At 35.4% G+C, this 142,977-nt stretch overlaps 15 protein-coding genes and 1 non-coding gene across 32 annotated transcripts in view; 7 read left to right on the top strand and 9 right to left on the bottom strand.

Annotated features, from left to right (window-relative positions):
* The window catches only part of LOC121257920 (exportin-T-like), a 10,304-nt gene extending 2,596 nt beyond the window's left edge, over positions 1-7,708 (top strand). Inside the window, exons 4-15 of the mRNA XM_041159195.1 lie at positions 127-231; positions 653-712; positions 1,041-1,103; positions 1,188-1,283; positions 1,607-1,771; positions 3,471-3,644; positions 3,794-3,859; positions 3,957-4,055; positions 5,562-5,708; positions 6,876-7,056; positions 7,135-7,174; positions 7,274-7,708. Of these exons, the coding sequence (XP_041015129.1) occupies positions 127-231; positions 653-712; positions 1,041-1,103; positions 1,188-1,283; positions 1,607-1,771; positions 3,471-3,644; positions 3,794-3,859; positions 3,957-4,055; positions 5,562-5,708; positions 6,876-6,965 (1,065 nt within the window). The 3' untranslated portion in view covers positions 6,966-7,056; positions 7,135-7,174; positions 7,274-7,708. The remainder of the gene's footprint in view (positions 1-126; positions 232-652; positions 713-1,040; positions 1,104-1,187; positions 1,284-1,606; positions 1,772-3,470; positions 3,645-3,793; positions 3,860-3,956; positions 4,056-5,561; positions 5,709-6,875; positions 7,057-7,134; positions 7,175-7,273) is intronic.
* Positions 7,709-11,988: 4,280 nt separating this feature from the next.
* On the top strand, positions 11,989-14,192 carry LOC121259658 (putative receptor-like protein kinase At1g72540). The gene is made up of 5 exons (XM_041161326.1): positions 11,989-12,524; positions 12,651-12,786; positions 12,929-13,065; positions 13,150-13,273; positions 13,369-14,192. Exons 1-5 carry the CDS (start codon positions 12,147-12,149, stop codon positions 13,938-13,940), a joined length of 1,347 nt encoding a protein of 448 aa, XP_041017260.1. The 5' UTR covers positions 11,989-12,146; the 3' UTR covers positions 13,941-14,192.
* Positions 14,193-21,713: 7,521 nt separating this feature from the next.
* Positions 21,714-24,767, bottom strand: LOC121259301 (trimethyltridecatetraene synthase-like). Its single transcript, XM_041160842.1, has 2 exons — positions 23,602-24,767; positions 21,714-22,413 (listed from the first exon to the last, which is right to left on the bottom strand). Exons 1-2 carry the CDS (start codon positions 24,502-24,504, stop codon positions 21,784-21,786), a joined length of 1,533 nt encoding a protein of 510 aa, XP_041016776.1. The 5' UTR covers positions 24,505-24,767; the 3' UTR covers positions 21,714-21,783.
* A 10,480-nt stretch (positions 24,768-35,247) lies between these two features.
* Positions 35,248-40,235, bottom strand: LOC121257966 (linoleate 13S-lipoxygenase 3-1, chloroplastic-like). The gene is given in 9 exon segments (XM_041159270.1): positions 35,248-36,217; positions 36,311-36,577; positions 36,706-37,007; positions 37,118-37,254; positions 37,257-37,310; positions 37,464-37,796; positions 37,934-38,171; positions 38,810-39,090; positions 39,427-40,235. Coding segments are annotated over 9 exon segments (2,775 nt in total). The 5' UTR covers positions 39,833-40,235; the 3' UTR covers positions 35,248-35,460.
* A 12,756-nt stretch (positions 40,236-52,991) lies between these two features.
* Positions 52,992-53,602, bottom strand: LOC121261653. The gene has a single exon (XM_041164122.1). The coding sequence runs from the start codon at positions 53,531-53,533 to the stop codon at positions 53,123-53,125; it is 411 nt and encodes a 136-aa protein (XP_041020056.1). The 5' UTR covers positions 53,534-53,602; the 3' UTR covers positions 52,992-53,122.
* A 4,484-nt stretch (positions 53,603-58,086) lies between these two features.
* TRNAS-GCU lies at positions 58,087-58,168 on the bottom strand. The gene has a single exon. It is a non-coding gene; the product is annotated as a tRNA-Ser (tRNA).
* A 2,942-nt stretch (positions 58,169-61,110) lies between these two features.
* LOC121258253 (subtilisin-like protease SBT1.4) lies at positions 61,111-64,040 on the bottom strand. Its single transcript, XM_041159700.1, has one exon. It carries the CDS (start codon positions 63,948-63,950, stop codon positions 61,623-61,625), a length of 2,328 nt encoding a protein of 775 aa, XP_041015634.1. The 5' UTR covers positions 63,951-64,040; the 3' UTR covers positions 61,111-61,622.
* Positions 64,041-69,282: 5,242 nt separating this feature from the next.
* Positions 69,283-69,945, top strand: LOC121247553. The gene has a single exon (XM_041145917.1). The coding sequence runs from the start codon at positions 69,283-69,285 to the stop codon at positions 69,943-69,945; it is 663 nt and encodes a 220-aa protein (XP_041001851.1).
* A 5,704-nt stretch (positions 69,946-75,649) lies between these two features.
* On the bottom strand, positions 75,650-77,398 carry LOC121261464. Its single transcript, XM_041163866.1, has 2 exons — positions 76,935-77,398; positions 75,650-76,326 (listed from the first exon to the last, which is right to left on the bottom strand). The coding sequence occupies exon 2, from the start codon at positions 76,313-76,315 to the stop codon at positions 75,824-75,826; it is 492 nt and encodes a 163-aa protein (XP_041019800.1). The 5' UTR covers positions 76,316-76,326; positions 76,935-77,398; the 3' UTR covers positions 75,650-75,823.
* A 4,896-nt stretch (positions 77,399-82,294) lies between these two features.
* LOC121258500 lies at positions 82,295-87,781 on the bottom strand. The gene is given in 9 exon segments (XM_041160032.1): positions 82,295-83,713; positions 84,238-84,414; positions 84,990-85,108; positions 85,342-85,444; positions 85,920-86,192; positions 86,426-86,623; positions 86,836-86,894; positions 86,897-87,162; positions 87,524-87,781. Coding segments are annotated over 9 exon segments (2,034 nt in total). The 5' UTR covers positions 87,526-87,781; the 3' UTR covers positions 82,295-82,876.
* A 1,160-nt stretch (positions 87,782-88,941) lies between these two features.
* Positions 88,942-94,002, bottom strand: LOC121260887 (proteasome subunit alpha type-6). Its single transcript, XM_041162959.1, has 9 exons — positions 93,782-94,002; positions 92,586-92,680; positions 92,415-92,496; positions 92,098-92,194; positions 90,926-90,984; positions 90,725-90,807; positions 89,678-89,773; positions 89,410-89,469; positions 88,942-89,293 (listed from the first exon to the last, which is right to left on the bottom strand). The coding sequence occupies exons 1-9, from the start codon at positions 93,855-93,857 to the stop codon at positions 89,201-89,203; spliced, it is 741 nt and encodes a 246-aa protein (XP_041018893.1). The 5' UTR covers positions 93,858-94,002; the 3' UTR covers positions 88,942-89,200.
* A 7,132-nt stretch (positions 94,003-101,134) lies between these two features.
* On the top strand, positions 101,135-109,497 carry LOC121258287. Its single transcript, XM_041159758.1, is given in 14 exon segments — positions 101,135-101,836; positions 101,839-101,852; positions 103,135-103,284; positions 103,390-103,602; positions 103,674-103,751; positions 103,882-103,998; positions 105,128-105,397; positions 105,943-106,099; positions 106,594-106,671; positions 107,055-107,155; positions 107,361-107,531; positions 108,011-108,085; positions 108,570-108,677; positions 108,971-109,497. Coding segments are annotated over 14 exon segments (2,241 nt in total). The 5' UTR covers positions 101,135-101,460; the 3' UTR covers positions 109,304-109,497.
* Positions 109,498-111,726: 2,229 nt separating this feature from the next.
* LOC121260756 (protein DEEPER ROOTING 1-like) lies at positions 111,727-120,391 on the top strand. 16 transcript variants are annotated; one of them, XM_041162780.1, is made up of 7 exons: positions 111,727-111,905; positions 112,281-112,328; positions 113,469-113,503; positions 118,537-118,612; positions 119,091-119,626; positions 120,023-120,188; positions 120,333-120,391. In XM_041162780.1, exons 4-7 carry the CDS (start codon positions 118,549-118,551, stop codon positions 120,350-120,352), a joined length of 786 nt encoding a protein of 261 aa, XP_041018714.1. In that variant the 5' UTR covers positions 111,727-111,905; positions 112,281-112,328; positions 113,469-113,503; positions 118,537-118,548; the 3' UTR covers positions 120,353-120,391. The 16 variants fall into 16 exon arrangements, 4 of the variants coding, with proteins under 4 accessions (XP_041018714.1, XP_041018698.1, XP_041018706.1 ...); XM_041162764.1 differs by having other exon boundaries at positions 111,727-111,969; XM_041162772.1 differs by lacking the exon at positions 111,727-111,905 and adding an exon at positions 111,994-112,109.
* Positions 120,392-121,732: 1,341 nt separating this feature from the next.
* On the top strand, positions 121,733-124,511 carry LOC121261737 (sm-like protein LSM1B). Its single transcript, XM_041164216.1, has 5 exons — positions 121,733-122,153; positions 122,911-122,979; positions 123,087-123,202; positions 123,299-123,361; positions 124,193-124,511. Exons 1-5 carry the CDS (start codon positions 122,093-122,095, stop codon positions 124,268-124,270), a joined length of 387 nt encoding a protein of 128 aa, XP_041020150.1. The 5' UTR covers positions 121,733-122,092; the 3' UTR covers positions 124,271-124,511.
* A 1,022-nt stretch (positions 124,512-125,533) lies between these two features.
* Positions 125,534-130,207, top strand: LOC121259268 (transmembrane protein 87A-like). Of its 2 annotated transcripts, XM_041160805.1 has the most exons (6): positions 125,534-125,758; positions 125,792-126,080; positions 127,005-127,923; positions 128,804-128,899; positions 129,514-129,650; positions 129,747-130,207. In XM_041160805.1, the coding sequence occupies exons 2-6, from the start codon at positions 125,860-125,862 to the stop codon at positions 129,919-129,921; spliced, it is 1,548 nt and encodes a 515-aa protein (XP_041016739.1). In that variant the 5' UTR covers positions 125,534-125,758; positions 125,792-125,859; the 3' UTR covers positions 129,922-130,207. The 2 variants fall into 2 exon arrangements, with proteins under 2 accessions (XP_041016739.1, XP_041016731.1); XM_041160797.1 differs by lacking the exon at positions 125,534-125,758 and having other exon boundaries at positions 125,786-126,080.
* A 978-nt stretch (positions 130,208-131,185) lies between these two features.
* On the bottom strand, positions 131,186-134,228 carry LOC121258766 (exocyst complex component EXO70A1). The gene is made up of 2 exons (XM_041160306.1): positions 131,809-134,228; positions 131,186-131,586 (listed from the first exon to the last, which is right to left on the bottom strand). The coding sequence occupies exon 1, from the start codon at positions 133,899-133,901 to the stop codon at positions 132,039-132,041; it is 1,863 nt and encodes a 620-aa protein (XP_041016240.1). The 5' UTR covers positions 133,902-134,228; the 3' UTR covers positions 131,186-131,586; positions 131,809-132,038.
* Between the last annotated feature and the right edge of the window lie 8,749 nt (positions 134,229-142,977).

Genomic DNA, 142,977 nt, shown 5'->3' with positions numbered 1-142,977 from the left:
ATTCAATCTCATCATTGGATTCGTTATCCTCCCCTTCCCTACCTCCAAAATTCTTTGTTCATTTAAAATTTTGAACCAACCAAGATTTGATAGATTTTATTTTGACAAAATCATCCTTCAATACAGGTTGATACATTGCTCAAGCATGCAAAGTTATCATCTTCAGAAGAGGCTCCTGCAAAAGCTGGTATTATCCAGCAAATAATCATGGCAATTAACTCTTTGAGCAAGGTTCTTTTCCAACCTTTGACCTTTTAATATGTTCCTTGCTTTTTCGTCCTGCCTCATTGATTTTTTCATATATTTTATGCATAATGATTTTGTAAAACCTCATGATGAGTACTGATAAAAATAAATAAATAAAACCTCATGATTTATTGATACAAGTCTTTAATAAAAGTAAACCAAGTCACTTTATCTGACTTCGTGGATTTTCTAGCCTAATTGCTTTGTTTCAAGTCACTTTATACTTGGCAGTTTAATTTTTATTTTTGGGTGAAAAAAAGTTATGCTGTATTCATTCTTCCCCTTATTTTTCATCACTATAGTGAAATTGGAAAAACAGTGCAAAAGTTTTTCAACTTCTTTTGGTTTAGGTTTTTCTGCTTAATATGCATGCTAATTATTTTCAACATGTCTATATGTGATCCAGGGCTTCAGTGAGCGTCTCGTAACTGCTAGTCGCCCAGCAATTGGTCTCATGTTCAAGCAGGTTGGCATCTTTCTTATGTTACTTTTTCTATCAAGGATGTTGAATACACTGTCATAGCGTTTTAGCATCAGTATGTTCATTAACTTTATCCTAACAAAAAAAAACTGCTGTTGAATTATGTCATCAGTTTGTTGATTGGATTGATACGAAAAACTGAATAAGCTGAATTATGATGTTGCTCAGACACTTTTCTGTGGTGCCTTATGCTCGTTGTTGATAGTCTGTAAATGGAAGAGAGTAGTTTTTATGAAGAACTAATTGTAGGGTCATTTGTCTTGTATGCTGTCTTCACACTAACTCTTTATTTTTCTTTTTGTTTGTGATCCAGACGCTGGATGTTCTCCTCCAAGTTCTTGTTGTATTTCCAAAGGTAGAGCCTTTGCGGAGTAAGGTAAGAGTTAGAATTGTGAAGTTCTGTGTTTTGATCTTTCATCGACTGCTTCCGTTACCTGATGCTAGTGCGTATGGTATTCAGGTCACGTCTTTTTTACACCGCATGGTGGAGACTTTAGGTGCGTCTGTATTCCCGTACCTCCCAAAGGCATTGGAGCAATTACTTGTGGAAAGTGAGGTAAAAAACAGTGAATTGAAGAACCGATCTCTTTTTAACCTTTATTCATTGCTTTGGAATACATTTGAAGACTGCTTCCTTGTACTAATGGTGCAATACTGCGGGATGCCAATGAGATGGACAAGGGGATAACTTGATCTGCCCCGACCCTGTTCGGCAATGATGGTTCTTAACTATTAAGTTGGATTAGGAATATTTTTAGGCACATCATTTGGGTATATAATATTTTAAATTATGATTGCGAATTATCATAAGTTTCTGCATTAATTTATTATTGCTTCAGTGACATCAAGATTTTTATTCTAGACTATATTTTCTTGCAGCCAAAGGAGATGGCCAGTTTTCTTTTGTTACTCAATCAACTTATATGCAAATTCAACACATTGTTCCGTGACATATTGGAAGAAGTATTTCCTGCTATTGCTGGTAGGATATTTAATGTTATCCGAACAGATGCATTTCCTTCAGGACCTGGAACCAATACTGAGGTATAAGGATTAATTCAGTAAAACATTTCTATGTGTTTGTTCATTAGATGAATGTTTCTGCAGCCTCTGCTAACATGTTTGTTATACATCAGACCCTTATTATATGGCTGTTATATATACTATATATATATTTTGTGTCAGAAGATATTGTATGATTGGTTTTTTTATATATCTTATGAAGTGATTGAAGTTGAAACTACTTCTGTTCCCAACTAGTTTTTTACTTTTTTAATAAGTTATCTAGTTTTGTCCTTCACTAGTTTTTTACTACAATTTGAATTTATTTGTACAGAAATAAAATTAATTGTACAAACATGAACGTGCATTTTCAAACTAGTAAAATATTGGGGTTAGTCTCACTTTCTTTTCTTGTAAACAAATGCATTTACTTTTGTACTAGGGCTGTACCCTGTGTGCTTTTTAATGAAATTATATTGCTTATATAAAATGATTAATTTCTTCCTGAAAAAATTATGATTTTTTTTTTTTTTTTTTTTTTTTGTATTCCTTAAGCTATAAAGACTGAAAAATATTTATTTTTTATATCATCTAGGGAAAAAGTGATTAATCTTTGCTGGCTCTGAATTTACTTTGAGTAAGAAGTTCTCATGATTCATTTCTATTGTTATGAACCAAAAAGAAAAAGAAAAAATGAGTCAAGGAATTGAGAATAATATGACATTTGGCGTTTTTATTTATTTTTTGATCAAGTAATTTGGCATTTGAATTTTGAATTCTACATTCGATGTATATAGTGTAATAGCCCTAAGAGTTGGGCTATAAGTTTCAACTTTATAAGCTGCATTAGGTAGCATAGTGTGTTCTTTTAGGGTCCATTTGGCAACACAACTGTTTTCAAATGTGGAGTGCATAAGCGCTGCTCAATTCCTTTGAGGAAAGTGAATAAATATGAGACCCATATGAAAAAAAATTAATTTTTTAATAGTGGATCCCACTTTTTTTAAAGGGATTTCGCTTCACTTGCAGACTCCAGGATTGTATCTAGCATTACTCATCATTTAAACACAAAACACTTTCAGTTTCAAATCTTCAACTTTTTTATCTAATAATTACCTAATAATTATAACTTTCTCAAACTCCCAAACAATACACAAAAAATAATACTATTTTTTCAAATTTCAAAACAAAAATTATATTAAAAAAGTATATTCAAATAATTTTTTTAACTTTATAATATTTTTATTAAACTTTTCTCTCTCATTTGCCAAAACTCAATAAAACATATTAACTCAAATCATTTCATTACTATTCATAGATATACTGAGATATTCTAAGTATCCAAATGGGCGGTAAAGAGTTGTTTTTTACTGCTTGCTTTTTATTTAGTAGTGCAAGTTACTCCAAATATACCTTATAAATGTTGATTGTGATGCCTTTGAAAGTGAAAATCCACATGAAGCATTCTGCATATTAAGTTTCAACTTCTATAGTTTTGTGGGCCATTGCTTTAGATTTCAATGGTTACAACTTCCATGATTTTCTTTTAGCTGTTTCTAGTTCCTAAATAGGTGTATGCCTCTGTATACTCCCAGTATATTTGGGCTATGCCTATCTTTCTATCAATGAATTAACTTATTACCTATCAAAAAAATGTTTCAACTTCTATAGCAGTGTACTTGTGGAATTTTCTCTTGCTCTTCTGAGTATGCCATGATGCCAGACTCCTTTTCTCCTGCAGGAAGTCCGTGAATTGCAAGATCTTCAAAGAACATTGTATACATTTCTGCACGTGATAGCTACACATAATCTTTCTTCCGTTTTTCTTTCCCCCAAGAGTAGGGGCTACTTGGATCCAATGATGCAGCTGCTATTGTACACTTCTTGTAATCATAGTGATATTCTTGTAAGAAAGGTTCGTAATACTTGCAAGACTTATTACTTTTTATACTGTTTGGGTTTTTCTTAAGATAGTTTCAACACACTAGGACTGTCTAACATATTAGTATAGTCAAAATCCGATCAAAACAATCTGAATCTAATTCATTATCCTTTATTACACAGGCTTGTGTTCAGATATTTATTACATTAATCAAAGACTGGTGTAGCAGGCCTTCTGGTGAAGAAAAGGTAATCTCTAAGTTTCCCCCACCGACATTGTTTTGTTGAGGTGTTGTTTTCCCCTTTAAAAAGCTTTTTCTCATACTGAATTTGTAATTTTTTTCAGGTTCCTGGTTTCCAAAAATTTATAATTGAGGCCTTTGCAACAAATTGTTGTCTGTATAGCCTGCTTGACAAATCCTTTGAGTTTCGGGATGCAAATACTGTAAGTCAATTATGCAGGATCCTTTTTTTAGAAAAGCATTCCATGTTTATTTGGGCTTAAATTTTATATGATCATCAGGTTATCGACTAAACTTCTTATGCGGTAATTGATTGGACCACATATTCAACTGTACTCGGAAAAATAATATTTTGAAAGGAATTTACATCTATAATTATAAAATATATCAGGAGTTAGTTATCAAAAAACGTATTCATAGCAGGCTAATTTTTTACTTTTTACAAGAAAAAAAGGAGATACATTGTTATGAATAACATAACAGGGGATACTTAAGTGTATCCATATTCATTTTTATAAATAACATAACAGGAGGGGATTATCCAGGAATAGATGTGGGATACGTAACAGAGAAATTTGCCTTGCTTTTGCAGTAAACTTTCTATGTAAATGGGCTTTTGATTGTTGTTATCGTGGGTGGAGTAATCCAGGAATAGATGTGGGGTAAATTCTGCTCGTGATTGTAGTTTTTGTGGGCATATCCTCATTGTCATAGTTGTTCTTGACCTCTGCCCTTCTTCCTCCCACATTTTTTCCTAGTCTTTTGGTTGGCTGCTGAAGTGTATTCCTCTCCATCTCAGTTTTGATGAAGAAGTTGGATAGCAGAAAGGACATCCAAGATGAATAATTCATTTAACATGGGAACACATGTTTATTTGGTCAATATGTCCCTGGCAGTTTAAAGGGTTTTAGAGAAACTTTGGTCCAACTAGAAAAATGGGCATTCCTGTTATAACTAGAAAATGCGTTTACTATTGTCTGGGCATTTTGAATGAACAAATTTTTTTATTGATTTGTTACAACATCCAGAGTGCACTAGAAGTTCAAAGAAAAATGACTCAAGGTTGGAAATGCACATCCCAATCCTTGTGAAAGGGTCAAGGGGAAATTTTAGAAGCTATATGGGGTTGAAGTGTTAAGCTTTTTGTTAAGATAATTCTGAATATGAACTATTACTTGAAAAAATATGTGTAAAAAGAAGCTGATGAAATTACTTAATGAGTTCTATTGTTTTTGATTGGCACCGGATGTCCGGGACAAAGTCCCAACTAATCCTGGGATTGCACATGTCTTCGGTAAGGAGTTTCCCCGTAAGTGCATTGCGGGTAATTCAAGGGGAAATTCCCCAGTCCAATGGCCCCAAGAGTGAATACGGAGTTTTGAACCCAGGATGTCTGGTTTGTACGGTTTGCCCTAGGACCACCACACCACCCCTTGGGGCTATGATGAGTTCTATTGTTATAATATATAATTATTGATGAAACAAATAATAACTATCACTTATTTCGTTCGAAGTCCTTGTTTAGACTTCTTCAGTTTGAATTTAATGGTTATTTATTGTCATATTGTTAAAAACCTAACGACAAAATATGGGCACCATTGATTCATCAGGCTAGGAAGAGAATTCTATTGGTTCTTCGTAAATAAATGAATTTAGTCTCTTAGTATTTTCAAACTAACAGAAAATATTATTGTGAATTTACTTGGCAGCTTGTTTTGTTTGGAGAAATCGTGCTCGCGCAGAAGGTCATGTATGAAAAATTTGGAGACGAGTTTCTCATTCATTTTGTATCAAAAGCTTTTGCAGCTGCACATTGCCCTCAAGATTTGGCAGCTCAATACTGTCAGAAGTTGCAGGTAGTAATTTAGTGCTCTGGGATCCGGGATATACTTTATTCTGCTAATGCTTTTAGTATATTTATACTTATTAAAAAAAGAAAGAAATAATGCTTAGTATATTTACATGTTCATTCATCAAAGAGCTTGTACTTTATTCTGCTAATGCTTTTAGTATTTTAATATTCCTTTTGGTGGTGCTAAATGAACCGTGTTCGTTACTTGGAGTCTATTTTCACGTAAATTGGTAAAAGACCCATTCCATCTGGTCACTGCACCAAACTTAAACTCTTGTAGGTATGCTATTTATGATCAAAACAATCTCCCACGGTTATATGCAAGTTGTAGCGTATTTCTTGATGTTCTGGATTGCTAGTGAGGCCACCATAAAGAATATGCTGAATTTGAACTAGGGATGTTGGCTCTTGGTTATTAGCTTGTAGTTTATCATGTTACTGGCTGTTGGACCAAGTTTGCACCTGTTTTAGAGTATGCGCTCTTGAGCATGTTGCCAACCAAGGCAGCCAACACAATTTGTTCACGTAACTCTTTGAAAGCAATAATTTGAATGTAAGACCCCATGGTCAAGGATAATTGTCCTTAGAAATAATATGTACACGTGCACAAAATTTGGTACAATAATGAATTAAAAAGAGAATAGCCCTTGGGAAAATTTGGGTCTTTCGTGTAGGCCAGAGATTATCTTTTGTTGGCTTTAGATTTACTAGTGTGGAAGATGATTCCGTTGTGCATTATGTGGTGTACTTGATTGGAAAGGAATGAGCGGTGCTTTGAAGATAGAGAGTGCACAATGGCGGAGTTTCAGAGGTTTTTTGTACACACATTATTGATTTGGTTTCCAGCCGTTGTGCTTAATGGAAACAATTCTCACGACTTCATGTCCTTAATCTATTGATCTTAGAATGTATTTAGGTGTTCTTTTGTGTACCTCCTGTGTACACGGACTATGCCTATTTCATTCGTATCAATAAAATTTACCTCTTATAAAAAAAAAGATTTACTGGATTAAACGTAGGTAATGACACTACAACATCCTAGAGTATGTGGCATTTAACCTAGCTTTGCAGTTTCTCTCATAGATATATATGGCTTACAGAAATGACCCGAGTATAAATATTTGGCTTAACTGCTCTAACTTTTGCTTGGCCTGATTGTTCATTTCTGCAGGGTAGTGATATCAAGGCATTGAAATCATTCTACCGGTCACTCATTGAAAGTTTAAGAATGCAACAGAATGGAAGCCTTGTTTTCAGATAGCGTTTTCCCAGTAGCTGAATGATGGAGTATTTCCTAGATTCATGCTTTTCTTTGCTACTGAGTTGTGGCGATGCATTTTTGTTCGGCAGAGGTAACCGCAGCTGTGACTCTGATATACTACATTCTACACGTCGTTGTCGATGCTTAAAATGGGTTGGTGATGTTGCAGGTTCTCTGTACATAACTTTTGTGCGGTATTTTTGGATGAGGTATATATTTACTCGATACCAAATCTGATAAATTCTCTACAAGCCTGAATAACTACTAGAGAGGTGGCTCAATTCTTTCTTTTTGCTCTTCGTCCACAGTTGTAAATTTCCGGAAGAAAATTTTCTGAATTCTTAAGCACGGTGGCATCCATCAGTCTGGAGCTGCTTAACCCAAGATCAAGCCTTTGTGTGCTCTTTTCATATCCTTTTTGTTATTGGGTTTCTTGTTCAGTATTCACATGTTTGTTGTTTTGAAATATTCAGACATTTCAACCTATATTCATCCAGTTTTGATTCTTGCTTTGTAGTTAACTAGAATTTGTAGTTTGTATGTACATTATTTTATACCTTGGAAGAAAGCCGCCACCTTTTTTTGGGTACCATGATAAGTCCGAGGCCCAAAAGATGTCTGTGGACCATGACAAGGACTAGGCCCAAAAGATGACAAAGTAAAATGTACTTTAAGGTTTAGTTTGAATGTTGAGCTGAGTTGAGTTTTTTTATGAATAATAATGAGTTTTGTAGGATTTACTTGAGATGAGTTCAAATGTATTTAGATATATTTATGAGAAGTTAAAAAAGGTTGTGGAGTCCGTGTAAATATGTGTTGAGTTAAAAAAGATTGTGGATCTCACGTGTAAAGATGGGTTTTGAGTTAAGATAAATTTAATAATGTGAGAGTTGGGTGTTTAATATTAGATTCAGCTTAAAATTATATTGAATTGAGTTCAGTCTAAGTTCCAAACGCACATCCCATGTGTCGGCAGACTGAAGAGGTATTAGAGTCACTGTCTATTTAAGATATTATTACAACACCACGTTTTATTCGTGGCTAAAACATTTTAACAGTAAGCTGGGCATTGAATCGTGCGATACGTGAGTCGGAACAGATCAAATTATTTTATGATTTTGTATCCAAATGATTGGTACAAATTTGAAGAAATATAGATTTCAGCATGTCGATCTCACTGACATTATTAATTGGGGTTTGTTCGTGTCAGTCTTTACGAGGTGCAAAGATTCTTAGGATTTGTTTGGATATATAAATTAAATGAGATGAAAAATATGTAAATAGTAGTGAGATAATTTATGAATAATAATAAAATTATTTGAGTTAAGATATTTTATGAGATTTTAGAAAAATAATAGAGAAAAAGTTGAATAAAAATATTATAAAGTTAAAATAATGTGAGAATATAATTTTTTGTTTTGGGGCTTAAAAAATTTGAATTGCTTTTTATATTTTGTTTGAAAGTTTGAAAAAATTATAATTATTATATAATAATTAGATGAAGAAGTTAAAAATTTCAAATTTATAAAGTGTGTATTTAAATGATATTTGAATATTGAGATAAGATGAAATCGGTTAAAACCATATATAAAGCCACATGGTTAATGTTTATCTCTGTGTAGAAAATTAGGATCTATGAAGACATCATTTTCATTGATAGAGTAGAGTATTCTTTAATATGCTCTGGGTAGTTGAGTATTAGGTAAGGTTAGGCATTGTATTATTATTCTTTTACACAGTCAGCAGCCTGAAGCGAGATACGATATAGGATGGATGCTAAGAAATCTACAATAATTGGTCAAATTTCGTATTCCACGTGTAGAGACTATAACACTTACATTAGTTTTAAATTATGTGATTAGTAATGCAATTATTTGAGTTAAATTTTTTTATTGAGTTTTATATGGAGAAAAAGTTAAATAAAAATATTATTAAGTTAACAAATTATTTAAAAATTATTTTTGTTTTAAAATTTAAAAAAATTGTATTATTTTTTTATGTTTTGTTCGAAAGTTTGAAAAAGTTATAGAGTTTTGTATTTGGATAATGTTTAAAGAAAAAACTAAATATTTGAAATTGAAAAATGTTTTGTATTTGAGTGATATTTGAGAAAGAAATTATGAGAAGTTTTGAGAATATTTAAAGAGGAAAATGATAGTATACCACATGATTTTGCTCTCTCATTTTGACCATTCATATATTTTATTTTTTTTAATTAATGGGTAATGAAGTGAATATTAGTGATATTGGTGTATTGTTTAAGGACAGTGCTAGAGACCCTTGCATTATATCTACAGTGCAAATTACACCTTATTTTTTTAAACATTTTATAAATTCCTTAAAAATATTTTGAAAAAAAAAATCACAAACACAATAAAAAATACTCCATTAACCATTAAGTAAAAAATATCGATAGCTTCTCTTTTTAAAATATTTAAATATGTTTTAAAAACATTAAAAAAAGATTATAATTTACAATATAAGACACGCCCGACAATAAACACTGAGCGGCATAGTATCAACGCCCATTTAAGAATGTTTGAGTGTGCAAACAGGCCTAAAGCAAGTCATCATGGATTCGTTATTTGCTTTGATCAGGGTTTCAGGCTCACGGCTGTCCAATGGAAACTCAACTCTCCTCACCATTTTCTTTCTTCATTTGCAGGTAATATGGACCAATGGTGCTCTATCTTTTACTTCCCTTATTATTTCCAGTGTTCCCACGACGACGACGACACCACCAACAAATAAATAAGTTTTGCAGCATAAATGGAGGTGAAGCTGGATAATACGAAACATTTTAGACGGCATCCTTTAAGATCTCTCTCCCAAAGGAGTTTTGTTGAGTGTGAAACGAAGTCGAAGTTTCTTTTATGGACCTCTCCCACGAGGAAAGACAAAAAAAAAAGAGCTTTTCTATTCATCAGCTACCATTTTTTCTTCTTCTTCTTCTTCTTCTTCTTCTAGGTATTAGGTGTGGGAAATGAATAGGAGGAAAGATTAATTAAAAAAAATAAAAAAAGACCAGAAAATATTTTCTCATCATTCTCATAGAAAAGCAATCTCATCATCGTTACTTTACCTTCTATGTTGTTTCGTTAAGAAAACGTTGGACTGGCTTTTATCATTTTATGCTTTTGGTCTTGGGTTCTGCGTGGAATATTCAATTAGAACCCATCCCCACTGGGCCAGCCATTCAAGCTCGGGCGCAGCTACAGTTTGACCAGACAAACAAAATTTAGCCAATGTTTGTGGGGATTTTCCTCATCTTTTTATTGGGGGGCGCGGCCTTCAAGTCTCTGCATGCTGCAAAGTGGCTTTCTGAAGTAATCTGGTCCTGTTTAGTACCTACTAACAACTTTGGGTGTCTTTTTGTGGTTGAAATGATCGATCAAAATATAAAATCTGGTCCCTATAACACGCAAAAAAGACCGGCCCACTGCTGTCAAAGTTCAAGGTATATCTATGCTTATTTGATGTGCGCAGCTAGATTTTGAATATTGAACGGTCTAATCAAATGGCTTTATATGCATGGACTCATGCATGCTCCTAACCATCGAAAGCTGCATGTTATATCTCATATCTAGTCTTTGCCAATGAGCACCGGTCCTCAATCGTCACTCGCGAGCATCTTCTCCGTCACCAAGAAGTCACATCCATATTGGCTGGTTACAACTATCGGGAAATGTACAAAGGTGACTTGCTTTAATGAAACCCCATCACGCAACAAAGTCTGAACAAAAACGAATCTCCCACCAACTCCGTTGTCCCCAGAGGAGGAGGGAGGATGATATTTGCATATTGGAAAATGCTTGGGTCATCTAGAAGCATTTTTTCGATTCATTTTTTTTTATTTAGTGATTATAGAAGTATTTTTTAATTATATTTTAATTTATTTTAATATTTAAAAGTATAAAAAAATATATAAAAAAAATTAAAACAATAGTTAAATAGCCTTCTTGATTGGGAGAATTTCTCGAACTACACCTTCGGTGTGTGTAGCACGATTGTTGCAGATTATGTCCTAGTTTATTAACTTCCGTCTAGTCTAGGCTCGGCTCCGCCTGACAAATGAAGGATTGACGAACACAATTGTGGATGAAATAAAGTGGAGAAAACTAATTGGTTTTGTTGATTGGAAAGTGTTACAAGAATGGAGAAAAAAAAACTTGATTTAATATGTTTTGTTCTTTAATACTTCTGCTTGCGCTATTGATTATTTCAATCTAATATTAATAATTATTTCCAATATCTAGACGATTTTCTTTGTTTTTTTGGTCAAATGATGGGGTTTCAAATATTCATGACGTATACTCTTGAAAAGTCATGCTTTCTTTCTTTATGATCAGAAGAAAAACTGCATATAAGTGGACCTACCAGGATAAATTCTAAGCATGAGGGACAAAAGAAGAAAAGAAAGTGCAGGAGGATATTTTTTTGGCACGTAAAAATCAAAAAGAGGCTTGGCGTTTTGAGTTGCTTTTTGTCGAAGATTACAAAAGTCGAACAGATGAAAGGCGGATTCAGAAATTTTTTTATCTCACTTTATAACTTTTTAAAATTTTAAAATAATAATAATATTAAAAAATAATATTTTATTTAACTTTTACTCATCTTTTCTTTAAATCTAAATCAGCCTGTTGCATTGAATTTAGCACTTTATCAAGCAAACTTCCCATAGACCGGCTTTTTGCTAATATGAACCATTCCCAAGTTAATGCTGCCGTCAACCTTCAAAGTCAAGCCCGTGCAGAGGTCATTTTTAGCCTCGCACCCAACAATTTTAAAAAAATCTGTTCATCATTCTAATTTCTATTATTTTATAATATAATATTAGATAATAAATTTATAAATAAAATATAATAAATAATCTTTAATCATCTAATAACATATTATAAAATAATAAAAATTAAAATAATGAGTAACATTATTAAAAAAATTTAAGATATTGTTTAGTACAATAGATTTCCACATTTTGTACTAAATTAATCTTTCCTGGCAAGGAAAAGGAAGTGGTCGGTCATCATTAGGCCATAGACTACATTGTTGAGTCTTTCTTCACAATACATCACAATTTACGCCCACATCATTCTCAATAAATTGCTTCAACCTTAAGCTTTAAAGAGAGTACTTTAGCCTGATGTTAAGCAACTTGGGGCAGATCATTGCTTTAATAAAAGTATGGCTTTCAAAAAGATCACATTGAAAAGCATCCTACCCGGTTGTTTCAAGGCCAAGAACCCAACCTCTGAGCCAAACCTTCCGGTTTCCAAACAAATTTCTTTCCGGAGGCTATGGCTCTCGGATTTAAGTAACTCCTCCTCTTTCATAAGTGATCTATCGAGTTCTCTTGTTGGATCAAATCTGCATATTTTTACTCTCAAGGAGCTCACAGTTATTACGCAGAACCATTCAAAGAGTAATTATCTTGGTGAAGGTGGGTTTGGACCTGTATATAAGGGGTTCATTGATGACAAGCTAAGGCCTGGGTTGGAAGCTCAACCCGTGGCTGTCAAGGTCTTAGACTTGGATGGCAAACAAGGCCACAGGGAGTGGCTGGTAATCATTTCTAGTCTCACGTTTTTCTTCACAACAGATTTTCACATTTTGCTAAGAAAGAAATTCACAGTTAACTTACGAGTGCTGAAAATATATGCTGTGTTTGAATCGTTTTTTATTCTGCAGGCTGAAGTAGTATATCTTGGGCAATTAAGGCACACCCATCTTGTGAATTTGATCGGATACTGCTGCGAGGATGAGCACCGGCTACTCGTGTATGAGTACATGGAGCGTGGCAACTTAGAGAACCAACTATTTAGAAGTACATATCCCGGCTTGATCTTTCAAATATGCTACCTTAGGACATGAACCGGAAAACTATTTTAGAGTTTCATACTCAATCCTGCCATGTGTTGCTTCAATTTTCTTTTCCTGATACAGATTTCTGTTTCTGATTAATGCAGGTTATTCTGCAGCCTTGCCTTGGTTAACAAGAATAAAGATTGCCATTGGAACCGCGAAAGGCCTTGCTTTCCTCCACGAAGAAGAAGCACCAGTCATATATCGGGATTTTAAAGCTTCAAACATCTTATTAGACTCTGTAATAACCCAGATCTTCTTAGCCATTTGTCATATCATCCAAGCCTAGTAAGTGAGACTAAAGTAAGGTGTATACACTTTGCAGGATTTCAACGCTAAACTCTCTGATTTTGGGCTTGCAACGGATGGACCAGAAGGGGAGGACACTCATGTCACAACTCGTGTCATGGGCACCGAGGGCTATGCAGCTCCTGAATACATTATGACAGGTAATACAGTTGTTTATTGAAGCTCGTATTATAGTTACTATGTCAATTAATGCGTTAGTTAATAACTAATTAACCATGAATATGGTTATTCTCAGGTCATTTGACGACTATGAGCGATGTATTTAGCTATGGAGTGGTTCTTTTAGAGCTACTAACAGGTAGACGATCCGTGGACAAGAATCGACCGAGTAGAGAGCAGAATTTGGCAGAATGGGCAAGGCCTGTTTTGAAGGACCCCAATAAACTAGACAGAATAATGGACCCCAGGCTTGAAGGGCAGTACTCGACAGAAGGGGCTAGGAAGTTTGCGTTATTGGCTTACCAATGCCTGAGCCAGCACCCCAAATCAAGACCCACAATGACCAATGTGGTCAAGACCTTAGAGCCTCTCTTGGACTTGAATGATAACCCGATTGGACCCTTTGTGTATATTGTACCAAGTGCAGGAGAAAAAGAAAGTGGTGCACTGAAGAATGGACGAGAAGCTGAAACTGAATGTGAGATGACAAAAGAGAAGCACCGTCAGCAGCGCCGAAAAGGTCATAGGCATAGACATCGGATCAGGTCATTGAGGTCTCGCGCTGTCTATTCTGATACTGCTTTGTATAAAACTCTTGGGACTAGTTTGTACTCTCCCAAACCAGAGCAATTGGACGAACGGGCATAGTTTGCAACTTTGCACTTTTTTGGCAAGCATATTGTAGTCAGTTGTACACTTTGAAACAAAAAAAAAAAAAAAAGATATAGATTACAGAAGATGTTTTGGCAAGCAATTTGTAACTTTGGACTAGTCGTCGTGTTTGTTCATGTATATTTGAAGTAGCATGCTTCCATTTTCCAAACTCTACAAGTTATATTATTAGTCTATAATCTAGACTATTCATGCTACTTTGATTTTAAGTTTTATCATCTTTAGTTACATCTGTTGATGTGAATTAATATAAAATATAAAATCGTTTAAAATATAAAATATCAATTAATTAAGATGATTAAATTCAGACAAAGCACAATATTTCCTACTCAATTTTAATACTTCGTAGTCTCGAGGGTTGAACTTTCGCTGCCGAATGTATGAACTAAAAGGACTTCTATCCCTGTTCTTAAGTTGGGTTTTATTGGGAAATCGCCAAACTTTCAAGCTTTTCCTTGAATTTCGTGGTAAGGCCTCGTTGAGATGTGTAATTCTGACCGCATTCTTCTGTCAATCCTTTAAATCCCCGTTAATTTCAAATTTCCATTGGTATTTTCAGCGAAAAGTTCCCAGTCGGTATTCAATGATCGGCACACGTTCTATGGGGCTAGACTATATTTCTTTTGAAAAAAATCTATTTATAACCATTTTTTGCGTCATCTCATTACGTGATATTAAATGTCTCTAATTGTTTAATGTCATATTATAAATGATGAGAAGATAATAAAAAAATAGATGATAAATAACTTTACTCTTTCTTTTGAGATAGACTCACATTTTCTACCCCTCCACCAACCCCACTAAACCCAGACAATCGTTCTATCGAACCATTTGATGTCTGAAACCATTATCCTTTTCTTCTTTGAAGTTGGATGATAGGCGTTTCTTGGGCTTACTATCTTTATTGCCTAAAGCTTTTGATAAATCTGATTTTATAAAATAGGATTCCTGTCGCAATAAATCTGATAAATGGTTTAGTGTTCAAGGTTAAGTTCTCGTTGGCTGAATTTCTTTTCAGAATTTCTAAAGATCGAGTTTGTATCAATGTTGGATAGATCAGTGACGCAGCAGTTGGGATTACCTTGTATTCTTGCAAAATTAGCTAGGATTCTAATTTTGAAATGGAAGAGACCGGTTTTTCTGGTCAACTTTAATGTTGATGGGAGTTTTTTGGGTAATCCTGAGTTTCGTGGAGGTGGTGGGCTCGTTAGGAGCCGAAAGGAACGGTTTGTGGCGAGATTCTTTGCTTGATATAGGGAAGGAACTAATACATGGCCGAGGTGAAGCGTATTCTAGAGGGGCTTAAGCTCTGTCAGAGGTTGCAGCTGTCTGTCAAAAGTTGGATTGGAATTTGATTCACAAGAAGTGATGTCTTGGATGTATGGTGTTAAGGACGAAAATCCACTGTTTCAAATACCGTATCGGTACGGTTGAAATATGTTATACCGACCATTAGTCTGGTATAGATATTGTATATATTTTGTACTAACCTAGATATCGATCATACCGGCCTATATTTCGGTCTGTACCAACCAATATTTCGCTTTGTACCGGCCGATATTTCAGCCTTTATTTTTTATTTTTTTCATTTTTTCAAACTATAAGCTTATTTTTTGACTCTCAATTCAGACTAAACTATTTATAATTTATATATATACATTTATATATAATTTATTCAAATATAGACTAGTATTTTGAAATATAATTTATATATATTTATATATATAATTTATTCAGATATCGACAATCTCGAAACGGTATACGAAACGGTACCGGTACTGAAATATTTCGTTCCAGTATTTTGACCGGTATGGGGTTTGGTACGGCGTTCGGTACAATATTCAAAACATTGCGAAAATCACCCTCACAGACCTAAACGGGAGAAAGAATCGTCTTGGGATTGGAGAGGGTGGCCCAGGTTATGATCGATGTTGTTTGCAACTCACGAGGGGGGTCCAGGTGGTGTTACGGCGTTCATACGTACATCTATATCAATAAATGGAGAATAAATGCAGTAAATATAAATAAAGAGAGACACACATATTTACGTGGTTTGGCACAAAACTTACGTTCACAAGTCGTTTGGGACAAATCCACTATAATAGAGGTATTTTACAATTTCTCATAAATTCTCGCACCTCACTATACAAATGGGGTTAGACCCTTTAACCCAAAGAAATTAAAATAGAGTTGTCTAGAGGTTGATGACTCTCTCTCTCTCTCTCTCTCTCTCTCTCTCTCTCTCTCTCTCTCTCTCTCTCTCTCTCTCTCTCTCTCTCTCTCTCTCTCTCTCCAGAGTAGTTGCCCACAGATCCCTCATCTTCAATTGATTTGATCCCCTTTATTGAGACCTTCTTGTGATAGGTGAAGAATCCGTCTTTATGTCACTTCGTCCCTTTTATCCCGCCTGACTTTGTTGCACATCTGACAAATTTCTCTCATTTTTCTCTTTTTTCCGGCAACTCCCTCGTTACTCCTCCCGACACTCTCTTTTCCTTGTCCACTCATTGTTTCTTCCTAGCTTCCTGATAATGGTCTTTTGGTGGGCTGGGCTGGTGAGCTTGGGTTTATGATATTTTATCCCTTCCATTTGAGAAAGCAGATGTTTATTGAGATGTTTAGAGAATTTTGAGAGCAAATAATGATGATTTCTCAATCCCTCGATGATTCAATTAGCACATACATTCAGAGAGATTAATAAAGCTGTAAATGTCTAGCCAAATTAGGAGCAAGCGATGTTACTAGTGATCATGTCACTTGGCTGGATCTTCGAAGAAAGGCTAGTGGAATGAGAGTCACTGATATTGATAAATGAGTGTTTTTTGTTTTGTGTGGGGAGGCTTGTCCTTCCTTTCTTTGATACGGATGTGGCTCAAGGACTTTCTAATATGGGTAGTTATGAAAGTATACGTCTTGTGTTTGAAAACAAAAGGCATGGTTGGATAAGCGTTTGCATGCAGATGACATAAGAGTTCTGCATAATAGAATCGGAAGTGAGGTTGGAACCACCGTTGCCTAAAGTTCTCGTTTGTATTTAAAATCTGCCTCAACTTATTTTAACTCATCTTATCTCATCATTATAATTTTTTTAAATTTTTATACAAAATATAATAAATAATTTAATTTTTATTCTACTATTTATAAACTATCTCAACCTATCTCAATTCATCTTTAAATTCAAACCATTTTGTGAAAGTTGAAACATACAACACGTTACACAATAGACGGCTGTAGGTTGGAACAACAAGGCACAGATTCAAAACGGAAAATTTATTATAATTTCCTTCGCAGATGACTCTCATCGGCTAAATGGGAGAGCATTATCTTGCTCGCTGCATATATTATTTGAAAAGAAAACAAAAACTGGCCTCAACTTCATATCCTTGACAAATAAATGCGGTTTAGGTTCATACAAAATGGCGACGTCCTTTCAAAGGGTATGACTTCTTGCCTCCCACTAACTCGAGTGCTACACCCACCGATTTGACAAATGTGAAATATCTTTCTCTGGTGGGGAATACTGTTGCTGCAAAAACCTTAGCTGCCCACGAGATTTTAGATTGGATTTAGATGTTAAATTGAATTGAATTAAGATAATAAAATATTATTATTTTAAAATTTAAAAAGGTTAAATTATTTATTATATTTTATATTAAAATTTGAAAAAATTGTAATGATAAATTAAGATGAGTTAAATAAACAAAAGAATCTACAATATAAATATTTTTTGGTTCCGAACGTGTGTTTCGAATGTTTTTTTTTTTTACTTGATAATTAAAGAAATATTTTTTTTAATGATATTATTAATTTTTTTTTTAAATTTTTATGATGATTAAAAAAATATATGAAAAAAATAAAAAAAATAAAAAATACTATTCAAAAGATATCTTCAACTACTTTTTCGGTCGCGATAGCTCAATCTACAGCAGCCTCTCCAAGTCACGTCAACCAAAGATCTCAAAAGAGATTATACATCAATTTCTTTTTTTTTAACTAAGCAAGTTTTTATTCTAATAATGAAAAGATATACATGCGAAGGAAATTAGATTTCTCAACAAATACTCTAATACAATAATTACAGTGCAAATATAAAGGAAAAAAATTGATTTTTAGATCAATTTCTTGACTCTCATCCATGTCCTACAAAGAATGCCGTCTTAAAAGATAATTTTTAACAATTTATAAAACCATGCGAACTTTGGAACCACCATTGAGCGGTAAAAGTTGTAAGTGTACTGCAGTTTATTGTTTTGAAATGTTTTTTGGAAAAATCCGTATTCCTTTTTTCAATATCATCTGTTAGGAAAATCGATAATATAGTAGAAAGTACGGTATCAGATGAACTGATCTGTGGCAGAGCATCTGTCTTTTTGCACAAGTAGTGCGTGGTCTCTACGCGCTGATGGTTTGGGAGGTGAGGTGGGATAGATCTAAAAGATCTTGAAGCGGAGAATCTGAATGAATTGCTAGAAAAATCCCATTACTTTCATTGTGACTTCGTTTGGAACCACAACTCATTTCAACTCATCTCAACTCATTATTACAATTTTTTCAAATCTCAATACAAAATATAATAAACAATTCAATTTTTTTAAATTCTAAAATAATAATAATATTAAAAATTAATATTCTAATAATATTTTATCATCTCAACTCAACTCAGTTCAACATCCAAACACAATCGCATCAGAGACATGACATTCTCCTGAATTCCTAAATCTCTTTCCTCTTTAGTTGCAGGTGATCGTGTGTGAGAAGTTGTAAAACACATCCTTAACAACATGAATCATCATTTGAGTTGCGAACCCAGTCTTCACGGCACTTCTCATCATAGATTCACATGGAACAACTTTTCCAACGGTGAATGGTTTTCCCATGGGAAATTATGAACATCTTTAACAAGAACCTTATTCAACTAGCCATATTAAGTATGATTCAAGAATTTAAAACATGGAGAGGGATTGCCATTAATCCCGGATCAACGAAACAGATCCTTGACATGATGTTTAAACCCCGTATCGCATTAACACTCATCTCACTGGAGTAAAATCAGATTATTGTTTTTTCCCCTTTCCAAACAATATATATATATATATATATATATATTATGAAACCGTGAGACAGAAATAAATTATAACAGTGCATTATTACCACTGTTCTGACATCGTGCTTTGTAATTTGAAGCTTTAAAGGACGATAATGTGGTTAACAAGTTGTAATCAATAAATAAAGAAATAGGAAGACAAAAATAAGAATAAAGCAAGATATTCATTTGGTACCTCCATAGTCGTTTTCACCAGGACCTAAATAGGAATCTGGCAAGCACCCATTTCACATTAGGCAGAGCTGCATTCGGAACAGTTTTGTTAAAACGAGCTCTTGGGTATTTTTTAATTGATTGTATTTGTTAGTAAGATTTTTTTTAATTTTACCGTTGCTTTCCTAAATTTTTTTATTGAAGAAGTTTTAAACTAAGTCATTCAAAGTACCAAAAATCTAGTGAAAATCTTCAAGTTTGTTTTTAACGGTTATGGAAAAAGATAGCCATTTGGTTTGTACGGGTGGTTTTCAAGAATTTAAGAGTAAGACCATTTACAGCACATGATGGGATCTGGAAAAACTACCAACGTTCATGTAGTATTTTGATAAAAAGTTGGCTGCCTTTATTCTCATCTCTAGACACAAAAGAGATGTTTTTTTTGTGGAGCTCTAGCAAGGTTCAATCACTTATGCGGAGTTAGTTTTAGTTATATGATAATCAGTTAGGCTATTATATTTTGGAAGAGACAAGTCATAAGGAAGTCTGTTGTATTGGTTCAATTGAAAATTTATATTTCGCAGAGGACTTGAATCTCCTTAAAGAGAGAGAGATTTTCGTACTTCAATCTAAGTTGGTTTCGTTTGAGTTTTTATTTCATTGTAATTTTTATTTTATTACTGTGTATTTCTTAACAATTTTAAGGACAGTCATTTAAGGACAGTCAAATGAAACCTACAATCAAAAAATGCACGAAAAATATTGAAGATCTCAACAAATCCTTTCGTTTCAAGGGAGTCTATTTTAAGAAATATAAATGCAAGATACTATTCTATATAAGCCTTTTGAATGTCTCGTACATTCTCACAATAAAGATAAATTTAGCTTTTGAAAATTGTGTCTTGCCCAAAAGTCATATTTCAAGTAATTTTTTGAAGCCATAAAGAAAGAATTTCAAAAAATTAAGTAGATCTCACAAAAGGCTTTCTAAGTTAAAAGAGTAAGAACCAATGACCTCCTTTCCAAAATAAACTTGTTTCTCTATAATAAAAGTGGGCACTTTATTAGAATTTATAAATTTAGAAAACGAGAAAATAATCTTCAAATGAACATAACTGATGAGTTATTTGTAACAATAATTTGTAACAATAATTACAGACATTAATATGATTTAATTTGTTAAATGATTGTAGATAAATTTGGATGCCAATAGGTACGCTTGATATAATAAAGATTGGTTCAAAAAATATATTCTCTGGATAAATCCAAACAAAATAAAGTTTATTGGTAGTTGCGAAATCGAGTTGAAATGTACATTTAAAACGTATATTATCGGTTTGCTCGTGATACCGACATAAAAATAGTAGTTCGGGGTTGGTGCGACTAGACCACGGAGATGATGTGGAAGTTTCAGAAGGTAACTCTAGATTGTTAAAAAAATCTATATAAAAATAAATTAAAAAAAAAACATATAAAAAAAAAACATGTTAAAACGCAGCAGTCCGGCGGTAGATTTAGCATTATTCCACTAAAGTGACGTGGATGTCAATGAATAATTATAGAATAATGTTAGAGAGAAATTATTATAATAATGTATATTTTGTATTCATTATATAGTTGTTTCTAATTAATTATTCTTAACATTTATTTAAAGAAATGTATAATTTAAATGATATCATATTATGTATATAAAATAAATATTCCTATTAATAACTTCTATTTATATTTATTTATAATCATAAACAGGATACGACAAGAGATGTTGGTTGGCCTGACAACAAAAATGACAGATTGATCGTACCCAATGCTGATCTAACAACTCACATACTTGTTAAGATGGACCCTCGCCACAGGTGTAGACTCTCTAACGAGAAGGACATTTGATTTTTTTTTTTTCTTTTTATTTCACAATAGAGTAAAGCTAGCGCGCTTGACCGCTAGTGCGAAGTTAGTATTTTTTTTATTTAATTTTTTTATTTATATATATATTTTTAAAAAATATTAAAAATATATCAATATATTAAAAATTATTTTCTTAATTATTAAGTAAAAAAATTATTATTATTATTTTTTTTATAGAACAATAAGATTTGTGCGGCAAAATAACTTTTTCCTTTCATAATATTATTAAAAAATATTTACTTAATCATAAAAAAAATGGGTAGCTTTTCTCAGTGGATTAAGTATTATCTTTTTAGATCTATAAATCTTGTGTACATATTTTAAAAAAACTACAAAAAAAAAAAAAAATTATCAAAATTTTCATAACGCGTATCTAACGTTAATCCGATTCTTTTTCCTTTTCTTTTTCTTCTTTGCTTAGGAATCTAGGATTCCAAAAAAAAAAAAAAAAAACAAATGAAAGCTGTCCAGCATACATTCAAAGGCAGGCAACAGTTAACAGTTAAAAAGTATCCAAAAAGCAAGACATAAAATATAGATTACACCAATAACATCTTTAACATAGAATAGCATCATTACAGTAGTAACAGTAAACTATGAAAATCCTTGTATTACTTATTAAGGGGACTTGATAATAGTTAATTAATAAGCAGGGCAGAATCACAGAGAGTAAACATGTTTTGGAAGCCTAGTGTCCACAATAGTAACAAGTGGGGTTTTCTTGGGAGTTGAGAGCCCAAAAATTTCCTCCATGTTCAGATCCTCTTTCTTCATATCCCCCGGCAATTTCCATGTGAATCCATGCAAGAGGTTAGCCAAACTTGATTGTATCACCTTTAGGCCAAGACTGTAACCGGGGCACATCCTTCTACCTGCCCCAAAAGGCAGTAGCTCAAAGTCATGACCTTTGACATCAATGGCCTTCCCAATGAACCTCTCAGGGCAAAACTCATCTGGGTTCTCCCACAATGTAGGATCTCTCCCAATGGTCCAGACGTTCACAAGCACTCGGGTCCCTTTGAGAATGTCATAGCCAGCAATCTTGCAGTCTTCCCGGGCTAGCCGAGGCACCAGCATTGGTGCCACAGGGTGCAGCCGCATCGTCTCCTTGACAATTGCATCAATGTATGGTAGATTTACAATGTCCCTCTCTTCAACCCATCTGTCTCTACCAATTACCCTATCTAGCTCTTCTGCAGCCTTGTTGAAAATCTCTGGCTTCCTTAGGAGCTCCGAGATTGCCCATTCTACAGTCACGGCCGAGCTCTCGGTTCCACCGGCTATCAAATCCTGTGGATTAATCAGCAAAATGGCATAAGTAGATGCTTAGAGAAGAAATCATTAAAAAGTATTCATCGCATCCACGAGTACTGGGGTCAATCATTTTGTTATATGGGGCATTCTATTTCTTTGAGTTTTGCAACACTAAATTATGGGTTCCCTTTGAAGAGCAGTTCGATGGGAACAAAGGAAAATGGATGAATCGTGTCAACTCTCAGCATGTTCACGGATTCATGCGACTCAATAATTGAACCCAACAAAAACAGATGAGCCATCGCATTCGATCAATGGAGCGCGCCTAATAATGTGATTGTCACTTGGAAGTTGCACTTTGGACAAATACATTGATATTTAGATAGATTCCGAAACGGTAAGTCAATCCAAAGTCATCTTTAATATAATTAGGCTTCCTTCAACGATTGATATTAATGCCAATCGTTCAAGCTAATAATGCATGGTTAGTGGAGGTTACGGAAAAAGCTAAAGAGAAGTTTCTAGCCAGTGCCTAGTGATATGAACCAGAATAAGTGGAATCCTCTGTAAAGCAAATTACACCACATATGCTATTTCCAGGTAGGCTCCAATTTAGGAATAGTCTTTAATGGTTACAACAAGAGTAAAGGAGACTTTATTTTTCAGAAGTGACTCAAATTTTATAAAACTAAACTTATAAAATAACGTAGTTTAATGGTTCATCAAAATAGTAAATGACATTTCATTTTTCATGAGAGAAGTATTACAGTCATAAAAATATTTTATAAGAGTAAATTTACAAATTAATTTGATTTTAACTTTCATGTGATGCGTCAAATAAATTTTATAATAAAAATAACTTTACAATTTGACTTGCTATATTAATTTATGAATTCACTTTTGTTAAAAGTTTTTATAACTAAAGTATTTCTATTGCCATGAAAATATTAAGGGAAAAAAAATTCCTCACCCAAGATATATATTTCTTATTATAAAATGCAAATATTGGAATAATGAAATTTATTATATTTACACATTTTAGGTCTCTTATGATTATATAAATGAAAGTTGAATAAAATAATATTATAATATTATTTTTATTTTAAGATTTAAAAATTAAATTATTTATTATATTTTATGTAAAAATTTAAAAAAATTATAATGATGGATGAGATGAAATAGATGAGCGGTCTGTTTTGAGGTCAGTTAGCAATACTATAATACCTGGGTAAATGCCTTGACACCATGTCTCTCAAGCTTAACATCAAGCGTAGGATCCTCAGCAATCTGCAACAGAACATCCACCATGTCCGCTTCATGATCCTTCACTTCTTTTTTCCTTTGAATATGTTCGTCCAACACATGCTCCAGGAATCTATCAAACTTCTTGCTCAATGCTTTCATTCTCTTAATATACCCCTGCAAGTCCAAGAAATCGATCCAAGGTATAGAATCCCCAATATTCAGCACCCCACTAAGCAAGAACAACTCGTCCAACATCTTCTTGAACTCTTCTGGGGACACAATCGAATTCTCGGACTCATCCGTGTACTTCTTTCCCAACACCATGCGACTTATAACGTTGAGACTGACAGTAGAAAGATGGTCTTTCAAGGTGATCGGCTGCTGGTTGTTGGACTTGTACAAGTCTCTTAGCAAGGCACTCATCTCCTCCTTGCGAATGTACTCGTAGGACTCGAGGCGTCTAGCGCTGAAAAGCTCCATCAGGCACATTCTACGTGCCTGACGCCAGTATGGGCCATAAGGGGACCATGTGATGTCCGAGTAGTTATAGGTGGTGTATTTGCCTGCGGCGGTCTTGGGTCGGGATGCAAAGGTGACATCGTAGGTTTTGAGAAAGGCCTTAGCCATCTCGACAGAGGAACCTACTACAACGGGGAATGACCCGAAACGGAGCTGCATGATGGGCCCATATTTTTGAGAGAGTGCATGGATGGATTGGTGGGGGAGTGAGCCTATGAGGTTGAGGTTTCCGATGATGGGCCATGATTTTGGACCTGGAGGCAAGTGTACTTGGCGGCGGCGGCGAAGGTATTTGGAGAGCGAGAAGAGAGCTAAGGTTGCAAGCCATACGGCTGCATATGTTGCCCAAGAGGCAAGTTCCATAGCAAGTGACAGTATGGTGAGTGGGCTTTTGTGGGTGGTGGTGTGGCAGTGATGAAAGTGTAGTGAATGGGGAGGAGAGGCATTTATAGCCCGAGGAAGCAATGAGTCAATGACAAAGTCTTTCTTTACTTCGATCTACTTAAAAAGATGAAAAAAATAGTCTTTTCTTAAGTTCATTTTGGTGTATGAGTAACGAAAGTCTTGCTTTTCCTTATTAAAACAATGGGTACTATCTGGTTGGCTTCGTTCCTGGATGTTTCTGTGAAATCACAATGGCATGCTACTTTTTTGTATTTAATGGAATTGTCATTGATCTCTGTTTAATCTTGTGTTAGTGGTCGGGTGGTTGTGGGCAGCAGGGGTCAGAGCGGACCAGTTCTACCTTTCTTCCTCAGATCATTGGTTCTCGGACTGATATATAGGCACAATGAATCTTGATATCCTAAATAGATATTAATTAGCAGAGTAATTAAGAACTTATATTTAATTACCACACGTTTTTTTCTTTACATCGTAAACCTTCAAAGTTTTTAATTAATTAATTGCATACCACCTAATTTTCTTTTTTATATTTCTTTCGGCAAAATTATCAGATGTTTTTATTTGGTACCTCTAATTATTAAAAAAAAAAAATCCAATTTACAGTCTTAACAAGGGTAAGAGTTCTTTTCTTTTCTTTATTAGACCAGAAAGTTGAGAAAAATATAAAAAGAGAATAAATTTGGGTTTTTTCACAAAAAGGTATATAGGGAGTACTCAATAAGGAAGTATTTTATTGACATACTTTATCTTTATCCCATTTTATTTTATTATAATGATGTGATATTATCCAGATTTTTTTTTAAAAAATAAAAAATAAAGATTGATCTAAGACATCAAAACAATAGAATAAAAATGTAGAATATATAAGTACAACATTATTTATTATATGTACTTCTGTCCATCTTCTTCGTGGGTGAGTGGAAATGCAGCGTTCTTGACCATTGACTAGCCTTTGGGAAAATATTTTAGGCACTTTCCTAGAAAATTTCTAATGCGTGGAGTTAGAAAGCAATTCCAATCGCATCATGTATATACGCATCATGTATATACGCATCAATTATTTCTTGAAGAAATTTTAAAAAAATAACGACAAATCTTTGCCTCAAGTGGTAAACATTTTGGTCTAAGAGGGATCACATCACCAAGACTCATATGAACTATATGTATGTGGAAAGTACAACGAAATTAAAATACTTTCGTTAATTACCAACTGATCCTCTCAATGATATTGATTGGTGACCATTTGTTGGCTCAAATGCATTAATATTTAATGCTTCTTTCTTTGATTTATTAAGTGCTATAGTCACAAAGAGACACAAAAGTAAATTTATAAATTGACATAACTTCATATGATACGTTAGATCTGCTTTATAATAAAAGTAACTTTACAATCTAACGTACCACATCAATATACGTTAGTTTGTAGAATCTTTTTATAATTAAAATATTTATATTTCTTTAGTAGAATAGTGACTTTAGAGTATGTTGAGTTTGCTCCATTATTTGGATCATCATGAAGTGTCATATTAATCTTTTAGAGGAGCAATTATAGGAGCGCATGCAGTTGCAACCTGCAAGAACAAAAGTGATATTAGTATCATATTACATGAAGAAAATCTCTTTTTTTTTTCTTTAATTTGGTTGTAAATGGAAAAAAAAGGCAATTTTGTACGAAGTAAAAGACCATATGGGCCTATGGCCCAATAAGTCGTACGTGCGTGCTTTTAAAATGAAAGAAGACAAAATGGGGATCGGTAAGAAATGATATTGTTACCTAAACAACCACTTCGGCTTAAACATCATGAACCATATTTTTATTTTTTATTTTTTTCAACAACCAATATAATCAGTTACTTTACTACAACCACCTTTAGATATTCCCCACTAAGGTATGCTCCCAACTCGATCCACTTATTGATCATGTAAACAAGCTGACGGGATCTCCGCTGACTTCATATTGTCGGCTCGAGACTCGAGAGAGAGAGGAAAACCCAAAAAAAAAAAAAAAGAACTTAATCATTATTGGTATCGTACTTCACGTGAATGGATATAATTTATAAGGAAAATGATTCTCCTACAATATTTTTATAATCTTTTATATTAGAATATTCTATGTATAATTGTGATATGTATAAATATTACGTACTCGATTTAAAAAAAATAAAATTTATTATTAAAAGAAATAATTTTTTTAATAAATTTCATATTTTTATTATTTTTTTTAAAATGATTACACGATAGTTACATAATTTACAGTTGTAAATATTTTATCTCTTTACATAATTATGTTTTAAATGAGTGATATTTTTATAAAATAATTTATAAAAGTAACACTATTTTACATAAATATCTTTATTTTAAAATATAACCGTATAAAGGGTTGTACATGTACCAATACTCTATATATAATATGTGCTAAAATATTTTAATTTTTACCAACTAATAATTTTCGATATTCTCGAGCACCCGACAAAAACGTTAATAAAAAATTAATTTGATCTGCTCGCAAATATTGTATGCTAAGACCAAGTGGGAATCATTTCAAATCGTAATTGTGAAATCAAATTATATAAGCTGCTACCTAATCCTCAACTTGCGCTTACTATTTTCGCATTCAAACAAGGGTTCTGAATGTTGGCCATTATTAATGTACGTAGCTTTTAGACATCATGTTCAACACCCGTGCTAAGCAATTGCTGATCAAGAAGCGGATCAGAAGAGACCGGACCAGGCATGCATCATGTGATGACGAGGCAGAAGGGGGGCCCTTCCAGGCGTACAGTATCGTCAACCTTGGTTGATTTTTAAATTTAAAAATAATTAAAATATTTGATGTAAACTAAAAATAATATGAATCATTACGCATGTTCAATGTATCAGTTCAGTTGTCTAGATTTAAATAAAAATATGTCTTAATAACTTGAACCAATGTATGCTTCTTGGGGATATGAGTCTTAACCGCTTTCCAACCAAACAAATAGTTGTGTCCTTTGGTGAATTAGAAACATTTTCAATATATTCTCTAATATTTGAGAAGTTGTCACTTCTCAAAAGTGTTCATTCATTTTAGTTGTGACTTTTCATAAATACCATTTCATTTAAATAAGCTATGACTTTTTACAAGTGTCATTTCATTCTAGTTGTGACTTTTCACAAGTGTCATTTCTTTCTCTATAAATAGGAAATCTCACCCACAAATTCATTAACTCTAAATTCTCTACAAAAATTAGAAAAAAAATTCCTCATTCTTTTTGTATTTCTTTCTTTGAGCTTTGGTTATTTTATATCGAGTTCGAGAATTTTCTTTTGTGTGCATCGACGAGAAGATTAACGGGAACTGACATTGTTGTATCTTGGGAGTAGACTGTCAAGAAGCCTAATACATGTTTATAATTGGAGGCGGCAGAATCTACTCTAAGGAAAGCGTCCATCACAACGTGCCTCAATATCAAGTTCTCTTTTTTCTAATTTGTTCTTGTTATTTTACATATTCTCTAGTTTACAAAGCGTTTCAAAATATTTCCCAACAATCTTAGAGTAGATTCTCTTTGCTAAATTAGAGGTGTATTTTAATTGATTGGTTGACACAATGACTTCAAACGAACCAATTGCACCCGAGAAATTTAGAAGAGTCAATTTAAACGTTGACAATAAAAGATGAATTGCATTCTTGCAATGCTTGAATTATATTTTGTTATTGAAAATGATCATCCTTCTGATGATTTACATGAGCCCGCGCGTATTATTGAATTGCAAATATATGCAGAAAAATATAATTTGTGTAGATGTAGGATTTTAAATCATTTAAGTGATACACTTTTTGATGTTTATCTACATATTAAATCTGTCAAAGATATTTGGAATGCTCTTTATAAAAAATATGGTGTACAAGATGCTGGAATGGATAAGTACATTGCAAGCCAATTTCTTGGTTTCAAGATGGATGATTTCAAATCTGTAGTAGAGCAAACCTATGAGTTAACTATCATTTACCATGAATTGGGCCAACGGGGATGGGTATTACCAAGCGTCTCCAAGTTGCTTATACCATAGACAAGTTGCCTCATTCATGTAAGAATTTTGGCCTATCTTTGAAACATAAGACTGAATATATGACCATGGAAACCTTGATATCTGCCATTAAGATCCAAGAACAACACTTAGAAAATGATCTCATCCCACCATTGGTTTCTAATTTTTAGTCTCAAGTAAATATTGTAGAAGGCCATAAAACACATAAGAATCAAATACATCAGAAATCCAAATTCAATAAGGGTAAAACTAATTATGGGAATAATTTGAAACCAAAATCCTATATTAACAAACATGATAAAAGACCCATTTGTTTTAACTGTAACAAGCCGGGTCACTTGACAAAAAATTGTCGCTCTAAGAAGAGAAAATATCAAGGCAATGAACAACCAAGATCGCCTAACCCACATGCTCATATGGTGCTTTCCGGGACTGACTCTGTTGGAATCGATGAACGGTATGTAACCATAAGTCCTTAAGTTTATTTGGCTTATATTGCTACTAATTGGATAGTAGACACATGAGCTAATGTACATGTCACTTCTAACCGCAATATTTTTTCAACATATCAAGATACAAGCGGTATGAAAGTGACGATGGGTAACTCAACCTCTGTACAAATATTTGGAGTAGGAAAAATTGTACTCAAATTACGTAAAATACTTCTTCCATACCAGAGGCAAGGAGGAACCTAATTAGTGGATCTTTACTTAGTGGGGCAGACTACATATTATTATTTCAATCCAATAAAGTTATTGTAACTAAATAGGGGTCATTTGTGGAGAAAGGTTATGTGAGTGGTGGTTTGTTTGTAATAAATATTCCAAATAATGTAAAAGACAAATTTGATTCTAATAATAAATTTATATTTTCTACATGTTCCTCTTCAATATGGCATGCTAGATTAGGTCATGTTAATTATCATAATGTTAAAAAATGATAGATTTAGAAATTATTCTTAAAGTTCCTGTTGATTTGGATGAAAAATGTTTAATTTGTGTTCAATCAAAACAGTCTAGAAAACCATTTAAATCTGTTATAACAAACTCATCGCTACTTGAATTAATTCATAGTCATGGTTGTCATTTCAATTGTGTCTCCTCTAAAGATGGTAATAAATACTTCATTACTTTTATAGATAATATGTCCAAATTTTGTTATATTTATTTGATGAAAACAAAAGATGAATCATTTAGTAAATTTGTCATCTATAAAACTGAAGTTGAAAACCAATTAGAGAGAAAGATTAAAATTATCAAGTCTGATAGAGGAGGTGAATACTCCTCTAATCAATTGGTTCAATACTGTGAGGAGAATTGTATTATACATGAGAAAACCGCTCTATATTCTCCTCAATCCAATAGTGTTTCTGAAAGAAAAAATAGAATCCTGATAGATATGATCAAATGCATGCTCTTTAGTTCTGGCCTACCTGAGCAATGGTGGGGGAAAGCAATACTTGCATCTTGTTTTATCTTGAATAAAGCACCATTTAAGGGATCTGACAAGACATTATATGAATTCTGGAATGGTAGAATACCCAATATTAATTTCTTTAGAGTTTGGAGTTGTCTTGCAAATGTTAATGTTCCAAAAATTAAGAAAAAGAAATAAGGTCACAACGCAATAGATGTAATATTCATTGGGTATGCTAGACATAGTTCTGCATATAGGTTTTTTATTATCAAATTAGAAGTCCAATGTATTGATCCCAACACCATCATGGAGTCTAGGGACGCACATTCTTTGAAGATCTATTTCCTTTCAAAAATAAGTTAGAAAGATTTTTACCTACAGTAAGTTTTCCTTCTACCAGTAGTCAACCTACTATTATATCTAATCTTGATAGTGCATTTAGATTAGAAAATAAATTTGTAAGAGGAAAACGAGTTAGAAAAGAAAATGATTTTGGACATGATTTTTATACTTATTCTATGGAGGAAGACCCGTTGACTTTCAAGGATGCCATGTTTTCCATTGATTCTACTTTCTGGAAAGAAGCAGTAAATATTGAGATAGAATCTCCTAAGACTAATGGCAATTAGAACTTATGTGATCTTCCTCTTGAATGTAAAACCATTTGATGTAAGTGGATTTTTAAAAATAAATTGATACCTGATAGTACTATTGATAAATTTAAAGTTAGACTGGTTGCAAAAGGGTTTTACACAAAGAGAGGGTATCGATTATTTTGATACGTATTCTCCTGTTACTAGAATAACCACAATTCGTGTTCTAATTACTCTAGCAGCGATCCATAAACTTGAGGTCCACCAAATGGAGGCGAAGATCACATTTCTTAATGGCGATCTAGAAGAAGAGATATACATGGATCAACCAGAGGGGTTTGTAGTTCTAGGATAGAAAATGAAAGTTTGTAAACATATTAAATCTCTCTATAGTTTAAAGCAAGCCCCTAAACAATGGCACTAAAAGTTTGATAAAATACTTTTATCTTATGATTTCAAGATAAATGAATCTGATAAATGTTTATACACTAAAATAGTTGATGGTGCATGCGTAATGCTATGTCTTTACGTTGATGATATTCTCATCTTCGGTACCAATATAAATATTATTGTTGATGTTAAAAAATTTTTATCTAAGAATTTTGACATGAAAGACATGGGAGAGACACAAGTAGTTCTTGTTATTAAATTAATGAGATCTCGTGATGGTATTAGCATAAATCAATCTCATTATATTGAAAAGATTCTTAACGAATTTGAGAGATTCAAATGCAAACATGTCAGTACTCTGCTTGATCATTGTTTGCATTTAAATAAGAATCTTGAAGATCCTGTGTCATAACTGAGATATTCTCAAATTATCGGTACGTTACTGTATATTTTTAATTCTACTAGACTTGATATTTCATATGCTGTGAGTAGATTTAGCAGATATACTATTAGGCTTGATGATTCTCATTGGAAGGCATTGGACAGAATTCTTAAATATTTGAGAGGAACCATGACATATGGTATCCATTATTCTGAGTATCCCAATGTATTATAAGTATACAGTGATGCTAGTTGAATAACTGATACAATAGATCTTAAGGGAATGAGTTGATAAATTTTCACTCTCGGTGGAGCAGCTGTGGCTTGGAGATCTTCCAAGCAAACTGCGATTTCATGATCTACTATGGAGGCTGAATTAATAGCATTGGATACTACTGGACATGAAGTAGAGTGGCTTAAGAATTTATTATCAGAAATTTCATTAGTTAAAAAATCAATTCCAGCTATTTCTATTCTTTGTGACAATCAGGCTGTGATAAGTGTTTGTGATAATAAATCCTTTATTCGTAAGATGAGATATTTGAGTATTATATATTCTACAATAAGATACCTGATAAAGAATGGATATTTGACTTTGGAATATGTAAAGTTAAAAGATAACCTAGCGGATCATTTGACGAAAGAACTGGCAAAGTTAAAGGTTATACGTACATCAAGGGGGATGGGACTGAAGTTCATTAATTAGGTCATCGGTAGAAGCAACCAAACTTTCTTGACTGGAGATCCCAAGAAGAAGGTTCAATGGGAAAAACAAACAATTTGAGTGACTGTATAACACTATTAAAATATTATTATAGGTCCATCCTTAGGGTGTGAGTGATACAAATGCAGTGACAAAAGAAAAGCTTTAAATGAGTTCAAGACTAAGGCGAGATATTGAATTGCAGGTACCTTTGGAGAACTCACCTATGTGTGTGGGGCCGTAGTCTATGGTAATTGGGCTATTTCTTAAAGCACTCATGAATCCAAGATACGGTGCACGACCTTTATGCACACTACCTTGAAAGGAACCTGATATATGTCGTACTATGTGTGTAGTGTGGAGAAGCCTGAGTTAAAAGATTCTGGTTCAAGACTTGGTTCAGTATGGATCTTTCAGATGGAAACACGCTAACACTAGGTAGACGTTCAAAGCCGCAAGCTACCTCTATTGATGCATAGTACTTAGTCCAAAGAAAATTGTATTATATTCTTTCTTTAAAATATTTTAATCAAGTGGAGGATTGTTGGTTTTTAAACTTAGAAATGATTAAAATATTTGATGTAAAGTAAAAATAATGTGAACCATTACATATGTTCAATCTATTGGTTTGGTTGTCTAAATTTAAATGAAAATGTGTCTTAGTAACTTGAACCAATGTATGTTTTTTTATATTTCTTGGAGATATGAGCCTCAACCGCTTTCCAACCAAACAAATGGTTGCGTCCTTTGATGAATTAGAAATATTTTCAATGTATTCTCTAATATTTGAGAAGTTGTGACTTCTCAAAAGTACTCATTCATTTTAGTTGTGACTTTTCACAAATACCATTTCATTTAAGGAAAAATCTTCTTACAAGCGATTTCGGATACCAAATTGCATACTAATGTTAAATGTAAGACATTTTTTTATTTACTTTTTGTAATAAAAGAAGTTATGTGAGTGTTGGTACGCAGTTTGGTGCGCCAAACCGCTTGTACCTAGCAAATTCCTTCATTTAAATAAGTTGTGACTTTTCACAAGTGTCATTTCGTTCTCTATAAATAGGAAACCCCACCCACAAATTCATTACCTCCAAATTTTCTTCACAAATTAGAGAAACATTTCCTCGTTCATTCATTCATTCATTCATTCTTTAGGTTTTGGTTATTTTATATCAGGTTCGAGGATCTTCTTTTGTGTGCACCGATGAGTAAATTAACGGGAACCGACGTTGTTGTATATTGGAAGTGGACTGTCAAGAAGCTTAGTGCATGTTTATAATTGGAAGCAGTGGAATCTACTCTAAAAAAAATGTCCATCACAACGTGCCTCAACATCGAGTTATCTATTTCTAATTTATTCTTGTTATTTTATATATTCTCTAATTTACAAAGCATTTCAAAATATTTCTCAACAACCTTCTCATAAAAAGGTAACTGTTTGCACCAGAATTCCCCCAATATAGTCGAGAGTTGCAAGATTATAAAGATTCTTCAACATGATATGGATTTTTTTTTTTTTCCTATGGGGTGTGTGTAATCTTCAAGGTGTGGTTTGTATAGTAAATTTTTGAGATGAGATAAGTTAAAATGAAAGTTAAAAGTTAAATAACTTATTGCTAAAATATTATTTTTTAATATTATTATTATTTATTATTATTATTATTATTATTATTATTTAATATTATTATTATTTTAAAAATTAAAAAAATTAAATTATTTATTATATTTTAAATAAAAATTTAAAAAAATTAGAACAATGAAATGAAACTAGAACTTTCACCGACCAAACGAGCGTATCAAGGTTTTCATTTGTAGGCAAGAAGGAATAGGATACATGCACGTGATTCTGGCCTTTTTAGCCACGAGCTTTTTTATACTGAAAGCAACTTCTTTTGTTTGGTGGGTAAGAATATGCGGCACGAGCCGCGAGGCACGAGTATTATTGGTTTGGTGTTAAGGGCGTGAAAACCATGGGTTTCAAAATGATGCTCATTTGTCAGCTTTGTTCGCCCGGCATCTGCTGATCTTGAACCAACCTTAGAAGAAATGGTTTGCGAAAGGGAACGAAGAAGGGTCTGCAAAACAGTAATATTGCTCGTTTGTCAGGCCATCTTGCGGTACTACTTGCCCGTCATGCAAAACAATAATGTCGTTTATCTATGGCAGCCCTTGTAAATCATGAAGGAACAAAATACTGAATATGAAATAGTTAGGGGTGGAAATAAAATAGTACATACTTCCTGTCACGGTGATTCAATAATAAACAAGAGTCTAAATAAATCTCACTTTAAGAAAAATACGTTAAATGTGAGGAGGAAGAGAATTTTTTAGCTTACGCCTTTTTATTGCCATATCGATGGTGTACATAGACCCTTTATTTATAGGCTTGGCAAGAGATATAAAATTTTTATCTCATATCAACTCATCCTATCATTACACATTTTTCAAATCTCCATACAAAATATAATAAACAATTCAATTTTTTCAAATCTCAATTCATATTTTTAAATCTCAAAATAATAATAATATTAAAACACAATATGTTAAACTCTCAAATAAAATACAAAATTTTCATCTCACCTCCAAACCTGCCCGACTTGAACTATTCCTCCCACCAAAGAATAAAAATTATCCATTACTAGTTGTTCATTAGAAATAAAACTCTTAACATCCAAGTTTAAATGAATTAAACTTCTTAAAAAAATGTGGCATATTGGTCGCTCTAAATAGCATTCTAACAAATCAAGCTCTTATCAAAGATCCCATATGGACAGTTAGATTTATAAAAGATGCACGAGTGTTAGATCCAATATCCCGGTTGCATCCCGGCTGATGATTCACTTCAGGTGTCAAATAGGATTAAATCTAGAACCTAGTAAAGCAGCAAGAGCTTTATATCCTATTTGGTACGAACCGTTATTCTGTATTTTCCTGGCATTTATATATAATTGATATTGCTCCAGAAAAAAAAAAAAAAAAAAAAAAAAAAAAAAAAAAATCTTAGCATTGTTAGGCCATCAATTAACCGATCAACGTCGACCGAACTTCGTGCCCCCAGCGGTGTTGGCTTCTCGGTCTGACTGACCCTTGTCTTCGGCTCTCTACCACACAAAAGCTTCGTGCGAATACTTGTCTAATGATGGACCAAAAGAATGCAATAGCCCAAAACAACAAACTTAGAACTTTCCAATCGCTAATGGCAGCTTTATTTATATATATAATCAAACTTAGGCTAATGAGCTTTATAGCATACAAAATCTCTCAGTTAACAAAGGGCGCATGAGATTCTGCATGGAAATTATTGAGAACGAGCATGTGCACCTCAAAAATTTTAGAGACTATATATATATTTACCTATGTTGATAGTAAGTGACCAAACTAGCTACCCAGTTCCCTTCATATCGACACACTATTTGGAACTCCTCTACATGTTACACCAGGCCCCGAGCTAGGTGCAAGTAGCTCGTAGGGTAACACCCCGGCTCCACACCGATTCCTGAGGCTAGTGTCATGGTTCCTCTTCTCAATCTCCTTTTCTATCCGCTGGATCTCCGCTGAGAACTGGTAAAATGCCTCGACAACTTCGGTGTCACCGGTCCAAGTTGATGGCTGCTGTCTCTCCCCTAGGTATTCCTCGTCGGGGGAGTGGGTTGAGAGTGTATCAACAACCGCCATGAACTTTGTTGTTTGTAGCACACCAGGCAATGCAGAGAGGAAATATTTTTGTGGGTCAGCTAGGAAACTAGCATACTCGGGGTCATTTTCTTCAGGTATTAATCTTCGCATCAAGGGTGGACGGTTTGGTACATATCCACCATATGGGTACTGCCCAAAATTAAGTGCAGCATGTTGTGCTGATGCTAGCCAGATAAGGGTTGTGAGGATTGAGACCAGATCATCAGCGTTGGCCAATGTGGGCCACCAGCTTTTGTGGCGAAGATCGCCATGGCCCACATTGACAGACTCGGAGTACCAAGCTTGGAGCTCATTGTCATTGCAAATTAGGCTTGATTCTGGATAGTAGTAGTTCACATAGGTACGGACCCAGTTCTCAGTTGCAGACCAGATAAGGAGCCCATCAGTGGCATATGGATAATCTTCAATTAGGAGCTTTAGACCATGCGGCTGCGTCGGATCCGGCACTGCCATACCCCTATATAATGAATGGAAGATTCCCCATAAGATTCATACACCAAATGAAGCACATACATATACAGTTTCTCAAAAATCAGTCATCCATGCCTACCTGCGGATGAGATCGGCAGGAAGGTTTTCCATGTCAAAGCGCCAAAAGCTTTTATATGCTGCAGCACTAATCTCCATGGAATAACGACCAGGAGTGAAGCAAGACTCAATAACACCATCCGCATTGATTAGACTTTGGCGAGCTAAGCCATTTATCTCCAATGTATATCGCATGTGCGGGTCTAAGAGCTTGAATATGGGGTGCATAGCACTCATTTGCCGATGTGCAGCCAATATAAAGGGTTCCAGGGACGCGTGGGTACGTAACCTATAAAATTCCCACCATTGCATTGGTGAGTTACTCAAATATATCTATATTTATAATGACGAAGACAAAAAAGTTATTACTAGACATAAGTTTTACATGCGTAGTCTTAAAAACTCGTGCATGCTTACCAGTGGTTAACGAGTTGGTGCACACCCGCATCGTTGGAGCACACGTGAGCCTTGGCAAGCTGCCACGTCCAATTGGAGGTAGCATCGACTGGAGGTGTAATTACACGCTTTGATCGAGAACTTGGTCCCGATGGTGGATGGCTAAGTTCAATGGCAATGGGCTTGAGAGTGCCAAGAGGGGTCAAAAAATATACGGTACGAGTTGCATAAGCTTTTCGTCCGTCTAATGCATTTATCTGATCGAGAAATGGAAGGTAAGCATCATGGTAATCCAATACAAACAGCTTATTTCCCTCCAACGCCTGTGAAAGGAGGAAAAAACCAATTCACAGTTAGCAGTTGGACACAGAAGTTATAGTAGACTCACGACCATGCATATATTACAGCAAACGAATAACAACAATGACGTTACCTGTTGTACGGTCATGCCATTAAGGTAGCCCAGAATATGTTCTTCTTTGAGTGCAGATTCCAGGGGACCATAGATTTCAGGATCAAGCTTGCTCACAGGAGGGAACACCTTAAGCCTCTCGATGCTGACTGGATTAACCCCGCAATTGCTTGACGAGCAAATTCATCGTCCCTCAACCATGCGAACTTGTCCTCTGCACAATGGAAATCAACTTTTAGTTCCTAACCACAACAATGGCTCCTTTGATTATCTCATTTCGGCTAATATTATTTCCAGCATGCGAAATTTCCACAATAAAAAGGTTCAAATAGACGACCTGTAAAGAAAATTCGAAGGTAATACTCACTGGAAATTATCTTGGGCGTCTCGTATTTAATAATTCCCCTGTTTGATTCTTGGATATGGCTGACCACCTTTGGCAATGGGAGCTTCTTTAGGAGTTCATCTTGCAACCCTAGTTTAAGGAGGACACCTTCACTATAGAGGTTGTCAATTTCCGAAAATCCTTTGAACTCGTGGTTATGAGACGAAATGCTAGCTTTCAAGGATGGTATTAAGTTGTGAAGCACTGCTTTAAGCCTCCCAGCAGAAAAAGTGTCTTGCTTTGACTCCTCAAACTGTTCATCTCTGGGCACATACATTGGTAATGGCTTCTCAACCCTGCTTTCTGTATGCATATCTGTGGCATATACGTGGCATATACAACATAAACTACTTTAGAACATAAAGTATATTTTTCATGATGTTTAGCCTACGTTGTATCTGTGCTAAACCTAAGCCAGAAAACGAAGAAATGGATAGAGCGAGGACGCTAACCAGTGTCACTAGGAAGGCGGCCGGTCCGACACCTTCTAGGATATGGAATTTTTTCACCCCCAAGTGTTGGTCGTGCAAACTCAATTCCTCTGTCTGGATTTCCCAAATCATTGTACACGTCGAAGTCGTAGATCCTGTCAGATAATTTTCTGACTCCTTTGCCATCACCCCTTGTATCCCTGAGTTCTTTGTCCCTTAACGATCTAAGTCCGGCAGGCGTTTCGCTCGGCAGGTATGGCTGCTCAAACAAACATGATGACAAAATTGAGTTAGCGCTGAACCTAAAACAAAGAATTACCAAAAAAAAAAAAAAAAAAAACGGTGGGGTTTCATTTGTATAAGTTATTTAAAAATAAATGTTACACTTGATCTATCATTTACGACGTGCATATTTTTGCTAGAGAACAAACAAATTTAATGCTTTCATGGTGGTTGGTAGGCTTAAATTCTTGGCCCAAAAACCATTCCAGAATTGACCGAGTAAAGACACGAACAGACTGAATTCATATGAATTTTGATTTGGTCCACCTAAGCAATCTTAGATAAGATCTTTTTCTCTTCGTCTGTATTATTATTTAACCAATAAAGGTCCACATCAATGCCAGCAATACTTCAGAAAATGGGGCCCAAAAAAAGCAGGTAGAAATGGATCGAGCTTGCTTTTTATCGGATCATAAAGGTAATTGAAAATTCAATACCATGCACCAGCATTCTGTGGATTCTTAAACATCCAAAAGCTAAACTACATGGTTTGACCTTTGTGTTTTAAACACCCGAGTTACATTGTCAAGAGATCATTTTTCTTTTTTTGTGGTAAGGAGAGAATCTGAGAATCAATGAAAGAAATAATTAATACGAAAATAAGAAGAATTTTACTTGATTGGAGAAGAATATCCTCTTTCCAGGATGATCTTTCCTGGATTGGACCCATGAATTGCAGAAGAAGTGGACCGGATCGCCAGCAAATCCTTCAACGGTGATTGTCTCCAAGAAGAACTCTTTTTGGTGGTTGTTGGTCACTAAGATCGCTCCAGGCACGCCAAAACTAGAGTTTAGCATAAATTCAGCTGTGTAATTTACTCTCTCAGCTTTGACATTTGATTTCTTTGACCAGTCCTTTAGGATGGCTTCATTGCTTTTCTTTGGAGCCTTGGTTTCTTCAACGCACAAACAAAAACAAAAACAAAAACAATTTAGTAAAGATCTCGAGGAATACGGTACCAAGTCATAAAAACATAAACCCAGATAAAAGAGCAAAGTTTTTAAGTCACTAAATGTTTAATTGAACGATGTTCGAAATCGGTCTCGTTCTATAATTAACTAAAGTTTGAGGTAGATTCTTTATACCAAGATTCGAAACAAAAAGGAAATTACCCAAAAGAATAAAGCCTTAAAAGCAGCAAAAAAAAAATTAGTGGTCATCATGCTTGATCAAAAAATCTACCTGCACATATATTTTCCGACACACCCAGAAGGAGGGAAAAAAGGCTTACTTGGGTCTATTTCAGTGCTGACAAGTTGGAGAACAACATTCATCCCGATCTTGTCGGTTATGGCATCCAAATGCTTCACAATCTTGTCCTTCAAGTCTTCCTTGTTCTTATTCCTCACGGTCACCACTGCTCTCACCTTGAACTTCTCTGCCTTGTCTGCCTTGTCTGCAGGCACAGCCACAGGCAAACGCTTCACCAAATCCTCACTGATAGCCGCCACAGGACCCCTCACAACCTTCCTCAAACGGACAAACCTCGTTTTCTCCAAAGGCACCACTAATGGATTAACCAATAACTGGTTCTGCTTCTTCTTCTGAAAACTAGGATTCAGAAACACTTTTGACGAAGAAACAAAAGAAGACCTCTGAATCAAAGAACCACCCATGATTTCTTTAGCCATTGCCATATCGTTCTCCCTCTAGACACAGCCTTTTTTGTCTCTCAAAGCACTCTTTATTTCTAGAGGTTGGCGTTCTGGCTCTTAATTTGCAGGGGTACGCACTAACAGAAGTTGGTGTTGTGCTTTTGATTTGAAGAGCAGGGCATCTTTCTTTTATATATTTTGTTGGGAAAGAAAAACTGAAAAGGGTGGGGTACTATAATTTGGTCTCACCGTCCACACGTTTTTCAAATTTTTCTGCTTGTGAAACACTCGGAGACGGGTTTACTTTTTCTTACTCTGCCTTTTCTCACCAAGTAGTTGATGGCTCCATGTTTATCAGAAAGAGTTTGTTTACTAGAGCGTTCAACCAGGGTGCCGAGTCAAAACGAGTTTCGATTTTCCGAGTATACAAACGACGCGGTGTGGGGGAAGCCGAATCGAAAGTGGGATATATTATGGGAAAGGACATGTACCTCCTTTACCTTCTGCTAAAATGCTAAACCTATCCCCGTGCGTTTTGGAAGTCGCCTATGTTTAAATTAAATATTTATCCCTAAAAAAGTTTTTCTCGGAATATTAAAGATGTAGAGGGAAACTTCAACAGCACGTACGAGACCATACTCCCAGTTTTTATTGACTACTTATTATTATTTGAGAAATTTTTATACAGATAATTATAAATATTATAAGATTCATTTTATGTATTTATCTTTTTTCTATTAGAAATTATAAAGTTCGAGTAGAAATTATAAAGATTATGAATTGTTCTTATGCTTAAGATAAGCTCTTACTTATATTTAGATAGAGTTATACTACTACATACAAATCTAGCATGGAACAACCCATTTACACACACATATAAATTCATTTATATTGAGTAAAGATAAAATCTTTGACTTTAAACGATCTCATATATAGTTCCAACTATTCATGGTAAAAAATTTAAAAACAGAAAAATATTTAATATACAAAAATAAATAAAAATTTTATCATAAAATTGCACAAGTACTTTCCGTGATATATCAAAATATAATGATATATATCATATGATTTGTGGTGTTCATCATCGTATTTATAAATCAATATTAAAAAATAGTGTTGTTTGAGTCTTTTCATCACCATTCATTAAACATTAACGTGGTATATATATCAAAAGGGTGGCATAACTTTGTGTGGTGGACAACTTAAGACATTGGGTCATCAGTGGTCCGTGCATGCGTGGGAATTAAGCTGGGTGGAACCCGATCGAATTTGAGAAGTAATGATTTAAAAAAAGAAAAAAGAAAAAAGAATACAAATTAAGGAATGGAGTTTGCAAATTAATGAAGCCGTGAAAAGCAGGTGCATGGGTAGGTTAAGGAGGACATGAGCAGAAGCAATCCTAACTTAAAATCAGTTTTCTTTGTTCCCATAAACGAAAGAAAAATGTATTACATTATTGAAAACAGTACTGTGTATTGTGTCGGTCCCGTTTGATCTTAAATGCAGCTTGGCCATGGTGATGGAATAATATTCCAGATCACTTCACAGCCAATTTGCATGCGCAGTTGAAGTTATTTAATTAAGGGCAATATACATATACATACACAGGGAATCAAGTGGCATGCAGTTTCTACATCTTTCAATAGGCCCCATATTAATTGAGAGTAAGTGGTAGACTGGTAGATATATATAACATCAAAGCAGTACAGGCTTTGATTAATGACCTATTACTTTTCGAGAGGGCCCTCTAAACTTCTTTTGCAGCAAGGTTTCTATCACAGACTAAATTCTTATTCATTCTAATTACTTTGTAAGAAGAGTAATACGAACTACAAGTTTTTAATAAGCATGTTTTATACAAATTTTTTATAAAAAAAAGTAATTAAGTCTCGTTAATAAATAATAATTTTTTGTATACTTTTCTTATTTTTATGCGTGGTTATTTTTTTAAAAGAGTTTGTATGAAATTTGTACAAATCATTTCTTTCGATATAAGACGCCGTTAAAATTGCATTAATTTCTCTTAAATGAGTGGAAGAAATTCATCGCGCCATAAATCTTGCTACCCGGAGAAAGAAAAAAAAAATATTTACAAACATATATATATTTGTATACTAAACGCATAATTAATAATATGAAAGTAGGTTGCATCAAATAATATAAAAAAGTAATAGTGATTTATTTATTTTTATAATTTGTAAAAAATCTGACTATAAATAATATATATTTACTGGCGGACTTTATAAATAGCTTAATTATATTATCAAAGACTTTTACTCTTTGTGCTTAAGCTAATTCTGGGCATTTTATCATCGCCGGTTCGTTTAGGAAAAATTAAGGGAGGAATTAGGTGAAGAAGGATAGGAACGTAATTGGCGCTAAAGTAAACCGGGTGGCCTTGTGGGGGACATGCCTTTTTGTTGCATTATATTGAAGTGGAACGGTAAAAATATGAAGCAAATTTAAAGCGTGCTGAATTTCTTTTTGTTTCATATTTAAAGCCAAAAACAAAGATTTATTTTTTTATTTTTGCAAAAGCTGACATCATAGTTCAAGTGCCGCCAGTTTGGCAGCCAAAATTATAGTTTTTCCAAACAGGTAATTTCCTCCTCCCTTCTCTATTTGTTTCGTTTTGGAATGAAACTCATCTTATTATTATAATTTTTTTAAATTATTATATAAAATATAATAAATAATTTAATTTTTTAATAATATTAATATTTAATAATATTTTATTTAACTTATCTAAAATTATTTCAATTTATCTGTAATCCAAATCGGCCTTTATCTCTGGTACGGACTCTTAAAAAAATTACAAAGAAAACAATTGAATGTGGATGAGGCATGATTATTATTTATAAATAAAAGCCGTTTACTTTTGTGTTTTAAAATCACGTCAGGTTCTATTAGTAGAAAGTAACATTATATATTTTTAATATGTTCAAGTCCTGTACATTTTTTTAAAAAAAACGTACAGTTTATTATTTAAAAAATTTATTTTTTTATATATATTTTAGATATATTTAATTTTTTAAAATGAACTATGCGAAAGTTACCCATGTTAAAAATGAGAATAATAAAGAGAAGAAAAACAATCTCTCCCATAATGTTTTTTATGAGGGATACAATGACATAACTTTTGCAAGTCTGGGCTATATATATATATATATATATTCTGCAGACAATTTGGCTCTTTGAACACCGTGATTGACCACTGTGGTGTGTGTTTGTATGACTAACTGCATGTTTGAACTTTGAACAGTTTGTTTTGCTACCTTAACAATATATATGTATATATATATAAGATGAAAAAATCTAATTATTATTTTAATTTTTATCATGATGTAGTATTATGTGATAGATTTATAAATAAAATATAATAAATAATTTTTAATTATTTAATATTATATTATAAAATAATAATAAAATAATAAAAATTAAGATAATGAGTAGAATTGCTGATGTAAGACAACCCAATGGGGCTCAAGCACCATTCTAATACGGAGCTGAGAAAATGCATTCAAATGTCAAGAGACAAGACTGGCTTTGACATTAACCAATAAGGATTTGAGGAAAATTCGTATGCTTTTTGGAGAACAAAAGCAACTGTCCTTTTTATTTTATTTTATTATATTTTATTTCATTCAGCTAGCGTCTTCAAATCTGGGTCGAAAAAAAAAAAGGAGAAGATTATATTGGGCGTTATAAAGGAGACATATTGGCAAAATGCAAGCAGACACGTGCATGGATTTTGACCATGGAACGTGTCTTCTTTTCTTAAATTATGACCACCATTTGAGTGTCGTAGCTACCTATTGACCACTCCCATTGAACAATGACCCGGCGAAAACTAAACGTAAAATTGTATTACAAAAAGATGGAGGGTTCACATAATTTGACAAGTTTCTAGAGCAGGTCAAAACTCAAGACCAAGAGGAAGCTGTGAGCTATGATTCTTCACATTCCAGTTTTATTTTTTAGAATTGCTAGTCTGTTTCACATAAATAAATTTATAAATTGATAGATTTTATATGATATATTACATTTATTTTATAACAAAATAATATAATATATCTTATCAAATCATATCAATTTGTGAAATTATTTTTATAAAGTTTCTTTATGGCTAAAATATTTATCTTTACTTTTATTTATTCATTTTTCAAAGTATACTCTTAATGAGGTTTAGTATATGAACAGATAAACATAATGAGGCAAGTCTGAAAACGAAAGAGATGTTGCCGTTGAAAATGAATGTTAGAAAGCAAACTATATGTGCACTATTAATATTCTTTAGCCGTGCAATGGTGCATGTTTGATTTCAGGCCATCCATCAGATTCAAAAGCGAAGAAAGCAATAAAAAGATTATAAATAGTATTTGCAGTGATGAAGTGTATAAGTATCGTGTAATCTATTAAAAAAAAATAAAAAAATACGAGATCAACGTAAAAAAAATTAATTTTTTAATGATAAATTATACTTTTTTCAAAACGATTACACATCACTTACGTACTTTACAATTGTAATAATATTACTCGAACTTTTTGAATAGATAGACTTTGAAGATCAAAACTCTAATATTCCAAACATATGTACTGATTAATCCCCTCAAGTACCTTTGTGTACTAACGCGTTACAATACTTGAATTGATTAATCAAGTATGGACTTTTTTCTTGGTAAGATGGACAACAAAAACGAACGGTGAAGGATATAGAAGACTCTAAAAAAACACGCAAATTCAACCAGAGAGAGGTATAAATAAATAAATAAATAAAAATCATTATAATTAGCTGAACAATCCCATGTTTTTTGTGCTAGGTCTAAGATGGTCACGGTAAAGACTATATTTGAGGTAGCCCATAGCCAAATTGCTCTTAATAGTTGAAATCGAGTGGTTGTTGACAATGAGTGGTAAATTGTGTTTAGGTCGTGTTCGTGTTATGTTAAGTTGTATATATTATAAGATATAGATCAATTCGAATATGAACCGTTAAGCTTAACAGGTCAGATTTTTAAACCCTAACACAATTCATTCAAATTATGGGTTGACACGACACGATCTGTTTTAACCCGTTATAAAATAATTAAAAATATATCGACATGACACCACTCGTTTTGACTTGGGTCAACCGTTTGTGTAAATGAGTTGAATCGATCCAAATTATCTATTTGATCTGATTAACATACTTTCACATAAAAATTAAAAATCACAATATCCTCAAAAAATATAAAACTAGCTACATAAGTCCAAAATTACAATCTAAACAATAAAAACACCAAAATTACAATCCAAATGAAATGGGAGGTGGGCGTGACTCGTGAGAACTGACTCAACTAAGAATTGAGAGAGAGTGAGGGTCTAAGAGAGAGTTATAAAATACCAAATAGAATTAGGGTAATTTCGTTTTTATTTTAAAAAAATATAATTGTAATTTTGAATAAAAAATTTAACGGGTCTAAACAAGTCACTAACGAGTTAAGCACGTTGACCTATTAATGATCCGTTAATGAATTGTGTCTTAACGAGTCAACCTATTTTTATCCGAACTCGTTAACATCAAATTCAAACTCATTAATTTTATATTGCATTCGTGTTGAATTAACAAGTTGTGTTACATATTACCACTCTTAATTATTGTTGAACTTCAATCATATATTATTATTATTATTATTTAGAGTAATCATATATTATTAGTTAAGAGCACTCTCATTGAATTAGTCAAAGTTAAAGAATATTTTTTTATGAATATAAGAGAAATTTGACTTTTGACTATTCCATTAACATAAATCTTCACTTTAGAATAGCTATTTTTTTATTATATAATAATAAAATATTACGAGATAAATTTAGTTTTGGTTATTCACATCAAATCTCCACATTAGATTATACATTTATTCATTATATAGTAATGAATAACTAATAATTTTAAAAATATTTAATTTTTTAATTATTAATTTATTTTATTTTATCATATTTTACTATTCTACCTATTATATATTAATTAATAATCATATTCTTATTAAATTAATATATCATTAATTCAAATTAATATACTAATTGTGATAAAATATATAATAAAAAGAAAGAGAGAGATAAATAAATAATAAAATATATATTTAACTAATTTATTGTGAATATATTTTATTTTTTAATAATTAAATATTCAATAAATTTAACTTTTGACTAATTTAATGAAAGTGATCTAAGGACTGCGAAGATTTGACAATAGATGCAAGGGAAGTTAGGAACCATGCGTGCTTGCCAGTTGTGATGAACTAGGTGGTCCTTGGTTTAATTGAGTGGCATGCGGTTGACAATAAATGTTGAGGGTGATGTTAGGTATTTTTATCTTGATTGTTTATATATTTGATTTTTTTTTAATATTTTTTATTTAATAATTAAAGAATTAATTTTTAATGTAATTTTTTATTTTTTAAAAATATGAAAAGTAAATAAAAAATAAATAAAAAGTCACATGTTTGCTAGGCGTGCCATCATTGCTTGACGGCATTAGCATGACCCTTTAAAGATTGTCTTTTTTAAAGGATGATGCAAACACAGTGGCCATCGATTCTGTCGTTTTTTTTAATATTTTTTTAAATCCTCTCAAACGTTCTTTATATATATATATATATATAAAGTCATTAAAATAACATTTATTTAATTATTAAGCAAAAACATAAATATATAAATGGTGTAAATTATTGGTAGTTACTCTCGGTAAGAGTGGCATTTAAAAAAATTATAGGCGTATCATTATCCTTTTCATTTTTTTAATGTTAAAAAGAAAAATACACACAAATTTATTAGAGATAACTTATTTAAACATTTAAAAAATAAAAAAATAAAATACACGAAGCACTTTTAAAAACATATTTCTGCATTTTCCAAACGTAAATATGAATTTTGGGAAGTTTATGACAAGACGCATATATAATTGATCACGATGAATCCACACGATTTAAACATTAACTTAGGAACTTTTCTTTTAACGAGGAAAAAAAAAAAACATTAACAACAAAAGATCAAAAACAAGTTAAGAGGGTCGGATATAAAAGATCCACCTCCCAAATACTTTGCAATGATTGGATACCCCATCCCGGACTATCTTAAAACCTTGATATATATATACAACATATAATATATTTTACATAATAATATTATAAAATGAGGATATTTTTATAAAATAATATTATTTTTATAAAATATTTTATAAAAATATCTTTTATTTAAAATATAATTATATAAAATATTGTAAAAAATATTACGTATAAATCATTTTTCTAAAACCTTCGACAGACACGGTGACTGCTTTGACGATGGCTCACCGTCAAAAGTCAACCGCAACAAAGCACCAGCCTCGCAAAATAATAACGTGGCATGGATCCGTGATCCCACCGTCCAACTGAGTTTTGTGTGTTTGTTTTGTCCACTCATATCAGTGCCCAATATTGTTGCAGGAAGAGAATCATGTGGTGGGCCTATAGCATCTAAGGCCTAAGATCATGTTATGTTCCAGAATCACCTCTTTTTTCTTTTTTCAAGAAATTATAATGCAGGTGACTTGTAACCAAGCAATCGAATCTTGTTGATTTATTCAAATGAATTCACGATGTCTTTGATTTTCTTTTCTTTTCTTCGGGGAGTCCATGTTACAATATATAGTGAATTTGATGCCTTTCTTGAATTTGCTTAGGAAATTTATCATTGCTATTATTAGAATAAATCGGTAATCAAAAGGCTAAATTTAAATTGGATTTGGATTGTCAAACTTCATTCTTTTTGAATTCTCTACAATTCGAACATAAAATTAAAAGAGGGGTTGAACAAGTGCCCATTATTGCTCATCCAAAAACCTACTTGAGTAGAGTCGACATCTTGCTCGCGTGATTGACATGAAATTGCAAAATATAGTAATCTGAATTATTTATTAATTTAATCATGTAGTGTAAAATCATTTTATCAATTTTTTTTTTCCTAGCAAAATCATTTATATTATCATTAGATGGGAAAAGCGGCGTCTCCATCCAACTAATTCAAAGCTACTAGTTCATATTCATGCCGACGTTTTCTCACTCTGTCCGGAGTGATTTAAGGTTGCGTTTAGATGTTGAAATGAATTGAATTGAGTTGAGTTGAGATGATAAAATATTGTTAAAATATTATTTATTATTATTATTATTATTATTATGAGATTTAAAAAAATTGAATTGTTTATTATATTTTGTATTGAAATTTAAAAAAATTATAATGATAAGTTGAAATGAGTTATAGTTACAAACGAAATCTAAATGATTGGTTTAGGAATTACAATCAATCAATCAATCAAATGGTCCAATGAGAAAGACGTTAGTGGGAGTCTTGCGTTCGAGTGGCTAACACCGGGGCCTTTCTCTGATCCCTCTTAATTAAAAAAAAAAAAAAAAAACGTGAATCATTTCATGGTTTCTTGAGAATAGAGACCAAAATCCACGGGATATACAACATGCGGAAGACCTCTCAAATTGCGTGTTTCACGTCCTCAACCTTACTGAAATCGTGCCAACTCGCTCCTTGCCTAACTAAAATGACACCGCATGCAGTTTCATACCTAATATTGTACGATTCGAATCGAGATTGAATATAGAGGTCTATATTCACTGAAAAATATAGCATTAAATGTTGAAAGACTTGCATTATATGTGTATTTATCGACAAATGCATCGATCATGTAGGCCGTGGAGAACCCATCTTTTTCCGCTCTCAAACAACCCGAGGTTTTGCTTGACAAGGTATTCGATCTCTTGAGATGCCATGAACTAATTCATCTTTAGCCTGAGGATCACCTTTCTGATTAACATCTTAATTCCATAAAAACATGCCTCTTATATATAGCACAAATTTCATCTCAAACACCCAAAACTTCCCAAAGTGTGTGTATGTGTGTATGTATGTATGTGTGTATATATATATATATATATATATATATATATATATATATATATATACTAGGTTAAAGCAACGTGCAAATCACGTTTGCCTAGTTAGATCAATCAGTTGTTTTATAAAAAAAATATTTTTTTACAAAACTTGTAAAAATAGTTGATGTTATATATAGCTTAGAAGACATTGATTCAACTTTTATACAAGTAATATAATTAATAGAATATTACAAATGAATTTTAACAAACAAATTAACTACTACGATCAATACTTTAACAAGATGGTTGAGTTTGCATCATCAAGATGATGGTATTTAATGGCATGTTTTGGGCCAAATGGGATTTATTTCTCCTTTTGTCTATATATTTTGACTTTGTATTATATTTTATTGGATAATTGTATAACCTCTTTGAGAATATCTCACTGTTGTGGTTTTGTTTATAAAATTCTGATACTTATGATTACTAAGTTGTGAAATTATTTTCTTATTTTAATGTGTTTTTATTTTTATTTTATTGGACCATTCTTTTCTGGATTAGACTTGTTTTAGTGTGGCTTGTTCTCTTTTGGGCCCAGCCCATTCGGATTTGAAGCCAAGCCTGTAGCTTGCAGCCCAGTCCTCCCTTTCTTTTTCGATTTCATCTTTCTTCTAAAATCCTGATCCTCATTTTCTTTGACTTCGGCCTTAATTACGATCTCCGCCATATATGATCTGCAGACTTTGAAAACGAAGGTTTGCATCATCAGAAGCAGCCCAACGGCCCACACCGCCGCCATATACACGTCACAGGTAGAGCTGAAGCCCATCCTCCTTGAGGGTTGGATGGCCAACGACATCGCCCTCTGCGGCAGTCAATCCGACCATTTTGACACCTAGATTATGACTGAGACCGTCAATAAGGTCGATTTCTCCACCACTCCTTTCAAAATCGTCATCGATTCTAAGATCGTCATTGCTGATTGCGACCAATGTTATCGCCAAGCAAGCTATAGCATGCCAATACAAGATATTATGATGATTTGATTTTTGTTTGTTTTTATAAATGTATGTACGTAGCCATTATCCAATGGGAGGTATAAGAGTTGCCTGCTCATGGCAGTGGTGAATAGGGAAAAGGAGAGGAGATAATTATTTTTTCTTCACCTTCACTGTGCCGTGTGCAGTGCGGCCCCCATTTTAGGAAGTTGGTGGTGTAAGAGGCCTACGGGTACAGATAATCAAAATAAGCTTTTGAAAGGGTGGAAGGTGAAGAACTACTATGTTGCTTCAGAAGTTAACGGGAAAAAAAACAAAGGTTAACGGAAAACAATCAAATTTAACCGAAAGATAAGAAAATTTACTGTAGTAATTAGATAAGCACTTGTAGTGTTATATATATAATATATATATATTAATGCTAAAATGGCGTAATCAGACTCCAACATTAACTTTTTGGACCAACAACGTTAGTGGGATACTTTTCTGATTTTCGTACTGAGCTTACACTGTTATACAACGTGGACCATTAAAGCAATGCCAGCCTTTCTTTTTGGTTAATCAAGGTCATTCGAGCACCACTTTCCAAATAGACATTTAAGTGACTACTTTCTTTACATTATTAATTCAATAAATCACGTTTATCTCGTTCGATTCTTTCTTCTTTTTCTTTTTCTTTTTCTTTTTTTTTTTTAATATATTTGAAGCGAAGCTCTTCTGTTGTATGCGAGTTTATCATGTCTCCCATGCTAGACCGCTTCGGCCACTTGGGAATTGTAGCATGCATCATTGCATTATATATGCAATATGAAACTTTGGGCCAAAGTTGTAGGCAATGGCCATCAAAGTGACTTTTCGGCCGCTTAACTTTATTAAGAGAACGGAATAGCCCAACATCCAAACAAACGAGTCCGACTAAAAAATAAAAACAAGCAATTCGAAAGCTGTAGGCATGGTGTTTTTTTTTTTTTTTTAATATAATTCCCCGAGGTACAGCAGTTACCCATGAGAGAGAGATCATAAATAAACTTAAGCTCATACTTGTGATGAATTTACGAAGAAAAAATTTATTTTTTATTCATTTTCTCATAATACTCTTATTATATCGTAATATGATATTAGATTACAAGGTCACAAATGAAATATAATAAATAATTTTTAATCATCTAATATCATATCATGAGATGATTAGAGGATGATAAAAATTGAGATAATAAATAGCATTAATTACTCATATACCAAATAAGAGCAAAGTTAATTTTACCAAAAAAAAAAAAAAGGACAAACATAAATTAACGTATTTAATTAAAAAAAAAAAAGAACGTGACTTTCGGCAACTTAAATATTTATTACAAAGAAATGCAAATTGGCGTAGCTACTAATTAGGGCGTCATATAGCACGGAATCGTGGACCCATTTCATGGATTTAACGTGGGAAGCGCGCAACTGTTGAATAAAATACCATGCATATTGCATGCATACAGTACTTATATATATATATATAGATAAGTACCGATGATCAGTCAGTATATATAATATATACATGACTAAATCAATTGTCAAATTTCTTAAATATATAATAATGAGTAATGTTACATCCAGATGAAGAGTGTATAAGCATTGTGTGCAGTTATTTTGAAAAAGAATAGAGTCTACTATTAAAAAAATAATTTTTTTATGTAAGTATCGTATTTATTAACTTTTTTCAAAATGATTATACGGTACTTATATACTCATGACTGCAATATGATTAGTTCTCTTCCTTAAAAAAAAAAAAAACCTTAAACTAATATAAAGCTTGTGTATCATCTGTGCATAAGGATCCGTGCTTCGATTCAGGAATGACTCGTATCTATATATGGTACCATTACTGCAGGTTAGATGCTATATATCGTATAGTACCTCATATGAATATAAATACGATCATAACTACGTGGCTATCATCGATCTGCATGTGCATAACTTATATTAATTACATGTACATGACACTGTCACACACATTATTATACGACCATCGATCATTCCCATGATGCATGCCAGGTTGCAACTATAACCAATATTTTTATTGTTTATTTTACTCAGCTCAGTATTGTTCTATATATTACATGTATATATGCATGTGTCTAACTCATAATTCTTGTCGTGATCCATTTTTCACAGCAAAAAATGACAGGGACAGTTGTAATATTTGATTGCTAGACCGAATATTTATAATAATTAGCAGATAAATAAGCAGATAACGTACAGAAAGTTGCCTCCCGGAATCTTGTATGATGTCAAACCTTGAGAGCAAACAAGAAGAAAAATTCAAATTAGCTATACGTACCTTAAAAAAAAAAAAAAGTATATATATATATATATATATATATATATATATATTGATGCAAATTAATCTTACTTGGCAAAACAAGTCAATGTGTTGCTCATTTGTCATCATCTTATAATCAACAAATTAATAAGGTTGCTTCATTATCTTGATCTCTGCGCGTTGAGTTTGAACAAGCTACTTAACGAGTTAGAATTGGTCTTTGATCAGCATCTAATTCCTTCCTAATTAATTAACGACATCCACTTCATGCCTTTAATAATAAAAAGCTAGCTAGCTGGCCGCCACTCTGAAAGGCCGGGCGTCTCATGTGGGTGCATGTTTGAGAAGTGATGCACGTACGTACGCCCACTCGTATAATAATAACTGCCAATTACTAATAGAGTTCCCCAAAGTAAATGTCGCACGCACAAATTAATAAGGTTTGCGATACAGGTTTTTTCTTATAACTTGCGATACTCGTAACTGATGATCATAATATCATAGCTGACAGATTGAACATGGCTTTCTGAAATATTTTCCCGGATTTTAAGCTCTCTCACCTTCGACTCCAAGTTATTATAATAATGGAACTATTTAATAAGGATCGCGACCCGACCTGCTATATGCTAGCTAGCTTGGATCCGCACTAAAAACAATACCTTCATCTCATATATACATGTTGGTAAACAATTTTACCTTTCGGCCGCGTGCATGAACTTCGAAAAATTTACAAAATGGATCCATCTCCTTCATATATATCTACAGGGCAACATGTGGTACTTGCTGGAAATTAATTGTCCGCTTATGTGTGTGTGTGTGAGAGAGAGAGAGAGAGAGAGAGAGAGAGAGAGAGAGAGAGAGAGAGAGAGAGAGAGAGAGAAATTCAGAGAACGGAATCTCCCTTCCGGCCATGACCTGTTATAAGGTTATCTCCACGACATATATAATATTATACATGTTAGTCGCCACAAAAAACATTATATAGGCACGTCCATTTAACTTTGTTTCAGATTTATTCAAATTATGGTTTGATAATGGAAAAACAAAGGAGGTAGAGATCAGAGAAACTGATTCAGATGTACGTAACCTTGAATAATAGAAGAAAGAAAAGCGAAGAGTACTTTTACATCATGAGGGTTCGAGGCCGGTGTGATCCTGGCACTGAAGGGTAGCTGTTGAAAGAAACTCCCATGACCGGAACAGCGAGAGAGGCCTCCATGATAACCCTTTGGTGGAAAGTCTCCAGCGTTGCTCCTGCTTCCATAAGATCTTTAACCAAATTCCGATAATACTCCTTGAACTTCCTCATCATGCGTATGTACTGCAACTTTAACCACCGTAGTCGAATCCCCCTGAACATTTTCACAAGGGTAAGCACTCTCCGAGGTTTCTTCCCATCTGATCCGAGGCGTACTATCGGTAGTTTACGCCTACGGCGGAGGGGGATCTGGCGGCGTGCTGAGTACCGGACAGCCGGAGTCAGGTGGGTTTGGGCCGGCGGATATGGATGGTGGGTTTCATGATCCAGAGCCATGTGGAGATAAGTGAGGGAGCTCAGAGAGAGAGAGAGAGAGAGAGAGATTGTGGGAAGTATCTGGGAGTGGGGAGATTGCAACTTATAGGAGATCAGAGGGTTACGTTGACTAAAGCATCTTTGGGTATGCGGGCCCAAGATACAGTGTTAGAGATATGGAGTTTGGAATCCACGTCAGTTTTTTATTTTTATTTTTTAAAGCACCTCACTTAATTATAATCAAACTTATTACAAATATATATATATATATATAAAAAACTCTATTATATTTTTTTTAAGATTTCACCGACATACTCAGTCGACACAACAGAAAATTGATCGTTTGATAAGAATTACATCGCAATTATGTATATAAATATATTTATATAATTTACATGTACGTAGGAAGGGATAAAGTCATGGGGAGAGGGTCGACCCAAAGGCTGGATAATAAAAAAAAAAATGCAATGATTTATGTGACTTTGTAAGCAATCTCATAATTCTATAAATCATTTGGAAAGGTAATTTATATGGTAAGTAGAAATAGTCAATGATTATTTGATTGTATGATATTATTTTTATTTTAATAAAAATATCTTCAATTTAAATTCTAATTATAAATAAATTTATAAAAAAAGTGGTACATGTATCATATATCATATGCATCATTATTACGGTGCTTGGTATCACATTTTGAAGTTTGAGAAAGGAACATATGCTCGTAAAGGCACGTTGATTTTTTTATTCCTTTGACATGACTAATTTTAACAGATAAGTACAATGGCATAGTACTGGAAAGCGAAAGCATCTAATCTTTTAGAGTTACATCACTAATTACCTCTTGGGGAGTTTATCATTTTTTTTTTTATAATTCAAATAGATAATATATATATATATATATATATATATATATGCATACATGGAGACAGAGCTTGATTAAGAAATTGGGAAGCATTTTCCTATATATTATATCGGGTGTAACGCATAGCGTGACGAGGCATGAATAGGACATGTATGTTGTTGTCTATTTATTGCTATGCTTGTTTTTGCTGTAATTTCTAACTAACTGATTAATTAATTAAAGGAGTTACTGTATCCTACTATCAGTCTGGGTCGTCTTTTATTCTGTGTTTGGACTAGGCATGACCATAAATTATTCTTCAAATGCTCCGACCAAGCCATGTGGCACATGATCTTTATGATTTTAATCACATCAATAACATCTATTTCCACCTTTCCAAACCAATAATTCGTCGACTACATGTCAATATCTTGGGCTATGTTTAGATTTGTTCATTCGGGCCAAATTTTTTTCGATCCAATCCATTATCTGAATTCCAGTTACGAGTTCTAGTTTAGAACAAATCTAAACCGGTATCCGCATAGTAAAATTCAGATACATTTAGTACTTAGATTTTATTTTTTCCTCTCTCTTGATTTGGATGTTTTGATGTTCCTTATTTCGTTTATTTATAAATTATACTTTTGAAATAGGCCTACGATCTGCATTGTGGAGAAGATTCAAGAGCTTGCTTAATTGGTCATGTTGCTGAGAAGATGTGAAGATGTTTGTGGATGTAGGCTGGGAAGAAATGCCTTATAATGTTGCCTATAACTCCAAGGGATTCAAAAGTGTGCATAGACTTACTTGTAAATATATATTTTTAAATCAATATTTATTTTTAAAAAGAAATGTTATGTACAAATTTTAAATAGATAAATTATTTATAAAAAAAAAAGTTAGTCTCATTAATAAAAAATAATTTTTTTAAACTTTTTTTAGATGAAGTTCAAAAACTTATATGTAACTTATCTATTCTACGCTTACAAATTATTTTTTTCAAAAAAAAAGAAAAGAACTCACAGCGAAAATGTAATGTAATGATTTATTTTTTTTTTAAAAATGAGCGCATGATGAAAAGTTTATTTTTAAATTGAGATTTTTTATTTTTAAGTCAACGTGGTAGAGTATGTTTACATAATTTAGTCTGATTTAAAAAATAAATCTTAATATTTCAATTTTACAAATTAAAATTTATCATTTTAATAATATAAATATTCTACTCTAACTTCTCCCATATCACATCTCTGTTATTATTATTATTTTTTATTAATTTGGACACCATCCTTTATATATAGGGTTCCCTCAATTTGCCCATGATCGGGTAGTGTATTATAATAAAATATTAAAAAAAATAAAAATACACTAAGGTTCAAACTAAAAACAAAACCACATTACAACTTCGCATTTTTCTTATATAGATATAAAAAGACGAGTTTTGATATCCAGCTGTATATACTGTACATTATATTTGTTTTAATTTGTTTTTAATAAAATAATTAAATTTTTCCACTTATGATTCTTAAATAAAATGTAAAAATATTGTTTTTAAAAGACCGTTTATGAGACTTGAGACTTGCACAGCTATGCTCGATACTCAATCCTCCGGGTTCTCCCCATCCCCACGGAGTAGCCCCAACCGTTTAGGACCTCCGCGAATCTATGGACTCGGACTCGGACATTATTATGGTCCCAGCGGGCGAGGGCCTATCCTCTTCCGTCGCTTTGTTTTCGTCTTCAACGAAGAAAAACAAGCACTTCGAAATAAAAAAGTGGAACGCCGTCGCTCTTTAGGCCTGGGGTCAGTCTCCCTTCAATATTAAACTTTGTTCTAATTACTCTGCCCTTTCTGGATGAATTCGAGTTTTGATTTGATTTTTTGGTGAGTTTTGTGCAGATATTGTTGTGGACAACTGTGCAATCTGTAGGAACCACATCATGGATCTCTGTGAATGATTGAGCTTTAATTTCCTCTCATTTCTTTTCGCTTGGGGTACGTATTATTTATTTTTTTCAAACCCTAACAATGTAGTGGTGACTCGGTGAGAGACTCCAAATTAGAGGAATATAGTCTCACAGGTAGCAATCAAGTATAACTGACGTTATATGTTATAAGATATCGTGCTATTCTGGAATTCGGGAAAATTGACGATTATAATGTATAATTGGCGTGATGATCTGCGTTGGCTTTTTTATTGTGGAACTTGGTAAATTAATATAGGAATATAGTTTTATTTTGTGCCACTGCTAGCAAATGGACTGGCAGATTGATGACTTCTTTATTCATGCTGCCGTCCCATAACGAAAGTATTCATTAGTATGGCGGAATTGAACGTTTTTCTTAATTAACAGGGAATTGCTTCATGTCCGAGAACATTTCTCATTTTTGTTCTTTAAAAAATACCGTTTCATGCTTGAGGGAAGGAAATGTGGTTTCATGCTAATTGCTGTGGCCTTTTTGGTTTTCTTGGACCTGGCAAGATTGTTCTGTCATATTGAAAGAAAATACGAGTTCTTCAGTAGCGAACTTCTTTTTTATGGATTTAAGTGAGGGTAACTTTGAGGTTGTCTGAATGGGGGAGATGGCTCTAAGCCTCTAATGGCGGGTTTATGAAAGAGCGTGTTTGTGTTGGTGTTCCTGTGCAGTTTTGAGGAAGAACTTCCATTTTTATGGCTATCATAATTGTCACCTATGTCTTGCTTGGTCATGCTTTGTGTGGTTTTCCACCCAGCTTTGGATAAGTAGGTTCACACTAAACAATGCATTATTAGTTGAAGCTTTGACTCATGGCTCCTTGGATTACAGAAATTGCATGTAGAGAATAATTGCATTCATGATTATATTATTTAACGCTGAGCCCTGTTTTTGCTCAGGTCAGGTTGATTTGTTCATATATGCTTATGTTTTCAATGTTCTTAGTGTGTATATGTGTTTTTTTTTTTTTTTTTAAATTTATTTATTTATTTACAAACGTTGTTTAACATTATGCTAGGTATTTGCAGCCATGCCTTCCACTTCCACTGCATCTGTCGATGGCTTAAAACCCGTCAAGTGTGCCCACTTGGTATGTACTATGCTGTCTTATAATTTATGCCGTGGCTCAACCTTTTGCTTCTGTGCCCGCTTTAAATATTGTAATTTCTCATTGAGATGTTTTTCCCCTAACAGACAATAGCGAGTGGGAGTTCCAGAAGTATGGCCACTAGAATCACTGGAAAAAAAAAAACCCAAAACAGCTAGAACTAGAAGTATCTAAGACTCTTTCTTTAGTCTTGTTAGTCACATTAATGTTATTGGATGATGGTGTTATATTTTTTAGTTTCTGAAAGAGGCGTTGGTGAAGTTTCAGGAATAACATTTGGACCCAATTTAAGGATGAGCGTTGATTAATCACTGCAAGAGAGCAGCTTTGAAACCATGAAATGAAATTGTTTGCTCTTTTAAGAAGCTATCGTCGTAGTATAGGATACCTATTTTCCATCGAGATCTTTTTCTGATTTATGATACCTCTTTTTCTCGTTTCTTTGGAACGGATGTACTTGGGTTCGGGTTTTCTTTTTTCTCCTTTTTTATTTATTTATTTTGCTAATGCCACGTATTATCTAACTTAAATTTATTTTGATAACTTTTTCCACGAAAACATCAACACGTATGCTTAACCGTTAGATCATTTATCATTCGTACGCTGTCGTTCTAACGTTAGTCCTATCAATATGGAACGAAAACAAGCGTCGTCGCCTGAGAGATTCGAACTCTCGCGGGGAAACCCCATGTACTTAGCAGGCACACGCCTTAACCACTCGGCCAAAGCGACTGTTTGTTTTTTAAGTTGCATACAGACGATTTTCACCTAAAATTCTTGAACTCTTCCTCCTTTGTGCTTCATCCTAATAATCCTGAAATTGTGCAGTTTGGATTGAGAATCTCTCAATTTATCTCATTTAATTATTATAATTTTTTTAAATTCACATAAAATATAATAAACAATTTAATTTTCTCAAATTCTAAAACAAAAAAATATATTAAAAAATAATATTTTAATAATATTTTATTCAACTTTCAATTTTTATTTCATCTCATGTCAATCTTTTTAATAGCAATTGTTGGGCTGTGATGTCACCATTATTATTTTTTAATCAAGTAAACAACTCATTAACATAACTGTAATACCCACTTCTTGTAGAGATGGAGATATCACGTGTTTTCGTAAAAATATCCCGACAATAGATCTCATTTTTATAATAAAATAAGAATTTACATTTATTTCACAAAAATATTTATTTAATAAAAATATGTCTCCAAACAATATAAAATAAACTGAATAAAATTTATATCATAAAAAGTAGTTTATTCAATAAGGTCTAGAATTTAGTCAATTTCTCCATCTAGGTCTGGCCTGCCTGCTTGCTCTCATCATCATGCTTATCAATGGTGGTTTAAAAACATAAAAGAAACATATATGAGTCAATGACTCACTAAGAACCCATCATAACGTTAACATATTTAACATAAGATTTTTCATAAAATATTTTATGTTGAGAAGTTAAAATAATGATAATTCATGGTGATGTTTATACTATGCATATGACTGATTTATCTTAATTAACTGAATGATATCATTTATCTGACTTATTTGACTGGCCAACACACTTAATTATGTGTGCAAGATTGTGTACTAACTTCCCCTGTTGTAGTAAACGAAGTCGACTGTGCAGCACTCTGGCGTATTATGGTGGACCACGCTTGAGTCCGTGGCTTGCACGCCCATCCTGAAATTGTATTAGTACCATGTATCTGAATGACCATCTGGTTATACTGATATGATATTATCTTGCACTTGAACTTAAGATAACTTACGTGGTTCATGCAACGTGAGATGTAAGAGATGCATAATACATACATAACTATAATATGTGGAATAAAACATAATGAATGTTGTGCTTGCAAATATCATAACATGCGTGGTACGTAAATACTGGTTTCGAAAGAAACTGGCTTTAATAATAATATATATAACTAGTTAACATATACTAATCATAATCTATGATCAAGCTACTTATCTCGTAGTGCCATTTTCAGATTTTTGCTTTGTGAGTCGTCACCAGAATGAAGTACCATAAATTTTATTCATATTACCCAGAATAATTTAACAATTATTCTGCCATACTAAATCTAATAATTATTAATTTTATTTAAAAATTATAATATATGCTATCTAATTCTATAACTTTTAGTGGAAAAGATTGGATTCCTGCCTAGACTTAAAAATTCTTAAAACTCTTGTAAACTATTAATATAATCTAATTTTATTTAATAATAGATAGGATAGTTTTAACTTTAGTAAAAATATGTGTCATTCATAAAATAAAAGAGTCTAAAAACAATTCGGCCATGTCTTAAACACTAAGGGGGTATATATGTATTAATATCAAAATAAACCTTCATTATATACGACAGGGCTACATCTCAAGCGATCAAGAGTCTTAAAGGGCAATTTGGTAAAAATGGCAACTATGAAAGTACTTTACTACGAAAGTAATAATAAGGTTGTGTTTGGATGTTAAAGTGAGTTGAATTGAGATGATAAAATATTGTTAGAATATTATTTTTTAATATTATTATTATTTTAAAATTTGAAAAAGTTAAATTGTTTATTATATTTTATGTTGGAATTTAAAAAAGTTGTAATGATGAGTTGAGAGGAGTTAAGAATCCAAACGAAACCTAAAAAACTTACTTGACATTACCAAATAGAAAGTAAAAGAAGTGGAAGAGCCGTGCGCGGGGAGTTTCAGGAGTCATCGAAAGAGATGGAATTGTGTTGGTGGACCTAGGGTGACGGAAAGAAATCGGTAGTAAAATTTTTGTGCGAGGTAATGGGGTCACACAATTGGCTCCGTCTTAAATGACGAAATTTTTACAGTTCGCACAGATGTGTGAATTGTGTTGCCATCGTTTGAGGCAGTGAATGTTAGTAGTGCACTACAGTTTGTTATCCTGAACGGTTCACTGAAGAGATAGGTATCCCAAACCTCAAGGTCTTCGGTTAGGACATAGTAAGGTGACCAACATCGATTGGCTGAAATTGTCACTTGGTGGGTTTCTTCACCGCCGCATGTGGTAGTGGGTGGATTCCACACGTCAATGATAGCAAGATGTGGTAGGTCAGATCTAAAAGATCATAGGGTGGCAAAGCTGACGGTGCAACGCATGTAATAGTCAGATGCTTTTCAATGCGTGTGGCCATCACGCGGTACAAGTCGTGCGTGAGAATTAGGCATCAAGATTTTCGCTGCGGTTTTGCTCATTACTAATAGATCGGCGGCTGAGTAGTTGCATGGTGGTGTGCGTGTAGAAATTGGTCGTTGAAAAACAGTAGATCGGGCCTAGACCAAACTGGTGGAAAGAAAAAAGTTACAAAAATTTGCAGGAAAACCTATAAATAAGGCGGAGCAAGAAAAGGAAAATGAATGAGTAGAGAAGAGGATGGAACCAGGCGGAGCAGCAAAACGGCTAGGATGAGAGACTTTTCCTCTAGAGAGGAGGACAGCGGGTGTATTCTCACCAATAGGTTCTAATGCCTTCTCGATTTTCACCTTTTGAAGAAATAGGCAAGCGATGCAACAAGGCCAAGAGGATTCCCCTTCTACTACCTTGTTTATAGATTGATCTCCAAATTTTACGACACAATGACCTTCAGTGTGTAGTTAGCTACCCATACCGTCCAAATCCCTATGGCACCAGGGCCAACAAGAAGAATCTGAACCTGTACTAGAAAGCCTTTGTGGCAGGCACTCGTATACAATTTCTTACACTTTGGCTGCTTCAATTCCAGTATATACAATCCGACTTATAGGTAAAAACCACTATCTTCACTAGATCACGAAGATGCCATTACCAACAACTTATAAAACTACACATTCACTTTTGGTATATATGGCAGATTGTTTTAGCATCATAGTATCAAATTATCAGCAAAGCCTTTCCCAGTACAAGTCAGTGACTTTCGATGCAATTATTGGGTTTTGCGTTTCGGTACATGATGTTCCAGCCTGAGCAAGAAACATCAAGTTACCACAGAATCAACCATTTCATCATGCCAACTGAGAACTTTCGTAAAAAAAAAAGAAAAAGCAAACCAGGAATCTTCAATTTGTACAAGAGAGCCTGACTAGTTAAAACATGATATGCCAAACAGGCGCCCACACATCCAATGCTCCATCCGCTTTGTGAAATGGGCGAGAAACGAACCATCCCCAAATGCAAAGTCACATGGCAGCTGTGATCCCACTCTTCCAGGTGACAGCAACCGGGCTCCTCACACTGTGACTCCCATCACTCCACTCAATTGACCCATATCCTGCAGAATGACTGTACCCAAGGCCAACACCACTGGCGAAGGAAATCTCGTATGTTTGGGTCTGAGTTCCCGCGCTGAACACAAGCTTGCTTGGCGAAACACTGATCCTAACATCTGCAGGAGCATTTACTTTCACCTCATAAACTGCATCGACCGAACTTCCAACGTTTGTCACAACTCTCTTATACCTAACCGAATCTTGGTCGGAATTGAAAATCACCGAGAATGAGGGATAATTCAAATCGCCCGGACTGGGCAATTTTCTTGCGCATATATCTGAACCGGCAGGCTCTCTCATGAAAACCGCAATGCTTTGAGCATCATATCCAATGGCACAAAGGAATGCAACATAGTCGCTGACATTCATATCGTAGACCAACCCAGGATTAAGAGCTCTATTCGGATCAACATGTCCGGCCCCGTGAATGAAGGGCGTCGATTCATTACCTGTAGTAAGATCTTTGAAATTTTTCCCGGAATTGTCTGCATTGTAAGCTGTGGTCATCAGGGCTGATTTAATAGCAGCAGGTGACCAACTGGGGTAAGCTTTTCGAAGCAAGGCCGCTATGCCACTGACATGAGGGCAAGACATAGAAGTGCCAGAAATTATATTGAATTCCACACGCCTAGGATCAATGTCCAAGTCGGTTGGGCCAATGGAACCAGTCCAGCCAGCCAAAATGTTAACACCAGGAGCTATAACATCCGGCTTGAGAATCTCCGCTGTTAGATGATTCGGACCGCGGCTCGAAAAGGCTGCAACCTTCGGAGCCGGTGGTGAAGTGCCTATTACAGTCCCACGGAACTCAATTGTGGCTGTTGGGAATTGGCTCAATTTGATGTAATTCTTTATCTCATCACCGGCAATCTGACCCACCATAGTCGCCGGTATAAGATGCGAATCAGCGATGAGCTCTTCGCCGCTGTCGGCTGTATTTGCAAGAATCATTCCGAGGCCACCAGCGAGCTTCACCGCGCTTCCTTTCTCAACTCTCGCATTCCCTCCACGATCGCAGACAACGATTTTCCCGTTGACTTTGGAAGGTTGAAGGCTCCCCATATAGCAATACCTACTTCCAATGTCTCCGGCATAGACCAACGGAAGCTTGAAATCAACAAGAGGCTCGCCCGAATAGAGCGAGACGCCGCCAAAAATCCTGCTATCTCCGAGAAACACATCAGCCGGAAACTCTCTGTCAATGGTGGAAGCACCTACGGTTAAAATCCAGGGAGCAATATTCACAGCCGTATATGGGCTAGGGCCAGAATTTCCCGCAGAGCATGAAACGAGAACTCCGTGCTGGGCTGCGCCGAAGGCTCCGATTGCTATGGAGTCTTTAGAGTAAGGAGGAGCGTAGCCGCCGGCTCCCACGGAAAGAGAGATTATATGGACCCCATCGGCAATGGCTTGGTCCATGGCGGCGAGTATATCGGAATCGAAACAGCCAAAACTCCAGCAAATCTTGTACGCGGCGATTCGGGCTTTGGTTGCCATGCCTCTGGCTTCACCCTTAGCATATATTCCGCAGAAGCTAACATTGGAGACAACAGATCCCGCAGCTGTTGATGCTGTGTGAGTACCATGGCCTTCGGTATCTCTCGGCGATTTCGATTCCGTCGACTCGTCCATGGGTCTCTCCAAATACGATTCGTATCCTTTGTAGAAAGCTCTCGCACCGATAATCTTTCTGTTACAAGCAGAAGCAGGGAACTCGGGCCCTGTCTCGCATACGCCTTTCCAGCCGGCCGGGACAGGGGACAGGCCCGAGTCTGAGAAACTCGGGCGTTCCGGCCAGATTCCGGTATCAAGTACTCCGACTACAACGTCGTCTGCATAATCGGAGTTGGGCCAGATACCAAAATCATCAGCTAGGCCCAGGAAACGCGGGGTGCGAGTCGTGTGGAGCTGACGCGCCTGATCGGGCATGACGGAGAGAACGCCGGGGATATGGCCGAGTTGAGCGGCTTGGGTTGGGGTGAGGCGGACGGAGAAGCCATTAACGGCTCGGTCGTAGGAGTAGAGGATCTTCTTGGCGGTGAGGTGTGGGGAGGGAGGGAGGGATTGGACGATGGATTCGTACCAGTGGTGGTGGGAGGCGAAAAGGGAGGGCTTGTGTGGTTGGGAGATGTGGACGATGAAGGTTTGCGGACGGTCCGACGAGGTTGAGAGCGTAAGAGGAATTATAACAGCGAGACAGAGGAAGAGGAAGATTGAAGAGACAGAGGAAACGGCCATGATGGCCAATGAGTTTGTGTTCTTCTTCGTATGTTTTCGTTCGTTTCTTGAGGAACTGGAGGCGCCTTTAAAGCGTCTGATCCGTGTCTTTATAATCCTTTCAAGGATAAATGGGTATCTACGATCTATAGCCAGACTATAGGAATCCCATGGGTCCACGTCGTCAAAGAACAGATCTTTTAATTAATATTTTAAAATAAATATGTTAAAGGATTGCTTTTTCTTGTATAATTAGCTTGTCTATGGCCAGTGAATAGGCATGTACTAGCATATAGTGGGCCCGCGAATATAGTTAAAAGTGGGACCCAGATTTGAGCATGGTCCAAACAACAAATGGCTCGACGCCACGTAGTGTTTTTTAGCGCAGAAAATATTATGGCTCTACATGTAACGATGGTTCCATACGGTTGGTGGGACCGACTCATTCAGCCGATTGTGGAATTATTGACTAAAAGACAACAGGAGTGCAAGGCCACTGTAACGTGCATGCTTTGCACGGCTGCACAAGGACTCCCACCCCGTGGCCGTGGGGCTGTGCTCAGAGGTAGCTTCCTAGAGGCAACCACAACTTGAGTGTTTAGACGTGTCATTATTGGGCCATATTAACAGCCTGTTTTGTTTATTATGAGCCCAAAACATTTAAATTTATTTAAATGACTATACTTTTATGGAATACGACTGATATTTGAAAGCAATTGAATTCGCATTTCACATGTACACCTTCTAATATAACAGCCTTTTGTACCTTGGAAAGCAATTCTCCGGACGGACCAAAGCAGTTAAGACCCTCTTGAGGGATTGATTGCTTTTGGTAAAACAATCTCATCATGTGCCAATTTAGTACATCATCTATTAATAGATGACGAGGACATTCTACCAACCGATTAGAGTTTGGTGAGATGCGATGAGATCTCTTCCATCCAGTAATCGTAACAAATATAAGTGTGCTTTTGGATTGATTCGGCAATCCCAACATGAATGGGCCTTGGCTGGTCTGATCACTACTTGATTGATTGGGCCCGAAATCCCTTCGAAGCTTTGGGCTCTTCATGTGAAGTGGATATATGGCCCATAATGTTCTACTGCAGATTGCATAAACCATCAGAGAGCTTCTTGACGTGATCGGCTAGAATCAAATCATTAATTTTCTATTGTTTTCGTGTAAACAATCTGAAGTTCAAATATTGTGAAAAATATTATCAGATGTTTGATTTTCCCAGAAGTAATCTACAAATGATATCGCCACCGTTGATGCGTCGAAACATTTTCTACGTAGAATCATTATATATTATTTTTTCTACACAAAATTGGCACTGACTGACTGAATTAATTACTTTGTCCATTCTGTTAGCTTTCTATCTATTTCTTTAATTTGTTCTGAGAATCTCTCACAGAATAAAAGTGACCCTCCCCCACATGCAAGCAGGCAGACATGAGTATTTTTGTCAAATGTGTGTGATTCATGCTGAAGACTTCTTTTTTTTCTTTTGTTTTCTTCTACTTCCTCTTCTTCTTCTTCGAAGGCGTTAAGAGGACCTCTTAGTCTAACCAATGGGGTGAGGCGGTCAGTATAGATTCTCCGTAACCATAAGGGTCTCCACTTGCTGCGGCCTGTTCGATTTGAGCCGTACCTATTGATTCTAGGTAGAGCAACCCGTCACCGCAATCCCACCAATGTGCCAGCATGCAAAAGCTCTCGAGACTTTAATTCACAAATTTTACTAAGGCAATCCGTTTCAAACCTGTGACCTTGGATAAGAAAAAGAAGAACAATTCCTTAACTTTTACCAACTGGTTAGTAGTTGCTGAAGAGTCTACTTGCGCCTCAAATAAATGGGTTAATTAGCTCATCAACTTTTACAGGTTCGCACTTATATTGTGCATGGCTGGCACGATATTGGAATAACTTAAAGAATAAATTAGTTCTTTCAAATAATTGGCTTTAATTAATTACCAATATTTAACAATTAACATTATATATATGTATATTACATAACATAAGACAAAAAACAGAATGAAGTACCATGTGGTCATTTTCGTCTATGCATATATATATATATATATATATATATATATATATATAAATTAATTTAAGCGCATGATGTTTGGATTAGGTAAATGGCTATTCAGGGAAGGTAGGAAGCACAAGGTATCTATAATTGGTAGAAGAGTGTGGAAACTTGTTGGGAGGATTTAATGCGTTTTTTTGTTTTTCAACGAAACTAATGGTCGCCATTTTCAGAAGTACTTGAATAAAAGAATAATAGCTCCCGCTGGGGCTCCCGCTCTAACATGTATTTTTATGTGTTTTTGTTAAAGTTATTTTTTATATAAAATTTTTTAATAATTTTAAATATTTTTAAAAAATAAAAAAAGTTTACAATATTATTAAAAAATACTTTTTTAATCACGAAATATTTTTTAATGATTTTTTTTTACTTTTTAATTAAGGAAGTGCTTTTAATAATGTTCTAAATTTATTTTATTTTTAAAAAATATTTAAAAAATCTATATAATTTTAAAAAACACATGAAAATATATAAAAACACATGCTATAGCTCCAGCAGGAGCCCCCAACAGAAGCTGTAGCATCATCCTTTTCTGAAATGGTATTTTCTGTCAACCTGGCTGGGTACGTGGAATATTCACTTGGTAGTTGGATCCTACGCGTATTTGTACCCTTAAGTCGGTTTAGCAAATATTTATGTTTCATTTGGTTATACAAATGAGGTGAGAAGAAAAATTTATCAATAATAGTAAAATAGTTTGTAAATAGTAATGTGAAGGGATTATTCCTTGGGTTAGATACAGGCCCAGGCCCAAGCCCAGACGAGACATGGGAGTCGGGCCAGGCCATGTATACATCAAAGGCCCAGATCAAGGGGATGAGTAGATAGGAAAATCATAGAAAAACGTGTGGCAAAGAAGACAGCTTGGAAACCACTAACCAACGGATAGATGTGCTGGCCGACTAAAAATATCGCCACTTAGACATGACAGACATAAAAGTTTAGAGAGGAAGGCACGCTGCATTAATGAGGAAAATGAAACGTAGAGAGAAAGGCACGTCGCATTAATGTGATGAGAGAAACTGAGAGAAGAAAGCATGTCGCATTCAATGCAACCCAGAGCTCAAAACACATACGTCAAACCTAAGTGCCTTATAGCACGGCGAGTAGGCGTCATAAATATCTGATCTGTTACTGAGCAACACCACACTACAATTGAGACTAGGTGGGCAGGTATAAATAGACGCCTCCTGCAGCCGATGAAGAGGTTAACATTTTACATACATTTTATATTGCTTTCTCTCTTCATCTCTTACATCGAAACTAACTTGAGCGTCGGAGGTATCACGGATCCCAAGGTCTCCATCTCCTCCTTATAGGGAAGAATCTGAGCACAGTGTCCCAAGCACTGTCAACGTGGAATCGCCCGAGTCCATGAAACACGATATCAACAAGTAATGAAATAGTTTGAGTTAAAATATTTTATAGGATTTCAGAAAATGAGAGGGAAAAAGTTGAGTAAAAATATTATAAAATTAAAATATTGTTATAATATTCTTTTTTAATATAATTTTATGACAAAGTTGAAACTTTGAAAATTTAAAATTGAAAAATGTTTATATTTGAATTGTGTTTAAATGTTGAAATGAGATGAAATGGGTTAATACCATCTGTAAAACCGAACAGGACCTTATAAATAGAACTGTTGAATGGGTAAGGTTAAAGAGCTATAAATTTTAGGATGGTTAATTAAGGTAATACAGGGCTTCAAAGATATTCAAAAACTCAATATGTAAGTGCTGCTAATTTCCATAAAGACCACGTGGGGCGAAATTACTTTCTTCGCTAGGGTTTCTCTGTCTAGGGGGATGCCAGCCGCAGGGGCCCTAAAGGGTCCCCTGCCTCCGAGGCCTCATTCCTTTGCGGAAACAGTCTCACAGACTCTGATTCAGCTAGCTGTAGTGGAGATACCATTATGTGCGCTGAAATCCATCGGAGGGGAAACTTATATAAATTTCTCAAAAGAGGAACTGGACAGATCTGCTCAGCCATTCCATTACTCGCTGGTGATGAAATTTCTCCGTCAACGCCCATCGCTGGACGTAATCCGAGCTTTCATTCATAATCGATGTGATTGGTTTCTCAACCGATCATCTCTAGCATGCGGACTCCACGGCAAGTGTTTCTCAGATTTGCAAAAGAGGAGGATTTCTGCAAAGCTTTCGCTCGGGAGGCCTGCGACATCGAAGGTACGTCCTATCATCCATTCAAATGGTCTACTGATTTTTTAGAAGAAAAGGAACCATCATTGGTCCCTGTTTGGGTATTTTTTTTCCTGGATTGCCTCCTAACTTTTACCATGATGATTTCTTGTGTTATCTTGTGTTGCCAATGGGGAATTACTTACGTAATGATATTAGCACGAGGTGTGCTACTCGGACAGATGGAGTGAGAGTCTGTATCGAGATGGATGCATCGTTGAAGCCAATAGAGGGATTTTGGATTGGTATTCCAAGGGCCCCTCTAAGTCGATACCAATCTGTAATTTATGAGACTCTGCTAGCATATTGCCCCGATTGTAATATGCAAGGGCATAATGGTAGTACGTGTAAAAAAGCAAAAGTAGATAATAGAATAGGTGAGGAAGGAAAGAAGAGGGCGGTATTTGTTGGGAGAAGATGGGAGAAGAAAGGTCCGATAACAGGGGAAACGATGGCTGGAAATCTGATACTAAACCCAAAAAATAATGTGGCCCTTATAAAGGAAACCAAAAATTTAAATGATGTTGTTTTGGTTGGAGAATCGAGTGTACAAATAGACATAGAAGGGGTAGAAAATAATCTGAGCTTTGATAAGGAATGTATGGAAAATGGCGATACTATACTGATTGAAAAATTAGAATAGAGGGAATTAGAGCAGGAACATGAAGATGTTGGTGTACAGATTAGACCTCGAGTAGAGTTGGCAGATGGATGCCCTATCTGGTTGCAGAAAGATTGTGTCTCTCTGGAGTCTAACTTCACTGCCCACAAGGAAGTAGAACAATAGGGGACTGGATCATATGTACTTGTTACAGAGACACACAGAAGGGAGACTTGTTTATTTCTATGGTAAGGTGCTCCCTATCATATTCTGAAGAATTAAATGAATTGAAAAATTTACAAAAAAAAAAATGATATTTGCACAGATAAAGAAGGGGAAGAGGAAATAAAAAATAGGAGCTACATTAAGGCCAAAAGCAAACCTTTCAAACTGGACCTATGAATCCAATTATGTATTGGAATTTAAGAGGGCTTGATACCTCTAGAAAACACTTGTTAAAAATGATAAAGAGTCATACACCAAGTGTGGTAGCAGTGGCTGAACCTTTTGTTGGTGAACACGGTATGAGTCGACTTCAACAATGTATGGATTTTGGGGGTGGTATTTCAAATGAGGGAGATGGAGGGAAATTATGGGTAATGTGGAAAACCAATGAGAGTATAGTTGTGTCTTGTACTACAGGTCAAAGTATAACAATATTAGCTAAAGAGAAGGATAAGCAAGTGGCTATTACTTTTGTATATGCTAAATGCTCATATCTGGATCGTAGAAAGCTATGGGAAGATTTGAGTAGCATGCGTACTGGTAACACACATTGGATTGTCATGAGAGATTTTAATATCATTCATAATGATGGTGAGAGGATTGGAGGGAGGCCTAGACTGAATATTGCTATGGGGGAATTTAAAGATTTCATTGATGCGGTGGGATTGGTTGAAGCGAATTATGAAGGAAATATGATGTCATGGTGCAATGGACAACAAGGTAGAGTTCGAAGTTGGGCAAGGCTGGATCGGACCTTGGTAAATGGTTCCTTCTTGTTGGATTTTCCAAGGGTGTTGCTTTCTTACTTGCTGAGACAAAGTTCGGATCATTCGCCCTTGATAGTATCTTTGGAGCAAAGAAATAAGTCATATGGATTTATTCCTTTTAAGTTCCAATAAATGTGGACCTCTCATGAGCTTTTCCATAATTGTGTCCAATATACTTGGGGAAAAACTCAGTTTTGGCCATGGTATGGTTAGGCTGGAAAAAAAACTAAAATAGCTAAAAGGAGTGTTGAGGAGATGAAATAAATAAATGTTTGGTTGGACAAGTGATCATATACAACGGCTCGATGAGAGGATAGCTTGTTTGGAAGAACAACTTCAGTTTGGGTTCTCTGAAGACATGAAACTTGGTTGTTGGCCTCGAAGGCTGAGTTACACACTTGGGAAAGTAGGAAAGAGACGCGCCTTACTCAACAAGCAAAACAAAAATGGCTTGAGAAGGGGGAAGGAAACTCTCAATTCTTCCGGGCCTTGGCCTAAAAAACCCACAGGGTGGTAAGGGAGATGAAAATAGGGGAGGATAGATGGTTGAAGACCCCAGAAGAAATCCATTTGGGGGCTGTGGATTACTTTCAGAATTTCCTGGCAGCTTTTTCCCCTCAAGGCTTACTTAACATATCTTGTATAGTTTCAACTGTGGTGAGCTCCTCGGATAATCGGCATATTCTCGAGAGTCCTTCAGTCCAAGAGATAAAGGAAGTTGTTTTCTCCACTCCAGTTGATGGTAGCCCAGGTCCGGATGGGTTTGGCTCAGGTTTCTATAAATCCTGTTGGGAGATTGTAGCAGAAGATGTTGTAGCAGCTGTCCATGACTTCTTCAAAGGTAACCCGCTGCCTAGAGTGTTCTCCTCTTCTTTCTTGGTCCTAATTCCAAAGGTTGAGAACCCAAAAGGTTTTGACAAATTTCGACCCATAAGTCTTTGCTCAGTATTTTATAAAATCTGCACAAAGATATTAGTGGGTTGATTATCCTCTTTGCTGCCCGAATAGTTTTCCAAGAGCAATGAGCCTTTATTAAAGGGAGAAGCATCTTTGAGAATATCAGTTTGACACAGGAGATGATTCAGTCTATTAATAAACCTATAAGAGGTGGGAATGTTGTCCTGAAAATTTATATGGCTAAAGCATATGATAGTGTGGACTAAGAGTTTCTAATCCATGTCTTGTCAACGTTTGGGTTTTCTCAACAAGGTTGTAGTTTGATTCTACTATGTATCTCCTCCCTTTAGGTTTTTATGGTTATGAATGGTACCCCTAAAGGCTATTTTCAAGGGGGCCGTGGTCTGAGACAAGGATATCCTATTTCCCCTTATCTTTTTATTGTTATGGAAAAGATTCTCTCAAGGTTGTTGGAGAAAAAATTTCAAGAACGAAAAATAAAGCCATTTTATCATCCTAGAGAGGCTCTCATTATCTCTCATATATTGCAAATGGTAGTAAAGAATCTCTCCGCACTATTTCTGAGACGCTTGCTGTATTTGAATGTTGGTCGGGACAAGTGGTGAGTAAAGAAAAAACTTTTGTGTTCTTATCTAAATACATATCCCCAACAAGACGAAGGGAGCTATTGGGATTCACGGGTTTTTCAAATGGATCTTTTCCTTTCAAGTATCTGGGAATACCTATCATAGAGGGAAGATTAGAGGCTTCTCATTCTCAGGAGTTGGTGGGGAAAATTCATGAAAAAATTGGAGGTTGGTCGGCCCGTTTATTTTCTAATGGATCTAGATTACTACTCATCAGGCATGTGCTTAGTAGTATCCCTATTCATCTCCTTTCCATCCTACAAATACCAAATTCTGTCATAGCAAATATCAATAAGTGTTTTAGTGATTTTTTTTGGGGCTATAAGGATGGGAAACCAAAAAAATATTGGAGAGCTTGGAAAAAAATATGTAAGCCAGTTGAGGAATCGGGTATTGGGGTACGGGTCCTTCAGGACACTCAAAAAGCTCTACACATGAAATTTGCATGGAGGCTTCTAACGGAAAACTCTCTATGGTTAAGGTTTTTTTAAAACAAAATATGTGAAAAATGATCATGTTTCCTTAATAAATCCGAATAAAGGTAGTTATTTTTAGAAAATGGTGTTAAGAAGTGTCCTATCCATCCTAGAAAAATCAAAGTGGAGATCGGGAGAAGGTTTGGTATCCTTTTGGTTTGACAAATGGTTGGGAGAGGAGTCTCTTAGGGAGATTTTACCAATCAATGGGAGTCTAGGTCTAAAGCTGAAAGAGGCTAAATGATGAGTGGGATATAAATCTTCTAACTAGTCTTGTTGGCATCCAAAAAGCAGGAGAAATTGTTCAATCTTTGACTTGCCAAAAACAAGGAGTGGATATGCTTATCTGGACAGCTTAGGAGGATGAGATCTTTACTACAAAAATTGTCTGGGAGGTTGTGAGGGTCAAAGCTCCCAAACTGACTTGGGCCCCATGGATATGGCATCCGAGTTTACCCAAAAATATTGATATTACCATGTGGAAAAGCATCAACAATGCGCTAAGTGTGGATGACCGTATTAGACGTACAAGTATTCCTGCTGTTTCAAAGTGTAAATGTTGTGAAAGAGGTGGATATGAAGACCTTAACCTTGTATTAGCTACCGATGAGGTGGTAGAGGCAGTATGGGAGAGATGTACTAAACATATAGGGTTGCCTAGGAGACAGTTCCAAAGCTGGTATGAGGTGGTGCAAGTTTGGTTTAACAAAGCTTCCAAGTCCACTACAAAAGGTCAACTAATCGGTATAATCTCATCTGTAGTCACTTGGCAGTTGTGGCTAAGAAGATGTAGTGTGAGAATGGAAGGAAGACGCATTAACGTAGAGGAAACTTGGAGACAAATAAGTACTGGATTGGAAAATTAAGTGAAAAGCTTAAGGCTGCTAAACCATTGAGTTGTAGGGATGAAGAGTCCTTGCAAATCTTTATATTCCATATAAAGCCCCAAAGGTTAAACCTGTTTTGTTCGTTACCTGGTAGAGACCACGTTCGGGTTGGTATAAACTAAATGTTGGCGGGAGTAGTAGAGGTAATCCTGGTATGGCAGGTGTTGGAGGGGTAGTAAGAGATGAATCTGGGAGGTTGATTGTAGCATTTGCAGCTTCCATTAAGCACGACACAAACACAAGTGCTGAATTTTTATCACTTCTACATGGACTCAGATTTATTCGACAAAAACTTATTACTAGAGTGGAGATAGATATGGACTCTCAAGTAGTTATTAATTGGATCAAATATTCTTCTTGTGGTGTCTAGTACCTTGAAGAATTTTGGGAGGAACTTCAGGCTCTTTTACAACAACTCTCATTCAACTTGCAGCATATCTATTGGCAAGAAAACTCAGCTACTGACTTCGTTGCAAGGCTGGGATCCCAAGAGATTACTAAAAACTAAGAGTCAATGGCTTCAATTCCCCATCTATTGAGGGCGTCCTCCGCACTGATAAGCATCCTCCGCACTGATAGGCTTGGGTTGCCTCAGATTAAATGATTTTGTTATTTTTTGCTATTATTGGAGTTCTCTGGTTTTAGGCTTTTGTTGTGCTTTCTGGTTTTATGATTTTGTTATTTTTTGTTGTTATTGGAGTTCTCTGGTTTTAGGCCTTTGTTGTGCTTTCTGGTTTTATGATTTTGTTGTTCTCTTTGAACTTTCTAGTTATAGTCTAGACGGAAGTTCCTACAATGTAATTATTGGTTTCCTTCAACCTTAAGAGGAGGATATATACACACACACACATATATATATATATATATATAATTTTGGGGCTTTGTTTCCCCTTTTGAGGAAGAAGATGAGGAAGCGAAAATGATTAAAAAAAAAAAAAAACACTGCTAATTTCCATGACACGACCGAGTTTTGCCTCAAGCTCAGCTCTTGATTTCAAAGTGAAGGGAATTCGATCAAAACATGTCAGAATCTGGAAGGTTTGATCAGTAAACTTGAGGATGAACCACAAAAAAAGATTGCTGAGTAATCAACAAATATTAACAAATATTAGATAATAATGAAGCATGGAAGCCACACAAGAATGAAATGGTGCATCTACTCATGTTCTCTGCTGCTAACCCGATTCAATTTGTCGCATTCCTCGGAGTGAGTACTGACCTAAACAGAAGCCCCCGGCCCACACAGTGCATGCAATGCATGTTTCGGTCATGCATGCACAGGATCCCATTACGAAGACAAAACAAGGCACAGAATCCCATTCCGGAACCTTTTTTCTTGGCAGAGTCACGAATATAGCACCAGTGTTGTCTGGCACCGATCCTTATGCTGCAATCTGCCAATCTCCAATGTAGGACCTCTTAAGATCTCGTGAAAGCTTTTATTACAAGCTCACATTTTGTTGTCACACCCATAATTGTCAAACTGAAATTAAAAAAAAAAAAAAAAAAAAAAAAAAAAAGGACAGGACTACGAGAGACAGATATAACATGCGAAGGATAGAAAAAACAAACAGTATATCACTCTATTTAATGTGCTGCTTGATTGACCTGCGCTGCATATAGTTAAATCAATCGGATTCTGATAAGTTGCGGTACCGTTTCAGATGTAAAAATATTTTTACGGCGAGATGCATCTTTAAAATTTAATTAATATTATATTTTTATGTATTTATTCATTCTATTTAAATTTAATTTTTATATTAAATTAGTTATTTATTTTCTATATAATAATAAAATATTATTAAATTAATAATTTTTTTATTTAATTTATTTATATCACATTTTATAATTCTACAAATTTAATATTAATAATAATTATATTATAATTAAATTAATATTAAAAAAATCATATTTTCAAAAGTTATTTAATGCTAATAATAAAAAATTGAGATTAAACTAATCTAAAATTCTATTTAAATTTATTATTCACTAACCAAATATCAAGCAACATATATATTTCAATGTCAATAAAAAATATGTACCTACATAAACACCTATAAGTGGTTGGAGTGAGAAATTATTATTTTAATATTTGGTGAATCAATTGTGATTCTCCATCTTTGACCAACTATTGTAACAAAAATTCAAATTGTTTTAGAGATGCTCAATCTAATATGAAGTCTTTTTGACATATTTTATCTAAATTTTATCCATATTTCAATTTTGACCAAGACAATAAAGATGCTCTAAAAGAGTTCGTACAGATTAATGTGGTTCAGCTGGTTTGATATCTCACGAGCAAAACCGTTGTCAGAAGTATTGAACAAAAACAGGTAAATTGCACAGCTCAATCAATTTGTCATGTTTTGACTACAGAATAATTTATCCTACTGTTTTGCACCCGTGACGTCCTTCTATTATTATGTCTGCACAATCTCGTAAACGATTTGCAACTTTAAAGTATGTAAGGGCTCCTCATCAGTACAGATCGAGAGCATCAAAAGTGAGTTCCCAGCGTTAGGTAGGTATATCGATCCATGCTAAACAAAGCTATATCTGTAAAAGTGAGCTTCCCAGATTTTTAATGCAAATTGAGTATTATTCAAGAGAGTCATAAATAAAATAAAAATTATTAAAAAAATCCACATTTGTGTATCCATCTTTCCAACGACAATCCTTTATGAGATCCAACAAATATGATAGCTCATCATAAGCATTCATAAACAGGACTGGTTTATCCTAGACTCAAAAAGTCTACCACTTTCTGTATTTGGATTTAAGGCGTTTGTAAAAATGATTTGTCTGTATATATTACTTAATCAGTCACATATCCTGCAACCTTTATCACGTATAGTTTTTAGAATTTCTCCTTTTTTCCAATCAGAAAATAATACACGACTAGCAAGAAGTCTGGATTCAGAGAAGACAGAGTAGAATATATACATTGGATTGAAAATTTTGAGGTGGTAACCAGATAACTACAATAATCATTTTAACCTTTTATTCCTTTTTAAGGATGTTTATTTTGCAGCAAAAGAAAGGTATACTCCACCATGTTCATATCTATGTTGTTCCCTCCCATTCCAACCCCAACCCGATACCTTCATAGACCAGACAGACTAGAAATGCAACTGCCAGACCTAGGAAACCCAGGAGCAGCATGAATTTCCCGGTCACTGTTCAACGGACTAGTTGGTTCAGACCTCAATCCCCTCGGAGAGTCCAGACTGCGCCTAAGAATTTGTCTCATGGCCGCTATCAAATGCAATGTAGGATTCGGAGGAGGGTCTGATCCTGAGGACTTGAATGTTTTACAGAAGTTGAAGTGCTTAGTCATTGCTTCTTCAGTGCTAATTAGCCTTTCACACCTTATGATCTCGTCTTTAATGGCCTCGGAGCACAGGCCGCATATCCATTTGCCATGGTAACGCTCCCGGATGCGAGCTATGTATGCTGGCGTACACTCCTCGGTTAGCCCACAGCAGTCGCATGCGGCGAATTCTACTTCATTTTGGGAAATGAAATTAGAAGCTGCCGTTGGTTGTGCTTCCGGGGCTGATATTAACACGGTATCGCTGATTATTGTTGCAGACATTGCCAATGGCCCTGCAAACAATAATAAACTTTGAGTACTTTGATTTTAACATGTTTTCTTTGTCCCACCCTTCTAGATGTTTGGCAGGTGAGAAAACAGAGCAAAATAAAAATAAAGAGGAACTTCTTTTCTTGATGTTTGCATGGTTTTCACAAAACCAAAACTTGATTGTGGATTAATATGTAAGGCTGTTTCTGTTTTGAGGAAAAACTAGTTTTTCTTGAGAAGCAAAAAAGAAAGGAAATGAAGATGAATTGGGAAAGCTCATTTAGAAACAAGCAGTTTCCTGTCAAATTCTCTCTAAAGAAATCCTGTTCTATGAAAAAGGAAAAAAAAAAAAAAAAACCTTTTTCGGATTTTTCAGTAAATGAATTATCAAAGAAACAACATATATGATATATACTCCAAATAAAATAAACGTCGTCCATGGCTTTTGAAATTGGAAACATTTAACTCCAAATGAAATCGAACACAATCTTTTATTTTAGGGAACACAGTAAAAAAGTGGAACAATCAATCTAACCGAAAATACCAAAGAACACTAAACGAGTCATTTTTCATCAAATCCATAGACTAATATTCAATGGCAGATAGAGAGAAGGACTTTGATGAGAATTACCAGCAAAAGCAGACAGAGAATCAAATCCCAACACTTCTCGTTCTCTCTCTCTACTTCTGCCACTCTGGCCCTGTATGTATTACCTTTCTTTCTCCCACTCTCCTTCTTCAACCTTATCTTCGTCAGCAACGAAAATCTCACGCAGAAAAACCATTTCAAAAAAGAAACTTCGAGAATCCGAACAAACCCAGATTGCTTTTCTCCAATGATCTCCCTAAGAACTCAAAGAAACCAATTGCTTCTCTCTCTTTTGTTATTTTTTTACCTGTTTTTTATAACATTCAAAGAAACCCAAATCTTATACGAGCAAACAAAGAGATTGCTTTTTGTTTCCTCCACAAAATCCGCCTCTTAACGATACATGAGCGGAATGAATAGAATAGTTGAGGCTTTAAAGGGAGAGAGAGAGAGAGAGAGAGAGAGTCGCTGAGAGAGAGAGAGAGAGAACTTCTGAGGAGAGAGAAGCCCAATGATTGAAGTTTTAAAGGAGTGGACTGCGGTATAATCCACATCAGCAACATTTGGTCTCGGTGGATTCTGGCCGTCGATCTTGTATTGCCAGCTAAGCATCATCATCATTATGTTGTCTCATTCAAGCTAATATGTGCTGTTTGGAGGTTTTTTTCCTCATTTTTTTTGGATTATTTATTGACAATCTGTAGTTGCCACGTGTAAGTTACAGCTTAGGAGATCCCTTAAATCAGATTTTCATAATTTGAATTAACTCTTGCCCTGTGAGTACTTCAATAAGCTAATTATCGCCACAATATCCTACTTGGAGAAATGATAATGGTAATTTTAGAGTGTAAGTTTCGTGCCTTTTTTTTTAAAAAAAAAAAGAAAAAAATAAATATAAAATTCACATAATTTTTTTTTTTAATATTATTGGATCTCATTTTTTTAAAATAGAATGCAGGAGATTTACACACTAAAATTATATCTAATATTACTCTTCTAATTAGGCCCCGTTTGGATAATAAGATGAGATGAGATAGTTGTAGATAAAAATTGAAAGTTGAAAAAAATTTTATTAGAATCTTATATTTTAATATTATTATTATTTTGTGATTTGAAAAAGTTAAATCGTTTAGTATATTTTATGTGAAAATTTAAAAAAATTATAATAATGAGGTGAAATCGTTTTTGTATCCAAACTCGCTTTAATCTTTAACTCCGATTTGAATTTGTGTAGTTATTGAAGTTCTTAAAACAATCAGGAATGAGTTAAATTCGAAAAAATCTTTTTGTAAGTGATTTTGCGCATTAAATTATGTATTAATATTAAATATAAGACATTCTTTCATTTATTTTTATAATAAAAAAAATTATATGAGTGTTGATACGTAATTTGATGCACCAAATTGTTTGTATCTAACAAATCCCATTAAATTATGCACTAAAAAATTAACGTGCAAATATGCTTACTGACAATCGATGATCAACCACATTATTAATATAAAAATCAACCACATTAATTAATATTAAAAAAAAAATCACGCCTAGAAGTTTTTATAATTAATGTGATCGTACAATAGACAGTACATTATAAATTAATTTGTAAGTAACAGATCAACTCAATGGTATTTGAGGGCATTAATTGATCAATAGTTTCTTAATTGAGCATCCATGTGAAATATATAAATGTATCTCTTATCTTTGCAGTACTCATGTATACAGTGCTTGATCATCACCTTCTCCAAGGCCTAATTGACACGTCACATTAGTTATTCCTAACTATTTGGATTGAACAGTTCACATGGATTGTCCCAAAAAATATCGAGATCAATGAGAATGACGTACGTAAATAATGCCTAACTTTTATATATATATATATATATATATATATATGCATGGGTCTGCACAAGTTTGCTGCATATTATTACTCGTGTCACTTCAAATAGAGTAATTAAAGTTATGGGAAGAGTTATGATGCCAATTAATTAATGAACGAGGTTTTGTTACACATTTGAAACATATCAACTTTTTCTTATATATTAATGCTGGTGCTAAACTTGGAGTTTTGAGTGACTCGTAACAGTAAAAGAAACAAAGAAAAAAAATGAGGGACCAATCTGATATTCATCACGCCTTTCATTATTGAGGTTGATGTTGCAAAGCAGTGCACCCTACGCAAACCCTCTCCTCCATCAGTCCCCACCATCCCCCCCCTCCATTATTTTCATTTTTTCGGGCACGAGGATATCCCTCGGTGGCGATTCCTCCTCGATCTGATTTGATGATCAAAATTCGTGCAGTCGCAATCAAATACATATGCTTTTGTTCTATGTATGTATGTATATATATATATGTAAAAGAAATGGACCAAGAGTTGCCAGAGGAAATAAAAGGGATCACTCCAATTATTATTGCTCACATCGATTCGTGAAAGGGACATGCACAATCCCCCCATCTCTTTGCCATGCATGACGGACAGAGGAACACCCACCATACCATCATTCCCCTCACCAAAACATGAATATACATGATAGTGATCTCACGATTTTTTGCATCACAAAAAATAAGCTCTATGTATATGCTCATGATTTTTCTATGCCCCATTAATTTTGAACGTTTGTGTAAATATGTACACAACTTGATCATCTATCGATCGTCATGTCATTGATCATCCAAGTTTCACACTCATTCACGCGAAACATGCATGTGTGAGGGCATTGTACTGTCAATGTTTTATCTAGTATGGGACCTTACTGATATAAATTGACAGTAGGAAAAGTTGTCCGGTACTATATAGTTTGAACATTAATGGAATTTGATTCTTGGTATACTTAACGTATGAACACATGATTAAGCCCCCCCAAAAAAAATTGTGCTCTTCTATCTTTATTACTTTTTCCATTAATTTATTCTGAGGAAAAGAAGAGCGGACGTGCTTAGCTTGAGCTTTGGTCAACCAAGGCCAATTTGCATTCCTACGTGTTGATTGGGAATTCCGGTGAAAAGTCTAGTGGGTGACGTGGTTATTGATTGAAAACTAAAGTTGACATGGCATTATGATCTTGGCTGATGTGTCACACACTATTCATTTTGATAATTACCGAGTGGGTCCTAAAACAATCATAATTTTTCCTTACATGATTTGGTATATATTGTGCTTTTTTGATGTAAAATGATTATTGTCTTCCTCTGTGTTCAAAAGGAAATGTTTCTCAAAGGGAATTTCTTGTTCATATCGGTGGAAATTTTCTTTTATTTGTTTCCATCTTCGTTTTCTCGGCTTTCTAATTTGTCTTTCAATTGATTTATAAGTAGTAGATTGGAAGGTTGAAAAAATTAGAAAGAAGGGGAAAAAAAAAATTGACACGTGGCAAAAATGTATTATTGTTCGTTTGTGGACTTTTTTTTTTTTTTTCTCGAGAAATTTCTTTCGATTGCTTACAGCTAAGCTACTAACAGACATGGTTATCCTTTTCACGAAGGTCCAAGTCTAGATCAACATGATGATAATTGTATCATGTGCTTAATTTGTGTGGGTGTGTTTTATTTAAGATATATTTCATGTGTTTTGATGTTTTTCTTCCTCTTTCTTTTTTATGCCGTTGGTTGGGACCATTTACTAACTATTAATTAGCTGTTGTTCACACGACAACAAATAATTAATACGAATCGTGGAAAATTTGTATATATATATATAGCCGAAGAAAATAGGGATGCAAGTTCTGCATGGTCTTGTAAATACTTTGTATATTCTATACGATTTAGTGGTTAGAGATGTTTAGACACGCTCAAAATGTTGTCTATTTGTTTATTTGTTCAGACACACAGCTGTCACAGAGAGGTAAGAAGAACTCAAAGGAACGAGGAGGGAGCCGGGCATCGGTTGTCAACTGATCAAATTGAAGATATCGTTAGGAATTAATTTATATGTCGAAAAAAGCAAAAAATAATAAAATTGAGAGTATCTAATAATCTAAAGATCCAAAAAGAGTTATCGGAAAGCTATAATCTTGTAAACAAAATCATCTCATCTCATCTCATCATTATAATTTTTTCGAACTCTTATACAAAATATAATAAACAATTCAACTTTTTCAAATTCTAAAATAAAAATTATATTAAAAAATTATTTTCTAACAATCTTTTATTCAACTTTCAATAAAACATCTCATCTAAACTGCATAACCAAACCAAACAAGTAAAACTCAATATTTCTCAAAGAAATAGGTAGGGGGGGCTGCTGGTAACTGCACAATCAATAGCTTGAGTTTTAAGTTATAATAAATGCAGAGAATATCTTAGTGATAACTCTTGAAATTTACAAGTTTGATCTGGTCCATGATCGATCCAGTGGTTATTTAATAGCAATCATCAGTCAAATTAAAAAATAAAATAAACTTGTGTAAACATGTTGGTAACTATCATTGTCACATATACTATGGAATTTGGATGCAGTGGCTCTTTTTTATTTTTTATTTTTGTAAAATAATATTATGTGCCCAGAAAAAATATGAAATATTTACTAAAACTTATATAGTCTGCAAGCCAAATCAAAATAAATACAAATTGGCTGCCAGTGGACTCCTTTTATAATCCCAATATCAGGATTTATTATTCTACTAACCAAACAGTACGTTTGTGGTCTGCATAATTAGGGAATGCTCTCTTCTTCTTCTTCTTTTTTCCCCCAGGGAAATTGCTTGTGGCCAGGGATTTCGATCGAAGGTCTTGAAGAGCAGTAAAATGAGACACACAAAATCGCTGCAGGCAGAGAGTTGCATTCGTTGCTTTCGTGCCAATCCGAAAGGGCTATCTTATTGGACACAACACATGAGAATCACATTAAATGCTTTGGAAAAGATCCGTTTCATATCAACAACTAGCGTGATTGGACCAATTAACGCATTCAAAAGAACGTTAACAGAGAGATTCCAATTTAGCCACGAAAGCGCATTTTGATTTGTGGCTGGAAACTTCATTAGTAAAGGAAAATAGCAAGAGATTATTGCTGAAGATATCGGTCTTAATTTGTAGACATATTCTGATAACTGATGTGGATGCTTGCTCTGCAACGTATCATGTGCTCATTTATGGCGAAATATGTACTCCGTCTCAATGAAAGCCGAGTAATTTTTTTAGAGTAAAATTAACCCATTTTTTTGGTTTACTCTTATTTTCTCTATCTTTCGATTTTCTCTTTTCTTTTTTTTTTTCTTTTTTTCTTTCCCTGCACACGTATTCAGCATGAGAAAACTTGTCACGGAAATTGAATTTCTTGTTCAAGATCCGAGTTTCTTGATTGGTTTACGTTCATATATGGCTCGGCACAGCCATGGGGGGGACTTCCCATTTAGAGCACAGTCAGGAGTCAAATAAGTCCAGCAAGGCACAACAAAACATATTCATGCAATCATCCAAATGAAAATTGTATTAGCAGTTAAAATTGGCAATGAGAAACGATTTGTCCAAGTCTTAAATAGACAATTCCTATAGAAGCCCTTGTAAAAAAGTATATCCCACCTTAAAAAAATGTAAAAAAATATATTCTTTATTAGTATGACCCACTTTTTTACAAAGAGCTTGTATGAGACTTGTCTATTTGAGACTTATACTTAGTATTACTAATTCGCAATTGATACCGACAGAACAACGACAGAAACATCAAATTGAATCAATCAAGTAAGAATAAAAGAGTAAGTTCGTGACCTCAAAACTCCAATATACACAGAGGACTGCGATTTTGGTTGCTGTATACGTACTCGAGATGACCTTCCAACATCATTTTCAGAGCAGCAAAAATGATACCGTTTCCATGGTTCACCAGTCGGGGAATCCAACTCTGGTGGCTTTCTATCACCACACTGCAGCAAAGCAATGGACTACTACTCTGTCTAGGTAGCCAGCCTTCAAAACCAATGAGGTAAACAATTAGGGTTCCTTTTTCTATTGTGCTTATTAACAACTATTTGTTGAAAGAATCCCTTTCCCTATAAAACTACTCCTCCAGTCTTATGGTCATCAACGACACCTTCCTCCTCAAATTCTTTTATTAATTTTTCAATCTGCCTTCTATAGACCGGCATGAAATGATCACTAATCATGGTCTGTGACAACCTCAGTTTACTATACAGTGATCTTGAAGTGAGGAAAATCCCAACCTTTGTCTCTTCTAGGCGCCCATTGTCCAAGTCACTGGTTGTAGGGTGACCATCACTTTCACACTCTGCACCATCGGAGTGAAGGGTAACAATATGCATAATCCTCCCTGGAGGGAAAAATCTGTGTGCCTCTTTTATTTCTCGTATAGAGCTCTCTGGCTGGTCCTCACCTACCTCTGCAATGGCTGCTTCTTCTTCTTCTCTTATTTCCTTTGCCACATCAACCTCCTCACCTTCTGTCCGATCATAAAGCTCATGCTCAAGTTGTTGCCATAACTCAACTTCAGTCATGCGGTCTTCGTGACTATTATGGCTAATTATATCCTCACCATCACTGAGATCAGCATTGCCATCAGCATCTGGACCTATTTCATCAGAGTAAGAACATTCAATCTCTGATGCCCATTTTGTTCCTACAGACGAAGACACAGGAAGTTCAATGCTTTCAAGGGCAGTTGTGGTTGCGGTCTTCTTAGGGGATGAAAGAAGATGCTCAGAAGCTTCTACATTAGTAGAGGAAGATTCAGGAGAACTCCCCTCCTCTTTTGAGGTCATATGAGCAGCTGTGGCCCGACGACGGGGACCCATGCATGACCAAGAAGACAAGTGAAGTGTAGGACGTGTCCATGCCGCCTGAGCCATGCTCTGAGCTCTCTTCATCACAACCTGTAGACATGACAAGCGAAAGAAAATGGTTAAATAAACTAGTGTAATTTAAACCAATCAGCAAATCAAGTAAATTCAGGTACTCATGACTATTAACGGACAGTAGGAAATTAACCACCAACTGTAAGGGAAGATAACAAGGCCCAGAATGTCAAAAGGATCAATAAATGGCTGCTTTGTTGAAAATGCCCCCATTTTTTTGCTGCTAACAAACTAGTATTATGTACGGCTTGACAGAGGAAAAGGTAATGTCATTAATAAAATGCACTGGGAAATTAATTTTGTTAGGCCTTGTTTGCATTCAAAACCCACCTCAACTCATCTCATCTCATCATTACAACTTTCCCAAATTACCACACAAAATATAATAAACAATTCAACTTTTTCAAATCTCAAAACAACTTTCCCAAATTCCCACACAAAATATAATAAATAATTCAACTTTTATTCTATTATTTACAAACCATCTCAACCCATCTCAACTCATCTCTGAATCCAAACCACTCCTAATAAAAAGGAGTTACCTGTGTACCATTTGAAACTGGGCGCAAAATTGCCCCTGCCCCAGCAACTTTTGCTCTAGCACTGGCAATGGATGGAAGATGAGAACCCAGTGCCGAAGCAGATCTATATACAGTACTGAGAATTCTCGTACGCTCAATCTGATTCCTCAAATCATTTAGCCAAGCAGAGGCAGTCACCTGTAAAATAAAATAACTCTTTGAAAAACGCTTGTATAAGATGGATAATGCATTTAAGGATATAAAGGAACCAAAAGGGTGAATATTGTATCAAATACCAAGCAACCAGGCCACCCAAGTCCTAGTGTAATTTTTGTTTATATGGATGAGTTGCTAGAGTTCATGCATCGTGACATAAACATCTCAAGTGAATAGATCAAACAAAGAGCAGGATACGTTGGGACCAGAAAAAGAGTTGCAGGATTCATTTTTCGTACTAAGATTTAGTTTCATTGTATTATTCTGACCATGATGAGGCATGAAGTTTATGGGGATTCCAACATACTCAATAAACAACCTACATTGGGACAAGCCATACTACACCAGCCAGGTGCAAATTAGTCCTCTCCAACTAAAAAACAGAGCAATATTACCCCAGACCAATACCTCTGAGCAACGTCAGAATGATTTAATGATGCCACATCTAACCATGATCATACAAGAAGATACAAGGGTAGTCTAAAAATGAATAACCAAATATGATCCATCTTAAAGGCAAGACAGACATTAGACCTAAGTATACAGCTTAAGATTACCTCAGCACGCAAGTCATCCACTGAAGCAGCTGAGAATGTAGGCACTAAGTCTGCTCCATTTATAACAGAAGTAATAAAATCATTGCCTGATTCTGCCAATTCCCACGTCATACAAGCAGCTGCATGGGATAAAACTTTTGTGAGTCCTCTAGCTATGTCATAAAGCAACATGCAAATTTAGGAAATCTAACTTTACAAATACTAGAACAAAAACAACAAATGACATAGATAACATTCTATTGGCTGGATATAAGGAGAAATCAGAACCTGAAGTTTTCAAAGTAATTAATACAGAATATGAAGTTTTCAAAGTAAAACAATACCAGAATATAATTTTATAATTAACACAAACCTGGAGCAAAGGTAACACAGGTGGTTTTTGAGAACTCTTTCTGCTCTCTCAGTATATATGTTAGAAGTGCTGCAGTGCCTCCACCTAAAGAGTGCCCTACTATCTGTCAGAACCCAAAGAATGCCGTAAGTAGATATCTTAACAAGATATAATCAGTACTGGAACAAGCCACCCACCAAACAGGTAAACCATATAAATATTCAATTAAATGCTTCTAAGGTCATTGCAGGTTCAAGGGGGGCCACTCAAAAATTTTCAAATTTCAGGAGCATAAATACAAAGTTGAGATAGTTAGCGGGAGCAGGATGAGAGAAATAACAAACATTAATAACAAAAATACTATGCTTGAACAAGAGTAATTGGTATTAAAACGCTCTAATGAAACCATATTCTCTTTCCAGAAGCTATGGTATCATGCATCAACATTAGCTCCTTCGGTTGAAACAAGGAGAATACAAGACTGCTTCAGCTACCAATAACTAAATCATGTGCCACTTTAGCTTATCCTTGTAGCAAAGCCTATTTATTGATTTAATACATAAGCAAAGGATAAGAACAATTACACCTCGTGGATTTACCTTGATTTTATAACCAGGATATTCACCAAGTGCTTTAATAAGACAAGGAGTAGCAAGCTTTGCAATCCACCTAGCAGCCGCAACCATCCCACAGTGCGCATAACCTAAAACCAAATTGCTTACTCCTCCCTCATGCACAACACTGTGATGGAAAGGTACAACAGCCCCGGTAGCAGCCGTAAGAGTATCCTTGATACTATGGGTCCCACGAATCAATAAGAGAAAACATTTCATGTTGTGGTCAACTAAAATTGTGAAAGCTGGCTTTAAGATCTGCAGAAGAGAAACAAACAGAAAAACCAGGGCATATGTAAAAAATGTAAATTATGCTTTGAAACCTTAGAAAGTAAACTACTGCTTCTGGCACCTTCCACACACCCCCCCCCCCCCCCCCCCCCCCCCCCCCCCCCCCCAAAAAAAAAAAAAAGAAAAAAAAGGACAAGAAAGCAAGGCAAATGTCTGACAACTAAAAACATAGCTGAATTCAAACTTCAAACATGACTTACTCCTGCTTTGGGTTCCTGAAGGATGACACTCTCTTTGGGATAGCCAGTCTCCTCTAAAAATACAGGAAACGGTTTTTTTGAAAAATGCCAACATAGCGTCAACAAGTTTAAGAGGTATCTAAGTTCAGCAGCTATATCTGGTCCTTCGAGCAGTAAACTGTCTTTACCACCAAATACACTTGCAACATGTAAGTTTCCCTGCAAAGTACAATGAAACAGTCAGAAGCTTGGCCTGATAACAAGGACCATCAATGGCAAGATTCTAGTCAGATACCTGCCATGCATGAACTCATTTGGTGGTCTTGTAAACCAAAAAATAATGATAATAATAATAATAATAACAAATTCTTTCAGTGATGTACAAAAATACCACATACTTTTGTAAGTATATCACATTTCAGAACAGTTACCTGCCTCTTCAGAAGAAAGCTGATCCCAAATGCCAAGTCCCCAATGGGCCACTTCCCAGAGTTTCAGAGTAAGTAAACCTAAGAGTCTCTGACAATGTCGAAATCGTCTCTAACCATGTAGCAGGTGCTTGAATTAGCCTATGTGAAACACGGTCAATACCTAAAGGAATGTCAGTAGTGGCATCACTACCATTTTCATCACCATCATCATCATTATCATCTCCATGAGACCCATTCGACCGTAATTTACGGTTCAATGTGTAGTACAAAAGAGCAGCAGCACCGGCTGCTGTGGCCATAGTTGCGGTTGCCATGACTATACGATCCCTATAACAATTACAATAAGAAAATATCAAACAACATAGACTATCAAAACAAGTTTCTACAAATTCTACACAAACTTGAATTCTTAAATCAAAATCAATGAATATTTTATAAGAAGCCCTTTAATCTCTAATGACTTTGAGACAAAAACTCATTAACATTGTGTAATGTCTATCAATGCAATAGTTCCATCCAAAGGAAACAAAAGTTCAGGTTTCATCAAATCTAACTCTCTGCTTCGTTGCCAAGAAAACTCAGGAAGAAAAGAACAGAAAAATCGGAACATAGGACCTTAATATAATATAGTTTTGCTTTCAAAGAAAATAAAGAAAGAAAAATACAAGAAATTTATCAAATCACGCACATTTCAGCTTCGCCCTTATTGCTTCCAACATTTTCTCAGCAACCAAACAAAACTGAAGCCAACACAAACCGATTCGAACTCCAACAGGAAAAAAACAACATTAACCTCTGATTTCCAAAACACAAGTCACGGGCTAGAAAAGAAAATATGAGCCAAAATCAAGAAAATTAAAAAATCCAAGACAAAGAATTGGAACTAAGTCGCTAAAACCTGAAGAACATGACCAATGGTCGTACGCGAAAAAACCCTAAAAGTCGGAGAGAAAATTAACGAAACGAACCTGAAGAGCTTGAGAATTTGGATTATATCTTAAGGCATCAAAAAGAGTTTTATACTTCTAAGCATATATCTCGAGACTCTTTCCCTTTACGTTTTTCTTTTCCTTTTTCCTTTTCCTTTTTTCTTTGTTTTTTTGCCCTTTGTGGGGTGGGATTCTGTGGGAATTAGATAAGCTTCATGCAGTTATATTTTTTTTCTCGTGGATATTAAAATTATTTTATATATTATTAAAATGTCTTATCTCATATAGCTGTAGTTTTTTAACGTTATAGCATATTAAAATTATTAAATACTAACTAATACTATAATCTCCACTTTACCTAATCCTCTTAGATCCTAAAAATTGTACAAGAATAATTATTGAAAAATGTTAGTAATTCGCTTGAGTTTACTCACTCACTTTCACCGTGCATGTATTTTATTTTTTTTAATTTTATTTTTACTTAATAATTAATTAAATAACTTTTAATGTCTTTGTGTATTTTTTATTTTTTTAAAATATTTAAATATGTTAAAAAAATGAAAAGAAAATAAAGACAAATTTATGCTATGCAGCATATCCAGCAGTCATTGTTGGACGGCAACCTTGCACTACTCATAATTATTTTTATCATAAATCTTAAAGAAATGATATTTATAGTTTCCACTATTCCCTTTGAGAAAAAATAAGTAAATCTTAAATTCACATAAAAAATTAATTTTTTAATATTAACCTCCAATTTTTTTTGAAAACAAATACACAAAACCCACAAAACTGTATATAATATTATGTTAAGCAGACAACGGCTCAAATAAGGCATATGCTAGACTGTAAATAATGAATTCATAAATTAAAGTCTCTTCAAATATGACTAGAGATTATTAGCATATCCCGAATAGCAAATACTAAAAACTTGTATATAGTTTTTTCAAGTATTTTTCGGTTTTAACCGCGTAGCGGTTGGAGAAGGACGGCGCTGTCGCAACCGACGTGAACAGAAACTGGTTGGAGATCTAAAGTGGGACAGGAATGGGATAGCCATCGCAGGGTGGGTGGGTGGGTGGGTATTTAGTGAGCTAAGAAAAGAAAAAAAACGCGGTGCCCAGGTTGGGCAGTTGACCCCAACTAGCCCAAATCTATTGGGACCATAACTATCCCGAGGAAGAATTTGATAAGACCTTTTGAACGATACAATTACAAACCGTTAAATAAGGCATAATTCCAGTTTCTACATGCCATAATGTCGTATCCGGTGGTAATATCAACTTCAAAAAACGCCAACAGCTCGGAAGGAAAAATCCTAAAAACACGTTTCATGGATTCAAAATAACACAAGGAAGAAAAGAAGACTTAAAATGCATCCACCATCAAAGTGAATCAAGCTACTCCTCCAGATGGTTTCAGGAGCGGGTGCAGTCTCAGTCACGCTCGCTTATAGCAGTCAAGTGCTCATCAATCTCCTCCATCGACAACACTCTAAAGACCAGGTTCTCCTGCCTCACCACTCCAACCTATAATAAGAATTTAAAAAAGCTGAATCAAGATCGTTGTTGTTGTCGTCGTCAGAAACTCAAGAGAGAGGTGAATGATATAATATAGGGACAACATCAGTGTGGATATTCAATACCTCAATCTCATTGGCTTTAAAATCCTCTTGCAGAACTGATTGCAGGGCTGAAATTGCAGTCTATAGACGAAGGCAATTAGAGACATTAGGCTATTAATGAGAATCAACCATTACAGATATTATAACGGACCGGGATCAAACAACTGATAATTAAAAGTAAATGGACTGAAATACAGATCCATGAAGTGGAACCATTACTTAAACCCAATTTCTAACCAATTGTTAATGACACATGAAATTTGTTCAAAATTGACTAAAAATTATTTACCTGCACCGTCTCCTCGTAGGTAAATGCAGGATCGTTCTTCATTTTCTTCTCCAAGAAATTAATTGCCTCCTGCTCTTTCAACCCAGCACTTGTGGCCTAAAACAAAGTATATCATGACTCATGAGGAACTCATGGGGTTGAAATTCAAACTAATACCAAACGAAGAAAACATGATTGTGAACAAGCAATATACAGTAATGCCCCTAAAAATCGATAACTAACATGCAGGGAAAGAAAGGACATACATAAAAGCAACTACAGTACAGTACAAGTAAACATCTAAAGATCACCACTCACTATTATTTTTTTTTTTGGTTCAAGAGCTTTAGTTAAATATAAGCTGATCTAGAAATTTTAACAGCAAATGACTGACTCCTATGATTGTAATTATGAAATCTAGTAATCTTATAATGATCAACCCGTATATGAGCCATTACAGGCAACAGAATACTTTGCTATTTTTTTTTATAACATAAGATCTTATTGAAACAAGCAAATACGCATAGCCCAGGTACATAGGAAGTATACAACAAAGAACACCTAGTTCCAAGTTAGAAGCTAAATACTTTGCTATTTACTTCTTCCAGTACAAAATACTTTTGCTATTTTCATATTGTGTAACTTTACTTGTAAGAAAAAAATGAAGATTGAAGGCAAACAAAGCTTATGAATGAGCACGTAGTTTACAGCTCCTAATTCATTTTTTTTTTTTTTTTTGAAACTTTGTTGCTTGAAACTCCATACACACTTGATCCTTCATATAAATTTATCTGGATACAAATACTATCGTAGTAGTCAGGTTAGACATAATGCATCATCATGTAGGTTTTATTAGTACTCCAGGAATGCGATGCAGAAGTTAGTTATGATTGTAAGTTTAGTCCTGACAAGAATGTTGTAAGCAAGTACTCAAGGCAATTGCCAACCCAAAACATACGTGGATAAGGGTAGGAAAGTTCTTGTGGTGCTCCTCTTAAGTATTGTAAGAACAAAGAAACTGAAGGTCAGAGAAAAAAACAAATTGTGTAGGATAAAACTTGACAATACCTTGTGACCAAAGAAATGGCCAGCTGGGTCACATTTGTAAAGTCGAGGTCCAAATTCATCATCAATGCCCAAAACCATGGCAACTTCCAAGCAAAGACAGAAAATCAAAGGTGGCAGGAAAAAATTAATAATAAAGCATACATATATAACAGCCATAAAAAAGGAACTCTTTGACAGCTAAGGAAAAGGCCAACAACAAACCAACTCCAAGTGGTCTCATATAAGCATGTTGAGTATAGACTTGTGATTTGTCAGCAATCCTGGCATGCAAACAATTCCAAATGCTTCAGATTGCAGTGTATAAACATAAGCAAATGTTCATGAAGAGAGACAGGGAGAGAGAGAGAGAGAGAGAGAGGGGGGGGGGCAAGGATAGGTACAAATGCTTCGTAATTTGAGGAAGCATAATTATTGACACATGAGTATTCTGAGTGTGTTGTCCTCCAAACCTCAAGTAGTAAACCCTTTATGCTTCCGGGTTAACATTTGACCCGACTAACATTCTAGCAATCAAAGAGATTTAAGTTTATTGACTAAAACAACTGTGAATCTTCAAGTATATACATTCATAAAATAATTAAGAAGTCTTATCTAATGTCTCCCTGGCTACTGAGTTGCTAACTTTCCCTAGCATCCAGGTTCATGAATTCAGAAAGTCTCATAAAACAGGACACCGTGTGTCCCTTCCTGCATAACCCTCAATTCATCATCCTCATCTTTTACTTTTTATATCTTATTTGACCCAAGAATGTGTATCAAGGTGGTCAAGTTACTTTAAACCAAGACAACAGGAACATATCTTATGGGAAAGAGAACAAACCACACATTTAATTCAACCTAGAAATCAAGTGAACAAAAATTATTAAACAATGAAGAGACCTTTGATTTGTTCCCTTCCCTACACTAGGAGCATACCTGCTAAGTAAGTCAACAGTATAAATATTTATTTCAACCGACTAATAAAGTGCACATACTAAACATGAGAGAGAGAGAGAGAGAGAGAGAGAGAGAGAGAACAATAATAAAAATTAAGCACAGAAATATATTAATAAGAAGAAAAAGGAGTTATAAACGACAAAATTAGAAATTCCTCTTTTTGAGTCAAATGCACCACGTAGAAAGTTCATTGTACTTATCATCTATTGGGAGGGGAAGAAACTATTGGAATCTGTTTCACTCAAGAAAAGCAGTTTGTTGCAGGGAGGGGTCAAAATTAATGTTTCTAACTCAATACATATATAGTAGAGTAATTGACTAACTTCAAAGTTCAAACACATTGCAAACTATAAATTGAAGAGTGGTGGAATTTTTTTTTTTTTTTTTTTTTTTTTTTGTGAGCAGGAATTCGATTTAGTAAGAAATGAACCTCATACCATTTAGCCAATACATCCACAGGCATCTCATATCCATATCTGAAGCGAAACTCAGCTGCTTCATTTCTTGCTTGTTGAACCAAGGTTCTTGCATCGGCTGGAAAATGGGATCCCAAAATTATTAAGGTTCCATTCATTGGATAGAGAACTTCATAGACTAGATCTTCATATTATAACCAAAAAGGATGAAGTATTCAACCAATAAAAGTTACTGGAGAGTCAAATTCCAATATAGTCTGGCATGTTATCATATGAACTCTATCTACAACAAATTTTGCAATTTAAATGCAGACAGGCTGTTTTGAGTTATATCAAACCTGTCATGCCAGTTGCCAACAACCCAAGATACTTAGTGATGGGGAAAAGATGTGAGACACTTGTCTGATCCAACAGCTTGTCCTGTATCAATTTTCTAAATTTATATCGCCTGCATCAACTAGAAATAAAGGTAAAGCGAGATTTTAGTGGAAAGAGCAACTGATACTCACCGGGACCTTCTTCTGAGTCACAACACATACCGAATCCTTTCCTCGTACACCAATTGAGGTTATTCCAGCGGCCTTCACAGCCTTAAAAGCATACTCTATTCACTCAATCATATGCAAACACAAACAAATTAGAATATAACAGACTAAGGCCTCGTTTGATTACACAGATGAGATGATATGAAAGTTGAAAGTTAATAAAATATTGTTAGAATATAATTTTTTAATATTATTTTTGTTTTGTGATTTGAAAAAGTTAAATTGTTTATTATATTTTGTGTGGGAGTTTGGGAAAGTTGTAATGATTAGATGAGATGAGATGGTTTGTATAACCAAACTAGGCCTAAAAGCACGAATAAGAGAATTCAATTTTTACACATTGACCAAACAAAAGGTCGAGTTAGACCTTTTCAAGTGGGTTTTCTGGTTTAGTGACTATGTTTGAGATACAAAAAATGTGATATAAGCCTTTGGATAACCAAAACTAGAACAAATAAATTAAAAACCATACTTTCCTACCCAATCAGGAAGTGTCCAATTAAAATTTTTCTTACTTTAACAGCTTTGATACCACGCTTAGTGGACTTATCACTCCAGGTAGCTGATACTGGATACCTAATTAGAATAAGCCTTTGGAGGCATAACTAGTGACTTTGTTTGAGATACAGAAAATGTGATATAAGCTTTTGGATATCCAAAGCTAGAATAAATAAAAACTTATACTTTCCCACAGCCGGGAAGTGTCCACTCAAAATTTTTCTAACGTTAACAGCTCTGATACGACGCTCAGCGGACTTGTCAATCCAGGTACATGATTTTGCATCTAATTGAGACTACATAATACAACTATTTCAGGTGCTATGTTTTTCAACATCTAAGTAATATTCATTTATCGTTATTTTCATCGAATTTATCAGCAACTATATAAAGGGTCAAATAAACCACCAAAAATCTAATAGGGTTTCTACTCAGTGGCCCAGAAAACCGCAAAACTTCCATCGTTTGAACCAATGTGTTCAACTGAAACATCAGTGGATCTGTGCGATATTGCATACCTAACTGGAACCGACATTACAATTAATCACCACTTGTTTCTACGACCAGTCCTACATGTGTAATAACCCGTATAAAGACTATCTGAAATTGAAAACGGATTTTTGAAAAATATCAAATGATACTTGTTGCTACAGAACACATACCCACTTGAAAGAGACGGCCCTCGGGTGAGAAAATCGTGATGTGACGATCGTAGCCACCTCCGCTTCCACGACTCATCGCTTAGCACTGCTTTGATTTGTACTTTGAGGGTTTCGTTTGTGTATGAGAGACTTCAGAAAGACCGACGAGCTTGGAAGGGAAAGATGAATAATAAAACCAAAGCTTTCTTTCTCCCCAAGAACGAAGATGAGAATAAAGCGAAAAGGTCTTCTAAACAGTATAGACGACGTCGTTTTCAATTGCTGAGCTGGGCTGGGCCTCTACGTGTCATTCAAAATCCCAAAGCAGCGGACTATCGACGAGTACCGCAATGCCTTTTCTTCTCTTTATTGTTTCTTCAAAGCCCATTTAAAATCAAAAATATCTGCACAACCTCTTACTATCTACGTAACTTCTACGCACCATATTTTTATTATTTTTTATTATTTTTTTTTTTTATCAAATATTTAATATATAAATAATAAATAGAAGAATTGAATTAGTTTAAAAAGAATAAACTCAAAAAAAATTTAAAAAAATATTAAAAAATTTAAAAATTTTAAAAATTATGGTGTGTGAAGATTGAAAAGGTTATATAGAATTGCTCTTTAAAATCTACACCCCGTTCAAAAATTAGGGCCCTGTTTCAACAATTAAGGCCCATTTAAAATCTCTTCTTTTTACTTTTCTAATTAGTTTCAAAACAGACCAGACAAAAGTACAAAAACGAGATTACCAGACGAACAAAGTTATAGATTCGAGTCTCTATCAACATAAGCGAGACTCGTTTTAAGGATTATGCTATGTTCAATTTAATGTCTAAACTTGTGCAACAGATTGAAAGGGAAGAAATGATTATTACCAGCCCACGATGGTGATTCAGGCGTTGATATGGTGGTCTTCACGTTCATCCATGAAATAAATAATAAATAAAAAAATAAAAATAAATAAAGAGAGACACAAAGATTTACATGGATGCGAGACTTTCGCGTGGATGCTCAACTAGATAGCGATGATGGGCACTTGAGGACCTCTCACGGTATTCTTTTGGTGGAGCTAGGCAGGACTGAACATGACAGCAGCCACGTTGTCCCTGTGGAGTGCTCTGCCTTCGGTATCATAAATCAGGGAATTGTTGTGGATCACTTTGGAACCGTGCTAAGGGCTTTGGACTCACGGTGGCAACTTCACGGCGGCGCAATCATGGTGGTTTGTCCCTGACTGTGGCTAAGGGAGGTGGTGTGGTGGAGATGCAACGATTGCATCTCATCCATTATTGCGACCTGCATGGCTCGCGAACGATGATGGAGGCGAAGGACGATGGCGAGGAACATTGTTATGGTCGGGAACGACCACTCTAGTGACAGAAGATCACGATGAGTTAGATGGTGGTCAACGACTGGACCTTCGTGGCGAGCTACAATCGAGCAAGCTGCCCGTGGTGCGCACTGGTGAAAATGGCGAGGGGTTTTGGTGAGCAACACAGTGTGGGCGGTGACCTCCTTACTGGCGACAGAAATCTCCAACAGCTCCGATGGTGGCTGGCGGTGGTCTTTCCGGCACACGAACGCCAAGTTTTTGTGAATCTTCGGCAGCGTCTGTCCTTCGCCTACACTGTGCCCAATGTGAACTACTTCAATGGTTGAGGACCACCTTGCCGGCGACAGGGAGCTCTGACGGTGCAGATGGTGGCTAGCGGTTAGGGGTGTCAAATTGTGTTAGCGGGTTATGTTCGTGTCGTGTCATAGTATGGACATTACAGTTAATGGGTCAACACAAACACGACCCGTTAAGGATTTTGTGTCAAAATTTCAAACACGAACACAACACGGTAAGATAACGGGTTGACACGACACGACCCGTTATGACACGTTAATCAGAATATTAAATAAATTTACACAACACGACATGACTCGTTCTAACCCGTATACGTTAATGGGTTGAACAAACACGATACAACATGACACGATCCATTTGACCTGATTATAAATATTTAAATATAAATAATATCTATAAAAAAAATTAACTACGAGTCTAAAATTACAATCCAAACAAATATGATCACACATAGTGTAATAATATATTAAAATTACATCCAAAATATAATAAACAAAACACACATAGTAAATATATTAATGTTACAATCCCAAATATAATAAAAACACAAATCTGAATAAATTTAGAGTTTGAAGAATGAGGTGGAGCGTCCTCCAAGTCCTTGCCCTTGTTATTCTCTAATTCTATTACATCTTCGGTTAACTCGTCCAATTTAACTTCTTCTTGTATTTCTATTAAAAAAAAGACATCAATAAAGTGTGATGAGTGGAAGGGGCAGCGTGGTCGCGACTCAGAGTTTTTGAAGAAACACTGAAAGTGTGAAACGCCGTGGGGGAAGGGGAGTGTGAAACGCGCCGAGGGGGGGGGGAGGGGGGCGGCTGGTTAGAACTTAGGGGTTTTTTAGTTTTAGGTCATAAGGGTAATTTTTATTTTCTTAACGGGTCATAACGAGTTGACCTGTTAGTGACCCGTTAAGCAATCTTATCTTAACAGGTCAACCTGTTTTGACCCGAACCCGTTAACACTCAACTCTAACCCGCTTTTATCATGTCGTGTTCGTATTGGGTTAACGAGTCGTGTCACATATTACCACTCCTACTAGCATGGTAGAGGGCCACTGTGTGGGCGACAGAGGCCATCGGCAAGCCATGTGGTTGCTGTCTAGAGAGTGGGGTGACGCTGCTCGCAGCGTGTTGCTCGCCTCTACTCATTAGATCTGGGCATGCCATCGTGCGAGAAGCACCTCCCCAACTACAAAAAAAGCCGACAAACCCAGTCATTGCAATCGACGATTATAATAGTCCATGGGTAGCTGGGTGGTTCCTGTATGCTTCCACATGGGTTCCTGGTGCTTCTTGATTCCCGCATTGTGTACAGCAGAGTGCTCCGATTCGGCGAGCTAGGGGCGGAAGTTTTCACTGTTGTTGTATCTCCGTCGTTATGGTATCACCGGTGGCTGCAGGTTCTACCCGACGAAGCATCTGGGTGCACGTCGTGCACCACTTACATATGTTGTGCATGGCACATACGCAGTGCATGTTGCACGTGCGCAGTGCCATGCAGTCTGCTTTGTGGTTCTTCTTATTCTATTATTATTATTTTTTTAATTTCCTGAAATGTTAAGAGAAGAAATAATAGGAAATAGAAAAGTTGAGGAGATTTTATCTAGTTTTTCGAAGACGATCTCGTGAGTCAGAGAATATCATTCTCTCAATTACGGTATAGAAGATATTGTTGATCCCACAGACGGCGCCAGCTGTTAATACCTAAATTTGCACAACATACCAGAAGGGAGGAAATGATTATCCTCTTCCTACAATGGTGATTCGGGTATCGATACGATGATATTCGCATTCATCAATAAAATAAATAATAAATAAGTAAATAAGAATAAATAAAAATAGACACAGAGATTTACATGGTTCGGCATAAAAGTTTACGTTCATGGGTTATTTGATGGCGAAATCCACTATAACGAGTGATTTTACAATCTCTCATAGCTCACGTATCGCTCAATACAATGAATGAATTTATGGGAGATCTTTTAAAATTGCTATGTGTGGTGAAGTTTGGCATAGAAGCTTATGTGGAGAGTCCCCCTTTCCATTTGTAGAGATTTCCTCATATATATAAAGGTTTATTTATTTGGAATGATTGCCTTGTGAAATATTTTTCTTTTAGGAGTCATCCACTTCCTTTTAAGAGTCTGAGTTCACTTGTCCTATCTCTTTTTAGCTTTATCTTTTAACTTGATTTTCAGCCTCATTTCGAGACTAAATTATAGGCTGTTGATTTGACCTTACAGTTCAGTTAGAGAGTTCCAAGCTCCTTCAACTCTTCATTTCTTTATTTCTTTCTTTATTTTGGTCGATGGAATAAAATGAATTCATGTCTTTCCAATTGGAACTTGGGATTGAAAAAAAAAAAAAAATGAAGAAACATACATGGGCTATGTAACTCCCATTGTGCCTTAACCGTTGCATGGCTATACAATCAGCCTGAAAGCAAAATCATTTCGGTAAAAAAAAACAAACAAAAACTTGAGTTATTACATCAAAAAATTTATCTGAATTATCAGATCTAAAATGAAATAAAAATCAATATAATTCTCTTGAATTCACGTTTTTACCTAAGAGTTTTGGATATAACATCAAAAACTACAAAAATCGAAATCTCGCGACATCAATGATCGACCCACGAAACATGGCTACTACACAAGCGCAGACGCTGCTAATTAAAGAAAACCAACATAAACTATTCAGAAAGGAGCCTACCTGCATAGAACATGTCCGGATATGTTTGACGACGAAGAAAGAAACAAAAACATTAAACAGCAGTACAACGAATCTAACGCCATGCCAACTGGTCTCTTTTGAAATTTGAACCGATCAATTATGCAGCGGGATCTAATCTTCCAGGTACGAAATTAATTTCACAATATCCCCACATCAGATCCACGTAAAAACAAAACAAAAATAATTTGACACTCCAGCTAACTGACAGCCCAGTTATTTCACATGAAATCAACATTGTTAATTGTCAAAGACACTGTCTCATTTTCCACGTTTGTGCGAAGTGGAACATAAATTGGTCAAATTTAGTAGCTAAGGAACACTCGCTAAAAGAAAACACGTTTGTGCATCCTCGTGAAAAATGGTCGGTGGATATTGAAAGTACGTGGCTAAGCCTAATTTGTTTTCATAAAACTTATCATCTTATCTCATTATTATAATTTTTTAAAATTTTTACATAAAATAAAATAAATAATTCAATATTTTCAAATTCTAAAAAAAAAAAAATCAAAAAATATATTTTAAAAATATTTATTTAATTTTCAACTTTTATTTAATTTTATTTGTAAAAATAAACGAGATCATGTACAACCTTCAGATCATATCCTCTTTCGGGAGGGGACCACCTGATCTAGATTAATATAAAATTATCGTATTTTATCCTTGAAGCTGACAGATAATTGGCCCAGTGGATCGCAGATAATTGGTTGCCCCCTTAAACTAATCATCGCACTAAGCTGGCATCACTCTCTTTGGTGTAGTAATCAGATGAGGTTGCTCCCATCTTCTTACTCTGAGTTCATAATATGTTCCAAAACCCTTGTGGTCTCTGGGTTTTCAAATTCCAATATGCTTCGGCATTTTCAATTTTTTTATTGTTTTTTTTTTTTTTTTTGAAATTGTGTTTTATTCTGTGAATTGACCATACAATTACAATATCTTTAAACCCCGCCATATATCACGACCAGTTTAACCCTTCTCGCAAGTCTTGTCAATTATGAATATTAGTAGATATTATGAGATATCAATTCTAAGTGCCAACCTCAATAGGTTATGTTGGCATAATTAAATGGATAAATGATATTTACAGTGTCTAAATCTTATCTACTCATTTTTTAAAAAAAAAAATGAATAAATTTAATATTCATAAAAAAATATTTTTTTAATAATAGACTATATTTTTTTCAAATAAAATGTGAGATTTTTCATATTATATGGTGCAGTACAATCTACCATTTATCTAAGAAGAAACAAATAAGCATATGATTGTTGTCTGGTTTTCTTTTTGTATTTGGATATTTCCGACTACTCCATTGTATTTAGCTGAAATAATTCAATGGAAAATCGAAGACTTGGGGACACATTATTTTGACACGACAGGTCCACAACTCGTATGGAAAATCGAGCACCGATAAGCACGAAAGGACCACGATCTGGGACCACCGTGGTCCCGAGGGTACCCGATTATTTGACATTTATTTATAGTCTTTTTATTTTGAAGTGTAGAAGGCGGTAATTAGTACCGTCACTTAATTGCAACAAGGCCACCGAGTCACCTCAAAGTCCAAGCTGTCACTACTGAGGGCCATAATCAGATGGGGTCGTCCTCAATATCTCAAGATAGGTATAATAGAAGGAAATTGTAATCCGCATCTTACGAAGAACATGATCTAATGTGGTCGTTCCCATCATTACATGACGAGACCACGATATGGTGGCAGTACTTGATGGTAAAACCATCGTCACTCAGCATATCATGTGAATTTTGGTGATTTTGTCCCTTATCATTTTTTTTTTTTTTAAGGAAAATTTCTACAGAGAACCTTATCATGCCTCATGATGCAAACATTCTTTATATGGTCGTTTCAACCTTCTAATAGTTATAAAACCAAAAGAAATAAAGCTAATTAAATAATTAATAACTAAAGAATAATGGTGGGACCTCCCGTGGCTTACTTTGAATAAATTAAGTGTCATAATCAATATTAGATTGCTTAATCCATACTTTATTCTCTATTTGAGTATCTCCAAAGTCCCACGTGAAACTCATTGACAGAAGATATGAATAGTAATGTGGCATCTCCGACTAAAAAAAATAAAATAAGGTGATGCATTTAAAATTATTTTTTATGTTAATTAATAAATATATTTGAATAAATATATTGTAAATTTAAAATTCTTTTTACTTATTTAATTTATAAGATAAGTTTAAACTCACATTTTAATAACATTTAGACTCCGTTTGGATATAATAAATATAACAAAAAAAATAATAAACAATTTAATTTTTTCAAATTTTAAAACAATAATAATATTAAAAAATAATATTTTATTCAATTCTCATCTCATTCCAATCTACTATTCAAACAAAACTTAAATCTTATTACATCAAATTTTGAAAAATACTTTTCACACCAGTCTCAAATATAGCTTTTCTTTAAAATACTTTTTTTTTTTTTTTTTTTGTATTTACGATACTTAAATTATCAAAGATTTTATATTTTACGCTTCAAACTATCCAACTAATAAATTGTACTCTTAAATTACTAAAGACTAGCATTTTACACTTTCATAAAAATATTGTGATCATAATTATGTCATCTAGTTTTCTTTTATCCCAACTATTATGATTTAATTAAGATGCTGAATGTCAACTTTCAATAGTCTCAAAAGTAATATATCAGTTTTGGAGTCCAAAGCATATAAATTCTAATAACTTCATGCTCTCCCGTGGATTTTCAATCAACCGTAACTATGCCGTAACTCGTGGGGTTGGTAGTCCAGTGTCCGGTGTAAAGGGCAGAAGCCTATTGGTCAGCTCAGAACTATAGCATTCATTTGGCCGCACACAATCACAACTAAAAAGGTGCATTACTTGTCGTCTAGTCGTTCGCTTATCTACTGTGATAGAATACCCTTCCACCAAACTCCACGTGCCGAATTTCCAATGGCTCTCCTACATATAGAAATATTACTTTTCTTTTTTTTATTCGGCATGCCAAACAGATTAATAATTTCCCTCCGCACGGTACAAACCCTCCGTCTTCACTCTTTCGTAGAAGCAGGGCCTCACCTCAACTCTCTCTCACATTATCTCAATATACCTCATAGCCTATCGAAGCGTCGCAAGCTGTCAAACTCTGACGCTAATTTTCTGTGCTTCCAAAGACGTACAGTTAGGACGGTTGGTTCAGCCTCTGGTTAAACAATCACTGTTCCATAAAGACGGACGAGATTTGCCCGTGATTCCGTACTCTCAATAATAAAAGATAAAAAGCTTTTAACAACATAATCAACGACCGTCCCCGGGAAGTCTCTGAGGCAGAAAGGAAATGGCGGTTGAGTTCTCAACATGCGTGGAGTACGGCCTAAGACTCTCGAAGCGAGTATACTACGGTAAGGAGTCGGTTTTTTCGTCTGCTCCGGCGGTAGTTCCAGCTATGTCGAAGTCTTCATCGGATTACTTGCCGTCGGCGCCCATGGTGTATGTGGTGGTGCCGGAGCCGGAAGTGGTGGACAACCCGGACGTTCCGAGCTACCAACCTTACGTGTACGGCCGGTGCGAGCCGCCGGCTTTGATACCGCTGCAAATGCATGGGGTGGCGATGGAGATCGAGAGCTATTTGGACACTGCCTTCGTCTCGGTGAACGGGACGTGGCGCGTGCATTGCGTGATGGCGGGCCGGAGGTGCGATTGTCGCATTGCGGTGCGATGGGAGAGCAGGTAGTAGGCACGAACTTACGACTTTGGAAAGAGACTAATTTAAATGATTTTCTGTGTGGTTTACTGGTTTTGTTGAAATTATTATTTTTTTTGTCCGAATAATGCGTTTCTTTTAAAAAATTTGTTCAATCAATATTAATTTATTAAAGTTATCTGTGCATGTTAGTTGTTTTTAATTTTAGTAATTATTGTAGTCATGGAAGCAATTATTGTACGAGTCGCTGTCACATGTATTGACGACCTGTATAGAGAAACAAAACCTTCGGTAAAAATGTCAAACTGAGCCTTTGAACTTGAAGAGTTGGACTGAATGGCGCTAGCTAGTTGGTTCCTGTGCGTGAATATGAGTTGCTGGCATAATATTTAGGCTCCACACGAGCTTGAAAATAAATGGTTTTTGTCCCTGAAGCCTACATAACCAATTTACCTAGTCCAATTAACTCAGGCTTGGGCGCTCGTAAGGAGTGCATGCAATTCATTTCAGCAAGTAATCTTTAGTTCGAATCAGTACAATTAGATGTCCCAAGAATACTGGAAAGCATGCAGGATTCCAGAGTTAAAGTTTCCAAGGAACACGAACGTCAATTCTTAAAGGTGGAAAATCAATTATTTTTATTCGGATAATAATCGAATCATATTATTGACTTGATGTGATGTATAATAATATCCATCATTCTGTGTGTCCTTACCTATAAGATCCACTGCTTTAATATCATCCATTCCGAAAACCAGAGCCTTTCAGTCTGCGCTAAGATCCTTGCCTCTGCTTTCCCAAAACATGCGAATGACCGCAACGACAATTGACAGCTTTAGAACCCCATATTGAATAGTTGCAATGGAAATATGCATCATGGTTTCACTTGAGAACTCACTGGGTTGTTTTGCTTCTAACGGGCGGCATCATCTCCATTTACCATGCTTTTTTACACCTTTTCATGTTATGATCCATACGATACACGATTGATGCTGCCCGTTAGGAGCAATATGTATTTTCAAGAACGGTTGTTTGAACTCATGTCTTTTTCTTGTTGGGTCGTAATATGAACTCAAGAACGGTTGTTTGAAAAAGCATCCATTTTTCTTTCTAGATCTTTTGCATAGTTAAGTAAAATTAAAGCTTCACATTTGGTCGTTCACGCGCATAAATTTTATATATATGCTGATGATACAATTATGATGGCATGCTATAAATTATTTGAGATACGTGCTGATCAGTCTTTTCCTTTAGTTTTTGAAGCAAGTTATCGTAAGTTCTCAAAAAAAAATATGATGTGGCTAACAGGGTTCACTTCTAGGTGTCGAGGTTGATGTTAGTGGAAGATCTTATCGTACTCAGTTGATTACAATGGAAGATATGACAGGCGAGAAAATGGCCAAATCTGAAGATGGGCGCTTCCTTAAAGGCCGGATATACACTTTGAAAGTTCCACAGGTTATTATCTGGTGCATGCAGATCAGCTTACTTCAGTTTTCATGTCAATCACTCAGTATTTATTTCTTCCCATTATTTCTGTTAACTATGATGTTTATCCTTTAGATTCTTGGAGGCTCCACTCTCTCAATTAAGATGAGCTGGTCTCAGAAGTTAATATATCGAGATGGCCAGTTTTGCCTTAATGTACCTTTTAGTTTTCCAGCATATGTCAATCCCGTTGGGAATACAATTTTAAAAAAAGAGAAGATTTTTCTGAAAGTGAACCCTGGTACTGGGACAGACTTTTTATGCGGAAGTACCAGCCATCCTCTAAAGGTAACTTTTTCTCATATATTTTGTTCAGTTGATAGATACACATAATAAACTTGTATTTTACGACTTTACAGGAAGTTAGTAAAGTAAGTTTCTCGTATGAAGCTGAAGTACCAGCATGGTCAGATCAAGACTTCGATTTCTCTTATACTGTAAGAACTTTAACCATTGATTGTCTTGTGATTAGTTCCTAGTATAAACCACTACAGTGTTGATGATCATAATTTGGTGACGTCAGGCATGAAAGAATGATTATTTTAAAATGCTCTATTGTTTTTACAGGTTACATCAAATGACATTTTTGGTGGTGTCCTCTTGCAATCTCCATTTCTGGGTGATTTTGATAAAAGAGAGATGTTTTGCTTCTATCTATTCCCTGGAAATATCCAGAGTAAGAAGGTTTGTTAGCATAACCTGCTACACTTTTCGTAAATTTTTCTTTTATTCAATGTCTGCATTTGTGGGGTATATATCTATTTGACTTCTCACTTTTAAAAAGAAATTTTCATGTGAGGGTTCCTTTTGATGTTTGAATAAGGATGGTCGGTATTAGTTTAAGTTATGAAGACAATAGGTTGTGTTGATGTCGTATTTCACAACCCGAGCAGTACCACGACAACCAAACTCTCAGGACATGCAACTAGGAAGAAGAATGGGCTCTGGTGACGTCTGAGGTCACTCCGATGTCAAAGTGCATTATATGTCGAAGAAGAGTTCAGAGAACCTTCCCTCGGGAGGGATGACTGTTATTTATATCTGGCTTGGACCCAACTGTCGAGGGAGATAGTGGGGTGTCAGGTTGTGCTAGGGTCAGACCTGCTACCACCCTTCTGCCTCGGCAGTGTGTCAGGTTGTGGTTGAGCCGTCCTACGACACCTTTGGCAGCACGTCATTGCGTCTTGGATTCCTTGACATGCATTGAATGCAATGTGTCTTTGGCCAGGCGTGCCCACGATCGGACACACCCAGCCGCCTGCGCCCTACGACAGTTGTCTGCTACGTACCCTATTGCAGGGCTTGGCAGCCCTCGGAGGTCCCAGGCCATCATTGCCTTATGGTGGGTTCCTTGACTGGGCCGAACTTGGAGCCAAGGCCTTTCCGAATGGGCTGCCAGGTCGTGGGCTCGGTACATGGCTTCCTGGCTTGGGCTTCGAGTTTGCTTTGGGTCTCTGCGGCTTGATCTCTTTAGGCCTGGGCCACTCTCCAGAGGGCCCCCCTCATAGATTGTGATGATTGCATCAGCAATGATAGAGTTAAAGGACAATATGTCCTTTAAAGGTTAAATTAGAGGGAAACAACTCAATTAGTCTATTAAGGAAAAAAATTAATGCTAAGGACAGGAATTTTTGCAAGTGGAGCACTGATTAATGGCCTTCTCGTGGAACACTGACCGCCCTTATTTTGTCTGCAACATGTGGCCTCAGGGACTTAGAGTCGACTTCTTGTACTATAAACAAAATGCTTTTTAGACGTCTTTAAAAATGCAACATTGTAATTTCCACTCCATTAATTTTAGTGAATTTGACAGGTTTTTAGAAAGGAAGTGGTATTTCTTATTGATATAAGTGGCAGCATGATGGGAGAACCTCTTGAGAATGCAAAGAATGCACTAATGGCCTCACTGTCCAAGCTAAACTCTAAAGATACCTTTAACATAATTGCTTTTAATGGAGAGGTACAATTATTCTCATCAACAATGAAGCTGGCAACCAATGAAGCAATCTCAAATGCTACAGAGTGGATTGATGTTAATCTTAAAGCAAATGGTGGTACAAACATTTTGCTCCCCATAAATCAGGTAAGTTAAAATTCGAATGCGTTTCAAGTTAACGATCAGATGTACTCCAATTACTACACTGGCAGTGCACATTTTTTTTTTCAATGTCAATTTCATTTGTCTTTCATGCAACATAATTTTTATTTAAAAGAAAAAAAGATAAACGTCATATGTTATGGAACAAACAGATGACTTGTACATACCTACTTATATATATATATATATATATATATATATATATATATATATATATATAAGATGACTAGTGCAATACCTTATTTGCTTGTTTACTTTTTTCTTTCCCTGCCAAGCTGCATGTGAAGATGCATCCGTAAGAGAACTTTGCTACAGCCATGTGCTAACGTAGACTGTGTGGCTACTGTCATTAAAAAAGTTTGTCCCTTAAAGCAAATGTTCTTCTGGTTTTTTATGGCTTGGATTATGAGAATACACCTACGACTTTATCATGACTAATTTATGGCCTACAATACATATTATTAGGCACTCTTCACTCTCTTTGATGTTTACTTCAAATACATAATTTTACCTGTGATGTCCTAATTTAGGCGATGAAGTTGCTGGCCGAGACTACTGATTCAGTGCCTCTCATTTTCCTCATTACTGATGGTGCTGTTGAGGATGAAAAGGATATTTGCAATATTATTAAAGACTATCTCAAGAGGGAGGGATCAATTTGTCCTCGCATATGTACTTTTGGCATAGGTAAGAGTTTTGGTTTGGGGTTTCACTTCTTGTCAACTATCTTTAGTCTTGATACTTGTAGCTAAATTATCAATCTTTTCCAGCTTCATATAAAGTATTTAATTGCAAATCACCAACGTCAAAATCACTTCATCTCTCATCAAATCCACTTCTGCTTGGTTTGCATTTTCTGTAGTTCAATGTAATATACTCAACTAATTTCAAGTCCCAGCAATTCAGAATTTCCTTCTCTCATGAAATCCGAGGCAGTTTTTGTACTTCTCTGACCCATTTGCTTCTGTTCCTCATTCTCTTTATCTCTTTTAATTTGAACTCTCTTTCTTACTGACCCAAAAAAAAAGTGAGCTCTCTCTTTCTGCATTGGTGCATTAACTTGTTGTCTTCACTGTGTATAGTTAAATGGATTTTTACTCATCCTTGTGATGCACCTTCTAGTTTTGCTATTTTTTTTTTAAATATTATTGATTAATTTATTTAGTGGGATATTTTTCCAGGTTCATATTGTAACCATTACTTCCTGCAAATGCTAGCACACATTGGGAGGGGTCATTATGATGCTGCTTATGATGCAGGTCATTCTTTTTTTTTTTTGTTATTAATACTTTATAATTACCATTTTTGTATTAGCAAATTTTATCATTACCCCATCAAGATTTTTGTTAAAGAAATAATAGTTGCAGTCGTGAATGCACAAGTACCGCACAATTATTTTGGAAAAAGTGAAAAAATATGAGATCCATATAAAATAAATAAATTTTTAATAGTAAACTCTACTCTTTTTCAAAACGACTGCATGGCGATTGTGTACTCCACAACTGCATATAACATTAATTTAAAATTGCTGACTAATTGTTAAACAGAACATGATTCATTTACTTATCCCAAATATACTTATTGTAATTTAATAACTGTAATGATATATTTTACAATCTTCTGTTACCTTTTCTTTGACCAGATACAATTGACTTTTCAATGCAAAGACTAATTGATAATGCTTCGTCAGTCATTCTTGCCGATATTCAAATGGACGCTTTAGAACATCTTGACTCACTTGAGGTACACAGGTCGTAAGAGGATGGTCCTGCTAAACTCAGACCGATTCTGCTCATCGTTTGAGGATTCAAAATATTATGCGAATATTTTACCGTCACAGATAATTTTTATTGTACTTCAATATTTGGAGGGAACCTTCATTTACTTGTCTACTAGGATATCTTTTACTGCAGAGTAACGCTGAAATACGTCCTATTCCTCGTTGCAGTTGTTTCCATCTCATATTCCAGACCTTTCATCTGGAAATCCATTGATTATATCTGGCAGATACAATGGAAGCTTTCCAGATGCTCTTAAAATTAGTGGTAACTTGGCAGATATGAGCAACTTTGTAATAGACTTGAAAGTGCAAAGAGCCAAGGATCTGCCTCTTGATAGAGTAATGTTTCTAACTTGGTTCTGTTCTCATTTCTGTGGCGTGTTTGGGGTTGGGTTGGAAATCTGTGATGATGCCCAGAAACAAAATCCTCAATTATCTTCCCGCACACTCTTTATATGCTTGCATGAAGTTACATCTTAATGATCTGCCCCCAAAATCAGCTATAATATTAGCTAGCATGTCTGGTTCTCTTCGTGCACACTGTTTTTAAGATTCCCCAAGCAGATGACCATCTTTGCTACAGCCTCAGAGCAGCTTAGATGTCGAATAAGATGATATCATTCACCTAGGTTGTAGACTATCTAAGAGGTGTTGATCCATCTTCCTCAACTGTCCTGCTTGAATCTAATTCTGTCTAACAACCCCTGAATGAAGGCTTATGTTAAATTGATGATGGTGCATTGCCACCATTAAAATGGACAATTTGATATTTACTATACTTTTGCATTTTTCTTCTCTAATTGTTGTTCTATCAGCAGGTACTTGCCAGGAGACATATTGATATACTCACAGCCTGTGCATGGTTCTCGGGAACAAAAGAACTGGAGGAGAAGGTTGTTGCTAATAGAATTTCCTACAGATTGGATTAGCCATAATAAAATAACATATCTGAACTTAGTTTTCACCTAAACCGAGTTTGATTTCAGCCGTCAATGTGATAGTAAACACATATTCCAAAAAACAAAGAAAAAAATAGTCTTGCAAAGCACGCAGGGTAATCTTTGAGAGAGAGGGAGAGTTAGTTTGAGAAAAACTTGCAGTGGATAGCTGTGATCGTTCTATTCGCAGGAGCTCAAATTCCCACCTAAGAAGTTATATAAACAACTGCGTGATCATTTCAACCATACAAGAAACCTTTTCCCTCGTGTCTGCCATAACTCTCTGACCACCAGACCAGTCAACATGGATGATGATTTTTGTCTCTCTTGCTACATAGAACTGCCGATAAAAACGACGTAGAATATTTGTTCCTTTGCTGTAATCGCTGATTTATGTGTTTATTTTGAAGTCATCAATTTCCCTAGCCGATTGTTTTAGGTTGCCAAAATGAGCGTACAAACTGGGGTTCCATGCGAGTATACTCGAATGACTTTGGTTCAGACTGATGCCGTAAAGAAAACACCTGAATCGGCTTGGATACAACAGGTTTGCTTTTCCCTGAGGAACTCCATAAATCATTTCTGCTACTCCTACGTGTAAGCTTTTGGTGAAGTTTGTCAGCAGCCAAGCAGATGACAGATTCTATCGTTTTCCTGAATGATCTTTTCGTATGCTTTAGTTTTTTGTGCTCTTAAAAAGTCGTTCATGTCAGAAGAGAATTCATTGAAACTACTTCAGAAAATAAATCCACATTCATTTTTAATTCACATGAGAATGAGTCACTGTGTGCTTATAAGCGTGCACAAACGATCGATTTCCTTACAACTACATCAAAACAGGTATACAAGAAACTAAAAACGCTGAAGATGGAGGAGTTGGAGGGCCAGAAGATCATAAACTTGGGAAAACTTGGGGTCGGCTTTGGTAACTTGACTGCAACGGCAGGGAATCTTCCACCAGGAGCCGAGGAAGCCAAGCCACCTGATGCTACAGAGCTGTTGATAAAGGCTGCTTCCAACTGTTGTGGCGGACTGCTTGATCGCTGCTGCTGCATGTGTTTCCTCCAGTCTTGCTCGTATATGAGTGACCGATGCGCAGTTGCTTTCACGCAGCTTTGCGCTGCCCTTGCTTGTTTAGAGTGTCTCAATTGTTGTTATGAGCTTTGTGCATGAATTTAATTTACATTAATGTAAAGTTAGTCGGACATACGAGTACAAGATAAGTTATTTCCATGTCTAATTACCAAAAAAAAAAATTAATATAATAATGCACAGATGTTATGGGTATATGGAGCTGTGTTAGATGTACTAAGCTGACAGCAACATTATCCTTTAGTGATTAATTAATTGTTTTAAGGTTTTCATTTTGTTCTGATGTTCTGTGATTTTTTATGTGCGGAGTCAATATCTTTGCATTTTTACAATTATTTTATAACTCACTCTCAATTAGCTAAATACAATCATGCCACTCTACTAAAAATAAAGTTTAATATTATAAAATTACTCTTCATTTTATATAATAGTTATAAAATAGTTATAAGCGAATCATTTTCCTATTAAATGTTTCTCTGTATGCGTGCTTACATTACACGCCTTTGTAAAATGAAAAAGAAAATCCTTAAGACGTAAATTCTATAATAAATCATAAGGGTTGTTTGGGAAGCTCATCTCATTTTAAAATTTTTTATTATTTACTTTCCAAATATTACTAAAAAATAAATACATATTCAATTTTAAATCTTCGATTTTTTCATTTAATTATTGCAACTTTCTCAAATTTTTAAACAAAATACAAAAAATTACTACTTTTTCAAATTTCAAAATAAAAATTATATTATAACAATATTTTAATATTTAATATTTTTATTGAACATTTTCTCTATTTTATCAAAATTCAATAAAGGGTGTTGTCCAATTTTGACCGTTGGGCATGCTCACTAGTACAAATTGCATATTTTTATTTTTTTCCTTTTCTATATTTTGTAAACATCTTTAAATATTTTTAATAGCTTTGTTTGAAATTTAAACTCATCTCAACTCATCATTACAACTTTTTCAAATCCCAATACAAAATATAATAAATAATTCAATTTTTTCAAATCTCAAAATAATAATAATATTAAAAAATAATATTCTAATAATATTTTATCAATTCAACTCAACTCAGTTCAACATCCAAACGCAGTCTAAAAGTCACTTTTTTAACCATTAAGCAAACAAATTAAATACATGAGCAGTCGAAATGAGGGAACAAACTCATGAGACATGATATCATTTTCATTTGATAAAACACATTTAACTCAAATCATTTCATTACCATATACAAACTATTTCACTCCGTCATCTCATCATATTCCCCAAATAATTCCTAAGTCATAATTGTGTATAGAATTGTATGTTATCTATGTTATCTACAAAATCATAATAGAGGAATCTTTTTTTTAAATATAAATGTATCTCGATTTTTTTAAGTAGAAGAAAATTGTTATAACTACACAAAATTCTTATAAAAGTAAATCTTATAAATAAACTTGATCTTATATGGGGAAAAGCTTGGGGTCGGATGAGTGCTAAAATAATTTTCACACAGGCCAATAAGAAACAACCACATAGGCACTCTAGAAAAATTAGAGATGAACTCGCATGCACAGAACAAACGCTCTCCCTCTCCTTTTACATGTCAAATGTAATTAAGTTCTCAACTATACGAGTTTTGGTTTTCACTTTTCACAAAGAGGTTAACATGCATTTTGAGTTTGTGAAGGGAATACAGAGACTAATCGAGAGACTGAATGGAGAGAGAACCACTCACTTGAGATGGAAAAATGAAAACTACCGTGAGATAAAAATCGAGAAGAGTGGAGAGATGGGCATGGTGGTTGTCCTATGCGAAGCGATGGTGGAACTTGGTTGGATTACGGGACATGGTGGTGCAATCTACATGTGATGTTGAGTTTTTCTGCGTGATCGTATGTGGTTTCCACCCGGTTTGGTTTTCTAGCCAGTAACGTGGGGCGGTACTTGGAGAGGTTGAGCGTGGGAAGGAGGTCACGATGGCTGAGTGAGGTGTTGGTAAAGGGTGAAACCATGGAAGGAGGAAGGGATAAGGTGCAGCCCACGTCTTCATGCAGTTTCGACAGCGTTGGGTGGTGGTGCAAGGTAATGTTGCAGTGGCTGGAGCAGTGGACTACGGTGGTGACACCATGAGTGGTTGAGGGGTAGGTTGGTAGTGAGGTTTGGGCAAGGTGGTTCCGTGCAAGGTGGACGCACACGAGTTTGGGTTTTTGTGATAGTGAGGACGCACAATTGGGGCTGGCGAGGTCTAACGTAGTTGGTGTGGAGGCGTAAGGCTAGACAGTGGGAGTTGCCCTATGATGGTGCATGGCTGCAACGAAGGTTGGTAGCTCGAGGAGAAACTATCAGGACTTACGTCGATAAATAACCCAAGAGGTAAAGATGAGAGGGAGAGCGTTTATTCTGTGCATGCGGGCTCATCGAATGCCTACGTGGCTATTTCTTAGTAACCTATGTGAAAATTATTTTTGGTACCCATCCAGCCTCAAATTTTTTTATTTTATATAATATGTTAGATTTATTTTATAATAAAAATATATTTATAAATTAAGCCGTATAATTTATGAATTTATTTTTATCGACCAAAATAAAGAAAATTTGCTGTATCAAGATTACTTTTTCTTTGGGATTTTTACGTATAGTATTTGAACCAATCGCTCCTCTAAAATCGCGCACGCCGTGCATTTTCCCGCCCACCTCGGTGAGCTCTCGTTCAATTTCTTATCTTGTGGTCTTTTTAGTGAGTTTCTCCCCCACAAATACAGGTATTTCCCCGTTTGGTTCCCCAGAAACTGCAAGCAAATATAATTTTCAACGTTAATTATGTCAAATTTATGGAACAAAAAGCCAAAACTAACGACAGCAACAATTGCCTAATCGATCCAGATGTTCAAACGGTAGCTTAGTAAGATCAATTATATCGTTTTGTTTTCTTTTTCCTCCATTTTCAAAGCCATCAAACGAAGCGTTACGAATAGAAGGATCGTAATCTGTGAAGTATTTCTATTAGTTTTGTGCTTTTTGGTGATTTTCTTCTTTTAATCTGATTGGATTTACTTTTATTATTATTTTGCAGTTTGACCCTTCAAATGAAACTTCGCATCGTTGACCCTTTACCTTTCAGGTAAACGAAGTTGGGTTGCAATTTTTTCATAACAATTACTAATTGCCTTGTTTGATTGCTTTCCTTTTTTCCCCCCCTTTAATTTTAGGCTCAGTTAGGTTGCAAACTAATTCTAGCTCACGAGCTTAAGAATATGCCCCAGAAATTGTTATATTAGAGATTCTAGAAAGATTTACTATAAATTTATTCGTGGCTTTACCATTTTTCTTCCAAAAAAATTTACAAACTGCCAAAGCAAAGGATACTTCCTACTTTCTAGGACAAGAGCAACGACTACATTAGTTATTTACAATCAACCCGAGAAATTGAATTACATTTCATGCTCCGTAGTTGCCAAGGAATCCTGTAGAAATGGAGGCAAAATGTGAAAGAGATTGTATATGGACTTTAGGGGCTTTTTGAGCGGGCTAGAACTTTATATGGATCTATATGCCTATGCACTACTGAAGTGGAAAAAAATAAGAAGACGAAGGACACGGAGAAAAAAAATGTATATAAGCATGAGCATTTAGGAGTCAACTCACAGTTCCAATGGTATTGCTAATTCTTTGTCTAACGTCGTTATATGAACTTTCTCTGACAATAAATGAATGCATAACTTGTACGTTCCTCCTTGTACATGCATTCTGTATGCTTATATTTTGTCCTACTGTGAACCCAAATAAACGTATTAATAACACTAATTTTAACCCCTTTTTTTCTCTGCTAGCTCATTTCTTTCCCTACTTCTAAAGCTGTGTGTTGAAGGTAAAGGAGAGCGGTTTAAAATTTGAAATCTCAGAACTAACATTCCCACCCAATTACAATGCATGATTTCAAACCTTGATATTTGATCTGTGATCTCAAAATGGTTATTGCAACTTATTTGTATGGGGGAGAGAAGAAAGTAGAACTTAGTAACTTATCTTACTGACACAAGTAAAAAGGGAACAAATTCTGCAAAGGTTACCAAGTAAAAAAAAGGTCAGCTTCCAATTGCAGGCTTAGTAATCATGAGATCAACTTCTTAAATGAGATAGTGAACTGAAACAAGTAACCAAATATCTAGTACCTGATATATCTGAAGTGCATCTAGCTTAAAAAGATTATATATATATATATATATATATTTACTTTGGTTGATGGATTTTGTTTTGACAGGTGGAGTAGCTTCCTAACATGACAAATTTTAACCGGTACAAGTCTCTTTAGTCTTTACACTATTTACTCTCACTGTTTTCCAATTCCTTTATAGTGGTTCGACCATCTGTTCTTAAACTTGTAAACTTTCTTAGTCCTGTTCTGTTAAACTTCATAGGTTCCTGTAATATAGAAACTAGTATGGGCTTTGTCAGAGGATTCTATAGGGTATTTTAAGTATTGTAAAATGTGAGATGATACATAAATTTCGTTGGTCTTTGCAATTCAAGCATAATTGTTGGCTAGACTCTACTTTTATTTAGGTAAGCAGTTTTAAAATTAAAGCCAGTGCAAGCCAATGCAGATTGCTAACTGTTTATTTTCGACTAATTTTTTTCTGGTACGAGGTCCCTTGTAGATAAACAACTAAGTTTGATTGAGTTCTGATTAGTCATCATCCATTATCCAGTATGGGTATGATGAGGTCACCTAAAACCAAAAAGCATAGACGAGACTCATAGTTCCTTGTTTTACCAAAAAATAGGGCAATTGGTAGTTGATCTCTATCAAATGGTTTGACGAAATTTTATTAGAGGATCCGGTGCTTAGTTCAAACATGGAACATGATGCTGACAGTTCATTCTTTATAATATAAATGAAAACATGGTAGGTAAAGATGAGTAAGTTTCAAGTTCAAAGTCCCGTCATGGGCATGCAAGAGTTGGTCAATCTTCATTTCTTGGAACTTAAACTGATTGAAATTTACTAGGAATTTGACTTTTTGGCATGGTCGATTAGTGCTGAAAGCAATGATCTTAGAAACCAGGATAAATCTTATGTCTCTCTGATTGTACATGCATGTGGTTACGCATCCAGTTAACTGCATATATACACTAGTTGGTCTTGGCAATTTCTATACATCTTTCAATATAATAGAGTTAAATCTTGTTGAAGTGTTGTGTCTATGACTCAGAAGTCATCAATGAGGTAAAATATAGTTGTCTTAATTACATTAGTCATATATAATCTTTAACCATAACAGCCCCCACTTTCCTTACAACAAAAAAAAAAGAGAAGTGGAAAGAGAAAAATTTAGCATGCATGCTAATATCTCAATCTTACACTGTAATATAGGCATTGTAGTTTATTTTGATATGTTGGTTCATTTGCTTGCCATGACCTCATTGTTGGGCTGCAGCCTCCAATTATCAGGCGACATAGCCGCCCATTTATAGCAAGAATGTGCATTTAATCATTTTCATTCTGTTTTGGTACACTGTCATGTGGGTTGTTCCATTTTCCAGATTAATTTTTGCAGTCCTTTCTAGCAAGTGCAACAACTTGTGACTTCTTATAGCTTTTTATTTTTCCATTCAACTGAATGTTTATTATATAGGGGGTCCTCTGCATTGATTTAACAACTTACTAAAGAATAGGGTAAATCTGAAACATTGTCATAGTAGATCAATTCTGGCAATTGATGTTATTGTAAGATATCCTGTGATTGAAATCATTCTTGTGAGATAAAAGTTGTCCAAAAAAGCTAATGTTCAAGCCAGTTGGTTCAAGGGCTGTTGAGAGAGAGAGAGAGAGAGAGAGAGAGAGAGAGCCTTAGTATTCATGTAAATATCTTCATATCCGGTTTTCCAAATTAACCCGCTTCTATTAGGAAATCACTTTAGCTGTCAGATTGAGTGAAGTAAACTAATAGGGAACTATAACTAGATAGAAGAAGTAGGCACTTGTGAGTTCTGTACTAGTCTTTAAGGTATACAGTGCTGTGTTTTGTTCCCGTAAATACAAAGTTTGAGAGAAGTAACTGGGAAGCTTAAAACCATATACGGCATAAATGCTGTTGTGATTACAACATTTTTCCTACTCTTGGTTCAGAGCCCAAAGAATTTAATTATGCCAGTAGTTTTTGAAGTTGTTTGTATTTATATTGTGTAGAGATTGGTTAAAAGGCTCCACGAGTAATAGGCATTATCACATCTCTAGGAGATTTCTAAAAATACAGTGGAGATTACTGACCACAGGACTACCCCTCCCATGGAACGAAAGGATGCCCAACAATGTCCTGATTAGCGGCCAGGAATGGTGGCTTTCTCATTGTGTTTGAGAGACACAGGCCATACTTTATTATTTTCATGTTAGTAAGATATAATATGTTGATTCTTGAGGTTTGAAGGGACCTTCTTGCACGATGAAACACTTGCTTAATCGTAATGCTAGACACTTTTTTTTTTTTAATTAATTTGCTGAAGATCCCATGAAAGATGAGCTAGTCAAACCATGATGGCCACCACTTTATGGAAGATAGAGGTTCACATCAGACAAGGTCTTAGTTTATCTTGGATAAAGAGTGACATTCCACAATTAGTAAATCTCTTCCATTGTTGCTTGAAGTCTCAAACACTAGGCATCTAGTAGATGCTATAACCCACATGGTTTCTACTCTTTTTCGTTAAAGGTTGTATCTTGGTGGGAGTGATTCTTTTGGACTCTTCACTTGCCATTTACCTGCATCTCGAGGAGTTTTCAATTCCAAAAAATAAAAAACAAAAATAAAAACTTCTTTAGGTACTGCGGTGACGAGCCGAGTGACGATGGATGCATGGGATATTTTCACTTACATTCATAGGATATTCATATTTTGATCATGGAATCTAGAACATTGCGTTAGTTTAAGTTGTGTTACTTTTGTAGAACATCTTTACACGTAGCTAATCGAGTTCTTCAACATCTGTAATCCTCAACTAGATGTAAAATCATGAGAAGAAATCTTCATTTCGTGGTGCAGCTTGCTTGGAGGCCGTACATGATTTTTGCATGTCCATTGTGTAAGTGGTCCATACTATAGATTTTATAATGACTAACATGCTATGCATTTCTGTACGAAACCTTTATTTATTGTATTGTGCAATGGGAGTGACGAAGCAGAACATTTAGCCAAGTAAATTGTGCTTATGCCCATTTTATTTATCATGGTTTAATTAGCTTAAGATACTGCTTATAATAATGTAGTCCAATCATGCTTAAGTGATGCAGAGAGGATCTTGAAAGCAGCGATGGAATTGCAAAAAGGTGGCCGGCCCTTAGGATGGGAACAAGTTTATGCAGAAATCTAAGAGAGGGCTGTTCTGGCATGTATGTGGCCGCCCTCCTAGACCAATTGGGTGTTTGGGGATTAGTGATTAATGTTAGATCATGATAGATGTCAACCCGACCCATTCGGTACACGTGTTGGTCCGACATCATGCTTTTAACTTTTGAAAGATCGAAGGAGGCATCATCTGGTAAGCATTAATTGGTCGTACATGGAAAACTTATATGATTGTCAGCTAACTAGTAGCTAAACCCCGTAGCCTAATATGAATTAGTATTTCAACGGAATATAGGATCTCGTTTGTTTTTCATGACGAGAAAATGAGATGATGTAAAAATTAAAAATTGAATAAAATATTATTATAAAATATTTTTTTAATATTATTTTTATTTTAAAATTTAAAAAATTTAAATTATTTATTTTATTTTATGTAAGAATTTAAAAAAATTATAATGATTGAATAAAATGAGAGGAAAAGTTTTATGAGAATATACTAGGGGAGTCTTCCAAATCCATAACGATGCTTATATGCATGTGTCGCTTGGCAAGGGGGATTTGTAGTTGATTAAAAAAAAATCCGCCCACTTCTGCCTCTGTTTGGACAAGATTTCGTGAAGAAGTGTACGTACTTGTTTTTCCAGGATTTTCTGTGACGGTGGGTGGTCATGAATAACAATGCATACCTGCTACTCGACAATCTCTCGGGACGAGACCCTATCTTCATTTCTAGAAGCTAATAATACTAAACCGACATGCGTGTCTACATTGTTGTTAGGAAAGCGTGCAGGCGCAGCTCTCTCTCTCTCTCTCTGTATCTGATCTCCCTCACCACATGATTCGGTGAACAAAAAATAAAATTAGTAGTTGTCTTTTCCAACTTCAATAGAGAATAAAAATGGAGTTTAAGATGACCTACTGATGATTTTATACGCTGGTGAAGATGTTAAGAGAAAAGAAAGCTTGTAATCTACCTGAAGAGGAAACTTTCTTTTATTAGCGGTCCGCTGGGATCAGAAATTCCATTTTCAACATTCCTGTTAATGTTTTGGCCTGTTTTTAATGGAAGGAGAAACTTATAATGTTTTAAAATCTTTCTTTCTAAGCTCACAAACATATGCTGAATTGTATGCGCATTTGTAGCATGTGGCATCGTAGAACGAAGGGCCAAGTTATGCTGTAAAGAATCGAGGAAATAGTCGTGGAACTTTATGTAACATTAAAAGCAAACAGTGAAAGCACGAAAATATTTTAAACTAGTGGTCATTTGCGGTACTGTTGTAATATTGTAACATTACCGTTCAATAGCAGATCATGCATTGAGATCGGTTTCAACTTTCTTACTCGAAAAATGTCTTAAGATCTGTACTTTTTATTATCGAGTTGATGCAAGCAATGACACAAACGGCTCCTAACTACGTACATCAAATGTTCCGGAGTCGACCACTGAATTCTCATCCATCATCCATGGGTTTTAAATATTTTATTGGCATATACATGGATTATAAATTGGAGGAGAATGTTTTTATGGTAGTGCATGATTGGAGAAGAAAGTTTGAATACAGAAGGCATGCATAAAAGGTAGAAGGAGGAGGGAGGTGTAAAAGGCCGTCGTCTTTGGGAACTTGAACCAATAGAAAATTATTCTCAGCTTGCCCATTAAATTCAGCAAAACCACCCCTTCCTTCGCTTTAAATTCCCAAAGCTCAATTTTCATTGGCTTTTAAGATCGGCTTTGAACACCCCAGTCTTTCAAATTAAGACCACCCGCCACCTCATTCCATCACATTTCGATAACTTTCAAAGAGCTAGCTTTCAGTTCTTCTATTGTGAAAAAAATGAAGGTAAGTTTGTGTGTGTGTGTGTGTGAGAGAGAGAGAGAGAGAGAGAGAGGTTGGCTGGCTGGCTGTCCATTTAGCTTGTACCGACGTAAAATGATAAGAGTTCATGGTTCTGAAATGATGGTTTTCATTTGGTTGATTGCAGCTTTTCAGTTGGATGCAAAATAAGCTTAACGGGAAACAAGGGAACAACAACAAACCGCATACAGCTTCAACTACTAGTAAGCATTCTTTCGACTTCTGCGGCTCTGCCTGCGTGCTTAGCTTTTTTGTCGTCAACGCGGGTTTGTGAATGGGTCGGATCTAAATTTGAATCCAATTCATGATATCCAAGTAGTAATTTATTAATATTTTTAATCACAATACAAAAAGATAATCAAAATGATCAACGGTCGGAAAAGGATTGTATGAAAGAGATTCTAGTCAACGTAATATATATGGGAGAAACTTAATCCAACATGTCGATGTAAATTAAGTTTGCAATATTGAACTTTAATGGGTCATGACTTGTTCATGAGGCTTAGCTAGCCTTTCTCCTTGTTCAAGACAATTTATTTCAACATTGCTACTAGCTAGCTAGCTAGGTTTATACTTCTTATAATATCATATACCCTTTTTTCCACTTATTTACATGACTTCCTAACATGTGCCCATTTAATGTCTATTTGCAATTGTAAATTCTATATTCCATTTGTGTAGATCCTGTGAAACAAGAGCCACGTGAAGAATTCAATGACTGGCCCCATGGCTTTCTAGCAATTGGAACTTTTGGAAACAATGATTTGAAAGAAAATCTCGGCAGCCAAAATAGTACTGATCAAGATTATAATCCATCTTCATGTGAAGAAGTATCAGATTTTACTCCAGAAGAAGTTGGAAAGTTACAAAAGGAGTTGACAAAGCTCTTATCACGTAAACCAAATAAGGAGATCAAGGAAGTTGTTGCTGATCTTCCTTTGGATAGATTTCTCAATTGCCCATCAAGCTTGGAGGTTGATCGAAGAATTAGTAGTACTCTACTTTGCAGCGATTTGCAGGATGGTAGAGATGAAGACATCGACCGGACAATTAGTATCATAATTGGTAGGTGTAAAGAATTCTGTGCAGATAATAAAAAGAAAGCGATTGGGAAGAAATCAATTTCCTTCCTTCTCAAGAAGATGTTTGTTTGTGGAAGTGGGTTTGCACCAGCACCCAGTTTAAGGGATACACTTCAAGAGTCGAGAATGGAGAAGGTATAATACCTAAACAAATCAATATGTGGGAGTTTCAGCTTACAGGCTAAAATGCATTCATCCAAAGTGTGTATGTTGTTCTTGCCAAAATACTGCAAATATATTACAACTAATTAATATACACTATCCTTTGTGATAGCTAATTGATTTGGCCTAGGTGTTAATTCACCATGAACAAGCCCGGGCTGCTAATGCCCTGGCCATTGAAATGCTCTCCAATTTGAAACAATGTCCACTACTAATAATGGGATCTGATCTGAAATTTTAATATCGTTTTGTGCACATATGCCAAACTAATGTTAATTACATTGTTACTGCATAATCATCTTTCTTCCAGCTTAGATTTATAGAACTTCTTTAGTGATCTTTTTTTCTTTTCATCATTTTGGCCTACAGCTTTTGAGAGTAATGCTTCACAAGAAGATGAACCCTCAAAGCACTTCTCGGGCATCATCCATGAAGAGATATCTAGAAGACAAACAGATGCCAAAGCAGAGAAATGATGAAGAAATGCTGGAGAAGACCAATGATGGAGGCAAATGGGTCAAGACAGATTCTGAATGTAAGGTTACTTTCAGTGAAGCACCGATCGATTAGAATGAAAGTCTATATACACAACAAAACTTGCATAGCTTCAGACGAAAAAGATAATTACATGCACAAAATGTGTGGCATTTAATGTGATATGTTCTCTGATGATCTGCAGATATTGTTCTAGAGATATAGATCTGCCTCCAGCTTTACAAACAATATTTCGATTACTAGGTAAGAAGACCGCACTAAAATAAAACAACTTCATCTTTCTTATCAAGAGAGCAATTCAATTAGGGGTGCATGATCAGTTTCATATCTTTGTCTGCACAAGAATCTATATACGTACTGGCAATTTGAATATCTCTAACTTCATGCTACGATAACTTTGCAGATTCAGATGTTTATATATGCTTTGGATTCTAAGAAACTCATGCAGTTGGGATTACCAATCATCAAGGAAACTTTTTAATGGTGTCTCTCGTGAGAGGACCTCGAAATGTATTTGATCCAGATAATGTCTCTCGTTTGTTAACGGTGCTTTCCCCCTTTTTTTCATGGTTGTATCTGTGGACAGACTACAAGTCTACAACACATGTTATAAGATATCGTCAAAAGGATTTCTGTAGGTTGTACTGGCCGGCAAAGCTAGACATTATATATCTACATGTTTCATCTGGGTCTACGATTATTTCCACCCCCCACCCGGGGCGCTATGTAGCTCTCTTTGTAATATATGTTAATCGTGAATAATATTATGCATATATATATATGGTCATTGAATCATGGAGATATTGTAGCTTACTAAAACAAGTTTCCATGCATGAAAGACTCTAATTTGCTTCTCATAGCTTAGGCAGTTGTTATCTTCCTGGCCTGGTAGGATTTCATTTGTTTTTGTGTGGCTTTAATTCATTTCACAAGGTACGAAAGAAATGTGCTACACTAGTAATGGAGAAAACTCAAAACAAATGTGGCTTTAATTCTCAAAGTTGTGTGGCCAGAAAGGAAAAGATGTCATTAATGGTGGAGGGTTCGAAAACTCCTGGCCTGTAAAGCTTGGACTTGGGAGGAAAAAAATAAGGGAGATACGGATGAGTGCGGGATGAGGGTGGGAAAGAAAGAGAAATAATAGTTACAGTCGTAAATGTGCAAGCGCTATACAATTATTTTAAAAAAAGTAAATAAATACTGGATCTATATGAAAAAAATTAATTTTTTAATAATAGACCTTACTTTTTTTTAAAACGACTGCACAGTACTTGCACATTTTACGATTGTATATAGTATTACTGGAGGAAGAGATTCATATGGCCATTTTCCTTGCATAATATATATATATATATATTTTTTGTTTATATTACAAATAAAAATTTGAAATGCCAAGATGAAATTGAAGTAGAGTTTGAAGATTATTTGCTAGTGAAACAGTGAAAGAAATGAGAGTGAAAAGAGGTCTACGTTATTTTAGTCGCGTAGGTGGAAGAGTTGTAGCATATGGATCATAGAGAAGTAATAATACTACAAGTCGTTTAGCTTCATAGTTAAGTAGTTAACATTTTATGTTTACAATTTACATTCCGATTCAGTCAATTCCATCTGAATCTCTTCCGGCGGGATTGGATCTGAGTTCATCTGCAGCCCCAACCTAGACTGGCCATCAATCTGGGCGAGAACTATCAATCATCCACCCACTTCTTTGGTCTCTAACTTTCTAGGGTTTTTGGATCTGAAAGTTTTAGGGTTTTGTTCTTTTTTGGAGATCTTTTGGGTCGGGGTTTATGTTGTTGTTGTTTTTGGAGGATTTCTGAAGGGGTTTGGTGAGGTGGCATATCGAAGGGAAGTCTGAGCTGCCAATGCCATTATTGGTTTGGTTTGTAGAGAAGTTTTCGGTGGTTTTTGAGATACCGAAAAAAGCTTCATTTTTAACTATCGATGTCTTGGGCAGGCCCTGAAGATATCTACCTCTCTACCTCTCTTGCCAGTTATCTTGACAGTATGCTCTCTCTCTCTCTCTCTCTCTCTCTCTCTCTCTCTCTCTCTCTCTGTGGTTTTCTTGTATATTTTAACGTCTCCGTATTGCTGGTGTGCTCGATTTTGGATGTTACCATTTTACAGTTTAGGTATTTTTCTTGGTTATGAATTTTGAGATGCAGCAAGTATCTATGATGTGGTCTTATGGGTATAACCAATAGAGAGATTGTTGGAGTGGTTGTTTTATTCTTGTTGTTTCGATATGACTATGTAAATGGTTTGTTGCAATTTCATTGTTTATGCAGCAAGTGTGTGGTATCAAGAATTTCTGTTTATTGATTTACGTTTTCGTACATAGATGTTTCTTTTCAAGACAGGAAAAGTTTTAGTAGCTCGCTTACTTGGTGCTCTGAATTGCAAGGGTCAAGTTTTGGGTGGCCTTTTGTTTTAAAATAATCAGTTATGGTTTCTAGATTGGGATCCTTCATCTTTTAGGAAATCTTGAATACTTCCTACAAAAGGAAAAAATATATTTAATGTTTTAGTGTGAGATTGGTTGAATGGTTCTACTTGAACATCTGGGTCTTCTTATGTAGAGTTTTGCTTTTCCTTTGTTCTACCTTATTTCACATGCAAAGCATTTTTAACCCAAACATTATCTGCATGACTCGGAAGCTCATAGGTTTTTGCCTTGTAGATTTAAACTGGCTTACAAATTCTGGATGGACCAAATTTTTTTCTTGCCATTTCTTGGTCTCACACTATTATTAATGCAACAGAGAAACTTCTTGTACTGCTGCGAGATGGTCGAAAGCTCTTGGGAATACTTCGTTCTTTTGATCAATTTGGTACTGATGTTTCCATTCTGTTTGTTTAGGGTTTCACATGCTATAAAATTTTCTTTTTAACTATAAATTTTTAAATGACTGAAAATGTTATATTCCTCCTATTGCAGCCAACGCTGTCCTTGAGGAAGCATGTGAGAGAGTTATTGTTGGTGAGCTTTATTGTGATATTCCTTTGGGCCTATATATAATCCGTGGAGAGAATGTTGTTTTAATTGGTGAGCTGGTATGACCAATTGTTAGTTACCTTTCATATCTGTTGATTTTTTCCCTGTGAAATAAACACCCTTGTATTTCTTACGATCTTCACTTGGTTTTTTAGGACTTAGAGAGAGAGGAACTTCCCCCACATATGACTCGTGTTTCTGAAGCAGAAATTAAAAGGGTAAGCGGTACTATTATGATATTCTTTTAGTACATAAATTAGTTCAAAGGAAAGAACAAAATATTGAATATAATATTTTGATCATAACTGTAGACTTTTTGATACATGATCATTGCTCTATTGGTGGTTCACAAAGTCTCCTCACTTATGTAGTTTCTTTTTATGCATTTATCTATGTGAGAATATGAATATATATATATATATATATATGTTATGCCATTAGTTCCTTAGGGGCAGAGTTAATAATGATATGTTAACCTCGCTTGTGTTGGTCCTGTATTTATCTTTAGTGCATTCGGTCAATTGACTTCTTTTAAGAGAGATAGGTTCAAAGAAATTTCAAGAGAGTAACGTTGATATGTTGAACCTTTCTTAACTGATTAAAAAAGAGAGTATGAAGAAGAAAGGTAGACAAACTCAGTGTTAAAAATATTTATCATCTGTGGAAGTGTTATGTAAATAAGTTACTTGTATTTTGTATGGAAAGTTTTGAATGTATTGTCATGTTACAAAAATAAATATGGATTGTATATCACTATATATATTAGGGGATGTGCCAGAACAAACACACACACACGCGGGTGGAGGTAATTAGCTCTGTGAGTTTTCTTGAAAAGGTTGTTTTTTTAGGGTGGAGTTGTGGAGAATCCACTCAGAAGTCTATACTCATTTACTAACTTGCTGAGCCCGTACTCATTTGTCTAGTTCAATTTTCTTCATTTTCCAGTGATGAAGATTGTTGATTTTTTGGGGGGAGGGGGGCAAGCTTTCCCCAATAATTTTGTATTGGATTTCCTCATATTGTATTTGACTTGCATCAAAATTTTGCAGGCACAGAAAGCAGAAAGGGAAGCTACAGATCTTAAAGGTTCCATGAGGAAAAGAATGGAATTCCTTGACCTGGATTGATGAGGTTGGCTACTTCGTGGAATACTTGACATGTCTGTCCGCAAATATTATAGCGGCTTCTCTCTCAGCACATTTAATTTCTCTATCCCACCCTCCCCCACCCCGTTTTGGCTGTTGGATAATGATAGATGATGTTAGAGGGCGTAATCTTTGGGAATTAGGATTTTAAAAGGTCGAACGTTTTTCAAATTCCTTTTGTGTGTAATATTTGTTCGAATGAAGGCAAGTAGCATTTCTCTTCTTTTATTTAGAAGATAGATGATGTTAGTAATTCGTTAAGACCATCACTTTCGGGGTTTTTTCCAAATACAGCCTAAGATTGGGAAAATGGCAATAACGTCGTCATCTAGATCTTTTTACCATTTATTCAGCAAAAGAAACAAAAAGGTCTTTACCATTAAAGTCAGAGGTTCGTTAACTCTTCTATTTCTTATGTTGTTTTTACGGGAAATGGTGTCTCCCCAAAAATTGGATGAATTCTATATGAGATTTAATAGTTTTTTTTTTTGTCCTTGGATACAATGTCTTTAATCGTATTGAGGAGTTGAATTATATGCGGAAGCTAGTCACTTTTTTAGTTGTCATATTCTAATGAACTTAATGGTAATTATTTAAATATTGACGTTTTAGCACTAAGCCCTTTTTAGTGAATATGTATTGTCTTGTCTTATATTATCATTATAATTTTTTAAATTTTCATATAAAATATAATAAATTATTCAATTTTTTTGAATTTTAAAATAATAATAATATTAAAAAATAATATTTTATTAATATTTTTTTTAATTTTCATTTAAAATCATTTTATTTCATCTCACTATCTAAACCGAACTTAAGAAATGTTGAGGGAATGATATCACAACAAATTTAGATAATAAAAATAATAAAATTATCATTCTAAAAATATTTTTGTCACAGAAAGAATTTTACAAAAGTAAGTTTGTAATATCTCTTTGTAAATGTAATTATTTTTATTATAAAGTAGATTTTATGAGTTTATTTTTTAAGAAATTTTAAACATAGTATTAAGGTATGAAATCTTCGAGCACACTTACTAAAAAAGTGTAATATATTATTAAAAAATAATTTTTTTTATATAAATTTTAAATTTACTCATAATTTTTTAAGATAGAATATGAAATTTACACAATCTAGATTCTAAATTGCAAATATCTTTTTTTTCTTTTTTTTTTTTATTCTTTCATGACTCGTTAGTTATTATTAAAGGGAAGTATATCACCGACATCGAGTCTGCTATTCCGTAATCACCGGAAGTAAGAAAGAAAGCCCATTGGTCAGCCTCAACATAGACTTCCTTCCTTCCGAAGTCACAGCTGTTACCTTCATTTTCTCCAAAAGCTCAACCATCAACGGTTATAATGGGCCTCCCCCTCACTCTATCTTTTTTCCCAATCATTTCCTTAATCCTACGCTTTTAACCAGTAGTCAGCCAAACAAATCCAAAGTGGAAAACCTGGGACTGACGTCCTCCCCCTCTCTCTCTCTCTCTCTCTCTCTCTCTCTCTCGACAAAGCACTAGCACAGATCCAGAACTTTCCTCTCTCTCTGGCTCTGAAAGCTTCAATCCAATGACGCGGCTCTCCTGTTCCCGTACGGTTGCTGCTCTGCTTTACCTGTGCTTTGCCTGCATTGGAATCGAAGCTTCGGTTCATGAATACGCCGGCGAGAGATTCGCCACTAAAGGCAATGCCTTCGTAGTCCACGCTGGCAGCGAGGGAATCTACTCTTCGGTCCCTACTCCGAGCGAGACCGACAGCCAGACGTCCACCAATGGCGAGTCTTACATACGGTAAATGATTGAGTTTGTTGATTTGCTAAGCTTTGGTTATTTTCAAAGATAAAAGTTGCTTAATTTCTTATATTTGATGATTTTTTGGTGATTATTGGATTTCTTTTTGTACATCCTGTCAAGATCTAGTTTGGAATGCGTATTGCATCCTAAGACACTGAAATGTTCATTGTGAGTCTGGTGCGAATTGAAATTTAGGGCAAAGATCATCGACTAACGACAATTGTTAGCTATTTACGCATTTACAAGGAGGGGGGATGGAATTCGATATTCTTGCTGTAAGAATGCACAGCTGAATACCTCAAGCACAGCTTATTGAGTTGCTCCACAAGTCTATCCAGACTGAACAAAAAATCTAGCAAGCCTCAAGCGTCTCCTCTTGGTGGTAAAGTGTACTACTAAGAATAAAACTAGAGTAACATTCTATACACCCACAGCCTGGATACTTCTCAAGAGAGAACAAAAATATAGAGAGATTCTGTATTTTTGTTTTAGGATTTACAGAGAACCATCTATATAGACCCTATCTGTGCATCACATGGGCAAAAAAAAAAAAAATCTATATAGCCCTCCCTGTGCATCACATATGGCTGGCCTAGCCTTTAATCCTTGCAATAAAGTGGCCCTTGCCACTTTTGTTCTCAAGCATGTAACGCATGGCCATTAAGCCATGTGTTACATGCCATTACGGCATGGGAGGGGTTTGCCCATGTGGGCGCCCCTTCATCTTACACTTACAATAGTCAAAATTTCATTTGAGTCAACTCACTGTTATTTTTTATTTTCCATTTGTGCATTCTCTCTTCCTTTTTATATTTTGAATTTGACAAATAACGTTGATGAGTGATATATTGAGGAATGCTTTGGTTTCCATTGGTTCAATTATTTGTTCCCATTGCCTGACATGTTGTAATATGAAACCAGTTTTGAAAAGGTTACATTTCGGAGAGACAAGGAATTTGCTAACTTCAGCTCGGGTCCAGTCCATGCTATTGTTTTTGAGGTGGAAGATAGACAAACAATTGGGGGTTCAGCCTATGGGGGTCAAAGAGCAGTCTGTTGTTCAGCAGATCTTGCAAAACTAGGTGTATGTTCAGAAGGAGAAATAATCCACCGCCCATCTACAGAGAATCCTGGCTGGCCCCAAGTGGTTAGCGTCTCATTTGGTGTAGAGGAACTAGCTGCAATGTTGCCATCAAAGTCAATACAGATAACTAAAACTGGGATGTATAACATGTATTTCATTCATTGCGATCCAAAGCTGAAAGGTTTAGTTGTGGATGGAAATACAATATGGAAAAATCCTGCTGGCTACTTACCTGGTCGAATGGCACCACTTATGAATTTCTACGGGTTCATGTCCTTTGCTTTTCTGATACTTGGGATCTTTTGGTTCTCCCAGTATGCAAGATTTTGGAGAGAAGTTCTTCCATTGCAGAACTGTATCACACTAGTCATAACGCTGGGCATGTTTGAGATGACTCTATGGTATTTTGAGTATGCCGAATTCAACGAGACTGGAATCAGGCCAACTGGGATAACCATGTGGGCAGTCACCTCTGGGTCTGTTAAGCGTACGGTAGCACGTTTGATCATTTTAATGGTTGCGATGGGCTATGGTGTTGTGAGACCTACCCTGGGTGGGCTTACATCCAAGGTGGTCATGCTCGGGGTGACCTTCTTTGTGGCAACTGAAGTACTTGAATTGGTAGAAAATGTTGGTGCAGTAAGTGACCTTTCAGGAAAGGCAAGACTCTTTTTGATTCTTCCTGTGGCAGTCTTGGATGCTTTTTTCATTCTTTGGATATTTACTTCCCTCTCTGCCACATTAAATAAGCTTCAGGTAACTAGTTTAGATCTGCTCTTATTCATTTTAGTATTTCTTTCTGTGAAGATCTTATGAAAATTGAAACATGACAAGATTTTAAATTTCTTTTACAAATAAAATCTTGTCATGTCATTGATGTGGAGGGTGTGTTCTCCACACCAGCTTACAAGTAAAAGGGCTCTATGATTTTATTCTTGTTCCTCAAAACTAAAGTTGGTTCAAGTGTGTAAGCTATAGTTTTAGGGAAGGAAAATGCTAAGTAGCTCCCTGATTTTGCCCCCCTTAGTTTGACCGCTCATATATTTTAATTTTTTTTTAATGGTTAAGAAAGTGATTACTAGTGAATGTGTGTATTTTTTTTTAAAGGTTTAAATATGTTTGAAAAAAAATTGGAAATGCACTAGGAATCGGGGCAGTACATGCTCTGGGCGGCCCCCAGCACTGTCCTTTAGGGAATTTGGAAAGACATGGCCTTTCCATTGTGGTTTCAAATTGAAAACAAAAGCCAATTTAAAATTCGGAAGGATGATTTGTGGGGTTATGGAATCTTTGATCTCTTGTTAAAAGAGAAAATCAAAGTAAAAATTGCTTCTCAGGGTACACTACTAGATCTGTAGAATCCTTCAAATAGTTTTTGATAAGTAATTAAGAAATTTATTAATGGAAGCATTAGGCATAGCCCATGTACACAAAATGTATACAAAAGATACAACAGAATCCTTCAACGAGTATATGGAGGATACCTGTTTGTGCCTTCTACACTGGAATTGGTTGGCTGTTCAAGCCTTAGCTTCATTAATGCTGCATTATGTAATGCTACCTCATCTTCTTATGCGTTTTAACATACAAATATCTAGGCAATGATTTTTTTTTCTTCTTTTTTGTGACATGACAGGCTAGAAGAATGCTGGTTAAACTGGATATATACAGGAAGTTTACAAATGCTTTGGCCGTAGCTGTTATTGTGTCCGTGGGTTGGATATGCTATGAGGTAATCCACACACTGGCTCTCGTGTTTAAGAAGATACTGAGAACAATGTTATCTACTAGCATTTTCATGAAATTTGTTGTCTGCCAAATGACCTAGTAATTCGTACCAGTTGAATTTATGACATCTATAGAAATTATAACTTATCAAGAAATAACATCTATAGAAATTGGGGAAGGAGAAGATAATAGAAAGAATTCGTTAAAAACCCATGGAGGGACGCAAACTGTAGCATCATAAATCACCATTATCAATTGTTGTAAGCAATTATTATATACAAGTTAGGTGCACAAATGGATTCAAGCTAATTAAAGTTAATAGGATGGATTTAAAAAGTAGACACCATTGTTAAAAAATTGTTCTTTATATTAGGACTGGTTGGATTGATAATGCCTGCCTAAGAGATTGGAACTGTTTATTTCTTGTATGACCAAGTATTTACTTCATGTCCATAAAGGGGTGAAATTTTGTTTATTAACGATTCTTTTTCATCCTGCTGTTGTGTCATCCTTGATTTAATATTAGAGTCACTTGCTACGTGATTATTCCCATCTTTGTATTTACAGCTATATATGAGATTATTGATAAAATATTTCACACCACTTTGTACTTTGCAGCTTTACTTCAAATCAACAGATATTTACAATGAGAAGTGGCAGACTGCATGGATCATCCCGGCATTCTGGCAAGCCTTGTCTTTCTCGCTCCTATGTGTGATCTGTGCTCTTTGGGCGCCCTCTCAGAGCTCAACACGGTAAAGCTCTACTAAAAATGTTTTTTTTTTCAAGGTCCAAACTGCGTATTTCTTACCCAAAGAGCTCCACTCCCACGCAATTTTTTTTCTTGACAGATATGCTTACTCTGGAGATGCAAGCGACGAGTTTGACAAGGATGATACAAACCTGACTCTCATAAAACCAGCCCCAATTCCTTCGAAGGATGTTCGAAGTGTACCTGAAGCTAGACCGGTGCAAGGTGGCAATGGAGTATCGAACGGTGATATGGAAGAAGAGAAGACTGAGTAAATCTAAACCCAGTTGCAACTTTGGTTTCGTTGTTGTAATCCTTCAGCTACTCCCTGAAATCCCACTAGCATGTATACAGAAGTGGGGGTCACGACTCAATTCCATGCTGCGATGATCACGTGACTTGGACTTTTCTCTTCTTCTTCTTCTTCTTCTTCTTCTTCTTTTTCTGTTCCTAAATTCCTTTGGTAATTTTGTTGGCGAGTCCTTGTCAAGTTATTTAATGGATTGCTCAATTATTGCTGTAACAGATGAGAAAATGGAGACTAGTGGTGGTGTTCCTCAACATAACGCGGTTCCCGTGATCCTGTTCCTTGAATATAACTTAAAGAAAAATAATAGCTTTTTCATGTGAAGGGAAGATCCTCGAGTAATTTTGTTGATGAGAGAGAGGATTAATTTAGAATCCCTTACGCAGAGCTGTAGGAAAAATCAAACATCAGCCGTCGGGGTACCTGTGAAATGCTGCGCCTGGATGGATGCCGACTCAACGACCTGACGCCGCCTTTTATCCAAGAAAAATGATAAACACATAATATTTTACACAATAATGTTTTAAAATGAATGGCATTTTTATAAAATATCTTATAAAACTAAAATCATTTTATAAAAATATTCTTATTTTATAACATGTATTGTGAAATATGTTGTGAAATGTGTTGTGTGTATATCATTACTATCTAATGTGCATGACATGTCGTTTTTCCTTCTTGTTTCACTTAAAATTTTATGTAATTGGTAAAGATACTCATTCTTGAAAGTAGGATGATATGTAATTTGATGGGTCAAAGTTTGCAAGCTTATAATTCATCATGTTATTCCGAGAAAGATACTTAGGCCTTGTTTGTTTTCGAAAAACATCTCATCTCATCTCATCTCATCTCACCTTATCATTACAACTTTCTCAAATCCCCACAAAAAATAAAATAAAAAATTCAACTTTTTCAAATTTCAAAACAAAAATAATATTAAAAAAATATATTCTAACATTATTTTATTCAACTTTTTAACTTTAATCTCATCTCATCTCATCTCATCTCTGAAAACAAACGAGCCCTTAGTGTCAGGCGCCTCCATTTAGACGTAACCTACAAGTAGTTGTTTCCCCTGAAGAGAGAAGGGGGGGGGGGGGGGAGGTGGAGGGGAGAGAGAGGGGGAGGGGAGGGGTTCTACAGGACCACATCTAATCGATCTAAACAAAATTCTCACTGTATGTGAAATCAGCCAATCTAAAACACCTTTACATTTTCTATGAGAAAGTAGGAAGAAAAAGTTCTGCACGTAACATCAATATTCGAATCAGAATACATGAGGTTGCAAAACTCACAATAGAACTCGTCACATTTTAACCAGGAAATTCCTAACCGCGTCACATGAGGTTTTGGAAATTCCAAACAGAGTATGTATCACTACAAGCACCTCAATTCTAGGATGCAGGTTGGAAAGGGACAGGTGAACAAGACCAAACAACTATAAATAATATATGGTTGCCTGGATTACCAGGAATATTACATGGATTTATGCGAAACTTGAACTTATGTACGCAGTTTTTAGCTACAAAAAACATCTTGAGCAACTCTCCATTAGTTTTCTATCAGATTGTGGAAGCTTATCTAGTAGTCCATTTTTGGTATTAACTCAATCAACCCTGGAAACATTATAACCCTGAAAAGGAAACGGTCAGATTGTCAATGCTCTACTAAGATTCCATTTTCCATATTATGGAGGACAAAACTGAAACATGATACAAGATGCATCTGAAAGTACAAAAAAGGGAACTGCTTGTTGACATTACAAGAGTAAAAGAAAACACGCATACAACAATTCCAATATGAACAGAAAGCAACAAAATCTAGAACGTGCTAGGAGAACAAATCACATGCTTACAGGGTAGAAGCATTCAAGCTGCGAGACTAGGATATTCCAGAGCGCGACACTTGATCCTCCCAAAGAAGTTGATCTCATCCGACCCACAGACCATTGAATGATGAAACTCAAATGAATCGGAGAGCTCAGGAAGTCCCAGATTGATCAGCACCACATCCAGATCACCCAAAATACTCCACAGAAAAATTAAAAGAATTTCTGTTCTAGTTTCTAATTCACAAAACTCAACTTCATCCAGATCTCCTTCTCAGGTGCTGGGACACCTGGTAGCCCTCAAAGAAATCCAGGACAGCAGTCTCCAAATCTTCCACTGAATACTTGATGTAATTCTCGGGGTGCTTTCCGTTCTCTATATGGCTCTTGAACCGCCCAAAGAATGACCTATAAGCCGGGATCAACTTCTCAGATATAGATATCCGCAGCTCCTCCCTAAGCTGCGGATCGGGTACCAACCACGCAGCTTGAGTCCTATGAACCTCCTCAAACATGGCATTGAACGACTTGAACCTCTCTCTCAAAGCAGTCTTGGAAACCCCAGACGAAAAACTCCCACTCACATGCAATCCCTCATCTCTCAAACAGTACAATACCCTCACCCAAGTCGCCCTCTGATAATTAGTCGCGGCCTGCCTCAACTTCCCGCTTAGCTTCTTCAGATAGTCGTCGCCGATCATTTCTCTTAACTCCGTCGACCCTTTCACTTTCTGAACAATGTAGTGCACGTTGTTCATCATAAATAAATGAGCTAAAGAAGTATCCTTGTAATGCTTCGACTTACCCTCCAAGTTGAATTGCAAAATTACAATCACCCAAATCAAATGAAGCGCCAAAGGGGTCTTTCCCTCTAGCTCCGCAAACTCCATATCCGGAGTCGTCGGATCACCCGAATACCTTGACCCGGTAGAAGGTTTTGACACGACAAGCTCATTCATAGTCTGCTTATAATCCGAAATCAAGCTTATATAATTCATCACGTACCTCGTCAGTGGGTGAATCGTACCGCCCGGCACTGGAACTTTCGACGGCTCGCGCAGTACCGCGCTCTCGAACTCCGACAAGATTCCCCTCGCAGCCTCCGCAAGCCGAGATAAAATCTCTGCTGCCTGAATCCGTATCGACTCGGATGATTTCGATTCGAACACGACGTCGATGTCCGGTATCAAATCCATCAACGCGTCGTGGAGGTCGAGGATTTTGAACAACTTCTCGGGGGACCGCCGGCTTATACTGATCGCCTCGGCAAAATTAAACAACTGAATCGCCGGGCCCTTAACGGTCTCCATAAAACACGCATCGTCCACGGCGGTTCCCACTCCTTCGAAAATCTGCTCGCAGAGCCTTTTCTCACTCGCGAACAAAACCCTGACGCAGACCTTTGCGGCTCGTATCCACCGTCGGATCTTCGTCTCCAGTTGCTCCCACTCTAACCTCTGTATATCGCCGATACTCAGTTTTTCGATCCCTAGCCTCCGAAAACTCGCGTCAACTGCCGATTTTCGGACACTGCCGTAGACTTGAATGCACTCGCGGAGGTAGCCGGCGGAGATCATCCGCTCCGCGATGCTTCGGAGGTCAAAGATCGCATCGGACGGTACGAGATCGATCTCGCGGATGCTACAGGATGATCGGTAGCTTGATCTGCCGCTGGCGTCCGCGAGATCCTCTTCCCCGAAATGGTCATCGACGAGGTCGTCGAGCTCAGTAGGACTGGTAGTTATAGAAGAAAAGGAGAGGGTGGAGGAGCTGGGATCGATGCCTGTGGTGCTGGTGAAGGAGTCGGTTTCGATTGGAGAGGTGTGGCCGAGGAGGATGTTGCGGAACTCGTCCTCCAGGCGAGCCATGGCGATCTGGATGGTGGTGTTGACCTTGTTGCTGCCTTGGCTATCGTCGCCGGATAGTGAGGTCGACGATAACGACCGTTGGATTTCATCGATGGCCTGTAAGTAACGATCGACCTCCTGGCGATCGGACTCGAAGATCATTCTCTCTCTCGCTTCTTCTGACGCCGTGGAGTCCCACTGTAGAATTATTTTCTCCGCCGAATCCAAAGGTATTCTGCTATCCTCCGGCGGCGGAGGCGGCGGCGGCTCCATTCCCAAAATTAAAAAAAAAAAAAAATCGAAAGAGAAGGAAGTATAATCTCTTTCCTTTTAATTATCTTACTTCAGTCTATAAATTTAGCAAAAGCGGTTGCTTTCGCTGGAAAAGTTTGGACTGATGTATTATTGGGAAAGAGATATATATACGTAGAGACAGAGAGAGAGAGAGAGAGAGAGAGAGAGAGAGAGAGTTTTTCTCAGGGGAGGAAATGGAGGTGCTGCTGGTGATGGTGAAGGCCAGAGGAGGAGCTTGGACAAGTATGTAAGGTTGCTTTGCTTTGCTTTGATTTTTGTTTTTTCTGTCTTGACGTGAATTTTGAGAGTCCAAATTATGGACTCGTATTGATAATTAGACTTGGTTTTCATTGGCTACCACTCGCCTTTCTGTTTCCGACACATTTATCTTCTAATTATCTGTTCCTAAATTAATGGTTTAGTTAAAAAATATTCTCATTTTAAAAAAATAAATTATGTAATACTAACATCTGAGTTGGTTATATAAGTCATTTTATTTTATTTAATTATTATAATTTTTTTAAATTTATATATAATATAATAAATAATTTAGTTTTTTTAAATTTTAAAATAAAATTTATATTAAAAATTTATATTCTAATAATATTTTATTTAATTTTTAACTTTCATCTCATATATATATATATATAAAGAACTAAATAAGAGTTTAGTCTTATTCTACGAGAGTGAAAATTAGACGTCATGACAGTATTTTTATTTTACCATTATATCTATATATGTCTAAATTAAGGTGTCGTTTAGATAGTAAGTTGAGATAAAATAAGTTGAAATAAAAATTAAAAGTTGAATAAAATATTATTTTTAATATTATTATTATTTTAAAATTTAAAAAAGTTAAAATTATTTATTATATTTTACCTAAAAATTTAAAAAAATTATAATAATAAAATAAAATAAAATAAAATATTTTTACCATCTAAACGATTCAAACGGGACCGCCTAAATAATCATTTAAAGAAACTGTAACAGATCACAAAGGCCTTTGAAATTGTAATGTCTGGATAACATAGTCGAAGCCTTGGCCTTATACGATTTGTTTTTTCCCCAAGAAAAAGTGATATTCTACAAAGTTCTTGACCGTTTAAAAAAACAAAAAAAAAGGTAATGCTGCTCCTAAAATTTCGAAGTTGATTGCATATAAAGTATTACTTTACACAGATATATATCGTACGGATCATTCTTTTTCCCCCCAGTTTTTTGTTTTTATTTTGGGCGATTTGATTGGATTTCCATCTCCTTAGCCTATTGCCCACTTCAAAATAACATATTTTGTAAATTAATAGTTCAAATATCTTTACTCGGCCCAAATTTGGGTCCATCCAGTCCGACATCTCACTTTGTAAGCGTTATGGGCCACGTCCAATCAAAGCCCAAAAGCTCTATTTTCCCTCTCTTTTATTTATGCTATTTATTTTAAGGGAACTTTGGATCTAAAATTGCCATGAACATTGGGCACCCCCACAAAATTCCTCGAGCACCCAAGTTATTAAAATCCAGCTTGAGATCAATATGGGCATCTCACAAATTAAAAAGAAAAAGTACAGCTTGGCATTATATAATGGGCAGATAGACAAGAGCTTAGTTTATAGCGTGCAGGCTGCAGTGGCTCTCACCCTTTTCTCTAATTAATTAATTAATGAATGAATCAAGATGCCAGATGATGAAGAGTTTAATAAAGTCAACCAATCTACTGCCAATATAGGCCGACATTCACGTGCATGCATGGTTGTTGCACGTACATTTATAATCTACATTAAGAATAATCCAGGCCACTTTATAAAATTATAAAAAAAAAAAAAAAGTAATAATTTTGAAATGCAATTATTTTGTAATAAGATCATCATGTATCGATGGTTGTGTCCTACTTTATGAAAATCATTTTCGTATTTTTGGAGTCTTGTGCATGGTGGCCTGCCGCTGCTTATTTATAAGAGTACAACTACTAGCTTATTAATCACTAATTTAAGTACTAGATTTCCCTGAATTAACACCCTGTTCAGAGAGAGATAGAGATTTTACTCAATCTTCTTCGTCAGGGGAAATCTGTCGTTATCTAAATTCAGAGCTGCACGAGTGGTGCAGGCAGGCCAGGGTATGCCGCGGGAGAAAGTGAGCATTTTGGCTGTCATTGACTCATTGCTATATTCTTCAACCAACAACTACACTTACACTCACTTTTTTGTAATTTTTGTGTACTCATTAATTGTATTATTTTTTTAATATAAATAATTATTTTAATTAACTATATCGGTAAAATAAATAAATAAATATATAAAAATATATGTAAAAATGACTGTATATTGCATATATATTTATTCTGACTGAAAGCCCCGACTAATTTGGAGACCCGATGTCGACCTAATCGAGACTGCAATCTCACAGTTACACTGCAAGTCTGTAGTATTAGATTTTGATCTTACCCTTTTTCCTATCTTGCACAAGAACTTCTTCTACGACGGTGTCTCCAGAAGGGCTACCAAAAGACTGCGTGTATGGGCTTCTTGGATAATCTATAAATAAAAGGAGGCTATGGTTAAAGAGTCATATGCATGCATTCATGCATGGGCTTCTTCCATTTCTTGGCCCAACTATTATTCTCTGGTGCAGAAGTCATCTTTAAAATTTGATATACTATTTGTTGAAAATTACATATTTTCTATAAATTCAAAACCTTCCTATCCATAATCTCAAATTGGATTAGCTATTGGTTCATTAAAATAATAATATAATATTATTTTTTTAATAATAATATTTTTAATTTTGTTTCATATTTTACAATTACACTAACCATATGTATATTAATAATTTAATTTGATACTTAAATTATTGTTTCTCAACTAATTTTTGTCCTCAACCTAATTACCCAACAAACACATTTCACAAACTAATTTTCAAACTCAAACTAGTAGTATGCTGCATATCTCCATAAATCTAACTAACTCAAGTTGTTGTCATCACATAAAATAAATAACAAACATCTTCTCTCTTGAGCAATCATTGGTATTGACATACGATTATTGCTGAATGAACATATGATTATTAATGAATGAACATGCTGACATTACTCAAGTAGAGTTTGATCTATCACATATACATCCTTAGTATTGACAACCATGTCAATTCAGGTAGTGTTATGACTTATACTCCAAACATATAAACCAATACTATACTATGTCCATCAAATCAGACAGCCATTGGTTTACTCCAACTCGAGCAATATCTTCAGAATACAAGCTTTCAGCATCAGAACCTCCAATTGAGAATTGTTGGAGCAAGAAAGCATTTGGTGTAGAGTCTACTAGTGAAAATAAATAGTTTAACAAGCCAAATATTCAGCTGACCTTCCCAGGAGTAATTAGGTTTTTCTTTTCTGCATCTGCAACCATGGCAAGTGCTGGCCTGGTGACAGAAACAAACAATTATAATACAATTTTATATTGGAACTGTGGTAAATATATGTATTACATTATGATAACAGGACAAAGCTACATGGGCGAAATAAGATACATGTCTTTGATGCTAGCAGTGGTTTGCATCATTTCTTGCTTGACAGCAATATAAGCTCCACATCCTTCGGTGACTTTGTTAAGATATACAAGAGGAGTTCTCCCAATGAGCAGAAGTTCACAAAAAAGATTACATAAAGAAGTTCCATTATATTAATTAAGGCATGCATAACTTACCAGTCAGGAATCAAGATTGAAATTGTAACATTTTTTTTTTTCAAATCAAGTTTACTCAAATCCATCCCTATACTTGCAGCTACAACACATTTTTTTATAACTTTTGTTTTGAATAAACACCAATTTTTCGATTCTGTTTACAAAAGAGACAATCAATATCCAAACCATTAGGCTGAATAAAAGTGTAAGCTTTCAATATCTTCTAGACAAATGAAAATTTGATTATATGAGAATTGCAGAAAAAAATGAAATGAAGAAATAAACAGTTGATGCTGTTGTAAAACATTCAAATCATCACTTATAACTTATCTTGATGGCCGTCAAGATACGTGGTTGAGTCATTTACAAGCCTACCTTCATCTTGAAAGATATGCAAGTGATAAGAAATTCAATGAGAAAGGTCCAGAGCAAGGCAGCGTCGACAGTCTATGTGACACCTCCAATCCCTGCTTGGGATGGAACGAGTCTCAGAGCGTCGGGACATGCAACACAAGGTTACATACTCCCGTTCATGACAGTTAATATGCAATGCATCATAGTATGCAACTAGCAGTATGCAATAATCGCAGTGGAAATAAAAGGTTAAGGTGAAAAATATGTCAGAATAACTAAAACATCCCAACTTCATTAGATAATCATCATGTTCACAATACTAAAGTAACATAGACTTATATACAAAATCATATCATTCTTTTCATGCAATCTAAAGCATAAAAGACTTAGGCTATGAACATCAAAATTAAGTCCAGCCTTCTCTCTGGATCCGGCTCCTCCTTAGTCATGCGAATCTAGTGCTCCATCAATCTCGTCCTGGTAGATCCCTGACACAATTTCTATCATTCCACTCATCATTCCGAGTGGAATGATAGTGGTTCCACAAAAGAGTGAGATTTACTCAAAATCTCAGTAAGTTAAACAACTAACTGACACAAAGATAAATTAATCATGAAAAAATGATAAATATGCAATGCATGAAATGCAGAAAATCAGTATGCATGTCCCACAAAAGTGGGAGGTGCTCAAATTTGGAAAATTTTCAAATTTACTTGCAAGAGCTTAGGTTACTTGTGCAGAATGAAATAATGCCCTAAACTATCATCATTTCCTCTCCACAGTAGCTGCAAGGGTCTTGTAGATGACTTCAAGTCGTGGAGCATCATTTGGGTGGCAGAAGATCCCTCAAACCACCCTTGAAAACAGGTGGATGGAGGTGGTTTTGTGGTGGCAGAAAATTAGTTCAGTTTTGGATGTTTTTGGGCAGCAAAAATGAGTTAAAATGTAACGCCTCGATCCCAAAAGTCCGGAGAGTTAACTCTTAATACTTAACATCAAACTTCAGTAACACAACTATAAAATCTAGAAAACTCAATAAAATGTTAATCCATTTAATCAACCCAAATATCTATGTTCCTTCATGGGGACAACCAAAAAATTCTCAATAATATAAATTAAAAACTTTTCAAAACTCGAAAATATCATTAACTCATCAAATCAAAATAACCAAAAATAAATCAGTTTTCTAACTACGACTCTCAAATAAGCACTTATACCCTCGGGCACTTATTCTATTATGAACGTCACACCTTACCAAAACTTCCTACTCTTGTTCTCCAGCTAAACCATCAAAATTATCTAAAAAATAATTGGAGATAAAGGGTGAGTTATTAACAACTCAGTAAGCAGAGAACATATACCAGTGTGTAAACATGAGCATTTATAGAGATCAGAATGCAGAACAAACATTTTCATTTTCAGAGTGCAGAAGCAAAACATGTTATTAAAATATCAAAGCGAAGATTTAGAAATAATTTAATTCAAAAATATCATTTAGCATAGTATAAATGATCATCATCATAATCAGAATATCATATCAGAACAGAAGCCATGTATAACCCTCGTAGTAGGGTTGTGCATCTGTGGATAGCCAAGCAGAACATAAATCACTCTATCACCAATGTGTGCACTCTAAACAGGCACCACTACTATAACCCGTGGCAAGGCCGTATCCACTATTATTACCGTGGTTGGGTCATATCCACTATTGTAATATGTGGTTGGGCCGTATCCACTATTGTAACCCGTGGTTGGGCCGTATCTACTATTATAACCCGTGGCAGGGCTGTAACTGAACAGAGCGGAACATAATCAAATTCAGAATCAAAGAGTCACACCAAAGGTTTTCAGAAATCACATTTTATCTAAACAGAGTACTGAACAAAATCATATCATTTTCGTAATCAAAGCAGATCCAAAGCATATTTACATAATTATGCACAATTTTCATATTCGCGATTTTTGCATAAATCAGAAATAGAATGTCAAAAATAAGCTCATGTCTACACCAGTCATGATGGAAAATACTTTCTTCTTAAACAGAATCTCATGAATAATGCAGAACAAATAACTGAGGTAGTTCAAATTTCTTTTCATAACCAAATATGTATATTTTCTAAAAAGTTAACCTCAGCTCATTTTATTTTAATGCAAAGTCTAGCATAGGAACCCCGCTTATCTGAACTTTTTAGCTTATCAAAATTTCTCCAAACAGTACTGAACGAAAAATCAATTGTCACCTATAAGATTGTCACATAATTTTCATAAATTTTCAATCAAACACGTATTTCAACATTTAAGCCTAAGATGCTAAAATAACCTATTTTAATTCCTCAAAAAACTAAATTCACTTAATCCTCAAATATCGTCACATTTCTCAATTCATCAATACCTAAATAATTAGTCCGACTAAAACACAAAATCTAACTTATTTACTAATGAAATCAAATTATAAGATTTAATACTAGCTAATATATTTATACCAAAATATTTTAAAATTAAAAACTACAACTTAGATTCTTTTTGGTAGTTAACTTAATCATATTTTTAAAACTCATATATTTAGTAATTTAACTTCTATCCGTAAATATGAATTCTTATATTGCAAATAAAATCTCAATCATAGCAAATGATAAAGACATGATCGGTACATACTCAATCAAGGGCATTTTGGGAAAGAAAACTCATAACCTACATGGCTCTTTGAGAAAATAACCTAGGATCAAAATTACGTGACAGGGCTATGCATACAAAAAACTATGTGCGGCGGTGGCTTGGGTGGAAGTCTACGGCGGTACAACTAGGGGCAATGGCAGATCACACGGTGGTGGGGCACTGAGAGAGAGAGATGAGTGAGAGAAAGACCTCACGTAGAAAAAAAGAGAGACGAAGAGGGAGAACGAAAAGAACGGCGAGGAGGCCGTGGCACTCTGTGAGCTTACCAAGAGGGACGCGGCGTGATAGGAGTGGTGTGGAGTGACCGTCGGAGTTCTCTGTGCCGGTGGTAACGACGTGGAGGCGCTGGCACCGTGTGTGGTGGCTTTGAACGATAAGGGCACCGGGCTGTGCGTTACTCTGTTTTTGGAACCCAAAACAAATGAGTTTTCGGTTCACTATGAAGGTGGTTGTTCTCGGCACTATGGTGGTGGTGGTGCAGTGGTGTACGGCGGAGGAGCTGGAGCTCCAGTGATGGTCAAGTGGAGGTGGCACACGACGAGGTGGAGCTGTGATCCGTGGAGATGCAGTGCATCCACGGTTTGCGTCGATTTTGGTATGGGGCAGTAAGAGTTACGGGCGGTCTCCTTGGTTTATTGCGGGGCTAAAAGCACAGGAGGGTGGCTCGCAGTGGGGAAAACATTGCTATGTTTTTCTTGCTTAGCACAGGGCATCGGTGACGGTGGTTTATGTTATGCATGGAAGAGCCGTGGTGGTTGTTTGTGTGGGGAAGAGTGGCTTGCGGCTTGGGAAGAAATAATTCTGTGACTTGTAGCAAGTGATGTCGAGAGGTGGGATGGGAGAGATGCAGAGCGACAACCCTAGATTTGATAGGTGAGTTTCTACGTGGGATTTTTATATAAAGAAAGCTGGTAAACCCTAGAGAAGAAAATGTGCATGACGTGAATACGTGAATGTCATGGGGTCTGATCTTTTGATCTCACAGCTTGGAGTTTGGGCATGCAAAAATTTGGGCTTTACCCTAGAGAAGAAAATGTGCATGACGTGAATACGTGAATGTCATGGGGTCTGATCTTTTGATCTCACAGCTTGGAGTTTGGGCATGCAAAAATTTGGGCTTTCTCTATGAGTTTTGGGACTCGATTCGACCTAAAAGAAAAAAAAGAAAAACAACTTGTTCAAAAAAATTATCTCGGCCAATAAAAGATTTTTTTTTTTAACCTAAATATCAAACCCATGGAAAAATCATAATACACCAAGACAACGATTTTAGGCCCGTAGTCTATTTAAAAAAAAACTATTTGAAAAAAAATCAAATGGGCTTTTCACACATAAAAATCATAAATTTTTGAAAACAATTTCGCACTGGACCTGGGTGTTACACAAAATCATTCATGATGGTCATGGGACTTATTGGTAATTGGGTGGAGAAGGAGATGGCGTCGGGTGGTGGTGCAAATCATGGCAGGAGGCTGGTTCAAATTCAATCCAAATAGTTCATACACAAACTAGACCAAGGTGCTCCCAGTTTGGTTCTTTAAGTTGATTGATGCAACCAATTTTATCCAAAACTCAAACTGAGTTTGGGAGGGTCTCATTAGGTGATTAAGGACTATATTACCCTTGAGAAAAAATCACAAAAATGTTGGGCCCAATGACAAAACTGTCCAAGCATTACAAATGGCAATGCACAAAACCGATTGAAGCATGGTTTGGGCTTGTTATGTCATTTTTCTTAATGACATGTGGGATGGTTTGTTAGGGTATTAACATGGTCTAATCATGGTTTAAGAGAGTATTAAGTCAAGAAAATTTGAATTAAAAATTTTAAGAAAATATTAAGCATGATTAAGATTCAAAGCATGGTTTAAAGTGCACTAACCTCAAGTATGATGGTTAATGGACTTAGCCAAGTTTCAAAACTTAATTTGGGTACTTTGAGTGTGATTTGGGCTTAAGGAAACCAATGATATGGTGTATTGAGCCTTAGGTATTTAAATGGTAAAATGAATCCAAACATGGCTTTGGGTCATAAGGGCTTGAAAAGAGCCAAGGGTCTAATCTACACTAAAAGGCCTTATATTTTCCTAACTTAGGCCAAAACTAGCATTGATTTCTTAAGGGCTTGGTTCAAGATTTTCTTGGGCTAGGCCAATGAATGTACTTGGGTCCTAAAAAGCCTCACCAAAATTACTAATGGGCTTGTCTCTCTAATCCTTAGCTCATTAACACTAAGTACCAACATTAATGCTAATCCCACTATCAACCTTAATGAAAGTGATTAACTTATAATTAAAAACCCAATCTAGAGTACTTAAGGGTTAATTAAGTGGGGTGTTACA

Source organism: Juglans microcarpa x Juglans regia, chromosome 1D (genome assembly GCF_004785595.1).
Source record: "Juglans microcarpa x Juglans regia isolate MS1-56 chromosome 1D, Jm3101_v1.0, whole genome shotgun sequence".
Lineage (NCBI taxonomy): Eukaryota > Viridiplantae > Streptophyta > Magnoliopsida > Fagales > Juglandaceae > Juglans > Juglans microcarpa x Juglans regia.
This window is presented reverse-complemented; position numbering and strand designations above follow the sequence as displayed.

Excerpts from the sequence above, each read along its gene's own strand:
- LOC121259658 (XM_041161326.1), top strand. The coding sequence starts at position 12,147 with ATGGCTTTCAAAAAGATCACATTGAAAAGCATCCTACCCGGTTGTTTC. Across the intron at positions 12,787-12,928 it reads AGAGAACCAACTATTTAGAA|GTTATTCTGCAGCCTTGCCT; the intron begins GTACATATCCCG and ends TGATTAATGCAG. Across the intron at positions 13,066-13,149 it reads CAAACATCTTATTAGACTCT|GATTTCAACGCTAAACTCTC; the intron begins GTAATAACCCAG and ends TACACTTTGCAG.
- LOC121259301 (XM_041160842.1), bottom strand. The coding sequence starts at position 24,504 with ATGGAACTTGCCTCTTGGGCAACATATGCAGCCGTATGGCTTGCAACC. Across the intron at positions 22,414-23,601 it reads GTGTCAAGGCATTTACCCAG|GATTTGATAGCCGGTGGAAC; the intron begins GTATTATAGTAT and ends ATTAATCCACAG.
- LOC121261653 (XM_041164122.1), bottom strand. The coding sequence starts at position 53,533 with ATGGCTCTGGATCATGAAACCCACCATCCATATCCGCCGGCCCAAACC.
- LOC121258253 (XM_041159700.1), bottom strand. The coding sequence starts at position 63,950 with ATGGCCGTTTCCTCTGTCTCTTCAATCTTCCTCTTCCTCTGTCTCGCT.
- LOC121247553 (XM_041145917.1), top strand. The coding sequence starts at position 69,283 with ATGATAAAGAGTCATACACCAAGTGTGGTAGCAGTGGCTGAACCTTTT.
- LOC121261464 (XM_041163866.1), bottom strand. The coding sequence starts at position 76,315 with ATGTCTGCAACAATAATCAGCGATACCGTGTTAATATCAGCCCCGGAA.
- LOC121260887 (XM_041162959.1), bottom strand. The coding sequence starts at position 93,857 with ATGAGTCGTGGAAGCGGAGGTGGCTACGATCGTCACATCACGATTTTC. Across the intron at positions 90,985-92,097 it reads GTGGATGTATTGGCTAAATG|GATTGCTGACAAATCACAAG; the intron begins GTATGAGGTTCA and ends TTTGCATGCCAG. Across the intron at positions 90,808-90,925 it reads TATGAGACCACTTGGAGTTG|TTGCCATGGTTTTGGGCATT; the intron begins GTTTGTTGTTGG and ends TTTGCTTGGAAG.
- LOC121260756 (XM_041162780.1), top strand. The coding sequence starts at position 118,549 with ATGCAAAATAAGCTTAACGGGAAACAAGGGAACAACAACAAACCGCAT. Across the intron at positions 118,613-119,090 it reads GCATACAGCTTCAACTACTA|ATCCTGTGAAACAAGAGCCA; the intron begins GTAAGCATTCTT and ends CCATTTGTGTAG. Across the intron at positions 119,627-120,022 it reads AAGAGTCGAGAATGGAGAAG|CTTTTGAGAGTAATGCTTCA; the intron begins GTATAATACCTA and ends TTTGGCCTACAG.
- LOC121261737 (XM_041164216.1), top strand. The coding sequence starts at position 122,093 with ATGTCTTGGGCAGGCCCTGAAGATATCTACCTCTCTACCTCTCTTGCC. Across the intron at positions 122,154-122,910 it reads TCTTGCCAGTTATCTTGACA|AGAAACTTCTTGTACTGCTG; the intron begins GTATGCTCTCTC and ends TTAATGCAACAG. Across the intron at positions 123,362-124,192 it reads CTGAAGCAGAAATTAAAAGG|GCACAGAAAGCAGAAAGGGA; the intron begins GTAAGCGGTACT and ends AAAATTTTGCAG.
- LOC121259268 (XM_041160805.1), top strand. The coding sequence starts at position 125,860 with ATGACGCGGCTCTCCTGTTCCCGTACGGTTGCTGCTCTGCTTTACCTG. Across the intron at positions 127,924-128,803 it reads CCACATTAAATAAGCTTCAG|GCTAGAAGAATGCTGGTTAA; the intron begins GTAACTAGTTTA and ends GTGACATGACAG. Across the intron at positions 128,900-129,513 it reads TGGGTTGGATATGCTATGAG|CTTTACTTCAAATCAACAGA; the intron begins GTAATCCACACA and ends TGTACTTTGCAG.
- LOC121258766 (XM_041160306.1), bottom strand. The coding sequence starts at position 133,901 with ATGGAGCCGCCGCCGCCTCCGCCGCCGGAGGATAGCAGAATACCTTTG.